Source organism: Salvelinus alpinus, chromosome 12 (genome assembly GCF_045679555.1).
Source record: "Salvelinus alpinus chromosome 12, SLU_Salpinus.1, whole genome shotgun sequence".
NCBI lineage: Eukaryota > Metazoa > Chordata > Actinopteri > Salmoniformes > Salmonidae > Salvelinus > Salvelinus alpinus.
The window spans coordinates 48,272,712-48,416,890 of NC_092097.1; the positions used below are offsets into that span (position 1 = coordinate 48,272,712).

The 144,179-nt window shown below is 43.7% G+C and overlaps 4 protein-coding genes across 8 annotated transcripts in view; 3 read left to right on the forward strand and 1 right to left on the reverse strand.

The window, feature by feature from the left end:
- Positions 1-14,381: 14,381 nt before the first annotated feature.
- Positions 14,382-69,382, reverse strand: LOC139536284 (N-terminal EF-hand calcium-binding protein 1-like). Of its 3 annotated transcripts, none has more exons than XM_071336688.1 (14): positions 69,097-69,381; positions 57,797-57,821; positions 46,937-47,072; positions 40,794-40,819; positions 36,573-36,670; positions 30,661-30,797; positions 23,552-23,673; positions 23,084-23,163; positions 21,836-21,889; positions 18,976-19,088; positions 18,197-18,274; positions 16,798-16,889; positions 15,701-15,776; positions 14,382-15,396 (listed from the first exon to the last, which is right to left on the reverse strand). In XM_071336688.1, the coding sequence occupies exons 1-13, from the start codon at positions 69,211-69,213 to the stop codon at positions 15,748-15,750; spliced, it is 1,107 nt and encodes a 368-aa protein (XP_071192789.1). In that variant the 5' UTR covers positions 69,214-69,381; the 3' UTR covers positions 14,382-15,396; positions 15,701-15,747. The 3 variants fall into 3 exon arrangements, with proteins under 3 accessions (XP_071192789.1, XP_071192790.1, XP_071192791.1); XM_071336689.1 differs by having other exon boundaries at positions 46,964-47,072; positions 69,097-69,379; XM_071336690.1 differs by lacking the exon at positions 21,836-21,889 and having other exon boundaries at positions 69,097-69,382.
- A 3,312-nt stretch (positions 69,383-72,694) lies between these two features.
- Positions 72,695-104,866, forward strand: LOC139536285 (E3 ubiquitin-protein ligase Itchy-like). 3 transcript variants are annotated; one of them, XM_071336693.1, is made up of 25 exons: positions 72,769-72,838; positions 74,377-74,423; positions 75,422-75,490; positions 76,147-76,288; positions 77,281-77,405; positions 81,680-81,811; positions 82,165-82,216; positions 83,240-83,421; positions 83,916-84,117; positions 86,989-87,084; positions 87,723-87,897; positions 88,637-88,706; positions 90,765-90,849; positions 90,952-91,080; positions 91,396-91,468; positions 97,730-97,801; positions 98,079-98,167; positions 98,276-98,435; positions 99,797-99,930; positions 100,200-100,340; positions 100,443-100,563; positions 100,909-101,013; positions 101,126-101,222; positions 101,480-101,552; positions 101,961-104,866. In XM_071336693.1, exons 3-25 carry the CDS (start codon positions 75,466-75,468, stop codon positions 102,058-102,060), a joined length of 2,580 nt encoding a protein of 859 aa, XP_071192794.1. In that variant the 5' UTR covers positions 72,769-72,838; positions 74,377-74,423; positions 75,422-75,465; the 3' UTR covers positions 102,061-104,866. The 3 variants fall into 3 exon arrangements, with proteins under 3 accessions (XP_071192793.1, XP_071192795.1, XP_071192794.1); XM_071336692.1 differs by lacking the exon at positions 74,377-74,423 and having other exon boundaries at positions 72,695-72,838; XM_071336694.1 differs by lacking the exon at positions 74,377-74,423 and having other exon boundaries at positions 72,699-72,838; positions 82,168-82,216.
- Positions 104,867-111,755: 6,889 nt separating this feature from the next.
- Positions 111,756-113,754, forward strand: pxmp4 (peroxisomal membrane protein 4). Its single transcript, XM_071336695.1, has 4 exons — positions 111,756-111,916; positions 112,365-112,427; positions 112,584-112,782; positions 113,351-113,754. Exons 1-4 carry the CDS (start codon positions 111,804-111,806, stop codon positions 113,618-113,620), a joined length of 645 nt encoding a protein of 214 aa, XP_071192796.1. The 5' UTR covers positions 111,756-111,803; the 3' UTR covers positions 113,621-113,754.
- Positions 113,755-132,980: 19,226 nt separating this feature from the next.
- The window catches only part of LOC139536287 (E3 ubiquitin-protein ligase rnf213-alpha-like), a 66,556-nt gene continuing 55,357 nt past the window's right edge, over positions 132,981-144,179 (forward strand). Inside the window, exons 1-5 of the mRNA XM_071336696.1 lie at positions 132,981-133,071; positions 135,177-135,291; positions 136,023-136,168; positions 139,498-139,934; positions 140,433-140,642. Coding sequence (XP_071192797.1) covers positions 135,189-135,291; positions 136,023-136,168; positions 139,498-139,934; positions 140,433-140,642 — 896 coding nt within the window. The 5' untranslated portion in view covers positions 132,981-133,071; positions 135,177-135,188. The remainder of the gene's footprint in view (positions 133,072-135,176; positions 135,292-136,022; positions 136,169-139,497; positions 139,935-140,432; positions 140,643-144,179) is intronic.

Consider the following 144,179-nt stretch of genomic DNA (forward strand, 5'->3'; position numbering starts at 1 on the left):
GCACAGCACCTTGAACTGCCAATGGCCCCTATCCGTGGAGAAGGCCGTTTTTTCACGTGCCCCTGGCGAGAGGGGCACCTGCCAGTAGCCACTGCGCAGATCAAGGGAGGAGAACCACGAGGACCCTCTCACGTGGTCTAGCGACTCATCAATCCTCGGTAGGGGATAAGAGTCTTTGGTGGTGACAGAATTTAGGCCCCTGTAGTCAACACAAAACCTAAGTTTACCCCCTTTCTTAGGCACCATGACGACCGGCGCGGACCATGGGCTATCTGATGGCTCAATGAAATCAGCCCGCAACATGTCTACAATAGCTGTGTCTGCTGCTTCCCTCCTGGCAAGGGGAATACGACGGGGCCGAATTTTAATGGGTCGGGCGTCCCCAGTGTCTATTTCGTGCTGGACTAGGTGCGTTTGTCCTACCTCATCTTCCCCCCAAGCGAAGCTATCTTTAAAGTCCAACAGCAGCTGCTTTAACTGTCTCTGTTGTCCCTCATCCAGACCCTGACAGTTCTTCAGCCACACAGCCTCGACGGCGTCGATAGCTTCCTCCTTCCCCCCGTCGGGCTGATGGGGTGAAGGAGCCAGTGTATTTTGGGCTACTGGGCTGCCTGTGCTTGCACCATGATGGGGAGTGAAGGCCGTCACCGCCGGAGACAACTGCTGGGATGGCACAACGACCAAGGGAGCAGCCGGGATGACCGGTGGAGTCTCTGCAAGCTTGGAGGAAGACGGAGGGACAGCCCTGCCCCCTGCTGGCCCTCCCGAAGGCGACATTCCCACTGTGGGCCCCCCCGACAGCCTCAAAGTGCCCGACGCTAAGTCCAACTGAGCCCCACAGTTTTTCAAAAAGTCCATTCCCAGTATACAGGGGTCCTGCACCGCTGCTACCCACACCGGACACCCCACAGTTCTCCCCCCCACGGTCACAGATAGCTGACACTTCCCTAACATGGGGGCTAGCTCCCCCGTGACAGTCCGTAGCTGGACAAGGGTCGGCTCCACCCGCACCCCAACAGGTAGTATGTCTGGTCTCACCAGGGTTACTGTAGAGCCCGTGTCGACCAGGGCCAAACATTCCACCCCCTCTACCTTGACGATGACATTGCAGAAGTCCCCAACGGTGGTACGTCCCACCACAACTACAGGACTAGGAAACCCGGCGGCAGCTACACCCTGGGGGAGCAGGTCCCCACCCTCTTGTCTGCGCTGCTGGGTACCTTCTTTGCTTACAGTGGGTTCGGGGGCGGGGGGGTGGGCCCACGCAGCCCCCTGCGCGCGAACCCGCTGTCGTTTCCCTGGTGACGGGGGAATCTGTCACACTCTCGCTGAATGTGGCCAGGCTGGCCACAACCCCAGCAGACAATAGGAGCTGAGCTGACACTGCGACGTTGCCTGGAGCCCCTCTCCATGACAAGCGAAGCAGTCTTGACTAGCCCGCCCAACTCGTCAACCCACTCCGGTTTTGTGACCCCTGGCACCCCAGCCACCGCTGCTCTCACCTCTGGTTGACTGGCGACTTCCACTCTCACTCCCTCACCCCAGATCAGCTCCCTCTTCCTGGCTATCTCCACTGCAGCCCGCAGAGATGGTGGGTCCGCCATCTGAACATGCTTACCCAGTTCGGTGGAAGAGAGCGCTCTAATAAAACTGTCCCGTGCCAGCTCGTCTTGCACCCCAATCGGCATAGTTGCATAAGCCCGCCTGGTCAGGCTCAGAATACCACTTGCCAACGCCTTTAATGATTCCCCCTGAAGTCTCATTTTGTTACACAGTTCAATCCGCAGCATGTTGGGCTGCGCGTCGCTGCCGAAACGGCCCCCCAATGCCTCCACTAGCGCACCATAGTCGTCCCTTTCGTCCGGGGCTAGCGTTAGCAGGCATTCCGACGCCTCCTCTGCCAGGCTCAGGGCAAGCTGTAACGCTTTCGTCTCGTCAGACCACCTCCCGGCTCTAGCCAACAACTCGAATTGAGTGAAAAAAACTTCCCATTTACCTTGTCCATTGAACTTTGGTAGTTTAGCCGCTACCGTGGCTAATGGCAATAGGTCGCCGCCATCTCTGTTTACCTTAGCAGGCCCAGCCATTTCCGCACCCGGTGACGTCGATATCCCCGTCGCCGTGACAGCTCTCGAGCGGTGTGAAGGAAAACCCGCCAGTTCTGCCATCTTGCTGACTGACAATTTAACTCCCGCCATGTGGCTCTCCAGCTTCCCTACGGCAGTCGCCGCCTGACCCTCCCGACCGGGTACCCCCGAGCCCACAACGGACACTTTGTCCGACTCTTCCTTAATTTTCCGCCTCGCCCCAAGCGACATGACCGTAGATGCGAGTCACGCTAAAGCCAACCCGGCCTATACTGAACAGCTAACTCGCCTAGTCACGATCCCGTAGTTCGAAAGCACTTCTGACACCAATGTAATGACCCGGCTGGGTCATAAAGGGAAAAGAGACGGACTCTAGGTGTGCAGGTCAGAACACAGGTTTATTCATAAACTGGGCTATTGTTCCGGCCACAACCCACGCCGCTAAATGCCGAACGTACACAATGTTACCCTGTCGGGTCAAGAGTCACTCTCATAGGAACAGATCAAGGCACGAACAGAAGAGAGAGAACAATGAGACAGTAATCCCTATTTATGCATTTCCAAATCCCGCGGTATTACCCATCATACCCCCCCAACCTTTCCATCTGTCCTGACATATTTAACCCCTGCTAGTAGCCATGAGAACCATAACACACCCACAAACACAGAACACAATACCGGGTCGTTACAGTATTAATTGGAGCTCAGACTACCCATGTCTAGATATCATTTAGGCTCAACACAGTGTTTGTGGTGTTCCCTCACATACTGAAGAGCAGGACACCACTGAATATTTTATTTATTTAACTATGTTGTGATTATTACGATAATCAAGGAGCCTGTGGTAAGAGGGGAGGCGCATGTAGACCAAGTGTCCCTCTTCCAGCTCTAGAGTCACTCCATTGGATACATTCCCTCTGTGTCCGTGACTATTGTACCACATTATACCCAGGTCATTCTTGAACAAACGTAAGTCCTTGTACTGTGATGAACGGTTGTCCTTGGCACTGAATCTGAGGTAGTAGACTTCTCTCCCTGGTGCTGTGAAGACACCTGCATCAGAAGAAAGACCTTCTGTCTCTCACAGACACTGCAGCAGCCTGTTAGTGATGTTGGACACACTGATTATAGCTGGCCCCTGTGGACACCTGTATATTATATGTAGATTGGTGTGTGAGCAGTACGTGAAATTGGGTTGAAATTGGGGTAGACCACAGTGGTGTCAGTATTGTAGGGTCCCACGTCTTTACCCAAAGCAGCAGAGAATGCTACCTTTGGCCTGTCTGTGAGCAGTGTACTGTATACACCTGACCACTAGGGCTAAAACATTCCGAATCCTATTGAACTGTAACATAAATGCAACATCTGGCAGCACATATCATAGTCTGCTGCTGGAAAAACATATGTGTTATGGCTTTACACCCCCTGCTATAATGTGGATAAAGGGGCTGTGTCATCGTCGTCGGTGATCAGGCCTACCACCTACGTGTTGTTGGCAAACTTAATGATAGTGTTGGAGTCTAGCATTCTACCCTGAGGAGCCCCCGTGTTGAGGGTCAGCGTGGCGGATATGTTTTTGCCTACCCTCACCACCTGGAGGCGACCCGTCAGGAAGTCCAGGATCCAGTTGCAGAGAGAGGTGTTCAGTCCCAGGGTCCTTAAAGGGCACTATGGTGTTGAACGCAAAGCTGTAATAAATTAACAGCATTCTCACGTAGGTGTTCCTTTTGTCCATGTGGGAAAGGGCAGTGCAATAGCAATGGTGTCATCTGTGGATCTGTTGTGGTGGTATGCGAATTGGAGTGGGTCCAGGGTATCTGGGATGATGGTGTTGATGTGAGCCATGACCAGCCTTTCAAAACATTTCATGGCTATAGATGTGAGTGCCAATCCTGGTAATCCATCTGGCCCTGTGGCCTTGTGAATGTTCATTTGCTTAAAGTTCTTACTCAGATCGGCTACGGCGAGCGTAATCACAAAGTCGTCTGGAACAGCTGGTGCTCTCATGCATGGTTCAGTGTTGCTTGCCTCGAAGTGAGCATAAATGGAATTTAGCTTGTCAGGTGGCTTGTGTCACTGGTCAGCTCGCGTCTGGGTTTCCCTTTGGAATCCGTTTATAGTTTGCAAGGCCACATCTGAAAAGCGTCAGAGCCGGTGTAGTAGGATTTGATATTAGTCATGTATTGATGCTTTGCCTGTTTGATTGTTAGTCAGAGGGTGTAGCGGAATTTCTTATAAGCGTCCGAATAGTGTTCCGCTCCTTGAAAGCGGCAGCTCTAGCCTTTAGCTCAGTGAGGATGTGGCCTACAATCCATGGCTTCTGGTTGGGATATGAATGTATGGTCACTGTGGGGACGATGCCGTTGATAAACTTATATACAGTGGGGAGAACAAGTGTTTGATACACTGCCGATTCTGCAGGTTTTCCTACTTACAAAGCATGTAGAGGTCTGTAATTTTTATCATAGGTACACTTCAACTGTGAGAGACGGAAAAATCCAGAAAATCACATTGTATGATTGTTAAGTAATTAATCTGCATTGTATTGCATGACATAAGTATTTGATACATCAGAAAAGCAGAACTTAATATTTGGTACAGAAACCTTTGTTTGCAATTACAGAGATCATACGTTTCCTGTAGTTCTTGACCAGGTTTGCACACACTGCAGCAGGGATTTTGGCCCACGCCTCCATACAGACCTTCTCCAGATCCTTCAGGTTTCGGGGCTGTCGCTGGGCAATACGGACTTTCAGCTCCCTCCAAAGATTTTCTATTGGGTTCAGGTCTGGAGACTGGCTAGGCCACTCCAGGACCTTGAGATGCTTCTTACGGAGCCACTCCTTATGCTGGAAGACACGACCCATCTTCAATGCTCTTACTGAGGGAAGGAGGTTGTTGGCCAAGATCTCGCGATACATGGCCCCATCCATCCTCCCCTCAATACGGTGCAGTCGTCCTGTCCCCTTTGCAGAAAAGCATCCCCAAAGAATGATGTTTCCACCTCCATGCTTCACGGTTGGGATGGTGTTCTTGGGGTTGTACTCATCCTTCTTCTTCCTCCAAACACGGCGAGTGGAGTTTAGACCAAAAAGCTCTATTTTTGTCTCATCAGACCACATGACCTTCTCCCATTCCTCCTCTGGATCATCCAGATGGTCATTGGCAAACTTCAGACGGGCCTGGACATGCGCTGGCTTGAGCAGGGGGACCTTGCGTGCGCTGCAGGATTTTAATCCATGACGGCGTAGTGTGTTACTAATGGTTTTCTTTGAGACTGTGGTCCCAGCTCTCTTCAGGTCATTGACCAGGTCCTGCCGTGTAGTTCTGGGCTGATCCCTCACCTTCCTCATGATCATTGATGCCCCACGAGGTGAGATCTTGCATGGAGCCCCAGACCGAGGGTGATTGACCGTCATCTTGAACTTCTTCCATTTTCTAATAATCGCGCCAACAGTTGCTGCCTTTTCACCAAGCTGCTTGCCTATTGTCCTGTAGCCCATCCCAGCCTTGTGCAGGTCTACAATTTTATCCCTGATGTCTAACCCTGATGGTTAGAGTCCCGCTCCTTGAAAGCGGCAGCTCTAGCCTTTAGCTCAGTGTGGATGCTGCCTGTAATCCATGGCTTCTGGTTGGGGTATGTACGTACGGTCACTGTGTGGACGACGTCATCAATGCACTTATTGATGAAGCCAATGACAGATGTGGTGTACTCCTCAATGCCATTGGAGGAATCCAAGAACATATTCCAGTCTGTGCTAGCAAAACAGTCCTGTAGCTTAGCATCTGCTTCATCTGACCACTTTTTTATTGATCTAGTCCCGGGTGCTTCCTGCTTTAATTTTAGCTTGTAAGCAGGAATCAGGAGGATGGAATTATGGTCAGATTTGCCAAATGGAGGGCGAAGGAGAGCTTTGTATGCATCTCTGTGTATGGAGTATAGGTTATTTTCCCTCTGGTTGCACATTTAACATGCTGATAGAAATTTGGTAAAACTGATTTAAGTTTCCTGCATTAAAGTCCCCGGCCACTAGGAGCGCCGCCTCTGGGTGAGCGTTTTCTTATGACGGAAAACAGCTCATTCAATGCTATCTTAGTGCCAGCCTTTGACCGTGGTGGTATGTACACAGCTACAGAGAATATAGATGAAAACTCTCTCAGTAGGTAGTGTGGTTTGCAGCTTATCATGATAAACTCTAACTCAGGCAGGCAATAGCACAAGACTTCCTAAGATATCGTGCACCAACTGTTGTTTACAAAAATACAGAGACCACCGCCGTTTGTCTTACCAGACGCCGCTGTTCTCTCCTGCCGGTACATCGTATAACCAGCCAGCTGTATGTTGATATTGTTGTCGTTCAGCCACGACTCCGTGAAGCATAAAATGTTACAGTTTTTAATGCCCCGTTGATTGTTAAATCTTCTCAGTAACTCATCCATTTTATTGTCCAAAGATTGCATGTTTGCTAACAGAATTGAGGGAAGTGGGGGTTTATTCAATGCCTCCGACTTCTCAGAAGGCAGCCCGCTCTCCGGCCTCTCTTTCTCCGCCTCCTCTTCACGCAGATCACTTGGGTCGGGTCCTGTTCCCGAAGGAGCCGTATATCCTCCGCCTCTGGCTCGTCAGATTCGTGAAAGAAGAAAAAGGATTCTGCTAGTCCGTAGTGAGTAATCGCAGTCCTGATGTCTAGAAGTTATTTTCGGTCAAAATAGACGGTAGCGGAAACATTATGTACAAAAAGAGTAAAACAAAAATGTTACAAACAACGCAGATAAACAAACAAGAAAACATAATAGTTTGGGGGCACGTAAAACGTCTCCCTTCTGCTCCGGCGCCATCTAATCACCTCATAGCATGGTTATATCCTGATTATCCTGATTATAATGAACATCATCATCATCATCATCATGAGGATGGTCATGCAGTTGTATTGACACATCACTTGGTATGACCTCTTAAGACATCTGTACGTCAGGCTTATGTAAATGTAAAGTTTGCTTTAACAGAGGATTATGGTTAAAGAAACAACAAACTCTTATAATTTCTTAGCCAGCAGCTAAGAACACATTAAATCCCCCATCAGGCAGGTTGGCTCTTAATGGGATGACTCGTGTACTGGAGGCAGCTCTGCAGAGTGGTCACTAGCTGGCACAGCCACAAAGTCATAAAATCACATTTTAAACATAACCCTAACCTTAACCACTATGCTAAACCTAATGCCTAACCATAACCTTAAATTAAGACCAAAAATTTGATTCATACATTTTTACGATATAATCAAGTTTGACTTTGCAGCTGGCCAATCAAGCAGAAATCACTCAGTTCTGCTTCCAGGGCAAGATTAATGACAATAAAATTCAACCTGCTGCTATTGTAAGGCTTTGGTGCAACAATTAGAGGGACATATTTAAACAGTATGTGTTCTCTGCAGTAATAGGGTTTTAATCCCGTTGGGGGAATAGGAGCAAGGCATGATATGGATAAGCCATCGCATTGGGATTTACTTCTAGATGAGACAATTAAAGGGGTGTCAACCTTTTCGAGCAAGCTACTAGACACATTATCCAACTAGGTCCCAGATTAATCTGCCATTGTGGTTACGCCCCAAATGGCACCCTATTCCCTATGGGCCCTGGTCAAAAGTAGTACATTATATAGGGAATAGGATGCCATTTGGGATGTGGCCAGTGTGACTCAGTATTTTCAAGGACATTTTAGCTTCTAATCGACCCACCGAGCATTTTCAAAATGTTATATCCTACAAAGAGGTGGGCTTACAGCCGATTAGGTACTTGTGTAGCAATATTGGCACCTTTGTTATAGTAGCTACTTCTGATTGGGCTGATTTGTCAATTAAAAAGTGTCCCTGCACTGCATCACATGTTTAAAAAAGTGTGTAATTGTGTAATTTCCCTGGTGATGATGAGGACGCGTGGCATTTTCTAATTACATTTAATACAGGTAAAATGATTTTGACCCAGGCGAGTGTGGCATGCTGTGCTGTGACATGCGCAAAACCAGACTTGAAACTGTAGATGAATACAAACAAACTTGGCGCTTGGCTTTGTCTGCGAAAGACATTGTCACATTAATGATTTACCGTTGAGAAGTAACCTATTAACACACATCTGTAGATACATATACTGAACACAGATACACTATGGGTATCCCTTCATGTTCGTCATATAGAGAAAAAGAGAGTACATTAGTTTAGGAATCCTGTTGGACCAACACTTACATCCAACTCTCTCTCTCTCTCTCTCTCTCTCTCTCTCTCTCTCTCTCTCTCTCTCTCTCTCTCTCTCTCTCTCTCTCTCTCTCTCTCTCTCTCTCTCTCTCTCTCTCTCTCTCTCTCTCTCTCTCTCTCTCTCTCTCTCTCTCTCTCTCTCTCTCTCTCTCTCTCTCTCTCTCTCTCTCTCCTACTGTTGTGTGTGTAAATAGGTTTTCACAATGTGACACCTTGACAAGTTCATTTGCTTTAAGGTTACGACTGAAAGGAATTGAAAGAAAATGGAAAATAAAGCAAGTCAAGCATGGTGTGTCGGATGATACAATGCTCTGTATTTCTCTCTCCCCTCTACTGATGATAAATTATTTTGTCTCAAAGTGTTTGTTCTTTCCGTGTTGGGCGTCAGGGACGGCGGTACGTACAGAGATAGAGAAAGACGAAATGGGACATTTGCGCGAGCCCTCACCCTTGACCCCTCGGCATGGCATTCAGAAATGAAGGCTTGTCTTTTTCCCATCAGGAACAAGGTAGCAGCAAGGTCAGCTGTTTCAATGAAGAGAAGAACTCTATTAGTGCCCGTAGTGTTCTCGGAAAGCGAAGATAAAGGACAGTGTACGCTGCTCTTCCAAGAAACAACTCCCTCGATGGACCCATTGTACTGAATCATCTTTAGGTAACAGCTCTATTGGCAACACTCCTCCCTATAGACAACTAAATATTGTGTACATTGGACAGTACCAATCTGGATAACACTTAACTTGAAGCATTATAATGCATTATAAGCCTTGTTATAAGTATGTTGTCGTATTATCTCAATGATTCTGGTTTAATACAGCCATTGAACAGGCTCTTATAACTAGTAATAAATCATTATACCTATTGGTTGATACTGTAATCATACATGCCTATAACTAGTAATACATCATTATACCTGTCGGTTTTAAATAAAGTGTTACTCTAATCTGTAACAATGTCTTTTCCACAATGGCTAAGAGAAGGAACGCTGTATACCAAAGCAACACAATCCCAATGTATTGCTTATTAACCAAAGCAACACAAGTTCAATTTATTGCTTAGTAACCAAAGCAACACAATCCCATTGAATTGCTTATTAACCAAAGCAACACAAGTTCAATTTATTCCTTATTAACCAAAGAAACACAATCCCAATGTATTAAGCATTCAGTTTCAAATAATAATGAACCAAGCAATAAGTACACTACTGGAATATTAGAATGATTCACAACCTAATATACACAAATATTATCTTGAGTCCCAGAGTTCTCAAAGAATAATGAGTGGATTGGTATTTATGTTACTGAGTTATTTCTGTAGAGCAGAGGAACTCCCTCTAGTCCAGTGTATCCCAAACTCAGTCCTCAGGAATCCAAAGGGTGCACGTTTTGGTTTTTGCCCTAGCACTACACAGCTGATTCAAATAACCAATGAATCATCAAGCTTTGATTATTTGAATCAGCTGTGTAGTGTTAGGGCAAAAACCTAAATGTGTACCCAGGGGAAGCCCCAGGACCGAGTTTGGGAAACGCTGCTGTAGTCTCTCAAAGGCAAGAAGAGAGAACAAGAGAAATCCCTGCTGTATCTTTGAGGTCATTCAAAATGATTTACTAGGGAACGAACATAGGGAATCCTATACTGTTAGGAAAAAAAATGCTATCCATAGGAAAACCCTTTGAAGAACCCATTTTGGTTCCAGGTAGAACCCTTTTGGTTCCAGGTAGAATCCTATTGGGCTCCATGTAGAACCATTTCCCCAGAAGGTTCTACATAGACACCAAAATAGTTATACCTGGAACTATGGAATGGGAGACTAAGGGTTGAATCCTTACTGCCACTTAGGTCAAAATTTAAGTTAGCCATGCATTGTTCTCAATGGGAGATTAAAACCTTGTTTCAACTGTAGGGATTAATGCTCAAATCAGTTTTGTTTTTCAAATCCGTTTTGTAATACTGACGGTACAAACAGCAAGTTACAAGTGACCAAATCGTGTGTGTGTGTTTAGACAGCAGTCATTTGCTAACATGGCTATGCTAGTTGTCATAGTAACGACAGGTATGCGTGCACAGGGGTGTAGGCTGATTGGTGGTAGTGCTCTTGCTTCTTATCACTCAGAAGTTATGTAGCATGCTAAGGTGACAACAACGCCTGTCATGGATGTTTCCCAGTTGCTTTGAATATTCAAAATCATAGTGTAAGAACACTTTTAAAGCCTCAAAGGATAAGATGATCCAACTTTCAAAACAAGTCATTTTTGGCTAGCCAAGGCAGGCAACTAGCTAGCTAGGTAGCTGTTCAGCTATCTAGCACATTCACTCATTTGTTTGTTAACAATTAACAAGCTAATCATGTTCCTGTAAAACTGTCAGCAGAGTAGCTAGCAAGCAACAAGATACTGTATGTCAAATATCAGTCTAAAAACCACTTGAGGGCAAATAAATCAGATTTGACTGTTCAGACACAAGTCACACGCCCAGGAATCAGATTTGTATGACCTAAAACCAGCTATGAAGATGGTTTGAAATATGGCTTGAAATGTTCGATTTCATGTGCTTTTTGGCTGTTCAGACTACAGGAAAAAGAACAGATTCGAATCGGATATGCAAAATTTTGGGGATTTGCGTCACATCCAACTGACAATATGAACAAGGCAAATCCTTAAAATGGAATTAGGATTCTCCCCTACGTTTGCACCGGTCACTGTTTTCCCATACAGTAAATGTACATTCCTAATCTTCTGTAAGATGTTATCTTTCTTTGAATCTGTATTCCATCTGTTCTATATGTGTTTTATTCCCCATGGCCTTATTTAGTCCTTCCTTTCTAACCCTTCAATATGTATTGCTCTTCTTATCTGCTCAAGTTTACAACTGTTATTAAAAAGTGTGTCTTTATTCATACTGTTATGTTAGGTGTGTATTTTATTCATACTGTTATGTTAGGTGTGTATTTTATTCATACTGTTATGTTAGGTGTGTATTTTATTCATACTGTTATGTTAGGTGTGTATTTTATTCATACTGTTATGTTAGGTGTGTATTTTATTCATACTGTTATGTTAGGTGTGTATTTTATTCATACTGTTATGTTAGGTGTGTATTTTATTCATACTGTTATGTTAAGAAGTGTGTCTTTATTCATACTGTTATGTTAGGTGTGTATTTTATTCATACTGTTATGTTAAGAAGTGTGTATTTTATTCATACTGTTATGTTAGGTGTGTATTTTATTCATACTGTTATGTTAAGAAGTGTGTCTTTATTCATACTGTTATGTTAGGTGTGTATTTTATTCATACTGTTGTGTTAAGAAGTGTGTATTTTATTCATACTGTACTTTATTTTTTTACCGGTTGTTCTTCCCTTTATTCATGTTTTATTTCTGAAGATGTATTATAAACTGTGCAGCACTGCCCATTCTATGGAAAATGTTCAAATCTGGATTTAAATGTATAGACATCGATTTAAAGGGTGGCTGAACCGATTTAGCCTTGGTTTTAATCCTCCTCACGAGGAAATGTGACTGAGAACCAGATGAGGTGCAACCATATGCTTCACTTGAGTCTTGTCCTTGAGCAAGGCACTTAACCAGAACTGCTTCTGTAAGTCGCTCTGGATAAGAGCTTCTGCTAAATGACTCAAATGTAAACAAAAATGGAGTAGGTTCATTTCAAAACCCAATTTTAGTCACGAGACAACTGCTTTAATCACGACTCAACTCTATTAATCACCAGACAACCGTTTTCGGTACCTCTGTGGATGTGCCATTATGTTGCCAGGTATGAAACCGAATACATGTAGTCATAGAAACGAGAATAGTCAGAGAACAAAGACACATTTGATTTTATTCATCTTGTTGAGTTGTATGAATAAATGTATTGTTGTGAAAAATGCTGCTCTTAACAGGTGATCCCGACCGTTGGCTAGGACTCAAAATACACAACCCAAGCTGGCAGATCCAACTGATGTAGTACAAATGATTGACATTGTAAGTGTAGAATTTAAAGTACAGAAATGCTAGTTATGATTGTGGAGGATTAACCTGTTATGTAGAGGAAATGTAAGGGCCTTGATTAACTACACTCTACAGGTTATTGTGGAGTAATTGTGGAGCAACATCACGATATCTAAGGGCAACCTGCATTCTGAATGCCCAATACTGCCCTACAGAAGGCAAAATACACTAACAAAAAGACTTCAGTCTTTTTCTGTCTAGACAGATAGCAATTTCTGATACTCCATGATATGTGCTGATCAACTGGTTTGTTCTTGTGTCAGGAAACTTAATACCACATTAATCAGATAATATACCTGGTCATTACAACAGGTCAAAGATTTTTCACCAAATTCGTTGTTACTATGTTTTGCCTTTGTAGTGCAGCATAGGTTTCTAACATTATGATCTTACTTCACATGCATACAGTACACACACACACACACACACACACACACACACACACACACACACACGATCCAAGCAAAGGTATGCACACAATGAGCCTAATCCTAAAAAGATTCAAAACCATTTTCAAAAGAGTTTGCTTTTTAATCCAGGACTAGGCTTAATCTGTGTCCGGAAAACCCGTCCCTCGTAGTATCGTATCTCTACGGGACGGATGGAGTAAAAAGCACCTCGTAGTATCGTATCTCTACGGGACGGATGGAGTAAAAAGCACCTCGTAGCATCGTATCTCTACGGGACGGATGGAGTAAAAAGCACCTCGTAGTATCGTATCTCTACGGGACGGATGGAGTAAAAAGCACCTCGTAGCATCGTATCTCTACGGGACGGATGGAGTAAAAAGCACCTCGTAGTATCGTATCTCTACGCGACGGATGGAGTAAAAAGCACCTCGTAGCATCGTATCTCTACGGGACGGATGGAGTAAAAAGCACCTCGTAGTATCGTATCTCTACGGGACGGATGGAGTAAAAAGCACCTCGTAGCATCGTATCTCTACGGGACGGATGGAGTAAAAAGCACCTCGTAGTATCGTATCTCTACGGGACAGATGGAGTAAAAAGCACCTCGTAGCATCGTATCTCTACGGGACAGATGGAGTAAAAAGCACCTCGTAGCATCGTATCTCTACGGGACAGATGGAGTAAAAAGCACCTCGTAGTATCGTATCTCTACGGGACGGATGGAGTGAAAAGCACCTCGTAGTATCGTATCTCTACGGGACAGATGGAGTAAAAAGCACCTCGTAGTATCGTATCTCTACGGGACAGATGGAGTAAAAAGCACCTCGTAGTATCGTATCTCTACGGGACGGATGGAGTAAAAAGCACCTCGTAGTATCGTATCTCTACGGGACGGATGGAGTAAAAAGCACCTCGTAGTATCGTATCTCTACGGGACGGATGGAGTAAAAAGCACCTCGTAGTATCGTATCTCTACGGGACGGATGGAGTAAAAAGCACCTCGTAGTATCGTATCTCTACGGGACGGATGGAATAAAAAGCATGTATAATGGAGAATCTCTATTGAACATGCTTCATCTTCTTAATCTGTGTCCGGGAAACCGGTCCTACAGGTTTGCGCTAAATCGATCTCCTCAAGCCTCTCTCCATATACCATATATTGGACTCAATAACCACACCGCCTCTCAGCATCAAGCACTTGACGATGATTGCAACAGAGAGACACTTACACTAATTTCACTGTCAAGTAGAGACAGGGGGTTTTGTCGAGCTCTTTCCCAGCCATCTTCATTTCTATGCAAAGGGAGTTGCTTCTTTCTCTGTCTTGTCACCCGTGTCTGAGAAACCATTATTCATGAGGCTAAGATGAATCGTTTTTTTAGTCGAGAAGTCGACAAAATAGGAAGAAAGTGCTTTGCTCGACGCAAGCCAAAACCTCATGAAATTAAGTTGCTAAATGTGTTATCTTTTGCAGATATAGTGGACTTTAAAATACTTTATAGTGAATAGGTTTGAAGTAATACACTTAGAGAAAAAGCGTTTTATGCCCATGGGAGAACCCTTTGAAGAACCCTTTTGTGTTCTTACCTGTACACCTAGAAATTCAAAACAGAGTCGAGTAAACTGACTGGCCATTAACTTTTATTAAAGTGAATATGTTGAATTTCTACATGGAAAAGATACTTCATTAACAACAAAAGCACAATGACAACACAATGACAACACATCCATCTGCACATGACTGATTATCTTATTATTCTCTTAAATAAAGTAAACTATGGAAAAATAGGGGGAAAAGTACAGTCCTATGATAACTATGTCTTGAGAAGGTGACACACAAAGAAATCTCATTGCAAAGTATCCTCCTTTATAGGCTTAATAGATACATACTTTCTTTAAACAGGTTAATTATCTGGGACAAACTCCTTTAATTAAAGACAGGCAACGTAACTCAAACCACTAGTAAACCTAACAATAGAAAGATTCCATTGCAAGGGGTCCCTTATGTAACAATAAGACAGCAGCAGGGTGCAACTACCCCCACCCCCCCCCCCGACTAGAGTAGGAACCATTCAGCATTTGAAACACATCACATATTGGTTCCTATCTAAGGAAATAAATGATCTGTAGGTTACGCATTGAGAATGCAAAGCAACTCATTTCTGAGGCTCGGTCAAACGTTGGTCTGCATGCATTTTAAACGGCGAGCTCCAGTCGTTCTCTTCAAATTCTACTTAAGTGTAAGCAAGTTATAGCAAGTAGTCATTAAAAAGCATGTAGTGTATCACATTGCAGTAACTGTATGATGTCTCCATCGCTGTCAGGAATGAAAATGCACTGACTAAACCGGAACCGTTTGATTCAAGCCACGTGATCGATTCTAACATAGTATCGGAGTGAGAGCTTCAAAAGCGTCGCCATTGGCTTTACAATGCAAAGAATCGCTTTCATGTCAATACATTTGGCTGCTTTTCCTCACCCCCTTTCTTTTAGAGAAACAGCGCATTATGGCAATGACCAGTATTAGTTAACGGTACATAAGAAATATGTTGCAGAACGATGCTGTAGTAACGCAGTGTTCTGTGTCCGCATAGAAACACTTGGATGCCTTTTGAATCTCTTGTCTTGGGGTTGTGTTGTGTGTGTTTCCCGCTCAGCCCAGTCAAAACTGTTCGCTGCTCTGGCACCCCAATGGTGGAACAAACTCCCTCACGACGCCAGGTCAGCGGAGTCAATCACCACCTTCCGGAGACACCTGAAACCCCACCTCTTTAAGGAATACCTAGGATAGGATAAAGTAATCCTTCTAACCCCCCCCCCTTAAAAGAGTTAGATGCACTATTGTAAAGTGGTTGTTCCACTGGATATCATAAGGTGAATGCACCAATTTGTAAGTCGCTCTGGATAAGAGCGTCTGCTAAATGACTTAAATGTAAATGTAAATGTGTGTGGGGGGGCGAGCGGGGGATATGGTGTTCTGTGGTCTGTTGCTAGTTGTTAGTCATGATCCACCAGGATGCTAGGGGGAAAAGAGAGGAGTTCTATTTGAGTTGGGGATAAATGGGTAAATAACATGTCATTTCTAGCAAATCTGGGTTCAAATACTTTTGCTCGGCTTGATTGAGCTTGCGTGGCACAATGTAACCAATAGAATATTTGCAAATCCCTGTCTCTCCAGGCGGGCTAAAGCAAATTCTAAAAGTATTTGAAGGATTTTAAATAGTATTTGAACCCAGGTCTGCTTTCTGGTACGTATCCACAGAAGGTAAGTTGTGTTCCCTTTAAGATGGCTTAAACTGCTATCTCAAAATCATAATTTTGTATTTTCATAAGCCACTGTAAATCGCTCAAAGACCAGTGTGAAATTATGTACTTGCCTCAATGCAACATTTTACATTTTAAATGTGTATGTATTTTTTTGGGGGGGTGAGCAATAATGTGCAAAGCATACATTTTCAAGAAAACACAAGTGACACTGTACTAACATTGAGTGGCTGCTGCAAACATACTGACTCAACTCTAGCCACTTTAATAATGGAAAAATGTATGTAATAAATGTAAATGCCACTTTAAACAATGCCACTTTATATAATGCTTACATACCCTACATTACTCATCTCATATGTATATACTGTACGCTATACCATCTATTGCATCTTGCCATCTTGATGTAATTAAATGTATCACTAGCCACTAAACAATGCCACTTTATATAATGTTTTCATACCCTACATTACTTATCTCATATGTATACACTGTACTCTATACCATCTACTGCATCTTGCCTATGCTGTTCGGCCATCACGCATTCATATAATTTTATGTACATATTCGTATTCATTCCTTTACACTGGTGTGTATAAGGTAGTTGTTGCGAAATTGTTAGGTTAGATTACTTGTTAGATATTACTGCATGGTCGGAACTAGAAGCACAAGCATTACGCTACACTCGCATTAACATCTGCTAACCATGTGTATGTGACAAATAACATTTGATTTGATTTGATTATAGGTAGGTATAGATTGTAACACACACACACCTGGGAGCAGCATGGTAGACACAAGCTTGGGATCCTCCAGCATATCAATGACACAGCGCTGGAAATTCTTACTGGCATCGGACTGCAGGTAGCTAGGGAGGACAGGAACACAGCAACAATCAATAGACCTGTGACATGACAGTAAGACATAATCACCATTATTATCAATGTCCAATAGCAGAAAGGCTTCGTTAGTAAACCACATTACACAATACAACTAATATGTTTGGATTGATATTCCTAGTCTCTTTGCACTAAATATATGCACATGCATTTATGAGAATTAGAATGTAATAATACTGAATGTTAAGATATTGAACAAATATGACTGTGTCACAGTCTGATCTACCCTGTACATATTGGTGTGTTTAAATCAACCCTGAGAAACAGGTCGGTGTGTTTAAATCAACCCCGAGAAACAGGTCGGTGTGTTTAAATCAACCCCGAGAAACAGGTCGGTGTGTTTAAATCAACCCCGAGAAACAGGTCGGTGTATTTAAATCAACCCTGAGAAACAGGCTGGTTTGTTTAAATCAACCCTGAGAAACAGGCTGGTGTGTTTAAATCAACCCTGAGAAACAGGCTGGTGTGTTTAAATCAACCCTGAGAAACAGGTCGGTGTGTTTAAATCAACCCTGAGAAACAGGTCGGTGTGTTTAAATCAACCCCGAGAAACAGGTCGGTGTATTTAAATCAACCCCGAGAAACAGGTCGGTGTATTTAAATCAACCCTGAGAAACAGGCTGGTTTGTTTAAATCAACTCCGAGAAACAGGCTGGTGTGTTTAAATCAACTCCGAGAAACAGGTCGGTGTATTTAAATCAACCCTGAGAAACAGGTCGGTGTATTTAAATCAACCCTGAGAAACAGGCTGGTGTATTTAAATCAACACTGAGAAACAGGCTGGTGTATTTAAATCAACCCTGAGAAACAGGCTGGTGTGTTTAAATCAACCCTGAGAAACAGGCTGGTGTGTTTAAATCAACCCTGAGAAACAGGCTGGTGTGTTTAAATCAACCCTGAGAAACAGGCTGGTGTGTTTAAATCAACCCTGAGAAACAGGCTGGTGTGTTTAAATCAACCCTGAGAAACAGGCTGGTGTGTTTAAATCAACCCTGAGAAACAGGCTGGTGTATTTAAATCAACCCTGAGAAACAGGCTGGTGTGTTTAAATCAACCCTGAGAAACAGGCTGGTGTGTTTAAATCAACCCTGAGAAACAGGCTGGTGTGTTTAAATCAACCCTGAGAAACAGGCTGGTGTGTTTAAATCAACCCTGAGAAATAGGTTGCGTGTGTATCATGATATTAGAGATGGGCCATCTGCTCATCAGCGGAGGAAAGAAATGAGCCGCTTTCCAGCGTCTCACACACACACACACACACACACTACAGACCCACCTCATCCAGGAGATACGATCCTGCCAAAACTCATATATTATGAAGCACGACTTCCCTGGGAGCTTCTGGATAGACACACTGACAGAGAGAGAGCGCGAGAGAGATGAGAGAGAGACAGAAAGAGACCGAGAGAGTTGAAATTAGCATCTGGTAGAGTTAGTCAATCAGGCCAAAGCAATAAGATCTAATTTGCATTAAATGAGCACAAATCCATCATGATGCATAACTGTGTCTTTTTTTCTTTTTTTTTATGAACAGGAAAATCGATCAATTAATATTTCCTTTGAAAAAGTACATATAACTAATTCTTAGGAATCCCATAGTTGGGAAGTACATAGAACAATCTCATTGATGACATATTTTCTATCATCTAGGAATAGGCTTTTCCTGCCAATGTGATCGGACCAGGAAGAACTGGGCTCCCGAGTGGCACAGCAGTCTAAGGCACTGCATCTCAGTGCAAAAGGCGTCACTACAGTCCCTGGTTCGATTCCGGGCTGTATCACATCCGGCCGTGATTGGGAGTCCCATAAGGTGGCACACAATTGGCCCAGCATCGCCGGGGTAGGCCGTCATTGTATGTAAGAATTTGTTCTTAACTGACTTGCCTAGTTAAATAAAGGATACATTTAATAAACTCTGGTCCTTAGTTTCATTTTTACAGGCCAGGTCAGGTGAATCACTCGGCGGCGAGTCGTGTGCCCTGCACTGCCCTGTGCCAAGCCACTGTGCTTTGGGATCTAAGCCAGGTAACTCTCTAGGACTTTGATTTCACTTACTGCAAGTTGTCGCTGTGGTTGGATGTGGTGTCTGCGTAGCTCTTGAGTACCCTCTGGAACTCCTCAAGATCCTCCTCCGTTGCCAACATCTGCCTCTGCACCAGCAGGATGTTCTGTTGGCACGGACGCCACAAGGAAACACATCATTTACATACATTTGGTAGACACTCTTATTAAATCAAATTCAAATCAAATGTTATTTGTCACATGCGCCAAATACAAACAGGTTTAGACCTTACCGTGAAATGCTTACTTACAAGCCCTTAACCAACAAGACAGTTCAAGAAATAGAGTTATTGACAAAATAAACTAAAGTAATTTTTTAAATAAAAAGTAACACAATAAAATAACAATAATGAGGCTATATACAGGGGGGTACTGGTACCGAGTCAATGTGGGGGTACAGGTTAGTCGAGGTAATTTGTAGGGATAAAGTGACTATGTATAGATAATAAACAGCGAGTAGCAGCAGTGTAAAACCAAAGGGGCGGGGGGGGGTCAATGTAAATAGTCCGGGTGGCCATTTGATTAATTGTTCAGCAGTATTATGGCTTGGCGGTATAAACTGTTAAGGAGCCTTTTGGACCTAGACTTGGCGCTCCAGTGCCGCTTGCCATGCGGTTTTCAGAGAGAACAGTCTATGACTAGGGTTGCTGGAATCTTTGACAATTTTTTGGCCTTCCTCTGACACTGCCTAGTATATAGGACCTGGATGGCAGGAAGCTTGGCCCCAGTGATGTACTGGGCTGTACGCACTACCCTCTGTAGCACCTTACGGTCGGATGCCGAGCAGTTGCCATACCAGGCAGTGATGCAACTGGTCAGGATGCTTTCGATGGTGCAGCTGTAGAACTTTTTGAGGATCTGGGGACCCATGCCAAATCTTTTCAGTCTCCTGAGGGGGAAAAGGCATTGTCGTGCCCTCTTCATGACTGTCTTGGTGTGTTTGGACCATGTTAGTTTGTTGGTGATGTGGACACCAAGGAACTTGAAACTCTCGATCAACTCCACTACAGCCCCGTCGATGTTAATGGGGGCCTGTTCGGCCCTCCTTTTCCTGTAGTCCACGATCATCAGCTATTAGTTAGAAATGGCTCTAGAAACGACCTTACATTTCCTTCAAACTGCACGCAGAGACATAAAAATGGTATCCATGAGTTCATCTGACTCTGGGTAAGTAGTAAAAAGGGCTAGGTTAGTTGACTCTGGGTATGTAGTAAAAAGGGCTAGGTTAATTGACTCTGGGAAAGTAGTAAAAAGGACTAGGTTAGTTGACTCTGGGTATGTAGTAAAAAGGGCTAGGTTAATTGACTCTGGGTATGTAGTAAAAAGGGCTAGGTTAGTTGACTCTGGGTATGTAGTAAAAAGGGCTAGGTTAGTTGACTCTGGGTATGTAGTAAAAAGGGATAGGTTAGTTGACTCTGGGTATGTAGTAAAAAGGGCTAGGTTAGTTGACTCTGGGTATGTAGTAAAAAGGACTAGGTTAGTTGACTCTGGGTATGTAGTAAAAAGGACTAGGTTAGCTGACTCTGGGTAAGTAGTAAAAAGGACTAGGTTAGTTGACTCTGGGTATGTAGTAAAAAGGGCTAGGTTAGCTGACTCTGGGTAAGTAGTAAAAAGGACTAGGTTAGTTGACTCTGGGTATGTAGTAAAAAGGGCTAGGTTAGTTGACTCTGGGTATGTAGTAAAAAGGACTAGGTTAGCTGACTCTGGGTAAGTAGTAAAAAGGACTAGGTTAGTTGACTCTGGGTATGTAGTAAAAAGGACTAGGTTAGCTGACTCTGGGTAAGTAGTAAAAAGGACTAGGTTAGTTGACTCTGGGTATGTAGTAAAAAGGACTAGGTTAGTTGACTCTGGGTATGTAGTAAAAAGGGCTAGGTTAGTTGACTCTGGGTATGTAGTAAAAAGGGCTAGGTTAATTGACTCTGGGTATATAGTAAATAGGGCTAGGTTAATTGACTCTGGGTATATAGTAAATAGGGCTAGGATAATTGACTTTGTCAGTAGAACAAAGGGCTAAAACTGCCAAAATGTCGCACTATCCATGTAAGCCTTTTTTATACCCTACAGAGTACACAATGCAATAACTTCAATTAGCTATGTAAAATGGCAATGGTGCATATTTGCTTAGCAAACATAGGTGGATGTGAGCAGCCCTGCAATTTATACATCGAAGCAAGTATGCAAGATTGCCATTTTGAGTAGCTAATTGCCTTCTTGCGTTGCGTACATATATAAGGTATAAATTAGGCTTCAACATATAGTAGTAGGTAAGAAAAACATATCAGTCATATCTTTCAAAAAGCACCTATCAGCTGAATCAGTGCTAGTAAGAAAAGATGAGTGCAAGAAAGACAAGAACAGTAAGGTGTTTGAGGGACGACATCAAACACTCCTGAGCTCCTACAGCTGAGCTATAGGCAACAGCTGGGCTCCTACAAAGACAGACGCAGGTTTGAGGAGCAGATGGGGGAGTGTTTTTTTGTGCCTGTGAGGGGAAGCTCAATGTGTGAATGATGAAATTGAAAGTCTGGAGGTTTTCTGAGCACAGTCACCCAGGGGCGGATGCTATGTGAATTCATTTGGTTGCGCGATGTGCGTTCTGCTTTGAAAATCAAAAACAAGATGGATCATGGAAAATGGAACAGTGAAACTGTAGCACTCATTGTAAAAAACGTGTCAACGTAAAATCCTGAGTTACCCTGACTTAAAAAAAACGTTTAACTTTTAAAGTGTACTTTCATTGGATAACTGTGCTGTTAAACTCCAAAGACACCCTGTGGCCCAAGGTGCCCCTAAGGGTATTAATAAAGTTGTATTGAACTGAATCGAATTTAGAGTAACAACAATCATCACTCACAGATTTATATGTACTGGCCAGCATATCTTCTTTCAGGGGTTCCAATTTTGGACTCTGAAAAAAAACGTTAAAAACCTACTTAATAATGGGAAAAGCTCGAACTCATATTGACCGGGACTTGAATCAGACCTGAGTTCAAGAAGTGGGTGTTTTCTTTTCTTTTCCTTTTTTTGTTTGTTGTGTATTTTACTCCTTTTTTTCTCCCCAATTTTGATCTTGTCCCATTGCTGCCGCTCCCCAACAGGCTCGGGAAGCGAAGGTTGAGTCATGCGTCCTACAAAACATGACCCAAGCAAACTGCACTTCTTAACACCCGCCTGTTTAACCCAGAAGCCAGCCTGCAGGCACCCGGTTCACCACTAGGAGTCGTAGGGCACGATGAGACAAGTAAAGCCCCTCCGGCCAAACCCTTCCCTAACCTGGACAACGCTGGGCCAATTGTGCGCAGTTGCACGGCCGGTTGTGACACAGCCTGGAATCGAACCCAGGTCTGTAGTGACGCCTCAAGCACTGCGATGCAGTGCCTTAGACCGCTGCGCCACTTGGGACGCCCGTGTGTTTTATTTTAAATACTTTAGCTCTGCTTGACTGAGCTTTCCTGATCGAATGGAACCAATGGAAAAGTCCCAAAAGTGTAAACCACACCCATGTGGCTCAATCAAACGCTCAAACTATCTGAAAGAAAACAAATACTACTTGAACCTAGGTCTGACTAGAATATAATTAACTCATGCACGGTATATAATATAATTATCCAATACATTGTATCATTGACAAACATTCTGACTAGAGTTTATTTCAACCCCTGCCCGTACATTTAGAACCCTCTATTTCCATTCATGAGAAAGCTTATATTGCTCTATCATATTAAATTAGAGTATGAAGTTGAACCTAAAGGTGATATAGCTCACTGCAAAGGGAATGAGAGGCTGTGAGGTGACGATTGATATTGCACTACAGTTCGTGCTGCAGGTTATGAATTGCTCTGATATTGCAGTACAGGTTCCTCTTGATTGACAAACGAGACAGTCATACAGATAGGCAGGCAGGCGAAAGAAAGGGCTTAGGGAGTAAAAGAATGACAGACAGACATAGAACAGGAGACACAGAGAGCATAGGGATTTAAAGTTGTGAGTGAGAGAGAAAGAACATATGGCATGAACCGGTTATAGGAATGAGCAGCACAGAGCATTAGAGCAAGAGGTATTCAGGTTGTCAGGATGAGATATCCCCAGGACAGTCCAGTACCTGCCACTCCAGCTTGTCCAATAGCAACTGGAGCCTGTTGATCTGGGAGCACCAGTGGTCATCAGTCTCCATGGTCACTCCTACGAAACACACACACGTTTTCGTTACTTGTCAGGATTTTCTGGGGAGTAAAAATATGTTCCCATTCAAAATCCTATTTTCCCAAACCCCTAACCATAACTCCTAACCCCAAACCTAAAATAGCATTTTTACTTTTCAATAACCACAACAATGTAATTTAGCAGACATGTTTGTTTATATCAACTTACAATAGTAAGTGCAATTTTTTTTTGTATTGTTGACACTGGCGGGAATCAAACTCACAACCCTGCCGTTGCTACTTTTTCACTCCACGAGGAGTTGAGATGTAGCGGGGTGTTGCGTACCCTCCTCCAAGAGGCGTACGTAACAGCCACACTCTTACCAACTGAGCCACACAGGATTGTGTGGATTAAGCATTGGTATTACCTGTAGTGAGAATGCCTGAGTAGGGGTCGGTGGGGGAGAGGCACATGTTCTTCTGAACCTTGCGGCCACATCGCCTGCTGTTCCTCTGCGCCGAGGGATGCTCCACCACCTTCACCTCTCTCCTGAAGACAGACAGGACCAGAAAAGGAAGAGGAATAAAGATCAAAACGAATGGTGTAACTGTCAGAGAGGTGAGAAAGGGAGGGATGGCACTGGTCACAGGAGACGAAGAGAGGAGGAATAACATTCAGAGAAGAAGAGAATAGTGAAGAATGATGATGGTAGAAGGTAGGCAGTAGAAGGTAGGCGGTAGAAGGTAGGCAGTAGACGGTAGGCAGTAGTAGACGGTAGCAGTAGTAGGCGGTAGACTGTAGGCGTCAGGCAGTAGAGGTTCATCAGGTCAGTGGAGGAGAGGCAGCAGTAGATGGTAGCAGCAGCAGACGGTAGAAGGTAGCAGCAGTGGGCGGTAGCAGCAGCAGGCCGTAGCAGCAGCAGTAGGCGGTAGCAGCAGTAGACGGTAGATGGTAGCAGCAGTAGACGGTAGGCGGTAGCAGCAGTGGGCGGTAGCAGCAGTAGACGGTAGGCGGTAGCAGCAGTGGGCGGTAGCAGCAGTAGACGGTAGGCGGTAGCAGCAGTAGACAGTAGGCGGTATCAGCAGTAGACGGTAGGCGGTAGCAGCAGTAGACGGTAGGCGGTAGCAGCAGTAGACGGTAGGCGGTAGCAGCAGTGGGCGGTAGCAGCAGTAGACGGTAGGCGGTAGCAGCAGTAGACAGTAGGCGGTAGCAGCAGTGGGCGGTAGCAGCAGTAGACGGTAGGCGGTAGCAGCAGTAGACAGTAGGCGGTAGCAGCAGTAGACGGTAGGCGGTAGCAGCAGTAGACGGTAGGCGGTAGCAGCAGTAGGCGGTAGGCGGTAGCAGCAGTAGACGGTAGCAGCAGCAGGCCGTAGCAGCAGTAGACGGTAGATGGTAGCAGAAGTAGGCGGTAGGCGGTAGCAGCAGTGGGCGGTAGCAGCAGTAGACGGTAGGCGGTAGCAGCAGTAGACAGTAGGCGGTAGCAGCAGTAGACGGTAGGCGGTAGCAGCAGTAGACGGTAGCAGCAGCAGGCCGTAGCAGCAGTAGACGGTAGATGGTAGCAGCAGTAGGCGGTAGGCGGTAGCAGCAGTGGGCGGTAGCAGCAGTAGACGGTAGGCGGTAGCAGCAGTAGACAGTAGGCGGTAGCAGCAGTAGACGGTAGGCGGTAGCAGCAGTAGACGGTAGGCGGTAGCAGCAGTAGACGGTAGGCGGTAGCAGCAGTGGGCGGTAGCAGCAGTAGACGGTAGGCGGTAGCAGCAGTAGACAGTAGGCGGTAGCAGCAGTAGACGGTAGGCGGTAGCAGCAGTAGACGGTAGGCGGTAGCAGCAGTAGACGGTAGCAGCAGCAGGCCGTAGCAGCAGTAGACGGTAGATGGTAGCAGCAGTAGGCGGTAGGCGGTAGCAGCAGCAGGCCGTAGCAGCAGCAGTAGACGGTAGCAGCAGTAGACGGTAGGCGGTAGCAGCAGTGGGTGGTAGCAGCAGTAGACGGTAGGCGGTAGCAGCAGTAGACAGTAGGCGGTAGCAGCAGTAGACGGTAGGCGGTAGCAGCAGTAGACGGTAGGCGGTAGCAGCAGTGGGCGGTAGCAGCAGTAGACGGTAGGCGGTAGCAGCAGTAGACAGTAGGCGGTAGCAGCAGTGGGCGGTAGCAGCAGTAGACGGTAGGCGGTAGCAGCAGTAGACAGTAGGCGGTAGCAGCAGTAGACGGTAGGCGGTAGCAGCAGTAGACGGTAGGCGGTAGCAGCAGTAGACGGTAGGCGGTAGCAGCAGTGGGCGGTAGCAGCAGTAGACGGTAGGCGGTAGCAGCAGTAGACAGTAGGCGGTAGCAGCAGTGGGCGGTAGCAGCAGTAGACGGTAGCAGCAGTAGACAGTAGGCGGTAGCAGCAGTAGACGGTAGGCGGTAGCAGCAGTAGGCGGTAGGCGGTAGCAGCAGTAGACGGTAGCAGCAGCAGGCCGTAGCAGCAGTAGACGGTAGATGGTAGCAGAAGTAGGCGGTAGGCGGTAGCAGCAGTGGGCGGTAGCAGCAGTAGACGGTAGGCGGTAGCAGCAGTAGACAGTAGGCGGTAGCAGCAGTAGACGGTAGGCGGTAGCAGCAGTAGACGGTAGCAGCAGCAGGCCGTAGCAGCAGTAGACGGTAGATGGTAGCAGCAGTAGGCGGTAGGCGGTAGCAGCAGTGGGCGGTAGCAGCAGTAGACGGTAGGCGGTAGCAGCAGTAGACAGTAGGCGGTAGCAGCAGTAGACGGTAGGCGGTAGCAGCAGTAGACGGTAGGCGGTAGCAGCAGTAGACGGTAGGCGGTAGCAGCAGTGGGCGGTAGCAGCAGTAGACGGTAGGCGGTAGCAGCAGTAGACAGTAGGCGGTAGCAGCAGTAGACGGTAGGCGGTAGCAGCAGTAGACGGTAGGCGGTAGCAGCAGTAGACGGTAGCAGCAGCAGGCCGTAGCAGCAGTAGACGGTAGATGGTAGCAGCAGTAGGCGGTAGGCGGTAGCAGCAGCAGGCCGTAGCAGCAGCAGTAGACGGTAGCAGCAGTAGACGGTAGGCGGTAGCAGCAGTGGGTGGTAGCAGCAGTAGACGGTAGGCGGTAGCAGCAGTAGACAGTAGGCGGTAGCAGCAGTAGGCGGTAGGCGGTAGCAGCAGTGGGCGGTAGCAGCAGTAGACGGTAGGCGGTAGCAGCAGTAGACAGTAGGCGGTAGCAGCAGTAGACGGTAGGCGGTAGCAGCAGTAGACGGTAGGCGGTAGCAGCAGTGGGCGGTAGCAGCAGTAGACGGTAGGCGGTAGCAGCAGTAGACAGTAGGCGGTAGCAGCAGTAGACGGTAGGCGGTAGCAGCAGTAGACGGTAGGCGGTAGCAGCAGTAGACGGTAGCAGCAGCAGGCCGTAGCAGCAGTAGACGGTAGATGGTAGCAGCAGTAGGCGGTAGGCGGTAGCAGCAGCAGGCCGTAGCAGCAGCAGTAGACGGTAGCAGCAGTAGACGGTAGGCGGTAGCAGCAGTGGGTGGTAGCAGCAGTAGACGGTAGGCGGTACCAGCAGTAGACAGTAGGCGGTAGCAGCAGTAGACGGTAGGCGGTAGCAGCAGTAGACGGTAGGCGGTAGCAGAAGTAGACGGTAGGCGGTAGCAGCAGTGGGCGGTAGCAGCAGTAGACGGTAGGCGGTAGCAGCAGTAGACAGTAGGCGGTAGCAGCAGTAGACGGTAGGCGGTAGCAGCAGTAGACGGTAGGCGGTAGCAGCAGTAGACAGTAGGCGGTAGCAGCAGTAGACGGTAGGCGGTAGCAGCAGTAGACGGTAGGCGGTAGCAGCAGTAGACGGTAGGCGGTAGCAGCAGTGGGCGGTAGCAGCAGTAGACGGTAGCAGCAGTAGACGGTAGCAGCAGTAGACGGTAGCAGCAGCAGGCCGTAGCAGCAGTAGACGGTAGATGGTAGCAGCAGTAGGCGGTAGCAGCAGCAGGCCGTAGCAGCAGTAGACGGTAGATGGTAGCAGCAGTAGGCGGTAGCAGCAGTGGGCGGTAGCAGCAGTAGACGGTAGGCGGTAGCAGCAGTAGACAGTAGGCGGTAGCAGCAGTAGACGGTAGATGGTAGCAGCAGTAGACGGTAGGCGGTAGCAGCAGTAGACGGTAGGCGGTAGCAGCAGTAGACAGTAGGCGGTAGCAGCAGTAGACGGTAGGCGGTAGCAGCAGTAGACGGTAGGCGGTAGCAGCAGTAGACGGTAGCAGCAGCAGGCCATAGCAGCAGTAGACGGTAGATGGTAGCAGCAGTAGGCGGTAGCAGCAGTAGACGGTAGATGGTAGCAGCAGTAGACGGTAGATGGTAGCAGCAGTAGACGGTAGCAGCAGTAGACGGTAGCAGCAGTAGGCGGTAGCAGCAGTAGACGGTAGCAGCAGTAGACAGTAGATGGTAGCAGCAGTAGGCGGTATCAGCAGTAGACAGTAGCAGCAGTAGACGGTAGCAGCAGTAGGCGGTAGCAGCAGTAGGCGGTAGCAGCAGTAGCCGGTAGCAGCCAAAGACGGTAGCAGCAGTAGACAGTAGACGGTAGTAGCAGTAGACAGTAGACGGTAGCAGCAGTAGACGGTAGCAGCAAAAGATGGTAGCAGCAGTAGACGGTTGCAGCAGTAGACGGTAGCAGCAGTAGGCGGTAGTGGCAGTAGGCGGTAGATGGTAGCAGCAGTAGACGGTAGCAGCAGTAGACAGTAGATGGTAGCAGCAGTAGGCGGTAGCAGCAGTAGACGGTAGCAGCAGTAGACGGTGGCAGCAGTAGACGGAAGCAGCAGTAGACGGTGGCAGCAGTAGACGGAAGCAGCAGTAGACGGTAGATGGTAGCAGCAGCAGGCCGTAGCAGCAGTAGACGGTATTAGCAGTAGGCGGTAGCAGCAGTAGACGGTAGCAGCAGTAGACGGTAGCAGCAGTAGACAGTAGTAGCAGTAGACGGTAGCAGCAGTAGACGGTAGCAGCAGTAGGCGGTAGCAGCAGTAGGCGGTAGCAGCAGTAGACGGTAGCAGCAGTAGGCGGTAGCAGCAGTAGACGGTAGCAGCAGTAGACGGTAGCAGCAGTAGACGGTAGCAGCAGTAGACGGTAGTAGCAGTAGACGGCAGCAGCAGTAGACGGTAGCAGCAGTAGACGGTAGCAGCAGTAGACGGTAGCAGCAGTAGACGGTAGTAGCAGTAAACGGTAGTAGCAGTAGACGGTAGCAGCAGTAGACGGTAGCAGCAGTAGACGGTAGCAGCAGTAGGCGGTAGCAGCAGTAGACGGTAGCAGCAGTAGGCGGAAGCAGCAGTAGACTGTAGCAGCAGTAGGCGGAAGCAGCAGTATGCGATAGCAGCAGTAGACAGTAGACGGTAGTAGCAGTAGACGGTAGCAGCAGTAGGCGGTAGCAGCAGTAGACTGTAGCAGCAGTAGGCGGAAGCAGCAGTAGGCGGAAGCAGCAGTAGACGGTAGCAGCAAAAGATGGTAGCAGCAGTAGACGGTAGCAGCAGTAGGCGGTAGCAGCAGTAGGCGGTAGCAGTAGATGGTAGCAGCAGTAGGCGGTAGCAGCAGTAGACAGTAGCAGCAGTAGGCAGTAGATGGTAACAGCAGTAGACCGTAGCAGCAGTAGACCGTAGCAGCAGTAGACAGTAGATGGTAGCAGCAGTAGACAGTAGATGGTAGCAGCAGTAGACAGTAGACGGTAGCAGCAGACAGTAGAAGGTAGCATCAGTAGGCAGTTGTAGCAATAGACGTAGCAGCAGTAGACAGTAGCAGCAGTAGACGGTAGTAGCAGTAGACGATAGGTAGTAGATAGTAGGCAGCAGCAGAACATTGGTCCAACCAAAACACAACAAAGAAGGGTGAAAGCGATTTTGTGGATAGTTCCAATTCCAAATGACAAGCCCAACATTGTAATTATCCCCTTGGGAAGTGTAGGACATGGTGTTGACTGCTCAGGGCTGACCCTAACCATTCATAGATGAAGTGTGTGTGTTAATGTATGTGTGTAACAGAGTAACTTGTGTGTGCATGTGCATCTGAGTCTGTGGGTGTCTCTGTGTGTGTATTTGTGTGACAGAGTAGATGGATGGAGAAACATTGTTTTCTCCAGCAGGTTAAGACTCTGTGTGCCTGCCTGTCCTGCTGACAGAGCAGAGGGAGTGTATGACTGGGGCACTTCTACTGCTGGGCCAGTTAGCAGCCCCAAAGGGCACTGCAGCACATAGAGTACTACCACAGACGAACAGAAAGGAGGACAAAAAGGTGGTGCCATAGTATTTAGTAATGAGGTGGTGCCATAGTATTTAGTAATGAGGTGGTGCCATAGTATTTAGTAGTGAGGTGGTGCCATAGTATTTAGTAATGAGGTGGTGCCATAGTATTTAGTAATGAGGTGGTGCCATATTATTTAGTAATGAGGTGGTGCCATAGTATTTAGTAGTGAGGTGGTGCCATAGTATTTAGTAATGAGGTGGTGCCATAGTATTTAGTAATGAGGTGGTGCCATAGTATTTAGTAATGAGGTGGTGCCATAGTATTTAGTAGTGAGGTGGTGCCATAGTATTTAGTAATGAGGTGGTGCCATAGTGTTTAGTAATGAGGTGGTGCCATAGTGTTTAGTAATGAGGTGGTGCCATAGTATTTAGTAGTGAGGTGGTGCCATAGTATTTAGTAGTGAGGTGGTGCCATAGTATTTAATAATGAGGTAGTGCCATAGTATTTAGTAATGAGGTAGTGCCATAGTATTTAGTAATGAGGTGGTGCCATAGTATTTAATAATGAGGTGGTGCCATAGTATTTAGTAGTGAGGTGGTGCCATAGTATTTAGTAGTGAGGTGGTGCCATAGTATTTAGTAATGGGGTAGTGCCATAGTATTTAGTAATGAGGTAGTGTCATAGTATTTAGTAATGAGGTAGTGCCATAATATTTAGTAATGAGGTGGTGCCATAGTATTTAGTAATGAGGTGGTGCCATAGTGTTTAGTAATGAGGTGGTGCCATAGTGTTTAGTAATGAGGTGGTGCCATAGTATTTAGTAATGAGGTAGTGCCATAGTATTTAGTAATGAGGTGGTGCCATAGTATTTAGTAATGAGGTGGCGCCATAGTATTTAGTAATGAGGTGGCGCCATAGTATTTAGTAATGAGATGGCGCCATAGTATTTAGTAATGAGGTGGCGCCATAGTATTTAGTAATGAGGTGGTGCCATAGTATTTAGTAATGAGGTGGCGCCATAGTATTTAGTAATGAGGTGGCGCCATAGTATTTAGTAATGAGTAGGCGCCATAGTATTTAGTAATGAGGTGGCGCCATAGTATTTAGTAATGAGGTGGCGTCATAGTATTTAGTAATGAGGTGGTGAGCCTTCACCATGCGCTGCCCCTCGCTAACAATACCGCTACAGAATGATTTAGTAGTGAGTTTGTGGCTGGAATGGTGTTGAGAGGTGAGGTAATTCCATTGTTTTTTAAGTAGTGAGGTGCAGCTGGTGTGGTGTTGATTCCTGAGGTGCTGTTGTGTATTTGAGACTGGGTATTCAGTAGTATGGTGCTGCCATAGTCTTTAGGTGTGTTGAGCACTAGTGACTCACGGAGCAGGGCTGCTTTGCTCCTCCACAGCCTCCATGGCACACTGCAGGGACATTTGAAGAGAGAGCAGCTGGCTGGAGGTCTCCCTCAGCATGAAGCGGGTCACAAACTGTCCCAGCACAGAGGAGCCCTGGTACTCCTAACGAGGGAGAGATGGGGGAGAGGAGATGGGGATAGAGGAGAGTAGGTGGGGTGGGAGAGAGGGGGTAGAAGAGTGGGATGGGAGTGGGCAGAGAGGATAGGGAGGGAAAGGTGGGGGAGAGGGGAGCAGGGAAGGGGAGACACAGGAGGTGAGTAAGAGAGAAAGGGAGCGAGAGGGAACAGGTTGGCAACCATTTTCGGAAAACCCTAATTAATTCTAAGAGCTGTTATGCTCACGACAGCTACAGCATCAGGAGATAAGGGCGAAAGCTCATAACAGATGTTTTACTCCAATTCAATCGCTATGTTTCACAGCATGCATGATTCTTAGCCATTTCAAATATTGAACATGGAACGGTTTTCCTAAAAATAAAAAAAACATCTATTCCATCTTTAACTAGCGGGAGACTCGTCGTAACAAGACTGTAATTTAAGCCGACCTAGAGGAATGGTGCAGGATGGTTAATGGAGTAATTGTAGTGGAGCACCACACTAGAATGTACAATGACAACCTGGCAGCGTCCTAAAAGGCACGTTATTCCCTACATAGTGCACTATTTTTGACCAGAGCCCTATGAGCCTTGGTCAAAAGTAGTGCCCTATATGGTGAATAGGGTGCAATTTAGGAGGCTGCCCTTGCTACTGTAGATTAATACCATGGGGGAATTCTAGTCTAGGGCCTTGGTGATGACATATATGACAGACTACAGCTGCTAACAATCGCTAGCGAAAACCTCTATGGGTTTCCTTCTGACAGTGAATAAGAAAGTGCATGAATGAATGGGGCTTTAATTGTGACAGGGTGCATAATTATGCAGTAAAAACCCTCTTTTTCTAACAGGGATAGCTGGATTTTCTCCTTCCTTCACTGATGTGCTTCACTGATTCCTGGGCTGGCTAATATACGTTTCCGTCACAGATAAGAAAATAAATAAAAAAGGTATCTTCTTGAGGTAGATTCGATAACAGTTTCTTTTAATGTCTGATTATTAAAGTCTTATCTTTATTATTGTACAGTTGGTTAATCATTGAAATCTGATCTCACTCATAAAATTGTTTGTAGCCTAAATAAAACAGTTACTTACTAATGTAAAAAAAAATACATTGACAAATGACAATAATTTACAACAGCTTACAAATGGTGACCAAATTAATGAATTGTGGTTTGTAAGAAATGTATAGTCACACCTTGAAATAATCTGTTACAATAGATTCAACCAAATGACTATGATCTTTAGATCCCAGACTCCAAGGCTCAGCCAACATGTTGATTTTTGTCATAGTCTTCACATTTTTATTTTTGGATAATATCAACCATTAAGGATAATAAATAGGCAACTGAAAGAAAAGGCACCTTGTAGCGCATTGGAGTTTTTAATATGTCCTTTAAGAACCAAGGTAGGTCTACTTTGTTTCTCACCTATTCCGATCTGTATAAAACATGTATGCAATAATTAACAATATAAAGCCAAAAACATATAGCTGGCGTTCATATGAAGACATCACTGAAATGTAAGGCCAGTTACAGTGCCTTCAGAAAGTATTCACACCCCTTGATTTTTTCCACATTTTGTTGTGTTACAGCCTGAATTTAAAATGGATTACATTTAGATTTGTTTTGTAACTGGTCTACACACAAAACCCCATAATGTCAAAGTGGAATTATGGTTTTTGATATTTTTACATATTAGTTAAAAGTTAAAAACTGAAATGTCGAGTCAATAAGTATTCAACCCCTTTGTTATAGCAAGCCTAAACACGTTCAGGAGTAATGTGCTTAACAGGTCACATAATAAGTTGCATGGACTCATGATTTTTGAATGACTACCTCATCTCTGTACCCCACACATCCAATTATCTGTAAGGTCCCTCAGTCGAGCAGTGATCCCTATAGCCGGTCTCATCATCGTCGGTTATCAGGCCCACCACCGTCGTGCGTCTGCAAACTTAATGATGTTGTTGGAGTCGTGCGCGGCCACGTAGTCTTGGGTGAACAGGGAGTACAGGAAGGGACTAAGCACGCACCCCTGAGGGGCCCCCGTGTTGAGGGTCAGTGTGGCATATGTGTTGTTGCCTACCCTCAAGCATTGTGGTGGCTTCATCATGTTATGGGTATGCTTGTTATCATTAAGGATCGGGGTCGCGTCGATGAGACAGTTGTAAATCATGCAGCGCGTTAAGTCAAGATCGCAGATAGTAGAGAAACAAAAAATGTCGGTACATATACAGTGGGGCAAAAAAGTATTTAGTCAGCCACCAATTGTGCAAGTTCTCCCACTTAAAAAGATGAGAGAGGCCTGTAATTTTCATCATAGGTACACTTCAACTATGACAGACAAAATGAGAAAAAAAATCCAGAAAATCACATTGTAGGATTTTTAATGAATTTATTTGCAAATTATGGTGGAAAATAAGTATTTGGTCAATAACAAAAGTTTATCTCAATACTTTGTTATATACCCTTTGTTGGCAATGACAGAGGTCAAACGTTTTCTGTAAGTCTTCACAAGGTTTTCACACACTGTTGCTGGTATTTTGGCCCATTCCTCCATGCAGATCTCCTCTAGAGCAGTGATGTTTTGGGGCTGTTGCTGGGCAACACGGACTTTCAACTCCCTCCAAAGATTTTCTATGGGGTTGAGATCTGGAGACTGGCTAGGCCACTCCAGGACCTTGAAATGCTTCTTACGAAGCCACTCCTTCGTTGCCCGGGCGGTGTGTTTGGGATCATTGTCATACTGAAAGACCCAGCCACGTTTCATCTTCAATGCCCTTGCTGATGGAAGGAGGTTTTCACTCAAAATCTCACGATACATGGCCCCATTCATTCTTTCCTTTACACAGATCAGTCGTCCTGGTCCCTTTGCAGAAAAACAGCCCCAAAGCATGATGTTTCCACCCCCATGCTTCACAGTAGGTATGGTGTTCTTTGGATGCAACTCAGCATTCTTTGTCCTCCAAACACGACGAGTTGAGTTTTTACCAAAAAGTTATATTTTGGTTTCATCTGACCATATGACATTCTCCCAATCTTCTTCTGGATCATCCAAATGCTCTCTAGCAAACTTCAGACGGGCCTGGACATGTACTGGCTTATGCAGGGGGACACGTCTGGCACTGCAGGATTTGAGTCCCTGGCGGCGTAGTGTGTTACTGATGGTAGGCTTTGTTACTTTGGTCCCAGCTCTCTGCAGGTCATTCACTAGGTGTGGTTCTGGGATTTTTGCTCACCGTTCTTGTGATCATTTTGACCCCACGGGGTGAGATCTTGCGTGGAGCCCCAGATCGAGGGAGATTATCAGTATGTCTTCCATTTCCTAATAATTGCTCCCACAGTTGATTTCTTCAAACCAAGCTGCTTACCTATTGCAGATTCAGTCTTCCCAGCCTGGTGCAGGTCTACAATTTTGTTTCTGGTGTCCTTTGACAGCTCTTTGGTCTTGGCCATAGTGGAGTTTGGAGTGTGACTGTTTGAGGTTGTGGACAGGTGTCTTTTATACTGATAACAAGTTCAAACAGGTGCCATTAATACAGGTAACGAGTGGAGGACAGAGGAGCCTCTTAAAGAAGAAGTTACAGGTCTGTGAGAGCCAGAAATCTTGCTTGTTTGTAGGTGACCAAATACTTATTTTCCACCATAATTTGCAAATAAATTCATAAAAAATCCTACAATGTGATTTTCATTTTGTCTGTCATAGTTGAAGTGTACCTATGATGAAAATTACAGGCCTCTCTCATCTTTTTAAGTGGGGGAACTTGCACAATTGGTGGCTGACTAAATACTTTTTTGCCCCACTGTATATCTGTTTTCCCAGTCACGTGAAATCCATAGATTAGTGTCTAATGAATTTAGTTCAATTGACTGATTTCCTTATGAACTGTAACTCAGTAAAATCTTGGAAATTGTTGCATGTTGCGTTTATATTTTTATTCAGTGTATATACATTTGCTACAATGGGTGACTTAGGAATCCCATCAAGCACTACAAGCCATACAATTATTTTTACATCTTTCCTCTTTAGCCACAATGGGAAGGGCTGACTGTGCACTGCAAAACTCTACAGTTAGCTAGCCAGCTTCCCAATGTTCCTGTATGGGCTCCGGGAAGCTCAATAAAACATCTCAGCTATAAAAAAAAGCATAATATAGACCATAATATGATGCTAATGAATGCAGATATGCTTGGCTGGACTATTCCTACACCAATATTGTTGCTTGACTCATCGTTTTTATGAGGCACACTAGATTGCCTCCATCTGTGCAGAGGAGCCGTTTCTTCTCAAAGTCATGAATCAGCTGAATGGAGGGAAACTAGCCCCTAGTCCATGGACTGTGGAGTATTTACTGTTAATACAAAACATAGGTAGGGTATATTTTGTAGCCTAAATAGTAAGATACAGTATATAGACAGGTGTGTGCCTCTCCAAATCATGTCCAATCAATTGAATTTACCACAGGTGGACTCCAATCAAATTGTAGGAACATCTCAAGCATGATCAATGGAAATAGGATGCGCCTGAGCTCAATTTCGAGTCTCATAGCAAAGGGTCTGAATACTTATATAAATAAGGTATTTCAGTTTTTTAAAATAAATTTGCAAAGATGTATGAGGAAAATGTTTTATTTAATACATTCTAGAATAAGGCTGTAACGTAACAAAATGCGGAAGAAGGGAAGGGGTCTGAATAATTTCCGAAAGCACTGTACATTCTACATAAGGTATATTCTGTAGCCTATATCGTAAGGTATATTCTACATAAGGTATATTCAGCAGGCTTTATCTATACCCTATAGAATATATTCTATAGCTCCCATTCCATGGACTGTGTAACATTTACAGTTCATAATACAAAACATACAGTGCCTAGTGAAAGTCTACACACCCTTTGCACAGTTTTCATATTTTGCTGCCTTAAAATTAAATTTAAAAAATTGATTAAATAAATGTTTTTCCTTATTGATCTACACAAGCTACTCCACACTTCCAAACTAAAAGCCAAATTATAGAACATCTATGAAAAATAAAAAAACGAAGATATCTTAATTGCGTATGTCTTCACACCCAAGAGTTAATACTTGGTGGTGGTACCTTCGGAAGCCATTACAGCTGTCAATCATTTTGAATAAGATTCTACCAAATTTGCACAAATTTTAGGGCAACATATATCCATTGTTTTTGTCAAAATTGCTCAAGATCAGTACATTTGGTTGGGAATCATTGATGGACAGTTATATTCAAACCTTGTCACTGATTTTCACGCAGATTTAAGTCGGGTCTGAGACTATTCAGGAACACTCAACACCTCTTGGTAAGCCATTCTGGAGTGTCTTTGGCATTACAATGTGTGTATTGTCCCTCTGAAAAATAAAAAACTATCCCAGCGTCAGGTATTCAGAAGACTGAGGTAGGATTCTCTCTCACTTTTATCTGGGCTATGCTCCTTTCATATTTATTTTGAACCTGACAAAGTCCCCAGTCCCTGCCGGTGACAAGCATACCGATAACGTGATGCTGCCACCACAGTACTTGAAAAGATACGGTGTAGACTTTCACTAAGCACTGTAGGTATAGAGTATATTCTGTGGCCCACAGTCACCAAGCTGTGAACTCTTGCTTTCACCTATACAATCCTGTTACATCAGTGACAACTTCAAGGTGCAGAGGAAAGAAGGGTATATTTTCAAAGTATTATTGAATTCACTCATCTATTTGACAGTAACCCTTGAGCATGGATGGGTATGATGCCTCAAAATAGTTCACACAAAGGCTTACCTCTTTAGTTTTGTCCATAGCCTTCAAGATGGCGACGTTTAGGGTTTCCAGAGCAGAGAGGACATGCATATACTCCCCCAAGTGTTGAGCAAAGTAATCTGAAATAAGCAAACATTTGTTTATTTAACATAGACTCACCAGTTTCTTATACTGTACAGTAAGGTATAAACATAAAATTCAGTTGGATATCTAATATGCATGATATCGCAAGAGCTTTCCCTGATAATGACATCTTTGCTCTTTGATCTGTCTCTGAAAAATGTATTGACTGATCAAAGAACCAAATAGAATGGTACATTCTGAAACACAAGAGCAGACATTGATTGGATAAACTGTTATAACCTCTTATAAAGTCGAAAAGTAATTAAAGGTCGACTTTGGTCACGAAAAACTGTCCAAGCTCGCCCCTCATCTACATTTTCAAACAGAAATGTGGTGTGCCGTTGGTGGTTCGTCAATGTGTCAATCTGGTCATGGGCGCCACTGCCGACGTAGTTAGTTCATTAGCAAAGCTAGCCACTTTAGGTATCCAGTATCGACGACGTTGTCCCAGCCGTGAGGGTTCGCTGCTTCCCCAATCAAAAGCCCTGGGTTAACACTGAGGTTGGAGCTAAATTAAAGGACAGGGCTACCACATACAGAGCTTTCGTAGACAACCCTGAGGCTATGGCCAAGGACAGGAATAAGCACAAGAAGTCCCGCTACAACTCCGCAGAGTAATCAAACGAGGAAGAGGACAATACAGGAATAAAGTGGTGTCATATTACACAGTCTCCGACGCCTGCCTCAAGTGGCAGGGGCTACAGTCCATTACGGATTACAAAAGAATGACCTAACTTTGATCTGCCCAACGATGCCGCTCTACCACACAAACTCAATGCATTTTATGCATGCATTGACAACAACGGCATGCTGGGTGTGAGTGCCGTCACTGACCCAGATGATTTGGTGATCTCGCTCTTCGAGGCCGAGATGAAAAAGATCTTTAAATCAGGCAAGGCCGCAGGGCCGTTCTCAGAGGATATGCAGAACAGCTGGCAGGCGTATTCAGAGTCATTTTCAACCTCTCTTTGTCCCAGTCTGTAATCCCTACATGTTTTAAGATGACCACCATCATTCCTGTTCTCAAGAACTCTTAAGGCTTCATGCCACAATGACTATCGCCCTGTAGCACTCACATCTGTTATCACGAAGTGCTTTGAGAGGCTGGTTATGGCACACATTAATTCCATCATCCCAGACACCCTAGACCCACTTCAATTTGCATACCTCCCCAACAGATCCATAGATGACGCAATCTCAATTGCTCTCCACACTGCCCTCACCTACCTAGATAAGAGGAATACCTATGTGAGAATGCTGTTCATGGACTACAGCTCAGCGTTCAACACCATTGTCCCTTCCAAGCTCGTCACCAAGCATAGGACCCTGGGTCTGAACACCTCCCTCTACAACTGGATCCTGGACTTCCTGACGGGCCGACCCCAGGTGGCGAGGGTAGATAAAATCATCTCCGGCACGCTGACCCTTAACACAGGGGCTCCTCAGGGGTGTGTGCTTCAACCTCTCCCTCAACGTCAGCAAGACCAAAGAGCTGATTGTGTACTATAGGAAATGAAGGAGCAAGCACGCCCCAATCCACATCGACGGGGCTGCAGTGGAGCAGGTAGACAGCTTCAAGTTCCTCGGTGTCCAAATCACTAAAGACTTAAAATGGTCTAAATACGCACACACAGTCGTGAAGAAGACCTCTTCCCCCTCAGGAGGTTGATAAGGTTTGGCATGGGCCCTCAAATCTTTAAAAGGTTCTACAGCTGCACCATTGAGAGCATATTGACTGGCTGCATCACTGCCTGGTACGGCGATAGCACAGTCTTTGATCGCATGGCGCTAGAGAGTGTGGTGGGGACAGCCCAGTACATTACTGGGGCCGAGCTCCCTACCATCCAGGACATCTATATCAGGTGGTGTGGTAGGAAGGCCCGGAAAACTGTTAAAGACTCCAACCACCCAAGTCAGACTATTCCCTCTGCTTCCGCACGGCAAGCGGTACCGGTGCATCAAGTCTGGCACCAACAGGCTCTTGAACAGGTTCAATCCCCAAGCAATAACACTGATAAAGAGCTAACAAAATAGCTACATGGACTACCTGAATCAATCTTGTATCCTCATTGACCTTTTTATTTTTGTCTCTACGCACACTCACAGGTCCCTACACACTCACACTCCATCATTTACTACTCACACATAACATGCACATACATTTATACTGACTCTACAAACACCCACTCACATACAAGCTCAGTGTATGTGTTTATCTTATATCCTGATGCCTAGTCCCCTTATTCAATACATATCTACCTCCATCACTCCAGTATCCCTGCACATTGTAAATATAGTATTGGAACTGTCCCTGTATATAGTATGCTTACTTACTTATTGTGTTCTTCATACATCTTCCCATTTCTCATGTTTTTTTTCTAGTAATACATTGTTATTGATTATTGCATTGTTGGGATTTGAATTTGCAAGAAAGACATTTCACTGTACTTGTGTATGTGACATTAAAACATTGGGCTCCCAAGTGGTGCAAACACTGGATCTCAGTGCTACAGACCCTGGTTCGATTCCAGGCTGTATCACATCCGGCCGTTATTGGGAGTCCCATAGGGCGGTGCACAAATGGCCCAGTGTCGTCCGGGTTTGGCCGGAGGAGGCCATCATTGTAAATAAGAATTTGTTCTTAACTGACTTGCCTAGTTAAATAAAGATATGTGTTGACATCCTTTCACATGATTTGTTTTTGGACAGAAGGTGTAGAGATTGGTAAGAAATGGCACTTCTGTAGCCAAATATCTTATTCATACAATTCGTTTTTAAGCATTAAATGACCTGGTATTATGGTGCACTGATCAGTCATGCAGTTTATTTTTTGCATTTTTGCCCAAAGTCGACCTTTAAGCCAAAACGCTTAATGAAGTGTGTCAGTGTGCCAACTGTAGTCACACTTGACCATGGTAATGCCAACTGTAGTCACACTTGACCATGGTAATGTCAACTGTAGTCACACTTGACCATGGTAATGTCAACTGTAGTCACACTTGACCATGGTAATGTCAACTGTAGTCACACTTGACCATGGTAATGTCAACTGTAGTCACACTTGACCATGGTAATGTCAACTGTAGTCACACTTGACCATGGTAATGCCAACTGTAGTCACACTTGACCATGGTAATGTCAACTGTAGTCACACTTGACCATGGTAATGTCAACTGTAGTCACACTTGACCATGGTAATGTCAACTGTAGTCACACTTGACCATGGTAATGTCAACTGTAGTCACACTTGACCATGGTAATGTCAACTGTAGTCACACTTGACCATGGTAATGCCAACTGTAGTCACACTTGACCATGGTAATGTCAACTGTAGTCACACTTGACCATGGTAATGTCAACTGTAGTCACACTTGACCATGGTAATGCCAACTGTAGTCACACTTGACCATGGTAATGTCAACTGTAGTCACACTTGACCATGGTAATGTCAACTGTAGTCACACTTGACCATGGTAATGTCAACTGTAGTCACAGTTGACCATGGTAATGTCAACTGCACTCATACTTGACCATGGTAATGTCAAATGAATCAGGGCATTTTAACTTTCACCAATCAAAGAGTGCCCTGGATTTCCTTCACCTATGAAGCAGACATTGACCGATGTCCACTGGACTCACTCCAAGATGACGCAGCGAAGGCACTTACAGTGATGAGAGATAGTTAACTTCCCCCTGACGTCAAGCTGCTGCACTGACTGACGCTTTTGCCATTCAATAAATTATGCAGCAGATTTATTCTCGGAAGTGAGTGTTTACATGTCTTTGTACTATTCATTGGCTTTCCAGACAATCTGCCACTCACCTCCATAAGCTGGAGACCTAGATGTCTGTCATGTTACAGTTTATACCCAGACCGATAATAACAGATGATGATCGGCGATGATGAATATGGGAATGGTGATGTGATGACGATAACGAGGAAGATTATGCTAATGTTTTGACAGCCTATCACAACAATAAGATACTAACATAGCATGTTGAGCACAGAAGCTCCACAGGTGAGACCAATGCTTAACTGGAAGCACGTTGGGGAGATTGCAGGGTTAATGTGAAGAAAGGATAGGCCACATTAACACAGACAGTAGCCCCAACACTCACCTGAAAGCTTGTCGGTGTCTAGGTTGCTACAATGTAGCAGAAAAGAAAAAGAGGGGAAAGAAAGAGAGTTAATTGAATCATTTAAGTCATGGAAGCACGTCGGGTGCCATAAACCCTGTCACGTTTCTGACCTGTTTTCTGTTGTTTTTGTATGTGTTTAGTTGGTCAGGGCGTGAGTTGGGGTGGGCATTCTATGTTATGTGTTTCTATGTTGGTTAATGGGTTGCCTGATATGGTTCTCAATTAGAGGCAGGTGTTTTACGTTTCCTCTGATTGAGAACCATATTAAGGTAGGTGGTTCACATTGTTTGTTGTGGGTGGTTGTCTCCTGTGTCTGTGTTTGTAGCGCCACACGGGACTGTTTCGGTTTGTTTGTAGTCGGTACCTGTTCGTGCGTTCTTCGTGTATATGTAAGTTCTTATGTTCAGGTCGGTCTGCGTCGTTTGTTGTTTTGTAGTTTGTTAAAGTGTTTTCGTGTTCTTTCGTCTTTACTTTAATAAATTCGTTATGTCATATCACAACGCTGCGCTTTGGTCCAATCCCTACTCCTCCTCTTCAAGCGAAGAGAAGGAGAACACCCGTTACAGAACCACCCACCAAACCCGGACCAAGCAGCGTGAGTACGAGCAGTGGCCCACTACACAGGAATCCTGGACATGGGAGGAAATAATGGAGGAAAAAGGACACTGGGCTCACATTGGGGAATATCGCCGCGCTCGTGAGGAGATGGAGGCAGCGAGAGCCCAAGATCGGTGGTATGAGGAGGCAGCACGGAGACGTGGCTGGAAGTCCGTGAAGAAACCCCAAAAATTTATTGGGGGGGGGGGCTAAAGGGTAGTGTGGCGAGGGCAGGTAGGAGACCTGCGCCCACTTCCCATGCTTACCGTGGAGAGCGGGAGTACGGGCAGACACCGTGTTACGCAGTAGAGCGCACGGTGTCTCCTGTAGTGTTCATAGCCCGGTGCGGGTTATTCCACCTCCCAGCACTGGCAGGGCTAGATTGGGCATTGAGCCAGGTGCCATGAAGCCGGCTCAACGCGTCTGGTCTCCAGTGCGTCTCCTCAGGCCGGCATACATGGCACCAGCCTTACGCATGGTGTCCCCGGTTCGCCTACATAGCCCGGTGCGGGTTATTCCACCTCCCCGCACTGGTCGGGCGACGGGGAGCATACAACCAGGTAAGGTTGGGCAGGCTCAGTGCTCAAGGGAGCCAGTACGCCTGCACGGTCCGGTATATCCGGCGCCACCCTCCCGCCCCAGTCCAGTACCACCAGTGCCTACACCACGCACCAGGCTTCCAGTGCGTCTCCAGAGCCATGTTCCTCCTCCACGCACTAGGCCTATGGTGCGTGTCTCCAGCCCAGTACCACCAGTTCCGGCACCACGCACCAAGCCTCCTGTGCGTCTCCAGAGCCCTGTACGCACTGTTCCTTCTCCCCGCACTTGCCCTGAGGTGCGTGTCTCCAGTCCGGTACCACCAGTTCCGGCACCACGCACCAGGCCTATAGTGTGCTTCGAGAGTCCAGTGTGCCCTGTTCCTTCTCCCCGCACTTGCCCTGAGGTGCGTGTCTCCAGTCCGGTACCACCAGTTCCGGCACCACGCACCAGGCCTATAGTGCGCTTCGAGAGTTCAGTGTGCCTGTTCCTGCTCCCCGCACTAGCCTTGAGGTGCGTGTCTCCAGTCCGGTACCACCAGTTCCGGCACCACGCACCAGGCCTATAGTGTGCTTCGAGAGTCCAGTGTGCCCTGTTCCTTCTCCCCGCACTCGCCCTGAGGTGCGTGTCCTCAGCCCGGTACCTCCAGTTCCGGTACCACGCACCAGGCCTATAGTGCGCTTTGAGAAGTCAGTGTGCCCTGTTCCTGCTCCCCGCACTAGCCTTGAGGTGCGTGTCTCCAGTCCGGTACCACCAGTTCCGGCACCTCGCACCAGGCCTATAGTGCGCCTTGAGAGTCCAGTGTGCCCTGTTGCTGCTCCCCGCACTAGCCTGAAGGTGCGTGTCCTTAGCCCGGTACCTCCAGTTCCGGCACCACGCACCAGGCACAATGTGCGCCTCAGCCGGCCAGAGCTGTCTGTCTGCCAAGCGCCGTCAGAGCTGCCCGTCTGTCCCGAGCCGTCAGAGCTGCCCGTATGTCCCGAGCCGTCAGAGCTGCCCGTCTGTCCCGAGCCGTCAGAGCTGCCCGTCTGTCCCGAGCCTTCAAAGCCGCCCGTCTGTCCCGAGCCTTCAAAGCCGCCCGTCTGTACCGAGCCTTCAAAGCCGCCCGTCTGTACCGAGCCTGCAAAGCCGCCCGTCTGTACTGAGCCTTCAGAGCCGTCCGCCAGACAGGAGCCGCTAGAGCCGTCCGCCAGACAGGAGCCGCTAGAGCCGTCCGCCAGACAGGATCAGCCAGAGCCAGACAGGATCAGCCAGAGCCTTCCGCCAGACAGGATCAGCCAGAGCCTTCCGCCAGACAGGATCAGCCAGAGCCTTCCGCCAGACAGGATCAGCCAGAGCCTTCCGCCAGACAGGATCAGCCAGAGCCAGCCAGCCTGGATCCGCCAGAGCCGTCAGCCAGCCAGGATCCGCCAGAGTCAGCCAGCCATGACCAGCCAGAGCCGTCAGCCAGCCATGACCAGCCAGAGCCGTCAGCCAGCCAGGATCCGCCAGAGCCGTCAGCCAGCCAGGATCCGCCAGAGCCGTCAGCCAGCCATGACCAGCCAAAGCCGTCAGCCAGCCATGACCAGCCAGAGCCGTCAGCCAGCCATAGTAGGCTGTGTAGTAGTTTCATAGTACAACAACATTCGCAGAGTATGACCCTGCCTCACGCAGGAAGCGGCGCAGGTCCTAATCCAGGCACTTGTCATCTCCCGTCTGGATTACTGCAACTCGCTGTTGGCTGGGCTCCCTGCCTGTGCCATTAAACCCCTACAACTCATCCAGAACGCCGCAGCCCGTCTGGTGTTCAACTTTCCCAAGTTCTCTCACGTCACCCCGCTCCTCCGCTCTCTCCACTGGCTTCCAGTTGAAGCTCGCATCCGCTACAAGACCATGGTGCTTGCCTACGGAGCTGTGAGGGGAACGGCACCTCCGTACCTTCAGGCTCTGATCAGGCCCTACACCCAAACAAGGGCACTGCGTTCATCCACCTCTGGCCTGCTCGCCTCCCTACCTCTGAGGAAGTACAGTTCCCGCTCAGCCCAGTCAAAACTGTTCGCTGCTCTGGCACCCCAATGGTGGAACAAACTCCCTCACGACGCCAGGTCAGCGGAGTCAATCACCACCTTCCGGAGACACCTGAAACCCCACCTCTTTAAGGAATACCTAGGATAGGATAAAGTAATCCTTCTAACCCCCCCCCCCCCCTTAAAAGAGTTAGATGCACTATTGTAAAGTGGTTGTTCCACTGGATATCATAAGGTGAATGCACCAATTTGTAAGTCGCTCTGGATAAGAGCGTCTGCTAAATGACTTAAATGTAAATGTAAAAATGACCAGCCAGAGCCGTCAGCCAGCCATGACCAGCCAGAGCCGTCAGCCAGCCAGGATCCGCCAGAGCCGTCAGCCAGCCAGGATCCGCCAGAGCCGTCAGCCAGCCAGGATCCGCCAGAGCCAGCCAGCCAGGATCCGCCAGAGCCAGCCAGCCAAGATCCGCCAGAGCCAGCCAGCCAGGATCCGCTAGAGCCAGCCAGCCAGGATCTGCCAGAGCCAGCCAGCCAGGATCCGCCAGCCAGCCAGGATCCGTCCTTCAGTCCGGAGCTGCCGTCCCTTATCCCGGTGCTGCCCCTTATCCCGGTGTTGCCCCTTAAATTAGGTGGGTTTATTTGGAGGGTGGTCATTGGGAGGGGGATACGGAAGCGGGGATTGACTATGGTGGGGTGGGGACCACGCCCAGAGCCTGAGCCACCACCGTGGTCAGATGCCCACCCAGACCCTCCCCTAGACTTTTGGTGGTGTGTCCGGAGTGCGCACCTTGAGGGGGGGGTTATGTCACGTTCCTGACCTGTTTTCTGTTGTTTTTGTATGTGTTTAGTTGGTCAGGGCGTGAGTTGGGGTGGGCATTCTATGTTATGTGTTTCTATGTTGGTTAATGGGTTGCCTGATATGGTTCTCAATTAGAGGCAGGTGTTTTACGTTTCCTCTGATTGAGAACCATATTAAGGTAGGTTGTTTCACATTGTTTGTATTGGGTGGTTGTCTCCTGTGTCTGTGTTTGTAGCGCCACACGGGACTGTTTCGGTTTGTTTGTAGTCTGTACCTGTTCGTGCGTTCTTCGTGTATATGTAAGTTTTTATGTTCAGGTCGGTCTGCGTCGTTTGTTGTTTTGTAGTTTGTTAAAGTGTTTTCGTGTTCTTTCGTCTTTACTTTAATAAATTCGTTATGTCATATCACAACGCTGCGCTTTGGTCCAATCCCTACTCCTCCTCTTCAAGCGAAGAGAAGGAGAACACCCGTTACAAACCCCATGTACTGTAAAACTTTCAGGAATTAATAAGCTCAATAAAAGTTAGATCAAATGTGCCAATTACAATGCTTTCTTCCTAATCATCTTGGAAAAACAGAATCCTTGTTCATCATAGGAATACAATTAATTCACCTCACACTTTTTCACTCATAGTGTCTGATTGAAGCCTACAGGCTTTGATTAAAGAAATGTGAACCCCTCTCTGGAAATGCAATTTCCATGTTAATTGCAGCCAACATCGTTGAACAATATTTGAACTATTCAAGTCAGAATTCTCTAGGCTGAAATGGATGGCTGGGCAAAAACGACCGCCTAAAAGACAACCACTTAACATGCTGTCATTAAGTATTAGCTTAATATATGCACCTATAAAAGCATCTTCCCTGCTGGCATTTGCTAGCCTTTTATTGGCTCGGCTTGGACGGCCAAATTAAGAGCAAAAGTAAACCTGGTTAATGACTTGTGTAACTGGAATGTGCAACCTGCATTGCACCTATTTCCTTCCGCTGTAATTTATCATTGTTGATGCTAAAATCCGCCCTTTTGAAAGCTGCAATGCCCTTTGTCACTTCAAGGGGAATTAGCTTGTAGCTGCAATGTGTTTTCACTAGAAGAGTAACACTGATCTTCACTGTGGCGGGAAGATGTCCTTGGCATTCCAGCTGTGTGTTCATTAACATAAGCATTAACATAATCCCAAAATTGAACAGAATGTTCAGAAGTGTTCATTACTTTGAGAGAAGTCTGGGAGAATCCTGGCCTGCGGCGTTTGCGGTGAGTGCTCTGTGTGTGTTTCTCTATTTGTTCATCTAAGCTGCAGGGACTTTGACGGACAAGATAATCTCCATAAAAAGGGCTTGCTTGGATTTTAAATGTTATAATGTGAAATTGTTCACGTTGGGGGAGCAAGTTGTTAAGTGCTCAATGAATCTACATTTCCATTCTGCCAAAGCCAATCAAGTCAACAGGCTTAAACAATGGAACGTTAAACTTTTGCCACTTCAGGAGAGAAAGGCTTTTAAAGGGGAAGTTCAGGATTTATAACTTGATATTAGATGGTTCCTCACCCTAAAACTACTCTGTAGGCCAGGAGAAACTGTAATTGATGGTTCAGTTTTCTTTTAAAAACTTCCGCTAACTTTAGCCACCACAAGTTATCAATCAATGGAAGTGAATGGAATAGCGTTTCTACTGGCCCATAGACTTCTTTCAGGGTGAGGGGACATTTAACATCAAGTTGTAAAATCCTGTAATTCCCCTTAACTAGCTTTAGCTACTTATGTATCAATTATTGTAAGACATTTGAATTTGTATACTACAACATATAGCAACAACAACTGTCTCTGTTGTTGTAGCTGTATGACACTGATGCTCAACAGTCTTTAACATGTTGTCATTACCAAGTGAGGGATTTCTTTGATTGCAAAAAAAGGATTGTAAGTGCCGTGTGAAGTAGAACACAGCATAAAAAAATCTGATGTGGTCTATGCATGGTAAATGACACAATATCGTATTGATTCTGATTATCCACCATCTACTCTGTTGTTGCTTAGTTCTGCAAAACACTTGGTCGAGCATACAAGGAGTCTGCATGTTCAGGAATTGTAAATGTGCCTGTGCTATGTGTTCCTTTAATCTAATCAATGTTACAAACCATGTTACAAACCATGTTACAAACCATGTTACAAACCATGTTACAAACCATGCATGTTGCAGAGAGGGAACATACTTATTCTGCCTTCCATCTATGGAGTAGAAGAGCTCCTGCAGCTCCTCAGTGGTGAGAATCCCGTCGGCAAAATAAGCATTGAACTCATCAAACGACAGTTTTCCGTCATCTGAAAAGACAACACAAGACCACAGTTTACTGTGCATCCTTGACTGAGACACATGGCCAAAGGAAATCAAACCAGGGTTTAAATAGTATTTGCTGTCTTTCAAATACTTTGACTGTTTAATGGGCCTGCCTTGAGAGCCAGATGGTTTGTGTTCCCATTGGTTCCATACATGCAAGCTCAATCAAGGGCAGCTTAATAAAGTATTTGATATAAAACAAATACTATTTCAACCCAGGTCTGGAAGAAATAGAACTGGCCTACATCATAGCTTCAATTGCTTTGTCCCAAATGGCACCCAGTCATATGGGCACTGGTCAAAAGTAGTGCACTATAGAGAGAATAGGGTGCCATTTGGGACGCATCCAATGACTTTGCTGAATACAACCACAAGTGGCAGTTGTTGATGTTTGTTACATTTCGTACTAAGCACTAGCAGGAGGCACAGGAAGAGCTTAGTGCCCTTAGCTGCCTTAGTGCCCTTAGTTGTCTGATTTGTGACAAACATGTTCCTGGTGTCAATCTGTCGCTTGGCAGGAGAACTAGACAGACAAATGTTGGAGCCATCAGCCGGTTAGCCAGACCTGGCGTGCTGAAGTACAGAAGGAAGTCATCAGCAGATTTATAACACTTTGGTTATGTCCCAAATGGCACCCGGTTCCCTATATAGTGCACTACGTTTGACCAGGGCCTATAAAGCTCTGGTCAAAAGTAGTGCACTATATAGGGAATAGGGTGCCATTTGTGACTCAAAATGTGAAAGGGCAAACCATACCCAAACCATAGAAGTCAGAATCATTCTATGTCTATGATCCAAACAATCAAAAAGAACTCAGTCAGAGCTGCTTTCCAGCAAACTGCCCATATAATCAGGCCAATCTGGCCAAATTGCACACGACAAGGTAACAATGAATATAATTCAATATGCCAGAAGTTCCAGCCAGTTGATTCGCCTCATTTCAAGGGCAAATTTGAGGACCATCTGTTTGGCCGGGCTCCGTCTCAGACCTCATCATGGCTGTTCTGAATTTGTAATGCGGTGGCTGGGAGGACGATGCAATGCCTTTACTGCGACCTCCTTTCACCTGAAATAGCTAACTACGAACCAACCAAATGGCTAATACACTTATACAAGCTGCATCAAACAGATCCAAAGTCATCGCTTACAACTTCGTTGTGGTAATAGGAAGACGGACATTTTTACATAATGAAAAGGTTCTTTGTTCAACGCGGTCCTATCTGATGCAGTCAGTGGCTTTGTGCAGATCAGCAGTAAGAAGAACAGGCAAAGGGTTATAATACGAAGTAGATATGCAGGAAATATGGTACAACATTGTGATGCTTGATCTAGAAAACAATGGGAGGCTGTCTGGACTCTTTAATAGTTATTTTTCTTCTCAAAATGTCACAGGTGGCTAGGTTTCAAAAACAGGATCAAATAATAGGAAACACACTTAATCTAGTACATGTTGTTCCAGTAGATGTTGTTCCAGTAGATGTTGTTCCAGTAGATGTTGTTCTAGTACATGTTGTTCTAGTACATGTTGTTCTAGTACATGTTGTTCCAGTACATGTTGTTCCAGTAGATGTTGTTCCAGTAGATGTTGTTCCAGTAGATGTTGTTCCAGTAGATGTTGTTCCAGTAGCTGTTGTTCCAGTTCCAGTACATGTTGTTCCAGTAGATGTTGTTCCAGTAGCTGTTGTTCCAGTAGATGTTATTCTAGTACATGTTGTTCTAGTACATGTTGTTCTAGGATATGTTGTTCCAGTAGATGTTGTTCTAGTAGATGTTGTTCTAGTAGATGTTATTCTAGTACATGTTATTCTAGTACATGTTGTTCTAGGATATGTTGTTCCAGTAGATGTTGTTCTAGTACATGTTATTCTAGGATATGTTATTCTAGTACATGTTGTTCTAGGATATGTTGTTCCAGTAGATGTTGTTATAGTACATGTTATTCTAATACATGTTATTCTAGGAGATGTTGTTCTAGTACATGTTGTTCTAGGAGATGTTATTCTAGTACATGTTGTTCTAGTACATGTTGTTCTAGTACATGTTGTTCTAGGAGATGTTGTTCTAGTACATGTTGTTCTAGGAGATGTTGTTCTAGGAGATGTTGTTCTAGGAGATGTTGTTCCAGTTCCAGTACGTTGTTCCAGTACATGTTATTCTAATACATGTTATTCTAGGAGATGTTGTTCTAGTACATGTTGTTCTAGGAGATGTTGTTCTAGGAGATGTTGTTCTAGGAGATGTTGTTCCAGTTCCAGTACGTTGTTCCAGTACATGTTATTCTAGGACATGTTGTTCTAGGACATGTTGTTCTAGAAGATGTTGTTCCAGTACATGTTATTCTAGGAGATGTTATTCTAGGAGATGTTGTTCTAGTAGATGTTGTTCTAGTAGATGTTGTTCTAGTACATGTTGTTCTAGGAGATGTTGTTCCAGTAGATGTTGTTCTAGTACATGTTATTCTAGGAGATGTTGTTCTAGGAGATGTTGTTCTAGTACATCAAATCAAATTTTATTTGTCACATACACATGGTTAGCAGATGTTAATGCGAGTGTAGCGAAATGCTTGTGCTTCTAGTTCCGACAATGCAGTAATAACCAACAAGTAATCTAACCTAACAATTCCACAACTACTACCTTATACACACAAGTGTAAAGGGATAAAGAATATGTACATAAAGATATATGAATGAGTGATGGTACAGAACGGCATAGGCAAGATGCAGTAGATGGTATAGAGTACAGTATATACATATGAGATGAGTAATGTAGGGTATATAAACATAAAGTGGCATAGTTTAAAGTGGCTAGTGATACATGTATTACATAAAGATGGCAAGATGCAGTAGATGATATAGAGTACAGTATATACATATACATATGAGATGAGTAGTGTAGGGTATGTAAACATTATATTAAGTGGCATTGTTTAAAGTGGCTAGTGATACATTTTTACATAATTTCCATCAATTCCCATTATTAAAGTGGCTGGAGTTGAGTCAGTATGTTGGCAGCGGCCACTAAATGTTAGTGGTGGTTGTTTAACAGTCTGATGGCCTTGAGATAGAAGCTGTTGCGCTTTCTTCACAACGCTATCTGTGTGGGTGGACCAATTCAGATTGTCCGTGATGTGTACACCGAGGAACTTAAAACTTTCCACCTTCTCCACTACTGTCCCGTCGATGTGGATAGGGGGGTGCACCCTCTGCTGTTTCCTGAAGTCCACAATCATCTCCTTTGTTTTGTTGACGTTGAGTGTGAGGTTATTTTCCTGACACCACACTCCGAGGGCCCTCACCTCCTCCCTGTAGGCCGTCTCGTCGTTGTTGGTAATCAAGCCTACCACTGTAGTGTCGTCCGCAAACTTGATGATTGAGTTGGAGGCGTGCATGGCCACGCAGTCGTGGGTGAACAGGGAGTACAGGAGAGGGCTCAGAACGCACCCTTGTGGGGCCCCAGTGTTGAGGATCAGCGGGATGGAGATGTTGTTACCTACCCTCACCACCTGGGGGCGGCCCGTCAGGAAGTCCAGGACCCAGTTGCACAGGGCGGGGGTCGAGATCCAGCGTCTCGAGCTTGATGACGAGTTTGGAGGGTACTATGGTGTTAAATGCTGAGCTGTAGTCGATGAACAGCATTCTCACATAGGTATTCCTCTTGTCCAGATGGGTTAGGGCAGTGTGCAGTGTGGTTGCGATTGCGTCGTCTGTGGACCTATTGGGTCGGTAAGCAAATTGGAGTGGGTCTAGGGTGTCAGGTAGGGTGGAGGTGATATGGTCCTTGACTAGTCTTTCAAAGCACTTCATGATGACGGAAGTGAGTGCTACGGGGCGGTAGTCGTTTAGCTCAGTTACCTTAGCTTTCTTGGGAACAGGAACAATGGTGGCCCTCTTTGAATCATGTGGGAACAGCAGACTGGGATAAGGATTGATTGAATATGTCCTTAAACACACCAGCCAGCTGGTCTGCGCATGCTCTGAGGACGCGGCTGGGAATGGGTTAACACGTTTAAATGTTTTACTCACCTCGGCTGCAGTGAAGGAGAGCCCGCAGGTTTTGGTAGCAGGCCGTGTCAGTGGCACTGGATTGTCCTCAAAGCGAGCAAAAAAGTTATTTAGTCTGTCTGGGAGCAAGACATCCTGGTCCGCGACATGGCTGGTTTTCTTTTTGTAATCCGTGATTGACTGTAGACCCTGCCACATACCTCTTGTGTCTGAGCTGTTGAATTGCGACTCTACTTTGTCTCTATACTGGCACTTAGCTTGTTTGATTGCCTTGCGGAGGGAATAGCTACACTGTTTGTATTCGGTCATGTTTCCGGTCACCTTGCCCTGGTTAAAAGCAGTGGTTAACGCTTTCAGTTTCACGCGAATGCTGCCATCAATCCACGGTTTCTGGTTTGGGAATGTTTTAATCGTTGCTGTGGGTACGACATCGTCAATGCACTTTCTAATGAACTCGCTCACCGAATCAGCGTATTCGTCAATGTTGTTGTTGGACGCAATGCGGAACATATCCCAATCCACGTGATTGAAGCAGTCTTGAAGAGTGGAATCAGATTGGTCGGACCAGCGTTGAACAGTCCTGAGCGCGGGAGCTTGCTGTTTTAGTTTCTGTTTGTAGGCTGGAAGCAACAAAATGGAGTCGTGGTCAGCTTTTCCGAAAGGAGGGCGGGGGAGGGCTTATATGCGTCGCGGAAGTTAGTATAACAATGATCCAAGGTTTTACCAGCCCTGGTAGCACAATCGATATGCTGATAGAATTTAGGGAGTTTTGTTTTCAGATTAGCCTTGTTTAAATCCCCAGCTACGATGAATGCAGCCTCAGGGTGTGTGGTTTCCAGTTTACATAAAGTCAGATAAAGTTCGTTCAGGGCCATCGATGTGTCTGCTTGGGGGGGAATATATACGGCTGTGATTATAATCGAAGAGAATTCCCTTGGTAGATAATGCGGTCGACATTTGATTGTGAGTAATTCTAAATCAGGTCAACAGAATGACTTGAGTTCCTGTATGTTGTTATGATCACACCACGTCTCGTTAATCATAAGGCATACACCCCCGCCCCTCTTCTTACCAGAAAGATGTTTGTTTCTGTTTCTGATGCGTGAAGAAACCAGCTGGCTGCACCGACTCCGTTAGCGTCTCTCGAGTGAGCCATGTTTCCGTGAAGCAAAGAACGTTACAGTCTCTGATGTCTCTCTGGAATGTTACCCTTGCTCGGATTTCATCAACCTTGTTGTCAAGAGACTGCACATTGGCGAGTAGTATGCTAGGGAGTGGAGCGCGATGTGCCCGTCTCCGAAGCCTGACCAGAAGACCGCTTCGTTTGCCCCTTTTACGGCTTCGTTGTTTAGGGTCGCCAGCTGGGATCAGATCCATTGTACTGGGTGGAAGGCAAAATACAGGATACGCTTCGGGAGAGTCATATTCCTGGTTGTAATGATGGTGAGTTGACGTTGCTCTTGTAGCACATGTTGTTCTAGGAGATGTTGTTCTAGGAGATGTTGTTCCAGTACATGTTATTCTAGGAGATGTTATTCTAGGAGATGTTGTTCTCGTACATGTTGTTCTAGTACATGTTGTTCTAGGAGATGTTGTTCTAGTACATGTTATTGTAGGACATGTTGTTCTAGGACATGTTGTTCTAGAAGATGTTGTTCCAGTACATGTTATTCTAGGAGATGTTGTTCTAGTACATGTTGTTCCAGTTCCAGTACGTTGTTCCAGTACATGTTATTCTAGGAGATGTTATTCTAGGAGATGTTGTTCCAGTACATGTTGTTCCAGTTCCAGTACGTTGTTCCAGTAGATGTTGTTCCAGTACACTTTGTTCCAGTACATATTATTCGAGGACATGTTGTTCTAGGAGATGTTGTTCTAGAAGGTGTTGTTCTAGGAGATGTTGTTCCAGTACATGTTATTCTAGGACATGTTGTTCTAGGAGATGTTGTTCTAGAAGGTGTTGTTCTATGAGATGTTGTTCCAGTACATGTTATTCTAGGACATGTTGTTCTAGGAGATGTTGTTCCAGTACATGTTATTCTAGGACATGTTGTTCTAGGAGATGTTGTTCTAGAAGATGTTGTTCTAGGAGATGTTGTTCCAGTACATGTTATTCTAGTACATGTTATTCTAGTACATGTTGTTCTAGTACATGTTGTTCTAGGAGAGCTTGTTCTCGTACATGTTGTTGTAGATAACATAGATGTGCCTTCATCATCTGACTCTGACCTTCTTTCATTTCGATGAGGGGATTGGAGACCTCCCAGGTTTCGCTGTCAAGCCACCAGATTTGATGCCTTGCTTTTTGGCAGCCTAATGGTGACTACTGGGAGCTTGTTCACTTCTCTGACAGTTCTGAGTTAAAATGGCTTACTAAAATGTGTTGCTCTTCTAGGTCGTTCCAGGACGACCTAGAGGAGCATATTATTGCCATGACTACGGCTTATTTCATCCATTATTACTGATGTGTCCGAATGAAGGAAAAGCGATTGAGTCGCCTGTTGTGGGATGAAAGTCCTCAATAGGAATGTACCTTACTTGACAGAAGAAGACAGCAATCCCTTGTGACTGGATCTGTAGATCATTGCCTTAGCTTTCACTGTATTCTATGCAGTTCATACTCTCTTACTCTGACTTGGCACCATTTAAACTTTCATTATATTTAATTACATCAGTGATACAGGAACAAACACAAGGCCTTTGGAACATTGTGTAACACTCATTGTAAGATGATAATATTACACCTGTCATGGCTTGATTGTGCTTAAATTAACAGTGCCCTGCTTGTCAATTTATGAAACCTACAGTATACATGATGACCTGATCACGGTTAGGAAAACCTTCTGGCCCTAAATATGGTTAGGAAAAAATCCTGGTCCTACATGAGCTATGATTTAACTGTCCTGTCATTTTAGCCTCCAGCTAATCAGGGAGTGACTCAAGCTCCATCTTAGTCAGAACGATGCCTATCAAGCCTGGCCACTCTCCTCCTCTCGCTACTTTCCAACGGCCATACATTCACCCTCCCTCCAATCTGCCCTGTCAGATTACATCAACAGATGCCCACAAAGCGTGCCCAACAACAGTACCAGTAAGCCTCGCTGAAAGTCTGTCAACTGTGGAAAGAGAGAGGAAAGAGACGAAGAAAGAGGGGGATAAGAGAGAGAGCGAAAGGGAGAGAAAAGGTAGAATGGAGAGAGAGAGGGAGAAAGAATGAAGGGGAGAGAGCGAGAGAGAGAAGGGGAAAGAGACAGAGACAGAGATCGAGTTGAGGTTAGCATCAGGTGGACTGGTAAATCTGGCCAAAGTAATAAGATGTCATTTTGCAGAGCAGGAACATGTGGCATAGCAGAGAAGTAGCTTTCGAATAATATTGTCCTGACTCATTCCTCCCACCATTCAATTTACTCATGTCTCATTATATTACATTATTGCTATGTTTGGAGATGTGAGGGAAAGTCTTCATAAGGACTTCCAGATTGACATGTTGTTGTAATTTTATTGATGAAAAGATAACCAATTGAATAGGCGGATGACAGCTATTAGTTGACACAGCTGATTGTGTTATGTAATAAAACCTATGGGAGACATACAGTCAACGCTTCGGGTGTGAAGTTTCCCCTACGTACTGATCTAGGAGCAGCTTCCCCGCCCCAATCCTAAAATGTTAAAACTGACACATGATCAGCGTCTAGGTGTAACCTCAGCATACTCCTACAGACAACAGTCTTCAAGGCCAAGCAGGGAGCGCCACTGTTGCAGAGTCCATAAGACATTCATCCTCTGACAGTGAGAAATAATGATACATTTCGACGACACTCACTTGAACAGACAAATCTCCACCCTGCACAGCCAGAAGAGAACTTGACACTCCTCGAGCCTGGTTCCTTTCTAGGTTTCTTCCTAGGTTCCTGCCTTCTAGGGAGTTTTTCCTAGCCACTGTGCTTCTGCATCTGCATTGCTTTCTCTTTTGGGTTTTAGGCTGGGTTTCTGTATAGCACTTTGTGACAACTGCTGATGTAAAAAGGACGTTATAAAATAAACGTTATTAATTGATTGAATATTCGGCATTCTGAGTGAAATGTGTTACGTGCAAATGATTGAAGCAGTGGTCTAAATGTGCACTCAAACATACTAACAAATCAAAATATATTTTATATTTGAGATTCTTCAAAGTAGCCACCCTTTGCCTTGATGACAGCTTTGCACTCTTGGCATTCTCTCAACCAGCTTCATGAGGTAGTCACCTGGAATGCATGTACCTTGTTAAAAGTTAGAGGTGTTAGAACTTTTAACAGGTGTACCTTGTTAAAAGTTAAATAGTGGAATTTATTTCCTTCTTAATGCGTTTGAGCCAATCAGTTGTGTTGTGACAAAGTAGTGTCACGCCCTGACCATAGAGAGCCTTTTTATTCTCTATTTTGGTTAGGTCGGGGTGTGACTAGGGTGGGTAATCTAGGTTGTTTTATTTCTATGTTGGCCTGGTATGGTTCCCAATCAGAGGCAGCTGTTTAGCGTTGTCTCTGATTGGGGATCATATTTAGGCAGCCATTTCCCCACTGGTTTTTGTGGGATCTTGTTTATGTGTAGATGCCTGTGAGCACTCCATAGCTTCATGTATCGTTTGCTTTTTTTTATTGTTTTGTGCGGTTCACGAATAAAAAGATGTGGAACCCATGTCACGCTGCGCCTTGGTCCGAATGTTATTTCGACGATCGTGACAGGTAGGAGTGGTATACAGAAGATAGCCCTATTTGGTAAAAGACCAAGTCCATATTATGGCAAGAACAGCTCAAATAAGCAAAGAGAAGCGACAGTCCATTATTACTTTAAGACATGAAGGCCAGTCAATCTGGAAAATTTCAAGAACTTGTGCAGTTGCAAAAACTATCAAGCGCTATGATGAAACTGGCTCTCATGAGGACCGCCACAGGAAAGGAAGACCCAGTTACCTCTGCTGCAGAGGATAAGTTAAATAGAGTTACCAGCCTCAGAAATTGCAGCCCAAATAAATGCTTCACATAGTTCAAGTAACAGACACATCTCAACATCAACTGTTCAGAGAAGACTGCGTAAATCAGGCCTTCATGGTCAAATTGCTGCAAAGAAACCAGTACAAAAGGGCACCAATAAGAAGAAGAGATGTGCAAGGGCCAAGAAACACGAGCAATGGACATTAGACTGGTGGAAATCTGTCTTTTGGTCTGATGAGTCCAAATGTGAGATTTTTGGTTCCAACCGCAGTGTATTTGTGAGACACAGAGTAGGTGAGCTGATGATCTCCGCATGTGTGGTTTCCACCATGAAGCATGGAAGAGGAGGTGTGATGGTGTGGGAGTGCTTTGCTGGAGACACTGTCAGTGATTTATTTAGAATTCAAGGCACACTTAACCAGCATGGCTACCACAGCATTCTGCAGTGATACGCCATCCCATCTGGTTTGCACTTAGTCCCTCTATTATTTGTTTTTCAACCTCCAGGCTGTGTAAGGGCTATTTGACCAATAAGGAGAGTGATGGAGGGCTGCATCTCATGGCCTGGCCTCCACAATCACCCGAACTCAACCCAATTGAGATGGTTTGGGATGAGTTGGACCACAGAGTGAAGGAAATGTATCCAACAAGTGCTCAGCATATGTGGGAACTCCTTCAAGACAGTTGGAAAAGCTGGTTGAGAGAATGACAAAAGTGTGCAACGCTGTCATCAAGGCAAAGGGTGGCTACTTTGAAGAATCTCAAATATAAAATATATTTTGATTTGTTTAACACTTTTTTGGTTACTACATGATTCCATGTGTTATTTCATAGTTTTGATGTTTTCACTAGTATTCTATAATGCAGAAAATAGTCAAAATAAAGCAAAACCCTTGAATGAGTATGTGTGTCCAAACTTTTGACTGGTACTGTATGTACCAATCCCAGATTGCCCCTTTAACCAATATTCATTGCCCATTTACTACAGTTAATACTGCAGCATCAATATATTCAATAGCATCCCAGACCAAACTATCAAGTTTCAAAACATATTGAAGAAGAAGGTTCGATGGGAGGGACCTTGAACCTTCTTTTCCATATGGCTGAGAAGGAGGTTAGGAGATAGGATGGGAGGAATCGTGGATAGACAAATTGAGATAGAGCCCAGAAGTTTTTTCCCTGATCATGTGACCTGGCCAGGAAACACTCCTGTGTTATGAATGGATTATCTATGATTGGACTAGCTTTGATTGGATTACCAGTAATTGTTCACCAATCAGTATTTCATGGAGAGAAGTTGGCTCTACATATGAAATCAAAACCTTTATTCAAATGACATCATGAGAATAGACTTCCATTCCAATTGATTGGTTTCTGTACAGACTCAACTGAATGTCTGACAGTAAGCTACTGTAGCCTACATTGTTTCCAAGAAACATTTTCTGCAGTCAAAGCAATATTCCTCCTCCTTGCCAAGGTTTTAATGGGGCAAGGAAAGTGGGACGCACTGAAGTGTGAAGAGAGAAAAGCCTCACTTGAGGCTCACTTGTTTCCTTCATGCGAGTCATTTGGCTCTTTGATTGAACAAAACATAATAACAACTGCATATTCCCCCATAAATGGTATCCTGTGTGAGGACGATATTTTAGAAATGGAATAGGGTGAAAGAAAACGACACATTCACATGAGACAAAATGAATCATCGCTTGACAAGTAGAGTTGTTGTGTACTCACCATTCTTGTCAGCACGGCGGAAAATCTGAAATAAAAAGGGAAACATTTTAGGTAGAGCTTTTAACAAAGCGTCACAATAGGCTTTCTCTAAAAGCTATTTCAAATCAGGGTAATTCATCAAAAAGACAGTTCCCAGGAGCTGTGGTCATCTTTTATGCCCATAGAGCATTTCATAGGCAGACTATTCCAATCCTTTTTGAATGAGGTACTATAACAAGGAAACAAGCATACAGAGAAATGTGTACATCCACTTGTCTAGGCATTTAGTCATACTCATAGGATTACCCTGTGAACAAATCAAAACTAACTCAATCCATTACATTTGGCAAGCAATTGCTCATCCTTAAATTGCTCATCCTCAAAATCTGATTTCTCCATCACTTGGGATAAGTGAAGACTAATGGCCTTAGACATCAGGGGCTGTGTCCACAAAGCGCCTCAGAGTAGACAATTGATCATAAGTGCTGAGAGTAGAGACATTCTACTCCTATGGGTAGAAATAAAAGCTATGCATGACGCCATTTTAGGCATAATAGTCACACCTTGTCGACAGAGCTCTCGTGAGCTGTCTTAACAGCAAGTGACTTGATAATTTTTTAAAAGTCAGTGGTTCCTGTGCCACTGTTGCAGGAGAGGTTTCCTGAAATGCAGGACATTTAAAACGTGTAGTGTATTTGAGGTTTAAAAAGGCTTCTGAAGTTTGTAATTTCCACTCTGACATTTCCCGACTTGTGTCAAATGTGTCAACCCCTACAAAAATGTCCATGAACTATAATCCACATAATAATTCACATTTCCTGTTGCTTCAGGATTAAAATCCTGCTGTAGCAAACTGGATCAAATTAAGATCCGACATCTGTACATGCAACGGTTTCTCTTGCGCTTTTGACAATGATTTCACATGAGGCCTGATTTCACATGATATGCCCAAATAGCCATGCTTATAACCACTGGGCTACTAAATTATCACATTTTTTATCACATTTTTTCTTTCAATTACTTAATTAACCTAGATCATGCTACTTCAAGTTATTTCTTTGGAGCCAAATATGACTTTGTAGAAGAAAAGCCTAAATTGGGTATGCCTATAAAAATGTGTCAATTGAAGGCATTTACGTTCATGTTAACTTTAATTGTTTTCGATGAAAATGATAGACCTTTCAAACATTTAATGCTACATTATCGGCAAGTGACTTGATGCTTGCTGTGCCAAAGCGATTTAGAGTTCTTAAACGGGAGTGACAAGTGTGTTGATATAATGGTAATATTATCAAAAAATATCCACTTTTTACAACCATCAGAATTGGTTAAAAATATATATATATTCATGCCAACATATTAGGCACAATAATAAAAATTTGGCAAAGTGATCATGTCAGGTGAAAATTAGGCAATAATTAATAGTAGGCAAAGTGATCATATCAGGTGAAAATTTGATCAAACATTTTACCATTGTGTTACACTCGTTGCTGGAATGAGTGGAACAAGGTGCAGCGTGGTAGGCGTACATCTTACTTTATTAAATGAACACCGAAAAAACAACAAATACAAACGAGTATGATCCCCAATCAGAGACAACGATAGACAGCTGCCTCTGATTGGGAACCATACCCGGCCAACAAAGAAATAGAAAACATAGATTGCCCACCCTAGTCACACCCTGACCTAACCAAATATAGAATTAAAAGGATCTCTAAGGTCAGGACGTGACAGTACCCCCCCCAAAGGTGCGGACTCCGGCCGCAAACCTGAACCTATAGGGGAGGGTCCGGGTGGGCATCTACCCTCGGTGGCGGCTCCGGTGCGGGACGCAGACCCTGCTCCGCCAACTTTGGTGGCGCCTCTGGTGCGGGAATCTTCGCCGGAAGCTCCGGACCGTGAATCGTCGCCGGGGACTCCGGACCGTAGATCGACGCAGAAGGCTCCGGACTGGGAACCGTCGCTGGTTGCTCCGGACTGGGAACCGTCGCTAAATGCTCCGGACTGGGAACCGTCGCTGGATGCTCCGGACTGGGAACCGTCGCTGGATGCTCCGGACTGGGAACCGTCGCTGGATGCTCCGGACTGGGAACCGTCGCTGGATGCTCCGGACTGGGAACCGTCGCTGGATGCTCCGGACTGGGAACCGTCGCTGGATGCTCCGGACTGGGAACCGTCGCTGGAGGGTCCGGACTGGGAACCGTCGCTGGAGGCTCTGGACTGGGAACCGTCGCTGGAGGCTCTGGACTGCCGACCGTCACTGGAGGCTCTGGACTGCCGACCGTCGCTGGAGGCTCCGGGCCATGGATCGTCGCTGGAGGCTCCGGGCCATGGATCATAGCTGGAGGCTCCGGGCCATGGATCATCACTGGAGGCTTCGGGCCATGGATCATCACTGGAGGCTTCGTGCGTGGAGCAGGCACAGGACGTACCAGGCTGGAGATACGCACTGGAGGCCGGGTGCATGGAGCTGGCACAGGATATACTGGACCGTGGAGGCGCACTGGAGGTCTGGAGCGTAGAGCTGGCACAACGCGTCCTGGACAAAGGACCACCTTCGCATGGCAAGTGCGGGGAGCTGGCACAGGACTCACTGGGCTTTGAAGGCGCACTGGAGACACAGTACGTATGGCCGGCGCAGGATATACTGGGCCGTGGAGGCGCACTGGAGGTCTGGAGCGTAGAGCTGGCACAACGCGTCCTGGACAAAGGACCACCTTCGCACGGCAAGTGCGGGGAGCTGGCACAGGATGCACTGGGCTGGAAGGCACACCGGAGAAACAGCGCGTAAAGCCGGCGCAGGATATCCTGGACCGAGGAGGCGCACTGGAGACCAGGCGCACTGAGCCGGCACCACCCGTCCTGGACAGATGCCCACTTTCGCACGGCAAGTGCGGGGAGCTGGCACAGCACGCACCGGGCTGTGGATGCGCACTGGAGACACAGTGCGCATCCAGTACCTGTTCACAGAACAGTACCTGTTCAGGAAGGACTGTTTTGCTAGCGTAGACTGGAATATGTTCTTGGATTCATCCAATGGCATTGAGGAGTATACCACCTCAGTCAACGGCTTCATCAATAAGTACATCGACGATGTCGTCCCCTCAGTGACCATACGTACATATCCAATCCAGAAGCCATGGATTACAGGAAACATTCTAACCGAGCTAAAGGCTAGAGCTGCCGCCCCCCCCCCCCCCCCCCCCCCCCCCTTTGTTTTTACACTGTTACTACTTGCTGTTAATTATCTTATCACTTTACCCCTACCTACATGTACAAATTACCTCGACTAACCTGTACCCCCGCACATTGACTCGGTACCGGTACTCCCTGTATATTGCCTCGTTATTGTTATTGTGTTACTTTTTAATTACATTTTTTACTTTTAGTTTATTTAGTAAATATTTTCTTAACTCTATTTTCTTAAACCTGCATTGTTGGTTAAAACCTCTTAAGGAGCAGACGCCTTTTTTTTCAATTTTCACCTAAAATGCATATTCTTGATACCTTTTGAAAGGAAACACTTTGAAGTTTGTGGAAATGTGAAATTAAATGTAGGAAAACCTAACACATTAGATCTGGTAAAAGATAATACAAAGGAAAAAAACATGTTTTTTTGTATTTTTTTGTTTGACTTAGGACTCTAGGTGCAATTTATATTATGGCCACTAGATGGCAGCAGTGTATGTTAAAAATGTTAGACTGATCCAATGAACCATTGTATTTCTGTTCAAAATGTTGTATCAAGTCTGCCCAAATATGACTAATTGGTCTATATATACACATTTTCAAGTACATAACTGTGCACTCTCCTCAAACAATAGCATGGTATGTTTTCACTGTAATAGCTACTGTAAATTGGACAGTGCAGTTAGATTAACAAGAATTTAAGCTTTCTGCCCACAGACGATTTGTCTATGTCCTGGGAAATGTTCTTGTTACTTACAACTATAAACTATCAAAATAAAGAAAGTCGCACCCTCTATATATAAACTCCCAGCAATTTAATGGGTATTTACCAACGTTTCGGCATGACTGTTCCTTCCTTAGTTACAACGTCATGCTAATCACATTAGCGCACATTTGCTCAACCATCCCGAGGGTGGGACACCGATCTGTGGAGATCTTTATTATTAAGGGCTTGTAAGTAAGCATTTCCTGGTAAGGTCTACTACACCTGTTGTATTCGGCGCATCTGACAAATGAAATTTGGTTTGATCAGATTTGACTGGCCGATCAGTCGTGCTCTTGTGTTTACTATGATCGAAATACATTCCCATGATCCTTTTTGCTTGTCTGAATGAAAGATGACACAAGGAATTGGGATCTGAAGACATATTTTTTACACTTCAATGAAAACTTGATAGTGAAAGGAACACGTGTATATTGCCGTCAGCTGAAATGCGCTTTCCTGTCTACTACCTCAGGTTGGAAGAAAATGTATGAAAGAAGCCTATTAAATATAACTGTCCCCACACATTCTCCTATCTGTCTAAACATGATCTACTTGGCATTTGCTCCTAGACAGCTCTGAGATTGTCTAAGTTGCACGGCCCCGTATTTTACTCCAGTGTTCTGAGAGGATAATGCATCATTTACAATGTGCAGATAAAGGTCATCCTTGCTTCCCACAGCGTCTCTGTTTCAGATGGCACGTCAGCAGGTGTTAACCAGTAAGAACCATGTGTCCTTTTGACACGGTTTTCTATAAGGAGAAGGATTGGGAGAAGGAGACTGGCCTCAGGTTAGGAGAAGGAGACTGGCCTCAGGTTAGGAGGAGGAGACTGGCATCAGGTCAGACCTCAGGTCTATATAGTTGCCCAAGTGACTTGAGGATGATCTCCTTCACCGTAAGTGACTGAGGATAATCACCTTCACTGTCTCATATTGTTTTTCAGTGGAAGGAAACACACACCCACACCTCCCATATTCTATACACAGTCAATGAAGAAGACATCAACCTTCAGATGAGAAATCTTTTGAAGCGTCATCCTTCTCCATCTACTTCTGCTTAATTTAAGCAGTTGAGATCTGAGGGCGTATCCTACTGTGTTCAGATTGGAGGTTAGACCGTGATTATGGTCGGCCTGCAACCTTGTGTTCAGATTGGAGTTTAGACCGTGATTATGTCTGGCCTGCAGCGTTGTGTTCAGATAACAAACAAGAATTTCATTATGCACAGCTTCGCACTCCCATGAATTCAAATTGCTATCATAGACTGTGACTTTTGTATGTTGCCAAGGGAAAAATACAGTATATGCCAGCATATCTTGAAACTATTTAGCTTGTTACTGTAATACTTCATATTGTAGCTCGCTCACCCACTTAGAAACCTTGGCTTCGTTACAGGCTAACATTTTCTAATGCCATATAAGATGACACATTTCCAAGGGCAAAATATCTCAGAACGATTTAGACTTGTAATATATTCATATCAGCTCACCCACGTATCAACCTAATTAATTAGCCAAACATTCTCTCACCCTGTTTGGGTTGTTTATCTCTCGAGGGTGATAGAAAATCTATTTCCCATTCATTAAGTTCATCAGTATGTATTTTCAGGTAGGATTCAGGAGTGCATGCATCTCGATAAATCTATCTTCTGAGCTGCAATTTAAACAAGGAGATGATGGCAAAGGTAATAGATTTTTATCTATCTGCATGCATTATTCTCCCTGAGGTTAGTGCATTGCTGCTGTCACATAAATAAGATATGATCCACGATGAACCGATCCCAAGTCACTGTGATGAAACAAACAAAGAAACTAACAAGGAATCCAATAAAAACTAGACGTTAGAAACCTCAGAACGTCAGTGTGTTACAGTATATCAATGAGATATTCACAAATGAACAGATGCTGACTCACTGTAATGATCCTGAAACAAACAAACAAATAAAACCAACCAACCAACCAACAACAACAACAACCAACCAATGCAGTACAACCGACACAATAGAAACCACGAGCTTCAGTGTGTTAGTACTCAAGGTTACTCTACAAGCCGATGTAAACAGAAGTCTTTCAAGGGAGCTTTTGCATAATTGCTTCAAATCTCTGATTGTGTCAAGCTCTGCCTGAAACAGCTTTTCATAGATGCCTACAGTAGGTACAAAGGGATTGTCATAGGTGTTGACACTCAACGGAAGCAGTGATCCTTCAACAACAACATATATTCGGAAAGTATTCAGACCCCTTCCCTTTTTCCACATTTCGTTACGTTACAGCCTTATTCTAAAATTGATTAAATAAAAATGTCCGTCATCAATCTACACACAATACCCCATAATGGCAAAGCGAAAAACAGTTTTTTATACATTTCTACGAATTTTTTATAAAAAAAAAACTGAAATACAGTTGAAGTTGGAAGTTTACATACACTAAGGTTGGAGTCATTAAAACTCGTTTTTCAACCACCCCACAAATTTCTTGTTAACAAACTATAGTTTTGGCAAGTAATTTTTCCAACAATTGTTTACAGACAGATTATTTCACTTATAATTCACTGTATCACAATTCCAGTAGGTCAGAAGTTTACATACACTAAGTTGACTGTGTCTTTAAACAGCTTGGAAAATTCCAGAAAAGGATGTCATGGCTTTAGAAGCTTCTGACAGGCTAATTTACATAATTTGAGTTAATTGGAGGTGTACCTGTGGATGTAGTACAAGGCCTACCTTCAAACTCAGTGACTCTTGCTTGACATCATGGGAAAATCAAAGGAAATCAGCCAAGACCTCAGAATTTGTTTTAGACCTCCACAAGTCTGGTTCATCCTTGGGAGCAATTTCCAAACACCTGAAGGTACCACGTTCATCTGTACAAACAATAGTACGCAAGTATAAAAACCATGGGACCACGCAGCCTTCATACCACTCATGAAGGAGACGCGTTCTGTCTCCTAGAGATTCATGTAATTTGGTGCGAAAAGTGCAAATCAATCCCAGAACAACAGCAAAGGACCTTGTGAAGATTCTGGAGGAAACAGGTACAAAAGTATCTATATCCATAGTAAAACGAGTCCTATATCGACATAACCTGAAAGGCCGCTCAGCAAGGAAGAAGCCACTGCTCCAAAACCGCCATAAAAAAGCCAGACTACGGTTTGCAACTGCACATGGGGACAAAGATTTTACTTTTTGGACAAATGTCCTCTAGTCTGATGAAACAAAAAAAGAACTGTTTGGCCATATTGACCATTGTTATGTTTGGAGGAAAAAGGGGGAGGCTTGCAAGCCGAAGAACACCATCCCAACCGTGAAGCACGGGGGGTGGCAGCATCATGTTGTGGGGGTGCTTTGCTACAGGAGCTACAGCTATCATGAGGCAGAAAAATTATGTGGATATATTGAAGCAACAACTCAAGACATCAGTCAGGAAGTTAAAGCTTGGTCGCAAATGGGTCTTCCAAATGGACAATGACCCCAAGCATACTTCCAAAGTTGTGGCAAAATGGCTTAAGGACAACAAAGTCAAGGTATTGGAGTGGCCATCACAAAGCCCTGACCTTAATCCCATAGAACTGAAAAAGCGTGTGCGAGCAAGGAGGCCTACAAACCTGACTCAGTTACACCTGCTCTGTCAGGAGGAATGGGCCAAAATTCACCCAACTTATTGTGGGAAGCTTGTGGAAGGCTACCTGAAACGTTTGACCGAAGTTAAACAATTTAAAGGAATGCTACCAAATACTGATTGAGTGTATGTAAACTTCTGACCCACTGGGAATGTGATGAAAGAAATAAAAGCTGAAATAAATCATTCTCGCAACTATTATTCTGACATTTCACATTCTTAAAATAAAGTGGTGATCCTAACTGACCTAAAGCACGGAATTTTTACTGGGATTAAAGGTCAGGAATTGTGAAAAACTGAGTTTAAATGTATTTGGCTAAGGTGTATGTAAACTCCTGACTTTAACTGTCCTTTATTTACATAAGTATTCAGACCCTTTGCTATGAGACTCGAAATTGAGCTCAGATGCATTCTGTTTCCATTGATCATCCTTGAGATGTTTCTACAACTTGATCGGAGTCAACCTGTGGTAAATTCAATTGATTGGGCATGATTTGGAAAGAACACAGTGGCCTCCATCAGTCTTAAATGGAATAAGTTTGGAACCACCAAGACTCTTCCTAGAGCTGGCCGCCCAGCCAAACTGAGCAATCGGGGAATGGCCTTGGTCAGGGAGGTGACCAAGAACCTAATGGTCACTCTGACAGAGCTCCTGAGTTCCTCTGTGGAGATGTGAGAACCTTCCAGAAGGACAACCATCTCTGCAGCACTCCACCAATCAGGCCTTTATTGTAGAGTGGCTAGACGGAAGCAACTCCTCAGTAAAAGGCACATGACAGCCTGCTTGGAGTTTTACAAAAGGCACCTAAAGGACTCTCAGAGCATGAGAAACAATATTCTCTGGTCTGATGAAACCAAGATTGAACTCTTTGGCCAGAATGCCAAGCATCACATCTGGAGGAAACCTGGCACCATCCCTACGGTGAAGCATGGTGGTTGCAGCATCATGCTGTGGGGATGTTTTTCAGCAGCATGGGCTGGGAGACTAGTCAGGATCGAGGGAAAGATGAAAGGAGCAAAGTGCAGAGAGATCCTTGATGAAAACCTCCTCCAGAGTGCTCAGGACCTCAGGCTGGGGTGAAGGTTCACCTTCCAACAGGACAACGATCCTAAGCACACAACCAAGACAACGCAGGAGTGGCTTCGTGACAAGTCTCTGAATGTCCTTGAGTGGCCCAGCGAGAGCCTGGACTTGAACCCGAACATCTCTGGAGAGACCTGAACATTTCTGTGCAGCGACGCTCCCCATCCAACCTGACAGAGCTTGATAGGATCTGCAGAGAAGAATGGAAGAAACTCCCCAAATACAGGTGTACCAAGCTTGTAGCCTCATTCCCAAGAAGATTTGAGGCTGTAATCGCTGCCAAATGTGCTTCAACAAAGTACTGAGTAAAGGGTCTGAATACTTAAGTAAATGTGATATTTCAGTGTTTATTTTTAATACATTTGCAAAAATTTATAAAATCCTGTTTTTGCTTTGTCATTATGAGGTATTGTCTGTAGATAGGTGGGGGAAAAAACGATTTAATCAATTTTAGGATAAGGCTGTAACATTACAAAATGTGGAAAAAGTCAAGGGGTCTGAATACTTTCCGAATGTTGTGTGTAAAACCTAAAAGATACTACACACACTGAGAATTTATTGTGATTCAATGTTACAAACATATCGCTCACTATGTCTGCTGTAGAGTCAAGAGAGAGCCATGAGAAAACAAGTTTTAATCAGACATGGGAATAAGTGCTAAAAACATGTTGGCTCACCATTTAAAAAGCAGATGGAGAACACGCTATAGAAGGACAAATACTGGAGTTTTGGTGCAGGTACAGCCGACTAGTACAAAAATAATATTGCAATATTGTCAAAAATAATATCCTGATATGTACCTGTCGATTTTTTTCCCCCTCATCACTAATGACAACCAACCTGGGTGTGATGGGTAGGGACTAGAGAAATGGGTTAGCTTGCAGGTCTCTGTAGCAACGCATTGTACTGTACACACTGGTAGTGATGGGTGGGTTGACTCATAACCCTCAGTCCCCGCGGTTATATCCGCAGGGCGGGTGGGTTTAGGGTCATGAAATATTGTGTGGATGAAGGGTGGGTGGGTGGAGGGTGGGTTGATTGATTGATTGATCCATTGAGGCAAAAAGGACAATGTCAGAGATTAATTCAATAAGATAAAAGCTGCAAAATGGAAAGTGTAGGTAGGGACAGAAAAGTAGCCTAAGGTTTGGGAAGGTTTTGGTGAAGTGGTAAAAGAGGATGATAGCTTTGTTGTGTGACGATTGTGAGGTGATATACAAATTCGACAGTCACAAGAAGAGGAGTTCAAATAGGCCCATGGCACGTCAGGGAACTGTAGCCTACTGTTCAGATGGGTTAAATGGAAACTGAAATCTGTACACCGAATGTAGTCCTATAACCTCTCATATAGCCTTAATATGAACTCCTGCAGAATTAAGCAGTTATTGCAGTGATATGATACACCAAATGTAGGCAACATTTTGACACAGGAACATGAGTGGAGAAATATGATTTATTTCTTTCAGCATCTTGAGAGAATGTGAATGTGCAGTTAGATACCGTCTGTAGAGATGGTTTTATCAGCAACATAAAAGCTGATAGTATTTCAACCACAAAAAATTATGCACCCAAGCCAAACTGAAATCTTATCAGAAACATGTTGGGTCGTTTTCACAGCTTTCTATTTCCTTACAACCGGTCAAACTGATGTCATTTGGACATTTTCACAGTTTGTTGTTTTAATTAGTGCATTTTATCCCCGGTTCCTAAAGAAGCATCTTTGATTGAAGCATTCGTTCTATCAATTGATGCCATTATTCTGTTGAGCAAGGGTTTATTTAGTCTTCTAGGTCAGGACCGAGTTTGGGAAATGCTGTTCTAGGGCAACATATATTGACAGAAGAGAAGCTGCAAGTATATAATTATAGACAAGTTGACTAACAAATAGCTTACCAAAATGTTGGAAATTACAGTATAAGCAGAAACACATCTAAATCAGGCAACAACAAAAAATCCTGCACCCCCTGCCGAAAAATTGTCTGACTGTAGCCTTCAGCTTATTTTCTATACTAGCGGGTTAGGGTCGGGTGCGGGCCTCATATTTTCCCTTTATCACATATAGTCGGGGTTGCGGGTGGGTTATTAGCAAATGCAGGCGGATGCGGGTGAACAAACAGCTGACCCGCGCACCACTAGTATCTCTGCAGCAAAGTACTGTACTGTACACACTGGCCTCAAGTCTTTTCTGTCCTACCACAGTGTGTGTGTGTGTGTGTGTGTGTGTGTGTGTGTGTGTGTGTGTGTGTGTGTGTGTGTGTGTGTGTGTGTGTGTGTGTGTGTCGGGGGGGGGGGGGGGGGGGGGGGGGTCCCCACAGCAGTCTCAAAATCACTCCAGCTGAGAAGGCTTAATTTATCATGCAGAGGCAGCAGCTGTACCTCTCCCTATATCCCTCAAACACACACACACACACGCACGCACACATACACACAGTTAAATTATTCCCAATAGTTGTTATGCATGCTTACAATATTGCTCTGTATTGTGTATGTGAAATGGGCAACTATAAATATTTAGCTACCTTCTTTCTAAATATAGATGCTTGTAGCCTAAATGAATATACACCATTCATAGCTAAATAAATAATTTCAATGTCTTGATAGGTCCGCGCACTGCTATCAGAAACAATCAGCGCGAAGACGTGATTACTTAAGACCTGATTACTTACATCTTTGAAAATTGGAAGTCCATTAACGTGGCTACGCAGTGGCTGCTGCTGAGCGCGAAGATGCTTCTGTTTTGCCGACTGAAGGCACATGGTGATCATCTCCGTGCACGCCAACATCTCTGAATATTTTGGAAGATGTTGTACAGCCGACTTGTACACACCTGCTTCTTTTAATAGCTCTGAAAATTTCGTTTTTTTGAGGGGTGTTCAAAAGTGTCGCCCTGTGCTGTCAAACCGAAGCAACCGTGCTCCAACAGTGATGTCGCTCTGCAACTTTCTGCTGTAGGTAACCCACCTAATCGAGAGCTGATTGGTCAGTGTCTTCGTTGAGCATCCCTCCGAGGCAAGAGAAGGAATAAATACCAATTGGCGCATTAACATTATTTTACAAGATAAATCTTATAAAATAGTAGAATCAGGCGATATCAAACAAAAGTAGAGAATACAATTGATAAACCTACAATGCAGATGTTGGATGGGAATACAATTAGGACTACTTCTACATATAGGTTACATTTATTGATATATGAATTGCATATTTCACCTCAAAACACAGATTCTCTTGAAAATAAAGAAAATGCATGTACATTTATTTCACTTATTTCACTTACCCTTGTAAAGGTGTATCAGCAATGTACTGTGCCTGACATTGCCATCTGCTGGTGATGATAGACTATGCCCACAGAACAATGAGCCAGATATTTCACCGGACGTAAAAATGTAAGCATCCGGTTGACAGTTATACTCACTACCAAATTTGGTGATGAGAGGAAGCACGATGGCCGACAGTATGAGAAGATGGAGCGAGAAGGATTTTGGTCAACATTATGCACATTTTCTCATTGATTAATTATTTGTTTTACCTTTATTTAAATAGGCAAATCAGTTATGAAAAAATTATTATATACAATGACAGCCTACTGGGGAACAGTGGGTTAACTGCCTTGTTCAGGGGCAGAACGACAGATTCTTACCTCGTCAGCTCAAGGATTTGATCCAGCAACCTTTCGGTTCCTGGCCCAACACTCTAACCACTAGGCCCTGCCAATTAAACGTTTGATCTCAATACAGTTTTCTGTTACCCAAAACTAAAATCTGTTACAGAGTGGAGAAAGTTTTGTAGATGTTACACTTTGCCAAAGTAAAAAAAAAATTGCATTGTTTAGAAGGAGTGCAAGGGCGAACTTAGTTATTCCACACGCGCACTTCACAGAGTAGGCGTTCCCTAACGGAAATATGCAAATATATGCTAGAACGCGCCAATAGGATCTAATTTGTTCCCATTGGAAACGACAGGCTATCTTTGGTTAGTTATAAAAATCTTTGCTATACCCTTAAAAAAAGATTGCAGTTTTGAAACAGCAGTAAAGGTGCAGTAACTGGTCTTTTGGATGCAGTTATTGCAGTCATACTGCACTGTAACTGCAGTTATACTGCAAAATTACGGCAGTAAAAAAACATTATTTTGGACACAGTAATTGCAGGACCCTGACTGCAATCTTTTTTGTGAGGGTAGCTAATAATACTGCAGCAAATTCGGGGGTAGCCCCGGTATTATTCAAACCCAGGTCCGGCAACTCTCAAGCTAACACCTTAACCTTTTAAACCAAAAGGTCCTGACCTCATGATGAGGTCCTTATGTTTTGGGTTAAGGTTGCTACATTACTCGGGCTCCTGAGTGGAGCAGCGGTCTAAGGCACTGCATCTCAGTGTATCGCATCCGGCCGTGATTGGGAGTCCTATAGGGCGGCACACAATTGGCCCAGCGTCGCCTAGGTTTGGCCGGGGTAGGCCGTCATTGTAAATAAGAATTTGTTCTTAACTGACTTGCTTAGTTAAATAAAGGTTACATTAAAAACATTACCGCCTTCCTTTGGCAGAACATGTCCCCACTCTTCTCTATACCAAATCCTTTTCGTGAACAAGCCTCTCTAATGATGTCAGAGGCACCATCCTGCTTCTGACACTAATGTAGTGAATTCAGGGGGTAGCCCCAACCGGGACTCAAACCCAGGTCAAGTAACTGTCTAGCCAACACCTTAACTGCTACACCAAGAGGTCTGAACCTCTTGAGAAGGTCACTAGGTGTTAGGTTAAAGGTCGCTACAAAACAATGGGGAGATAAAAGAGAGAAAAAATGGTTTAATATAGATAGCAGTGAATACAGTCAAACTTTAATAAACTAACACTGATGATCAAGCTCAACATAGCCTACATTTTTAGTACAATTGATCACCAAACAATTATCTTCAAGACAGCCCTTAAAATGATTGCTCTCACACAAATACACTTGCACAGCAAACACCTCACAAACTCTGCACTGGACTTTTGGTGACAAAAGCTCTTTTATACACGTTCACCACCAGTCCCAGGGGAAACACTGACTGAAACTATGGTCTGTGCCCTGCCACACACTCACACACTTTTAAAAATCTCCCACATGTTGTTTCAATGTATCAAAATATTTTGGGGTATTTATATTTTGGGAGGGAATCTCAAATTTCTTGAAATGATTGGTGCTCGAGAGCATCAACCTTGATGTATCATGGGTAAATTGTGACTGACTGATCAACAAAAATATTGAATAGTTATTTAGGGTGTAGATCATTCAGTCCCAACTCTCCTTTAAAGTCGGCTGCAATGTCGAACGCGCCCCTTACATAAGATGCAATAGAGCAGGCCAGCTTGTACTCCTAAAACCCTGAAATAAATGACCATAGGGTTTTGGAATTAACGGCGAAAATAATGTCTGAGGTGAACACAGGCTTAGGAGATCTTAAACGTTTTGTTCTATGAGATAATAGCAGTCAGTTAACATTACCTTTATGAATTATGAAGGCTTTATCGTTTGTTTTTATTATTACAAAAACATCTTACAAATTCTGAAAGTGTAGTTAGCTGATGAAGATAATCTCATAGAACAAAACGTATAAGATCTCATAAGCCTGTGTTTACCACATACGTTATTTTCGGCGTTTATCTAAAAACTACAAAAACGCCATTCATTTTACTCATAGGCATTGTCCAAAGAACCATGGCGGAGTAAGTGCCTACAAAAAGACGCCATTACTATTTCTGTCTATGTACTTGGCCGATTACGTCAAAGATATTTATGACTAACCCAAGACAGTTAACCTGTGTCGTTTACAGTGGAAGCAAATGAAGCATAGTGGGGAAAACAGGCAAGAGCCAAGCACAAGCTAGCGAGATCCCATTGGCGCGTTGAATTAGGTATTTGCATATTTCAGAAGGGGAACGCCTTATCTGTGAAGTGCGCATGTGCAGAAACTCAATTCGACGTTGCACTTCTAACAACGCAATTGTTTCAAACTTTGGCAAAGTGTCATGTCTATAAAACGTATTGCACTGTGCATTGAGATCAGATGTTTCATAGATGAGAAAATTAGCAGAATATCGGCCCAGTTTCACCTAGTTCCATCTTCAGTTTACCAGTACTCGCGACTGGACTTCCTCTCAGTACCATATTTGGTGATGAGAAAATGTTCTAAACGTAACTTTCCGTTTTATAGCCACAGTGACGTCTATGGGTTACACGTTCTGTCTGTGGTATGTTTCTAGACGCCGCCTAACGTTAGTCACATGACACGGTCAGGAAGAAGTTCAGACCGAGTGGTACTTGTCATACAGCTTTTTAGTTTTTCTGAGACCTTGTTTACCATCCATATTCCTTGGTGGGCGTAAGAAGGACATATACAGAAACATTTGCTGCCCTCTGATATGGGTAGGATGTAATCCAATCGTTTTATATGGATGAATTGTCAATTTTCAAAGATATCCGTAGATGGTTAGATAGGGTAGCTAACGTTAGCTAGCTCACCTTCGTGAAATCCATATTCAAAGCGAGCAAACCTTCACGACACACCCTACTGACCAAGTAGTTAATTATTAAGATAGTTATGCACACCAAGAGTGTAGTTAACTACTGATTGTTTTATGTTGTGAAGCTAACAGCTAGATAGCTACCAGAGTTGTTATAGCTAGCTGCTATGTGGATTTACTAGCTTGTTTGGCCTGCTTTCAGCGTCATTTCCCATTTATGTCGCTCCCTTTCCATGTAGAAGTAATTTATAAATTGTGTTAGCTACCTTTATGATTTTTTAAAGTATTGGAAAATAGCTAGCTACGTACAGGGCAGCTAGGTAGCTAAAATAGCTATCTACGTTAAGTAGTAAAGTAACATTAGCTAGTTAGCAAACTACAACCATATTAGACCTTGCACAAAAACTTGGATTAGCTAGCAAGCTAAGTTAGCTACCTATTCCCTAAAACAAACAATACCTAGCAAATTTACTAGTCAGCATTTGAGTTTATAAGAGCAGTAGCTAACTAATTTATGTAATGTCAGATGTACTGTTTGCAGTTATGGAATTTGTGGTAGTTTCTGAGCTTGACTTAATTGACTGTGGTTGTGGGGAAGTTAAGAAACCAAGGGAAGAGTCATTGCCTCGAATCAAGCAATTAAGTAGGTTAATAGCTAGTAAATAAATGAGGTGAGGGGGACAGCCCTATTTTGAGACAATCTTGTTCTGGTCCCTGTGGGACCCATTGTCATTCCAAACATGTTATCAAACAGACATTAACATTTAGTCTAAAGCATTTGGGTTATATCAAATCAAATTTTATTTGTCACATACACATGGTTAGCAGATGTTAATGCGAGTGTAGCGAAATGCTTGTGCTTCTAGTTCCGACAATGCAGTAATAACCAACAAGTAATCTAACCTAACAATTCCGCTATTGCAATATCCTATATATTTGTCCTTGTTTTCCTACATTATTTTCAATTCGCGATCACTGCATTGATGATTAGCAGATATAGGTTTTTAGACTGCTCCAACCTGCTTTAGGGCAATTCCATTGTAACAGATGCAGACTCAGATTTTTTACTTTAAAATGTATGCCAAACAAAAACGAATGATTGCAAAGTTAAACAAACCATACAACTCTATGCACCAGTATAATTATGTTATACTGTAAATGGCACACTCAACTACCTCATCCCCATATTGTTACTTATCCTCTTGCTCTTTTGCACCCCAGTATCTCTACTTGCACATCATCTGCACGTCTATCACGCCAGTGTTAATGCTAAATTGTAATTATTTTGCCTCTATGGCCTATTTATTGCCTTTCCTCCCTACTCTTCTACATTTGCACACACTGTACATAGATTTTTCTATTGTGTTATTGACTGTACATTTGTTTGTTACTCTGTGTTGTTTTGTCGCACTGCTTTGCTTTATCTTGGCCAAGTCGCAGTTGTAAATGAGAACTTGTTCTCAACTGGCCTGCCTGGTTGAATAAAGGTAAAATAAAATAAAAACATGTTGTTTTTTTTACTTTGCAATGATTGTTTTTTGTTTCAGTGTTGTGGACAGTACCCATGCTATATTATTAGACATGAATTAACTTGTTGACACAGTTAGCAGATTGCAAGTTTACACTGGTTTTACATGGTTACGCCGTGCAGATGACCAAATTGGCCAACCCTCGATGACAAGGCTACTTTAGGCTAAATCTGACAATTGCCTTGGAAAGTCGCATGCATTTTCATTTCTTATTATGTAAAAGACAGGTTTCCTGAACCTAAATTAAATCTACTTGCTTGAATTAGCTTGGCTCTGCTTTGGACACAACTCTGCTTAGTGAGTAGACAGAGGAGATGTTAGTAATCTAGCTAAAATACTTGAATAGCTTTTAGACTGCTCAACAACATTAGGCTACCTACATATGCCCATGCTTACATAATCTAGGCTATAATGTCATCTATAATCCCAAATTAACTCAGTCACCTATGAGCCCCTAGACCTAACCGCTAACCATTGACACCAACCAGGGTCTAAAACTATCGCTGACTCATGATGTACCAGTTTACGTAATCTGGTAATCCAGGAGGGATTACATTTTTCCTGTCCTGATTTAGCTGTTACCTCCACATGGCTTCTCAACCAGTTTCCCAGCTCTATTGTAGAACAACAACAAGGCAGTTGAATAGCCATATTTGTATGCCAAGGCTACTCTCTGTACAGCAAAATGCTCAATGTTAGCATTTTACTGCCTTATTTTGCTTAAGTCTCCATGTGTTTGTTATAGTGTTGTAGGCATAAGTGCAGGAGTATATTTAAACATTCCATTGGGTACAGTAGGGTGTAAACCAGGAAACTTGTACTATAGATAAACCCTTATGTAAACCAGGACACCTGTGCTATAGATGATCCCTTATGTAAACCAGGACACCTGTACTATAGCCGTGTTTGTTGTCTCTTAATGTTTACATGTGATGTCACGTTTGCTTTCTTTGCAGTTCATGTCGTAGCCAAAGCATACTGCAGTGTTAATGGCTGAACTATGAAGGCACAACTTCAAGTCACCGGTGAGTTTTGACCTTTTGTTACAGCTAAACCCCAGTAGCTAGCATTTCAGAATTTTTTAGTAGTTGTACGTTGGCTAAAAGTAACATTTTATGTTTTTTCTTAATTATGTAAATATTGTTTGTAAATAGAATGGAAGTAATACAACTATTTTCCTCTGTAATGTATTTTTCATTATGTGGCGGACCTCAGGAAGAAGCTGTCATCATGGCTTCAGATAATCGGGATTCTACTAATAATCCTAAATTAAATAATAAGCCACTGACACGCGAAGCTGTAGAATGCGCTTTTTAATGGGATTGGCAGGTGCTTGTTCTCTATAGGCCTAGCTGATGGTACAGACTGTGAATTTATCAAGTATTTATAGAGTATGAAATGGAATAGAATAACTTTATTTTCCTATTTTTTCAGTGGTTGAAATATATATCAATAACAAACATAGTAGGATATACAGTAAACCAACTAGGCTAAAGAATCGTTCTAAACAGAGATAGTGCTTAGGCTACAGTGGTGGGTCAATTAGCCAATGTGAACATGGATCTCACTTTTCCGTTCTGTGGTTTATTTCTATGGCTAACTTCTGTGACTGATAACAGTGTTTACTAGAATCTCTTACCATGACATGATTTGTGTATTTTATGTCCTTTATGGCATGCAGTTCTGTCGGCCAAACTGAAGGAGAACAAAAAGAACTGGTTTGGCCCCAGTCCGTACGTGGAGGTGGCTGTGGACAACCAGTCGAAGAAGACGGAGAAGTGCAACAACACCCACACCCCCAAATGGAAGCAGTCACTCACAGTGTAAGTAGCTACGGTAATACCTATTTTCATTTCAAATCAAATGTTATTTGTCACTTGCGCCTAATACAACAGGTGTAGACTTGACCGTGAAATGCTTAATTATGAGCCCTTTCCCAACAATGTAGTAAAAAAAGATTAGCTAACACAATCGAAGTAGTAACATAATAAAATAACAATAATGAGGCTATATACAAGGAGTACCAGTACCGAGTCACTGTGCAGGGGTACGAGGTAGTTGAGGTGATTGAGGTAATATGTACATGTAGGTAGGGATAAAGTGACAAGGCAATGGGATAGATAATAAACAGTCGCAGCAGCGTATGTGAAGAGTGTGAAAAGTTTTGTGTGGCGTCAATATGCATGCATGTCTTTGTGTGTGTGTTGGAGTGTCAGTGTGTGGGTAGGGTCCAGTGAGTGGGTGTGTGTGTGTATAGAGCCAGTGCAAGAATGTCAATGCAAAATAATATATACATATAACACAATTCCGGAGGTCAATGCACATAGTCCGGGTAGCCATTTTGATGAACTGTTCAGCAGTCTTAAAGCTTGGGGGTAGAAGCTGTTCAGGAGCCTTTTGGTCCCAACTTGGCGCTCCGGAACTGCTTGCCGTGCGGTAGCAGAGAGAACATACTATGACTTGGCTGGCTGGAGTTTTTGACAATTTTTAAGGCCTTCCTCTGACACCGCCGTCCTCTGACAAATTTATATTTGCATGTATATTTATTTTGCAAATAGGCCTATAGTGCATTTCTCAACGCATGCTCAGAGATTCTCCATGGAAAGTGCTTCTTAGTCCGTAGGTGTAATCCGTATCTGGGAAACTGGCCCACGGTGATCTTGTTATTGTTTATGTGGTTAACTCATTCCTTTATAATAGTGTAATTGTTTAGGCCTGTCACAAAGAATTGCATGTCGTCTCCTTGTCTGTTGTTGTATAGCCTACTAAGTACAGTAGTGAAACCGTAAACTAATGTTTTCCACCCTCTACACAGAATTGTCACACCTTTCAGTAAGCTCATTTTCCGGGTATGGAGTCATCAGACGCTGAAGGCCGACTTCCTATTGGGCGTGGCCACATTGGACATCAGTGAAACCCTCAAGTCCAATGATATGAAACGTGAGTTCATTCTCTTCTCCTGATGAGGCACGGAGCAGGTAGTATTAAATGTGATTATATGAAATCTCTTTGACTTTTTGATACCGGAAAAGTGTATAACAAGATATACAAGAACTTTGCAGTAAGTGGTTGTCATATTTACAAATAGTCCTCTGAAATATAACTGATGCGTGCCACTGCACTGTAGGGAGATGAGGAGCAAGCGGTGGCTCTCATTCACGCCACTTCTTGTTATACACTACATGACCAAAAGTATGTGGACACTTGCTCGTCGAACATCTCATTACAAAATCACGGTCATTGATATGGAGTTGGTTTCCACAGCTCCAGAGTCCAATGGCGGCGCGCTTTACACCACGCCAGCTGACGCTTGGCATTGTGCATTGGTGATCTGATCTTAGGCTTGTGTGTGGCTGCTCAGCCATGGAAACCCATTTCATGAAGCTCCTGACAAACAGTTATTCTGCTGACGTTGTTTCCAGAGGAAGTTTGGAACTCTGTAGTAAGTTTTGCAACCGAGGACAGACTATTTTTACGCCCTTCAGCACTCGGTGGTCCCATTCTGTGAGCTTGTGTAGCCTACCACTTCGGGCTGTGCCGTTGTTGCTCCTAGACATTTCCAATTCACAATAACAGCACTTACAGTTGACCAGGGCAGCTCTAGCAGGGCAGAAATTTGAATAACTGTCTTGTTGGAAACGTGGCATCCTATGACGGTGCCACTTTTAAAGTCACTGAGGTCTTCAGTGAGGCCATTCTACTGCCTATGTTTGTCTATGCAGATTGCATGGCTGTGTGCTCGATTGTATACACCTGTCAGCAATGGGTGTGGCTGAAATAGCTGAATCCACTAATTTGATGGGATGTCCACATACTTTTGTGTATATATAGTGTATGTTGTACTGTAACTCTAATCTTAAAGGGATAGTGCAATTTTGTTATTTCAATTTGAAGGAAGTTGTAGAAAAATAGCAGCGGCGATTTAGCAGTGTCTGCTAAATGAAAGAAAAATTACGTATTTACCTGGTTTGTTTGATATTAATAGGAAGACATTTCTGTTGTGTTTAATCTGTGTTTCTGTAAAGAGATGCTTTCTACTCTATCTTCCTGCAGTTAGTCTGCTAGAGATGGTGATAAAAACCTAAACGCTGGCATTCCATAGACAAGATGTGGTGTGTGTGTGGGACCTGCGATAGAGAGTCTGGAAGAGTTTAGAACAATGCCTCATTGTCTCTTCTTCCTGGCATCTGGGAAAATAAGCCGGGTTGGGGGTGAAACACCATCCTGTGTAGATAACCGAGGTTGCTTATGGGAGATTGAACCAGTCTGACTAAGCATTTTTAGGTCCTATATAATATCCGTTTTTTTTTTCATTTTCAGTTAGGTTGCTTAGCTGTTGGGCTGACTGGTTTCATTATTGCAATAATTAATCGATATTGTTTAAAGATGATTGTTTGAAGAAATGACAGTCTCTCTCACTTGAATAGAATATTCCACCACAAGTGTCCCGCACACTGAATTTGCTCCCAATTATCACCTTTAAGATAAGATACAGGTAGATAAGATATACTTTATTAATCCATACTAGTTATACTTTATTAATCCATACTAGATAGAAATGTGTCTTCTGATTTTTTTGCCAATACCTCCGATATAAATATATATAAACTGGGTGGTTTGAACCATGATGCTGATTGACTGACAGCTATGGTATACCCAGGGTATGACAAAACCATTTTTGTTTTTCCTGCTCTAATTATGTTGGCAACCAGTTTATAATAGCAATAAGGCACCTCAGGGGTTTGTGGTATATGACCAATATACCACGGCTAAGGGCTGTGTATAGGCACTCTGCTTTGCATCGTGGTTAAGAACAGCCCTTAGCCGTGGTATGTTGGCCATATTCCACACCCCCTCGGGTCTTATTGCTTAATATATATATACAGTGGGGAGAACAAGTATTTGATACACTGCTGATTGATACACTGCTGATTGATACACTGCTCACTGCTGATACACTTCAACTGTGAGAGACGGAATCTAAAACAAAAATCCAGAAAATCACATTGTATGATTTTTAAGTAATTAATTTGCATTTTATTGCATGACATAAGTATTTGATACATCAGAAAAGCAGAACTTAATATTTGGTACAGAAACCTTTGTTTGCAATTACAGAGATCATACGTTTCCTGTAGTTCTTGACCAGGTTTGCACACACTGCAGCAGGGATTTTGGCCCACTCCTCCATACAGACCTTCTCCAGATCCTTCAGGTTTCGGGGCTGTCGCTGGGCAATACGGACTTTCAGCTCCCTCCAAAGATTTTCTATTGGGTTCTGGTCTGGAGACTGGCTAGGCCACTCCAGGACCTTGAGATGCTTCTTACGGAGCCACTCCTTAGTTGCCCTGGCTGTGTGTTTCGGATCGTTGTCATGCTGGAAGACCCAGCCACGACCCATCTTCAATGCTCTTACTGAGGGAAGGAGATTGTTGGCCAAGATCTCGCGATACATGGCCCCATCCATCCTCCCCTCAATACGGTGCAGTCGTCCTGTCCCCTTTGCAGAAAAGCATCCCCAAAGAATGATGTTTCCACCTCCATGCTTCACGGTTGTGATAGTGTTCTTGGGGTTGTACTCATCCTTCTTCTTCCTCCAAACACGGCGAGTGGAGTTTAGACCAAAAAGCTCTATATTTGTCTCATCAGACCACATGACCTTCTCCCATTCCTCCTCTGGATCATCCAGATGGTCATTGGCAAACTTCAGACGGGCCTGGACATGCGCTGGCTTGAGCAGGGGGACCTTGTGTGCACTGCAGGATTTTAATCCATGACGGCGTAGTGTGTTACTAATGGTTTTCTTTGAGACTGTGGTCCCAGCTCTCTTCAGGTCATTGACCAGGTCCTGCCGTGTAGTTCTGGGCTGATCCCTCACCTTCCTCATAATCATTGATGCCCCACGAGGTGAGATCTTGCATGGAGCCCCACACCGAGGGTGATTGACCGTCATCTTGAACTTCTTCCATTTTCTAATAATTGCACCAACAGTTGTTGCCTTCTCACCAAGCTGCTTGCCTATTGTCCTGTAGCCCATCCCAGCCTTGTGCAGGTCTACAATTTTATCCCTGATGTCCTTACACAGCTCTCTGGTCTTGGCCATTGTGGAGAGGTTGGAGTCTTTTTGATTGAGTGTGTGGACAGGTGTCTTTTATACAGGTAACGAGTTCAAACAGGTGCAGTTAATACAGGTAATGAGTGGAGAACAGGAGGGCTTCTTAAAGAAAAACTAACAGGTCTGTGAGAGCTGGAATTCTTACTGGTTGGTAGGTGATCAAATACTTATGTCATGCAATACAATGCAAATTAATTACTTAAAAATCATACAATGTGATTTTCTGGATTTTTTAGATTCCGTCTCTCACAGTTGAAGTGTACCTATGATAAAAAATGACAGGCCTCTACATGCTTTGTAAGTAGGAAAACCTGCAAAATCGGCAGTGTATCAAATACTTGTTCTCCCCACTGTATAACACACACTAGGTTGTAGAGGCTGGAGCAGAGGGTAGCCGCAGTACAGTGCCCAGTGAGCAGTTTATTGACAACGTCTCGATCTTCACCAGGTCCTCAACCTGTTTTTTTTGCAGTACTTCCTTAGCCCAGCACCTACGTTTCTTTAAGGATGTGCGTGTGATCAAACTTTTCTATAGTAAAGAACTCCTCTCACCTAGGTCTTAATTGGACACACATTGAAAATAACTAACAACAACCAGTACACTCTGCCCTCCATGGAAGAGTTTAACACTCCTGCTCTAATACACTACTTCATGTCTGGTATTCTTTGTGAGACAGCTCTTGCCTCAGCTGGTATTAGAGGCGGCTCTCGCCTCAGCTGGTATTAGAGGCGGCTCTCGCCTCAGATGGTATTAGAGGCGGCTCTCGCCACAGCTGGTATTAGAGGCGGCTCTCGCCTCAGCTGGTATTAGAGGCGGCTCTCACCACAGCTGGTATTAGAGGCGGCTTTCGTCTCAGCTGGTATTAGAGGCGGCTCTCGCCTCAGCTGGTATTAGAGGCGGCTCTCGCCACAGCTGGTATTAGAGGCGGCTCTTGATTTTTAACTCAAGCATGTGAATGGGCTTACTTTGCCAATAGAAGGAGTCCTTTCAGTCATGGTCGACGTGCTGCCCATGCTGCCTTTTGTTTATAAACTAGCATCTACGTGTGTGTCTGTCTTTCTGTGTGTCTGTGCGCCTGTCTGTTGACATGTCTGTCAGTCTCTGAGGTGGTGCAGATCCTACAGCTGTGTTCAGACCAGGACAACACAGACGTGGTGGGGGACCTGTCCATCTGTCTGGACGGCGTGCAGGTGGACCCAGAGACCTTTGCCTCTGCAGAGAGAGACCATGGTGAGGATTAGGGATGGGCAGTTGAAAGTGTCGGTGTTTGAGGCAAAAATGTTTGTTGTATACTATTGGTTGTTCCAATTACAGTTTTTTTCTGATGCAACTGAAAAGGACATTGTACATCATTTTAATACTGCACTTGACGTACTCCACAAGCAATAAGCACATTTTTTTGTTGTACATTTGCTTATAAATATAACCTGCTAAATAGTTGCATTTGTACATTTTGAGTACACACCTTTGAGTACTCAAGTAGTCGCGCCGATCCCAATTGAGGATGATGTGATTAATACGTTTCACTGGATGAATTGTATTCTGTTTGGGTTTGAATGCTTGATGTTGGTTTACTGTTTCAGCAGCTACTGCTCCCAACAGGGACGTGAGACAGAACGAAGATGGAGGCAACAGGTATCATGTTTTAATAATACTATATTGTATGTCTTCTGTAAGTTCTCTGAGTGAATACTTGTGACTTTTTGGCGGGGGGGGGGGAGAAAATGTACTGATTAGGGTGAGTCAGCAAAATACTTTTCTAATATTACTCAGTCACACTAGCATATCTTCTGTCCATTGTGAATACTAGAGATGGGCACCGATATGTCAAGTCTAAATCGATGTTAGTTGCATTTTTCCCGATATTGATATATCGTTTTACAAAAAACATTGCAACTGTCTCGGCACTGGGATGTCCAGAGAACTGCTTGCTGATTGCAAAGGGAGACGGGGGTGGACATTTTTTTATTTTTCATGATAACTCTTGACAGTATGTAAATACTTATATTGTGTTATTTATTTATATTTATTTTTTTCTCCCCTTTTTCTCCCCAATTTCGTGGTATCCAATTGTTAGTAGTTACTGTCTTGTCTCATCGCTACAACTCCCGTACGGGCTCGGGAAAGACGAAGGTCGAAAGCCATGCGTCCTCCGAAACACAACCCAACCAAGTCGCTCTGCTTCTTAACACAGCGCGCATCCAACCCGGAAGCCAGCCGCACCAATGTGTAGGAGGAAACACTGTACACCTAGCGACCTGGTCAGCGCGCACTGCGCCCGGCCCGCCACAGGAGTCACTAGTGCGCGATGAGACAAGGATATCCCTACCGGCCAAACCCTCCCTAACCCGGACGACGCTAGGCCAATTGTGCGTCGCCCCATGGACCTCCCGGTCGCGGCCGGCTGCGACAGAGCCTGGGCTCGAACCCAGAGTCTCTTAGACCACTGCGCCACCCGGGAGGCCTTGTTCATAAATGTTTTTTGATTAGATATAATAGTAATGATGATGGTAGCAGTAGTGGTAGCAGTAGTATATAAAACGTTTTGACCACCAAAAAGTAGGAGGCACTACCTACAGCCAAAACGGCAGAGAAAAAGTCATTGAATGTGTGCTGCATGCAATTTCTTTTGACTTTTGGTGATGTCATACCCGCCAGGTCCAGCAGAGACACGTCCCCTTCCAGTGACTCTACAGAGGACTGGGTGATCATCCCCAATGGCCACGCGATAGACTGCACGGGGTCTCCCGCCCCATCCCCAGGGGGCTCCAAGTCCACACGCCCCCCCAGACCTGCTCGTCCTCCTCCACCCACCCCTCGCAGACCAGCCGCCTCCCCAGGTGGGCACCACGCTAAGAAATGCCATAGAAAGGCCCTAGACATACCCTAGCAATTCCATAATAATACAATACAAAATACCACAACAATACCATAGAAATACCATAGAAATAGTAATACAATAGATAACCATAGAGGTCTCTGACAGAACTATTGAAAGAAATTCCTTTCATGAGTTGATGTGCTAATGCCACGTCCATCTATTGCCTTCTCATGTAATGAAACGTTCATGTTTTCATTCCACTCACTATTCAAGCCATTTTGTGGAATTGAATGAAGTGCAGTCCAGATATGCTATTTAACACATATTTGCAGTCTAAAGCATTAGCCTTATTTAGCAGCTTCTCATTAGCATCTCCTACTAGCGACCACAGCTAACCTCTCCTTCGTCTATACCGTCACCTACTAGCAACCGCAGCTAACTATTCTCCTCTGTCTCGTCGAACCTCCTCCAGCAGCTCCACCCCAAGACCATAGCTAACCTTTTCTCCTCCAGCGTCCTCTAGCAGCTCCACTCCCAGCGACGTGAGCGAGCCCCCGGCTTCAGACGGCTCCTCCTCAGACCCCCCTCAGGAGAACGGCGCAGAACCCCCACCCCCACAGGCAGCCAGCACCAGCGGACCGGAAGCCATTGGGGCACCCCCAGCCGGCGGGCACCCCCAACTCGGCCCTGTCAGCAACGGCCCACTATCACCGGGGTGAGGGGACTTGCGTAGGCTCCTAACCAGATGTGTATCATGAGCAAGTAAAAAAGAACGCTCCCAATCAATCCTACAGCCCTGACCAGCCTGTCCATCGAAAATGTGCGCATGTGTTCGTCTTCATATCCAATTGTATTTGTTACATGCGCCGAATACAACAAGTGTAGACTTTACTGTGAAATGCTTACTTACGAGCCCTTTCCCAACAATGCAGTTAAAAAGTTAAAAATTAGATCAAAATAAACTAGTAACGCAATAAAATAACAATACAAGGAGTACTGAGTCAGTGTACTGGGGTGTGAGGTAGTTGGGGTGATTGAAGGAGGGGGAGAAGGCAAACTCCACCGAACTAGTTTCAATGTATGGAATCACTTGTATTTTTATTTTATGTACAGGATGGTAAAACAGGATGTAAACAAACTTAAACAACTAAAACCTGATAGAAAATATACTGACGCATTATATTTTTAAATAAGATCTATGAGAATTAACAATCACCAAAATAAAAACTAGACAGTCAGGGATAATCTGAAATTCAAACAATGTAATTGGTATGTTATTTTAATGTTTTAATCACTCAGATAGCATTAGATATGGCAAAATGTGTAGAATTGCAGGAGATTAGCTTTGAAACTGCAATTTTTCTCTCAGCCCCATGACAAATGCTTAGAAATTGAGGGAATTAGCTTTAAAACTGTAACATTTTGTCTCTGTGGCCAAGAGGGCCTCTACAACCGCACCATTGGCCACGCCCACCACTATGCCCATTACCACGCTCCACCCCCGCTACCTTTTCCACCGCTGCTGAATAAAATCCTAGGGTAAACACTGAGGTTGACAGGAGTTCGATGCTACACCTCTTTGTAGAGTTAAGTTTAACTCTGTTGGTTATGAATAGCTGTTGATATTTCAAACCACCTCTTGACCGCTAATAGATGAGACTTGACAATTTATCACTCATTTTGCAGTCAGTAGAAAAATGTTCTTAGTCTTGGCAGTGTTAGTTTAGTCAGCGTTAGTCTTTTGTTAGTCTAGGCAGTGTTAGTCTAGTCGGCATTAGTCTGTTAGTCTAGTCGGCGTTAGTCTAGTTGGCATTAGTCTGTTAGTCTAGGCAGTGTTAGTTTAGTCAGCATTAGTCTAGTCGGCGTTAGTCTAGGCAGTGTTAGTCTAGTCAGCATTAGTCTGTTGTTAGTCTAGTCGGCATTAGTCTGTTGTTAGTCTAGGCAGTGTTAGTCTAGTCTCCATTAGTCTGTTAGTCTAGTCGGTGTTAATCTAGTCGGCAGTAGTCTAGTCGGCGTTAGTCTAGGCAGTGTTAGTCTAGTCGGCGTTAGTCTAGGCAGTGTTAGTCTAGTCGGCATTAGTCTAGTCGGCGTTAGTCTAGGCAGTGTTAGTCTAGTCGGCATTAATCTGTTGTTAGTCTAGGCAGTGTTAGTCTAGTCGGCATTAGTCTAGGCAGCATTAGTCTAGTCGGCATTAGTCTAGTCGGCGTTAATCTAGTCGGCGTTAGTCTAGTCGGCGTTAGTCTAGTCGGCGTTAGTCTAGTCAGCATTAGTCTGTTAGTCTAGTCGGCGTTAGTCTAGTCGGCATTAGTCTGTTAGTCTAGGCAGTGTTAGTCTAGTCGGCATTCGTCTGTTGTTAGTCTAGTCGGCATTCGTCTGTTGTTAGTCTAGTCGGCGTTAGTCTAGTCGGCATTAGTCTGTTGTTAGTCTAGTCGGCATTAGTCTAGTCAGCATTAGTCTAGTCGGCATTAGTCTGTTGTTAGTCTAGTCGGCATTAGTCTAGTCAGCATTAGTCTAGTCGGCATTAGTCTAGTCGGCATTAGTCTAGTCGGCATTAGTCTGTTGTTAGTCTAGGCAGTGTTAGTCTAGGCAGTGTTAGTCTAGGCAGTGTTAGTCTAGGCAGTGTTAGTCTAGTCGGCATTAGTCTAGTCGGCATTAGTCTAGTCGGCATTAGTCTAGTCGGCATTAGTCTAGTCGGCATTAGTCTGTTGTTAGTCTAGGCAGTGTTAGTCTAGTCGGCATTCGTCTGTTGTTAGTCTAGTCGGCATTAGTCTGTTGTTAGTCTAGTTGGCGTTATTCTAGTCGGCATTAGTCTGTTAGTCTAGTTGGCGTTAGTCTGTTGTTAGTCTAGTCGGCATTAGTCTAGTCAGCATTAGTCTAGTCGGCATTAGTCTGTTAGTCAAGGCAATGTTTTAAAACATTTTTTATTTAAGGGGTGGATCAGCTTAATATTGCGGAAAGAATGTTGCTTCCATCGATGTAATTGTCTGCATCATTTCCAATCCCCCATATATTTTTGGGGTAAATATATTAATATCCATATACATACACGCATGCATACATATACACATATACATACACATACCTATATAGACATACATACTTTTTAAAGAATATACCTTTATTATTCCCCGCAAACCCTACCAACCTTCCCCCAATTGGAGTAAACTAATAAACAATAACACTTAGGCTTCTACCTTCAGTTTATACATCTTATACACATTTTACAGACACAATCTATTTTACAATAGTTCTATTTTGTTTGTTTTTAGTCCTTCCTCTATTTCTGATGTCCATCCAGTTTGATTTCTATTTGTAACTGCTATTTCACAAAAGTTCTGAACCTATATACATTTTACAGACCCGGTATGTTTTACATTGGTTATCTTGTTATTAGTCCCACCCTTCAGCTCCATTCAAGCCCTCCCATCTATCTCTCAACATCATCCATTTTGGATTTCTATTTGCCATATATTTTTCAACTGTACAGTGATGCTTCATAAACATTAATTTAGCTGTTAAGACTACAGTTGTGCAAGCCTGGTACCCTTAAAATGTAGTTTCTGACTGTTCTGTGTTCTCTCTGAAGCTGGGAGCAGAGGGTGGACCAGAATGGCCGCATGTATTACGTGGATCACATTGAAAAGAGGACGTCATGGAACCGACCCGATTCTCTCCCCTCTGGGTAACAAAACATTTACAAACAAATCATTTATTAATCAAATCCGTAGTTCGTAATTCATATACTATATGTTTGGCTTTCATATGGCAGTAGTGTATCTCTAATTCTACTCTTTAAAAATGTACCAATGTATTTTGGAATATGTTAATTAATACGTATGTTACGCTGTATTATAGTTTCACATGGTACAATGTACAATTATTTGTGTTAAATTGGTTTCAATAAGAGCACCTGCACAAAGTTGATGTCACTATAGTTTGATATCACAACAAACCCTGCACGGTTCCTGTTCTCTCGGACTGAGTGATAAGTGACATCAAACTTTATCCGTGCCATTTTTGTGCACATCCTACTGAAGACCGAAGGCCCTGGATTTCTTTACACGCTGCCTCCGCTAGAGGAATATCGTCCCTGTTGAAATAGTGCAGAAATGCCTCCTGCTGTTTCCTCGTGAGAAGTGTAGATATATATGTGATTGGATAGGTGTAAGCAAAGTTACCACCCTATTACTTTCACCAATCTCACCAGTTCAGATCAGTTTTTTTTGTGTCGTGAGAAATGATTCCTTTTTAAAGTATTCACGCAGGGCCGTCATCAATCATCATGGGGAATTAGAACCTTCCCTCTTCTGTCCCATGTAGGTGGGAGCGGCGAGTGGACCCAATGGGCAGGGTGTACTTTGTGGACCACATCAGCCGGACCACCACGTGGCAGCGCCCTACGCAGGAGTCGGTGCGTAACTTTGAGGAGTGGCAGCACCAGCGCAGCCAGCTGCAGGGGGCCATGCAGCAGTTCAACCAGAGGTTCATATTTGGGGTAAGACATGGGCTACGTCTCAATTCTCTGCCCTTCCTCCCAAAGTGCACTAGTCTAATCCCTAATTGACCCCTAGACTCTATGCACTTGTGGAGATGTGAGATGATTTGACGGGTATAAGCAACATGGTGAAACTTGGCCTTAGAACCACCTGGCCTTAGAAACCCCTGGCCTTAGAAACCCCTGGCCTTAGAAACCCCTGGCCTTAGAACCACCTGGCCTTAGAACCACCTGGCCTTAGAACCACCAGGCCTAACAGAGTGGCAAATTGGAACTATTACCAAATTGCTTACACTTGTTACATCATCTCAGATCTCCACAAGTGCATAGGAGGAAGTATGGTCTAGGGGTGGAGGGCGTAGGGTCTAGGGGTGCAGGGCGTAGGATCTAGGGATGGAGTGCGTAGGGTCTAGATTTTTGGGATTGTGCCACTGATTTGAAAAGTAATGACTGGTATAAGAAATATTGTGGATACTCCCTCTAGCCCATGCCTCCTTGGGCTCTGTTGGAATACTTAAAATAAGTAGTCCAATGGAAATGAATCCTCCCTTGAAGGAATCACAGTTCTGAACTGGTTGGGTTGGTGGAAGTTCTAGCATGGTGACCTTGCTTTCAGCTATCTAATCACTTATTAATCTGTGATTAGCTACCTTATAAGACCACTGTATATCTTTGTAAAGAAGCATTATTCAACACACGTAAGCGCTGGTCATTTGACCTCCTTGTTTCTACATTGTAGCTCCAGGATCAGCAAATAGCCGCAGCAAACAAAGAGTTTGACCCGCTTGGGCCGCTGCCACACGGCTGGGGTAAGTAGCACGATCCACCACGAAGCGTTTTCCACTGTCAATACGCTCCGAAAGTGGAGACGTCACAATGTAAACATTTGTAGAAACGTCTTGCCAGTTTGAGACAGTGTCATGTTTGCTAACACAGGGCAGTGTGATTAGCTAACTAATGCCGTGTCTTTGGCATCATTAAAGTGAAGACTGTTATTTTATCAAATCAATTCTCTGTAATTATTATTACGTGATTAAACTAATCATGTAAATGTAATTAACTAGGAAGTCGGGGCACCAAGGAAACTCTTCAGATTACAAAGTTATAATTTTCCTAATAACTCTTCAGATATTTTAATATCTAATCAATTAGTCTTCTAATTAATGAATTATTCTTTACCTCACATTAGTCTCATTCCAAACGTCGTAAATGGTTGGTTATCTGCACGAACCCAGCCTTTGCTATGAATCATCCATACACCAATTGTCTTAATCATTTATTTACTAACTACATAATCACAGAAATGCATAAACACACAAACAGTAGATATGGTTATAAGGAAATGATAGGGGAGGTTCCCTAGTGGGCTAAGCCAATATGACAGCTTGGTGGACAAAGGGAAGTGGGTGTGGACTGAGAAGGGCGGGAAAGACAAAAAGGAGTCACTACACAGTTGATAATTATATTAATTGAAATGCTAATCCTTTGCACATGAACGCTCACTCATTCGGGAATAATTTAAATCAATATATATTTACGCTCAGTGTGTCGTCGTGATCTCTGTTCGAATGGTCCGTCTTTCTGTTGGAAAGTTCATCCGAGCGTCTCTGCTTCCCTGAAGTGTTTCGTGGTTAGAATGGATACTTCAGAGTACCATTCAGAAATGTTCTTATAGGATAGATGTTTCGGCGGATGTCGGTCTTCGCATCCCAGGTTGACATTTCTAGCTGAAGACTAGTAATTAGTATCTAAGATTTGCTCTTATTCTGTCGGGATCGATAGTCAGAGTTGAACCATTTCCCACCGTGTAGCCAATGCTCCACGTGGTATGGTTAGGAATTCAACAACCATTACAACCTTAGCTTATACTGAGATTTTTGTGGTCTGAACTCAACCTGTGCCCCCTCGGTGTCCATCGAGGTACACGTGGTCTGAAGAGGATTTTTTCAGGAGGGGGTTTTATTCGTAACAGTAGAAAAGGGCTGTCCCATGAGCCAGATCATGTCTGTGCTCATGGAGGCGGGCCAATGACTTAGTTCATTTTTAAGGGAATACAATTCTCTCACATTAACGGTTTAACATCACATTACACCATTTCACAAATAGTTTCATCTTTACTCATTCGTTTTATGCAATAATTAGACACAAACCTCATAACGGAGGCACCTGTATAAACAGAGTTATGGTAATGTGGCGGTATTGTCTTTCATGAGATCACAACACGAAACAAAACGGACCGGGTCGTAGCTGGCTTCTCCACCAACCGTTTACACATTCTCCAAAACAAGGATATTGTTCAGTTCTTAAGTTCTGTGAGGTAGAAGAAGTTCCTTTGTTCTACTGTGAAACTCCCTCTCTCTATACTGCAAGGCCAGGAGGAGAGAGTCTCCTCCAGGAATTTACAACCTGAGATAACAGAACCTGGGTGTAGGGGAGAGAGAGAGGGGGATTACACGATCTATACCCAGAAAGGGCCACGTCATGACACAGCTACTGTATCTGTCATTTATTTTCCCCCACAGTTAGCCAGGTTAGTTAGCTTCTAGCTACAATGACTTCCAGTTAGTTAGCAACTGCTCCTACACTCTTTGGCTTTACTGTAACACTGGTGTCACATGTACAAAAATGCTGAGGGGTCTCCAGAGGTGGATTCACTAGAAAACCAACCTAACGTAGCAGGCGTAAAATAAACTCCTGAAACTAGATCCCCTACATACTGGTCAAAGCCTCTCTGTGCCTTTGACCGCTGCGCCACTCAGGAGGCTCTTAATCCACTTTGTAAATGTATAACTGTAATGGAATCTTTGTGTGGTACGATGCAGGATTCTAAGTCTCGTTCTTGCTGTTTGTTTTGATGTCTACTACAGAGAAGCGAACAGACACCAACGGCAGGGTATATTTTGTTCACCACACATCGCGGATGACCCAGTGGGAGGACCCACGGACGCAAGGGTCAGTTTCACTTCCAAACAAACAACCCAAATACTGACTGTAAAGAACGTCTCTTGTATGACTGTCGGTGCCCTGTAAATAAGTGTGTGTGTGTTGGTGTAGGCTGCTTAATGACAAGCCTCTACCTGAAGGCTGGGAGATGAGGTTCACTGTGGACGGCATCCCCTACTTTGTAGACCACAACAGGAGAGCCACCACCTACATCGACCCTCGCACGGGCAAATCCTCCCTGTGAGTCATGTGCACTCACTCACTCACTGACTCCCAGTGACCCTTTGGTTGCTGGCCCTCCAGCCCACTACTCACTCACTATCTCACTTACGCGCTAACTCACTCTTGCACGTACGCTTACAGTCCAAATGATTCAATTTTGTTTTTTAAGATTTCAGGTGCACAGATACACACACAATTGTGCCATCCACTCACCCACCTAATTGTATCACTCAAAAGATGTTGAATGTTATTTACTCCAGTGAGACCCATCAGATAAGCACATAAACAAATGTCAGTGTCAACAAGCTCATTTATTTCATGTTTGCTTCACAGTGAGAACGGGCCTCAGATCACCTACGTCAGGGACTTCAAAGCCAAAGTGCAGTACTTCAGGTTCTGGTGTCAGGTACGTACCCTACACACCCTGTACCCTCGCTTTGTAGTGTACACTATGTCCTGAGAACCACCTCTGCCTTTTGAAAATGCAGTCTTATCTATCCTAATTCCCCTGAAGTATACACTTCCAAGTGCATTCTTTCCGCATTTAAAAGGAGGATTGAGGTATGCAGTGGCGATTTTAGCGTGTACATTTTGGTCGGGCAAACGCAAAAAAAACTATGTTTTGATGCATGCCAGCAAAGCCACTACACAACACTAAACAATACGTTAATTGCACTATAACAGTGACAAACGGTGCCCACAAACTGTTCGGGCCTACATAAAACTGTCCCAACAGCAGAGCTTTCTTTTCAGCACCATGTGTGAATCCTTACCACTGCTACACCTGGTTATCAGCGGAGCCTACTCTGGCAGCAAAACAGTTCATTCAGCCTCATTTACTGTCTTTTTAAAGAACAGCTAATATGGCTGACTTGCTTAAACAAATGTGGTTTCTACTGACAATTGAGATGTACAAACTATGGCATAAGGGAACGATGAGCGGATAAGAGGCATTCCGTAATTTCGATTAAGACATTAATGAGCGAGCTAAGACGGGCGTAGTCAATATAACTATGTGTTCAGCACTTTTTTTAAATGTACAGCGACAGAATGCAGGACATGGGTTGCTCTTACAGTATTCTGCGATGCATCGACATCACCAGACGCTGGGTATCTTCCCTGGTGATGCTCTGCCAGGCCTGTACTGCAGCCATCTTCAGTTCCTGCTTGTTTCGGGGCCTTATTGCCTTCAGTCTCCTCTTCAGCATGTAAAATGCATGTTCAATCGGATTCGGATCTGGTGATTGACTCGGCCAGTCAAGGATTTTCCACTTTTTGGCCATCAAAAACCCCTATGTTTAGGGTCATTGTCTTGTTGCATGATGAAGTGCCGTCCAATGAGTTTGGAGGCATTTGGTTTTATCTGAGCAGATAAAATATTTCTGTACACTTCAGAATTCATTGTTCTACTTCTATCTGCAGTCACATCATCGATGAAGACAAGTGAGCCTGTTCCACTGGCAGCCATACAGGCCCAAGTCATAACACCCCCTCCACCATGTTACACTGGCAGCCATACAGGCCCAAGCCATAACACCCCCTCCACCATGTTTCACGGATGAGGTGGTATGCCTTGGATTATGGGCATGTCTTTTTTTTCTACACACTTTCCTCTTTCCATCACTCTGGTACATGTTAATCTTTGTCTCATCTGTCCACAATACTTTTTTCCAGAACTCTTGGGGCTCTTTTAGGTGCTTTCTCAGTCTACCGGGTCTTTTGACATAATCGAGTTCACCGGTTGTTTTCTTCTTGTTAATGATGAACCAAACTGTTGACTTGGGCATGCCCAGGGTTTTTGTCTTGTTAATGATGAACCAAACTGTTGACTTGGGCATGCCCAGGGTTTTTGTCTTGTTAATGATGAACCAAACTGTTGACTTGGGCATGCCCAGGGTTTTTGTCTTGTTAATGATGAACCAAACTGTTGACTTGAGCATGCCCAGGGTTTTTGTCTTGTTAATGATGAACCAAACTGTTGACTTGGGCATGCCCAGGGTTTTTGTCTTGTTAATGATGAACCAAACTGTTGACTTGGGCATGCCCAGGGTTTTTGTCTTGTTAATGATGAACCAAACTGTTGACTTGGGCATGCCCAGGGTTTTTGTCTTGTTAATGATGAACCAAACTGTTGACTTGGGCGTGCCCAGGGTTTTTGTCTTGTTAATGATGAACCAAACTGTTGACTTGGGCGTGCCCAGGGTTTTTGTCTTGTTAATGATGAACCAAACTGTTGACTTGAGCATGCCCAGGGTTTTTGTCTTGTTAATGATGAACCAAACTGTTGACTTGGGCATGCCCAGGGTTTTTGTCTTGTTAATGATGAACCAAACTGTTGACTTGGGCATGCCCAGGGTTTTTGTCTTGTTAATGATGAACCAAACTGTTGACTTGAGCATGCCCAGGGTTTTTGTCTTGTTAATGATGAACCAAACTGTTGACTTGAGCATGCCCAGGGTTTTTGTCTTGTTAATGATGAACCAAACTGTTGACTTGAGCATGCCCAGGGTTTTTGTCTTGTTAATGATGAACCAAACTGTTGACTTGGGCATGCCCAGGGTTTTTGTCTTGTTAATGATGAACCAAACTGTTGACTTGAGCATGCCCAGGGTTTTTGTCTTGTTAATGATGAACCAAACTGTTGACTTGGGCATGCCCAGGGTTTTTGTCTTGTTAATGATGAACCAAACTGTTGACTTGGGCATGCCCAGGGTTTTTGTCTTGTTAATGATGAACCAAACTGTTGACTTGGGCATGCCCAGGGTTTTTGCAATGTTCCTGATTGATTGATTTTCATTTCTGAGCCTTATGACGGCCAGCTTCATTTGCATCGACACTGCCGTCTTCCTCATGTTGTCACACCCCAACAACAACCTCCAAAGGCAATAGCAAAGTCTAGAATCAATACTATTCATCAACAGCTCTCCTGCATTCACTAACGACACACATCTGTGAAGCCAATTCAACAAATACTTGTAGTACCTTAAAATGGGGGGACCATGTACAAAAGGTGCTGTCATTTCTAAACGGTTCATCCGATATGTATGAAAATACCCTCAAATTAAAGCTGACAGTCAGCACTTCACCCTCATTGTCATTGTATCCTTTCAAACTCAAAGTGCTAGAGTGCAGAACCAAAATAACAACAAATGGTCACTGTCCAATGAATTATGGTGCTCACTGTATGTCCCTTGCATAGTACTTCATTTATGCAGCAGCATTCAAGACATTTTTGGACTCACCTTTTGATGTGCTCACTTAAACAGAAAGGTGGCGCGGCGGTCCATTGTGGGCAAATTTTGTCATAAAAGTCTAGCATTCTCTGGATTTATGGTGGGAACGGGAGGGAAAAACCACACAGCCACTCCATTGAATAGCAGGCTAGTGGTTGCTTTGCAATGCTTGCAGTTAGCCACTGATTCCTTCCAAACCACTCATTGTTGAATTTGCAATTTCCAACTTGTTGTGTAATCTCTGTCCAATGGCCGATGAGCACCGATACGTTTTATCTATCAGTTATCTTAGTTATTTCTCTTGATATGACAAGGATTAAAAGGGATTTGCCAGTAGATTGTTGACTTGATTCATGATGATGACTGCTAGCTAAAATGTTGGCATGATCAGTCCAATCAAAGCTACTGTACATATAACATGATTTGACGTCATTTTATCTGTGGCCAATGACCTTGAGCCTTCTTGGAAGGGCACTTGTAATTTAACTCTATGGCAGGACCAAAGGGCTTACATTTTGGATGTCTACCCAAACTAAGGACTTAAACATGGCGATGACGTAGTGTCCCCATGAGTGACAGAACACTGAGCCAATCACGGCGCAATTCTCCTATTTTCTGCTGGCTCGCCCCACCACCACAGGAAGCACTGAGCGAGGCTGAAACGTCTGCATTTTGGAGCTACCTCACTCAAGAAAACAAGAGAGAGACCATGTGTGTATTTGGCTTTATTAACTCAATGATATATTATTTTTTTTACATTGTTTGCAAACTGATATGTGACATGTATTAATGCCAAAATAACATGCAAAACAGGCAAGCCCCCCCAAAAAATATCTTTATACACTACCGGTCCAAAGTTTTAGAACACCTACTCATTCAAGGGTTTTTCTTTATTTTTACTATTTTCTACATTGTAGAATAATAGTGAAGACATCAAAACTATGAAATAACACATATGGAATCATGTAGTAACCAAAAAAGTGTTAAACAAATCAAAATTGTCACGCCCTGGCCTTAGTTATCTTTGTTTTCTTTATTATTTTGGTTAGGTCAGGGTGTGACATGGGGGATTTATGTGTTTTGACTTGTCTAGGGGTTTTGTATGTTTATGGGGTGTTTTCTAGTCTAGGTGTTTGTATGTCTATGGTTGCCTAGATTGGTTCTCAATTAGAGGCAGATGTTTATCATTGTCTCTGATTGGGAACCATATTTAGGCAGCCATATTCTTTAGGGATTTCGTGGGTTATTGTCTATGTGTAAGTTGCCTGTGTCTGCACTTTTCGTATATACAGTGGGGAGAACAAGTATTTGATACACTGCCGATTTTGCAGGTTTTCCTACTTACAAAGCATGTAGAGGTCTGTCATTTTTATCATAGGTACACTTCAACTGTGAGAGACGGAATCTAAAACAAAAATCCAGAAAATCACATTGTATGATTTTTAAGTAATTAATTTGCATTTTATTGCATGACATAAGTATTTGATCACCTACCAACCAGTAAGAATTCCGGCTCTCACAGACCTGTTAGTTTTTCTTTAAGAAGCCCTCCTGTTCTCCACTCATTACCTGTATTAACTGCACCTGTTTGAACTCGTTACCTGTATAAAAGACACCTGTCCACACACAATCAAACAGACTCCAACCTCTCCACAATGGCCAAGACCAGAGAGCTCTGTAAGGACATCAGGGCTGAAATTGTAGACCTGCACAAGGCTGGGATGGGCTACAGGACAATAGGCAAGCAGCTTGGTGAGAAGGCAACAACTGTTGGTGCAATTATTAGAAAATGGAAGAAGTTCAAGATGACGGTCAATCACCCTCGGTGTGGGGCTCCATGCAAGATCTCACCTCGTGGGGCATCAATGATTATGAGGAAGGTGAGGGATCAGCCCAGAACTACACGGCAGGACCTGGTCAATGACCTGAAGAGAGCTGGGACCACAGTCTCAAAGAAAACCATTAGTTACACACTACGCCGTCATGGATTAAAATCCTGCAGCGCACGCAAGGTCCCCCTGCTCAAGCCAGCGCATGTCCAGGCCCGTCTGAAGTTTGCCAATGACCATCTGGATGATCCAGAGGAGGAATGGGAGAAGGTCATGTGGTCTGATGAGACAAAAATAGAGCTTTTTGCTCTAAACTCCACTCGCCGTGTTTGGAGGAATAGAAGGATGAGTACAACCCCAAGAACACCATCCCAACCGTGAAGCATGGAGGTGGAAACATCATTCTTTGGGGATGCTTTTCTGCAAAGGGGACAGGACGACTGCACCGTATTGAGGGGAGGATGGATGGGGCCATGTATCGCGAGATCTTGACCAACAACCTCCTTCCCTCAGTAAGAGCATTGAAGATGGGTCGTGGCTGGGTCTTCCAGCATGACAACGACCCGAAACACACAGCCAGGGCAACTAAGGAGTGGCTCCGTAAGAAGCATCTCAAGGTCCTGGAGTGGCCTAGCCAGTCTCCAGACCTGAACCCAATAGAAAATCTTTGGAGGGAGCCGAAAGTCCGTATTGCCCAGCGACAGCCCCGAAACCTGAAGGATCTGGAGAAGGTCTGTATGGAGGAGTGGGCCAAAATCCCTGCTGCAGTGTGTGCAAACCTGGTCAAGAACTACAGGAAACGTATGATCTCTGTAATTGCAAACTAAGGTTTCTGTACCAAATATTCAGTTCTGCTTTTCTGATGTATCAAATACTTATGTCATGCAATAAAATGCAAATTAATTACTTAAAAATCATTACAGACCTCTACATGCTTTGTAAGTAGGAAAACCTGCAAAATTGTCAGTGTATCAAATACTTGTTCTCCCCACTGTAGCTTCACGTTCGTTTTGTTGTTTTTTGTATAGTTTGTCAAGTGTTCTTCGTTTCGGTAAATAAATAGAAGAATGTATTACTATCACGCTGCGCCTTGGTCCTCCTCTCTTCCTCCATACGACGAACGTGACAAAAATATATTTTACATTTGAGATTCTTCAAATAGCCACCCTTTACCTTGATGACAGCTTTTCACACTCTTGGCATATGTGATTATCCCACCTAGCTATCTTAAGATGAATGCACTAACTGTAAGTGTCTCTGGGTAAGAGCGTCTGCTAAATGACTAACATGTCAATGTAAACAGACGAGCTCAATCAAGCACAGCTAACGTGTTTGACTTTTCAAATAGTAGTTGAACCCAGGTATGGCTTCTTTCAGTCGTCATTTCCTTTTAAGGACGAAGACAAGTGAACATGTTCACACTTAAGGACACTTCGTGATTCTCACTTAGGTCCAATTTTCACTTAGTCATTCATTGATGTCAATGGGAAACTAAGTGAAAATTTGACTTAATTGGAATTTAGGATTCCCCATTTTGGGCAAAAGGGAAGACCCCCAGTTAATCCTGTTGTTCCTGGGGCCATAACGTGAGTCTTTGTCTTCCAGCAACTGTCAATGCCACAGCACATCAAGATCACCGTCACCCGCAAAACCCTCTTTGAGGATTCCTTCCAGCAAGTGAGTGTATAAAAAAAAATATATATAAAAATATATATATAAATTGGCACACCACTAAATTTGCGCTCTTTGTAGTCCTGTGAATAAATACAAAAATAACACTAATTGAAAAGTTGTCAGTGTTCCAGGAATAGTTTGTCATTTCTTTTGAGCAACCTTGAGTACTCTATTTTTGCACCAGTGATACAGAAAGGTGGATGAATACAGGGGCTGTGTTCAAAAATAGTCAAACGTTGTAACGTTTCTGTTTCCAATTCTCTCTCTTTGTCCAACAAAGATAATGAGCTTTCATCCACAAGATCTCAGACGGAGGCTGTGGATCATCTTCCCCGGAGAGGAAGGCTTGGACTACGGAGGAGTGGCAAGGTAAATTACCTATTTTGATAGGTTAAGTATCATATTAGGAATCATTGTAAGTGTGTGTGTCAGTCTTTTCAACTTATTTTTTTAAACATTGTGTGTGTGTGTTGTCAGGGAGTGGTTCTTCCTGCTGTCTCATGAGGTGCTGAACCCCATGTACTGCCTGTTTGAGTACGCTGGGAAGGATAACTACTGTCTCCAGATCAACCCTGCCTCTTACATCAACCCCGACCACCTCAAGTACTTCAAGTTCATCGGACGCTTCATCGCCATGGTACCTACCTCAATGCTATCTATGGGGTGAATCCTAACCTCCACCTTTAGTCTAATTTTCACTAAGTCATGCACTGATGTCAATGGGAGACTAAGTGAAATTGACTTCAGTTGGAATTCGGATGCGGCTCTTCACTAGCCTGGGCCTTGTTCATAAGGGCTAGCAACATAACATGTTGCAAAATGAAAATGAGCCTCCCTGTTTCAGTTTGTTCAGCGCCGACTGAACACGACCCTGAAAAAAAGCCACTCTAGTTCCTGATCACAGCCCTGGTTCGTAATGCCACTCTGTAGTTCCTGATCACAGCCCTGGTTCATGATGCCACTCTGTAGTTCCTGATCACAGCCCTGGTTCATGATGCCACTCTGTAGTTCCTGATCACAGCCCTGGTTCATGATGCCACTCTGTAGTTCCTGATCACAGCCCTGGTTCGTAATGCCACTCTAGTTCCTGATCACAGCCCTGGTTTGTAATGCCACTCTGTAGTTCCTGATCACAGCCCTGGTTCGTAATGCCTCTTTATAGTTCCTGATCACAGCCCTGGTTTGTAATGCCACTCTGTAGTTCCTGATCACAGCCCTGGTTCGTAATGCCACTCTGTAGTTCCTGATCACAGCCCTGGTTCGTAATGCCACTGTGTAGTTCCTGATCACAGCCCTGGTTCATGATGCCACTCTGTAGTTCCTGATCACAGCCCTGGTTCATGATGCCACTCTGTAGTTCCTGATCACAGCCCTGGTTCATGATGCCACTCTGTAGTTCCTGATCACAGCCCTGGTTCATGATGCCACTCTGTAGTTCCTGATCACAGCCCTGGTTCATGATGCCACTCTGTAGTTCCTGATCACAGCCCTGGTTCATGATGCCACTCTGTAGTTCCTGATCACAGCCCTGGTTCATGATGCCACTCTGTAGTTCCTGATCACAGCCCTGGTTCATGATGCCACTCTGTAGTTCCTGAGCACAGCCCTGGTTCATGATGCCACTCTGTAGTTCCTGATCACAGCCCTGGTTCATGATGCCACTCTGTAGTTCCTGATCACAGCCCTGGTTCATGATGCCACTCTGTAGTTCCTGATCACAGCCCTGGTTCGTAATGCCACTCTAGTTCCTGATCACAGCCCTGGTTCATGATGCCACTCTGTAGTTCCTGATCACAGCCCTGGTTCATGATGCCACTCTGTAGTTCCTGATCACAGCCCTGGTTCATGATGCCACTCTGTAGTTCCTGATCACAGCCCTGGTTCATGATGCCACTCTGTAGTTCCTGATCACAGCCCTGGTTCATGATGCCACTCTGTAGTTCCTGATCACAGCCCTGGTTCATGATCGCATCCCTGGTTCTTGATGTTTCTCTACAGTCCTTGTTCCACGGGAAGTTCATCGATACGGGATTCTCCCTGCCCTTCTACAAGCGCATCCTGAACAAGCCCCTGGCCCTAAAGGACCTAGAATCCATTGACACGGAATTCTACAACTCCCTCATCTGGATCAAGTGAGTCTGGGAACGGGAAGTAGGAACGGGAATGTGGAGAGCTTTCCCTTATAATGGTGGTTTAGTGGTGGTTAGGATTTGATGATGGTCAGGGTTATAATGATGTTGAATATGATGTTGAGGATCCTAGTGATGAGGGTGATGATTATAACTATGAGGAAATTATGATGATGATGAAGAGGAGAAGAAAATGATGATGATGATAGTAACTGATGAGCATGGTGAGGGGCTGGTGATGATGACATCTACCCTCTTGTGGTTGCTCCCAGGGATAACAACCTGGAGGAGTGTGGTCTGGAGATGTTCTTCTCTGTGGACAAGGAGATCCTGGGGGAGGTTACTACTCACGAGCTGAAGCCGGACGGAGGCAACGTACTGGTCACTGAGGAGAACAAAGAGGAATACATCAGGTAGGATTGAAAACCAACTAGAAATCAGTGGGTACATATTTCTTGCCCAACAGAAGAAAGCATATGATCTGACACATTCTGTGTTGTGTGTGCTTCCTCCAGGCTGGTGGCAGAGTGGAGGTTGTCCAGAGGTGTGGAGGAGCAGACCCAGGCCTTCTTCGAGGGCTTCAACGAGGTCCTCCCCCAGCAGTACCTGCAGTACTTTGACGCTAAGGAACTGGAGGTACACCATGGGTTTATTCATACACAGATCAAATGAGTTACTGTAATGAAGAAATGAGATGTGAAAACCACTCACACAACTTCATGCTTACTCAATCCGTTTTATCTCAACGAATGGTGGCTAAACAGAAAATGGCATGGACCAACCTTCAGTATTTTCCCGTCAAATGTCTTCACTGAAGTATTGCGTGCTAGATTGTTGATGCTTAGGGTTTATTTGGAAACCGGTATTGGTCAATCACCACAGTATACCGGGTTAAAAACCGGGTTAAAGATTCTCCCAGACTTCACTGGTCATTCTTCCCTATTGAGAGTGGTGTAACATAATATCTGGTCCCCCCACTAGGTGATGCTGTGTGGCATGCAGGAGATAGACCTGGTGGACTGGCAGAGGCACACCATCTACAGACACTATGCTCGCAGCAGCAAGCAGATCCTCTGGTTCTGGCAGGTCAGCAGGTCTCTACTGTTTCATTCATCAATTATGGTGTATCGTGAAGGGGTGTTTACTGTTTGGCGTATTTTAACTAGTAAATGTTCTGATGTGAAAATGTTTCTTACAGTTTGTGAAGGAGATGGACAACGAGAAACGCATGAGGCTGCTCCAGTTTGTCACTGGGACCTGTCGGCTCCCCATGGGTGGCTTCGCTGACCTCATGGGTACGTAAGAGAACCGTTTCTGCTATCCATATATACGATATATGTTTGTTTTTATATTAAACTAACAACTAACCTACACCTAAAGGGATTGTTTATGGATAACTAGCAAGTAATCCATGGAAGTCGAGGATGCAAATGATTTTGGGGACTTTTATTTTGAAAGATATAGACATTGAAAGAGATCGATGGACCAGCTCTAGTCACAGAAATGGAGGATTTTGGTATTTGTGAGGAGAGTTGTCATTTTGTGTTTTCAGGGAGTAATGGACCACAGAAGTTCTGCATCGAGAAGGTGGGCAAAGAAAACTGGCTTCCAAGAAGTCACACTTGGTAAGTTCATTAGTGGAGTTACTCTCCAGTCGTTTCTAAACGCTCACTGTCTGAACATCAACATACAATTCCTGTCATATCTGAGGGCTTAGGCCAGTTCACCTCTCAATGTCAACTCAGTCTGCATTAAACGTGACCCTGCCACACAATACTTTGTCATTTTCAATTAAGCCATTAATAACCTTTCCTCTTGGTCTTCGAACTATTGATTTTGTTATCAAATATAAATGTTATGCCACTTAAATTAAGACACCTTTATCCAAAGCAACTCTACAGTGAGAACATCATTTTTGGGGTGTTAATCGTGCCATGCTCTTACCAACTGAGCCAACCAGGACCTAATTCCATTTATGTGTCTATCTACAATGTGATGGTTTTATTTTGTATTCCTTGTGTTTGTAATCCCAGCTTTAATCGACTGGACCTGCCACCCTACAAGAGCTACGAGCAACTGAAGGAGAAGCTGATGTTTGCCATCGAGGAAACTGAGGGCTTCGGACAGGAGTAGTAACACACGGCAGCCAAAATGGCCACCATGAGGAGCCATTCTCCACGCACTTTGATCTGTCTAGTTTTCAGGCAGCTGCACTTTTTCCCCCAGGTCCTGGCTCTCTTGAGATGGGCAGACACTAACAGACGCATCCCTTTCTGCCATTCCGGAGCCACGTTACAGACCCCCAAAGCCATTACACCTGAGGTGGAATCACTGTCTCCATGGTGACGACCCTTCATACTGAATAATTCAACTTTCACCCCCTGACCTGTGTAACCCTGTTGACGCTTGCCTTATTCTGCCTAATCAGACCACGTGTCCGGGAAGAGAGAGAGGAAGGGGGAGGGGATGTTCCCTCTCCATGTCACGTCTGCCTGTCACCTCTTCACCACAGTAGTTAATAATCACTGCAATGTCAGCTGTTTCATTTCTTCCCCTTCGTCTCCCTGAGCACAGACTGTTGAATGAATGCTAGGATTGTGTGCTGCCGACTCTTCCAAAAAGTCCCCTTGTCGATTTGTGACATTTAGAGTGTTTTACTTGATTTAACATGTTGCTTTCCGGATGAAATATTGAACCTTAAGGCATTTACTTGGCTGGTACACCACGGCTGTGGTGGTAAGGTTTTTGTGAATGTTATGATGAAAAGCTTTATTTTTGGCGTGCAATAGTTTTACAGTCAGATGTTTATGCCCTTTATATAGATAGACCAGACATTCATTAATTACCTCAATCCAAAGTTTTTGTTTATAAAGTCAGTTGTAATCAAGTCTACGTATTGATTTCAACCCTCAATATTGAGAATGCTTTTTATTTAATTTTTTTATAGCCTGAAATTGTTGTAGCAAATCAGGGTCGTAATTCATTTGTCACCTAATGGAAGAACATTGATCTCTTTTTATTTTTTACTTTGAATGTTTTTGTGTCTTCTGACCATGACCCTGGTTTGTTGTGTGATCTGACCCCTTCGTTTTCTAACCAACCGGCATTAGGACCGTACTTGTCTACAATAATAGCATTGTTTTCATTTGTAAGGCAAACTGAATTAGTTACTAATGACGTGGGAGTGTCAGCAGTGTGTCAAAAGTTAAAGATAAGGAAAGAGTAAATTTAGGAATTAGGTACAGTAATTAAGAAATAAGACAACTGCTTGTGAAAATCACTCCCACTGAAAGGTTAACCTTTTTTGTCGTATAGAGGATTATCATCAACTCCAAGATCAAATGATTAAGGACCAGTTTAAATCATATCTGCGCTAGTTCACACCCGCATAGCTGTTGTTTTGGTGGTGTCTGAGGTGGAACTGTGTTGGAGCTGTCATCCACAAGCGGCTGAATGTGTTTTACCTGAAGCAGACATTGCCATTGGATGCACGGAGTGAGGGTGGTATGATCCTCGGTGCCAGTCGTGCCGGTTGGGCTTTTCATGCACGACAGTGTCTAGGGTTTACATAGAATGGTGCGATAAAGAACATTAAGTCAGCGGCAGTCCTGTGGGCGAAACGGCTCGTTAATAAGAGGCCGAAGGAGAATGGCAAGAATTGTGCAAGCTAACAGGCAAATAACGGCGCAGAACGGCATCTCGGAACGCGCAACTTGTCGGTCCTTGTCACAGATGGGCTATTGCAGCAGACAACTGCACCGGGTTCCACTCCTATCAGCTAAAAACAAGAAGACGCGATTACCAACACTGGACAATTGAGGAGTGGAAAAACAGTGGCTGGTCCGATGAATCCCGGTTCCTTTTCCGTCATACGGATGGCATTCAGGATTTGGAATAAGCAGCATGAGTCCATGGCCCCATCCTGCCTGGTGTCAACGGTACAGGCTGGTGGCGTAATGGTGTGGGGAATGTTTTTCAGGCACACGTTAGGTCCCTTGATACCAATTGAGCAACGTTTTAACATTTCCAACACCTTGTAGGATCAATTCCCCAGATAATTCAGGTTGTTCTGGAGGCAAAGAGGGGTCCAACCCTGTACTAGATGGGTGTACCTAATAAACTGTACACTGAGTGTTTATATGTATGTCCCAGGCCCATAGCCCTAATAAATATATATATATATAAATATAATGTGGATGAGAAGAATTTAAGTTATCATATAGTAGTTAACATGTAATTAACTTAACAGCAATGCGGCCCTAGTTTTATAGGGTTCAGTTTTGTCATTCTAGATTTTTTTTTTGTTAAAAGTTTGTGTTGCTAAATATTGCATCACCTGTCCCAAATGATTATTCTATCAACGGCTGCAGTGAGCGTAGCAAAACGACTGAATCAAGAGTCAAATCTGAACCATGTCTATGCAACAACAACAAAAAAGGTTGTGATCATTAGGCACCAAGTGGACTGAAACCGGGGGGGATTACCTGCAATTGTCCCATAAGAAACGCTCATTCTTATTACACATTGCAAAATGTTCCATAACGTTTTCCTTCGTGTGACCTGATGAACATCACCATGTTGATTGGCATTGAATGAGATCTACCACTTCTGACCTTTTGTGAACTCTGCTTCTCAGGCATTTCTTCAACATGCCTCTCGGTAGCATTTCTTCGCAAGAACAGTGGCAGTATAATCAAGTTTGATTAAATATATCTTTCTTTCAAGAAATGTTTAGCTCACAGATGTGTATTTTCAGTCAAATCAAGCATCCAAGTGACATACATAATATCCTTGTCGTGCTTCACTGGTATTTGAATTCAGTTGACACCAACTTACATGCATATGGAAAGTATTCAGACCCCTTCCCTTTTTCCACATTTTGTAACGTTACAGCCTTATTCTAAAATGTATTAAATAAAACATATTCCTCATCAATCTACACACAATACCACATAATGACAAAGCAAAAACTTTGTTTATTTTTTTTAGCAAATGTATACAAATAATTATAAACTGATACCTTATTTACATCAGTATTCAGACACTTTACTATGACTCGGAATTGAGCTTGGCTGTATCCTGTTTCCATTGATCATCTTTGAGATGTTTCTACAACTTGAGTCCACCTGTGGTATAATTCAATTGATTGGACATTCTTTGGAAAGAGACACATGTCTATATAACATCCCACAGTTGACAGTGGATGTCAGAGCAAAAACTAAGCCATGATGTCCAAGGAATTGTCTGTAGAGCGCCGAGACAGGATTGTGCCTTGACACATATTTGGGGAAGGGTACCAAAAAATTTCTGCAGCATTGAAGTTCCCCAAGAACAAAGTGGCCTCCATCATTCTTAAATGGCAGAAGTTTGGAACCACCAAGACTCTTCCTAGAGCTGGCCGCCCATCCAAACTGAGCAATCGTGGGAGAAGGGTGACCAAGAACCTGATGGTCACTGACAGAGCTCCAGAGTTCTTCTGTGGAGATAGGAGAACCTTCCAGAAGGACAGCCATCTCTGCAGCACTCCACCAATCAGGCATTTATGGTAGAGTGGCCAGGTGGAAGCAACTCTTCAGTAAAAGGCACATGACAGCCCGCTTGTAGTTTGCCAAAAGGCACCTAAAGGACTCTGACCATGAGAAACAAGATTCTCTGGTCTGATGAAACCAAGATTAAACTCTTTGGCCTGAATGTGGAGGGAACCTGGCACCACCCCTATGGGGAAGCATGGTGGTGGCAGCATCATGCTGTGGGGATGTTTTTCAGCGGCAGGGACTGGGAGACTAGTCAGGATTGGGGGAAAGATGAACGCAGCAAAGTACAGAGAGATCCTTGATGGAAACCTACTCCAGAGTGCACAGGACCTCAGAATGGGGTCCAAGACAACGCAGGAGTGGCTTGGGCACAAGTCTCTGAATGGCCTAAACAGAGCCTGGGCTTGAACCCGATCGAACATCTCTGGAGAGACCTTAAAATAGTTGTGCAGCGACGCACCCCATCCAACCTGACAGAGATCTGCAGAGAAGAATGGGAGGAACTCCCCAAATACAGGTGTGCCAAGCGTGCAGCGTCATACCCAATAAGATTTGAGGCTGTAATCTCTGCCAAAGGCGCTTCAACAAAGTACTGAGTAAATACTTATGAATACTTATGTAAATTATATTTCAAGGGGGGGGGGGGGGTACATTTCTAAAATGTCTAAAACCAGTTTTTGCTTTGTCATTATGGGGTATTGTGTGTAGATTGATGAAGGGGGAGAAAACAATTTAATCAATTTTAGATGAAGGCTGTAACTTAACAAAATGTGGAAAAAGTCAAGGGGTCTGAATACTTTCCGAATGCACTGTCTATGACACAAATAGTGTTAACCCCAGCCTAGTGGCTGTCTTAGCTGTGAGTGTCTGAGTTGTTTAGTAGTTTGAAAATGTTTTGAATCGGGGAGAGACTCCTTGATCTTCCATTAAGAAACACATTTTTCGTTACAAAAAAAAACATTTTCAAAACGTTGTGTGCCGTGGCTGTCTCGCCTCTGATACCACTTTATAACTGGGTGTATAGTCAGGGTGATTCTACATCCCATTGCTTCACTGCATCCTCAAGACTTCTTCTTGACCACACACTCATTCTGGCTCACCACCTCATAGTGCACTGCCATGAAGAGATTGCTGTTATTAACAAATAACAAGTGATAGCGCCTTACTCGGCTTATTAACCACTTTAAATAATTGTTCTTTTTTTAAGTATTGCCATGTTCCCAGATCGTAAAGGAATAAAATGTACAGAAATGTGTTGGTGTTAACTAATCATGTTGATAGTATTTTTCATTGTAAAAGCTCTCTAACATTTTAATAAATGTGAGTTAATGGTTGGATACTAGTTATTTTTTCTTATGTGAAGATGAAGGATTTTTATAATGTAAAAAAAAAAAGTCTAAATAATACTGGAACTTCAGTCTTTTGTGTGATATATTTTTTTTACATTTAAGTCCCGCAAAACCTCAATTCAGACGCTATCAAATATCTGACTCTGAATTTAATTTAGTAACTGTCTGGTGAAAATCTCACTTAAAAGTTCATATTCTGTTAACTCATACCCAAATAATGTTGTTGACTTCCTATACTCGTATTTGTGGCCAAAACACAAATTAGAGAAATAACAATAAAAAACCTCAAACTTGTATCTCAAACAGTGCAAAACAACTATTTCCTCTTAGAGGATGATGTCATCCTGAGGAGGATAGGCTGGCCAATCAGCGGTCTACTCCCTTGAATGAGTTAGCTTGCTACCTCACCTGTCTTTTCACTACTCGGGTCTGGATTTTCTTATACATTTGTACATCTGCTGTGGTTAGTTTGAAAGTTGGAGACCTGAGGAACCAGCTGCAGGGGGAATGGCGCAGAAGAAGAAACTGAAGAGCGGGAACATGGAATATCTGTACTGAGTATAGAACTACAGTATGTCTCCCTATAGACCTGGGGCTCTCAGAGGTGATCATGGGAAATGGAGTATGAGGGAGTTGAGTATGATGAAGAAGCAGTGTCTGAAGCGTGGAAAGGAAACAGAATCAGGGAAATGAAAATCCACAAGGATTCTTTGGTGATTGGAGTGCGATTCAAGGGAAAAATCTGTTTGAGGTATCAGGGTGGGTGGAGAGTAAGCTAGGAAAAGTGCAGGCAAGGTAGTGAGAAGTGGATTCATAATCTAAACTTCAACAAAAAAGTAACGTACTCTCACTGTCAACTACGTTTATTTTCAGCAAACTTAACATGTGTAAATATTTGTATGAACATAAGATTCAACAACTGGGACAAACTGAACCAGTTCCACAGACGTGACTAACAGAAATGGAATAATGTGTCTCTGAACAAAGGGGGGGTCAAAATCAAAAGTAACAGTCAGTATCTGGTGTGGCCACCAGCTGAATTAAGTACTGCAGTGCATCTCCTCCTCATGGACTGCACCAGATTTGCCAGTTCTTGCTGTGAGATGTTACTCCACTCTTCCACCAAGGCACCTGCAAGTTCTCTGATATTTCTGGGGGGAATGGCCCTAGTCCTCACCCTCCGATCCAACAGGTCCCAGATGTGCTCAATGGGATTGAGATCCGTGCTCTTCGCTGGCCATGGCAGAACACTGACATTCCTGTCTTGCAGGAAATCATGCACAAAACGAGCAGTATGGCGTGTGGCATTGTCATGCTGGAGGGCCATGTCAGGATGAGCCTGCAGGAAGGGTACCACATGAGGGAGGAGGATGTTTCCCTGTCACGCACAGCGTTGAGATTGCCTGCAATGACAACAAGCTCAGTCCGATGATGCTGTGACACACCACCCCAGACCATGACGGACCCTCCACCTCCAAATCGATCCCGCTCCAGAGTACAGGCCTCGGTGTAACGCTCATTACTTCGACGATAAACGCGAATCTGACCATCACCCCTGGTGAGACAAAACCGCGACTCGTCAGTGAAGAGCACTTTTTGCCAGTCCTGTCTGGTCCAGCGATGATGGGTTTGTGCCCATGGGCGACGTTGTTGCCGGTGATGTCTGGTGAGGACCTGCCTTACAACTCTCTCAGCCTATTGCGGACAGTCTGAGCACTGATGGAGGGATTGTGCGTTCCTGGTTTAACTCGGGCAGTTGTTGTTGCCATCCTGTACCTGTCCCGCAGCTGTGATGTGTGGATGTACCGATCCTGTGCAGGTGTTGTTACACGTGGTCTGCCACTGCGAGGACGATCAGCTGTCCGTCCTGTCTCCTTGAAGCGCTGTCTTAGGTGTCTCACAGTACGGACATTGCAATTTATTTCCCTGGCCACATCTGCAGTCCTCATGCCTCCTTGTAGCTTGCCTAAGGCACGTTCACGCAGATGAGCAGGGACCCTGGGCATCTTTCTTTTGGTGTTTTTCAGAGTCAGTAGAAAGGCCTCTTTAGTTTCCTAAGTTTTCATAACTCTGACCTTAACCTCTCTAGGGTATGTGGGACGGTAGTTTCTCACCTCGTCAACAGCCAGTGAAACTACAGGGCGCCAAATTCAAAACAACAGAAATCCCATAAATAAAATGTCTCAAACATACATGTATTTTACACCATTTTAAAGATACACTTGTTGTAAATCCAGCCACGGTGTCCGATTTCAAATAGGCTTTACGACGAAAGCAAACCAAACGATTATGTTAGGTGAGTGCCTAATCACAGAAAAACACAGCCATTTTCCCACCCAAAGAGAGGAGTCACAAAAAGCAGAAATATAGATCAAATTAATCACTAACCTTTGATGATCTTCATCAGATGACACTCATAGGACTTCATGTTACACAATACATGTATGTTTTGTTCGGTAAAGTTCATATTTATATCCAAAAATCTGAGTTTACATTGGCGCGTTATGTTCAGTAGTTCCAAAACATCTGGTGATTTTGCAGAGAGCCACATCAATTTACAGAAATAGTCATCATAAATGTTGATGGAAATACAAGTGTTATACATGGAATTTTGGATCCACTTCTCCTTAATGCAACCGCTGTGTCAGATTTCAAAAAAACTTTACGGAAAAAGCAAACCATGCAATAATCTGAGTACGGCGCTCAGACGACAAATCAACCCAAGGAGATATCCGCCATGTTGGAGTCAACAGAAGTCAGAAATAGCATTATAAATATTCACTTACCTTTGATGATCTTCATCAGAATGCACTCCCAGGAATCCCAGTTCCACAATAAATGTTTGTTTTGTTCGATAATGTTAATCATTTATGTCCAAATTCCTCCTTGTTGTTCGCGCGTTCAGTACACAATCTAAACTCACGACGCGTGTGCAAGTCCAGCAGAAAGTACGGACGAAAAGTCCAAAAAGTTCCGTTACAGTCCGTAGAAACATGTCAAACGATGTATAGAATCAATCTTTAGGATGTTTTTAACATAAATCTTCAATAATGTTCCAACCGGAGAATTCCTTTGTCTTCAGAAATGCGATGGAACGCAGCTAACTCTCACATGAACGCGCATGGTCAGCTCGTGGCACTCTGGGAGAGACCTTACTTAATCTCCTCTCATTCACCCCCACTTCACAGTAGAAGCATCAAACAAGGTTCTAAAGACTGTTGACATCTAGTGGAAGCCTTAGGAAGTGCAACATGACCCCATTTCCACTGTATCTTGGATAAGCAAAGAGTTGAAAACCTACAAACCTCAGATTTCCCACTTCCTGGTTGGATTTTTTCTCAGGTTTTTGCCTGCCATATGAGTTCTGTTATACTAACAGACATCATTCAAACAGTTTTAGAAACTTCAGAGTTTTCTATCCAAATCTACTAATAATATGCATATCCTAGGATCTGGGCCTGAGTAGCAGGCAGTTTACTCTGGGCACGCTTTTCATCCGGACGTGAAAATACTGCCCCCTACCCCAAAGAAGTTAATTGCCTACCATCTGTAAACCGTTAGTGTCTTAACGACTGTTTAACAGGTGCATGTTCATTAATTGTTTATAGTTCATTGAGCAAGCATGGGAAACAGTGTTTAAACCCTTTACAATGAAGATCTGTTATTTGGATTTTTACGAGATCTTTGAAAGACAAGGTCCTGAAAAAGGGACGTTTCTTTTTTTGCTGAGTTTATATCCCAGAGGGATTGTGCTTGGTTCGACTGCGGGGAATGAGAGGTAATGTGTTTTAGTCTACGGAGCAGAGCTCCTCTCAAGGCGGTGATAACCATGCCTCTAAGTGTCGAGGATTAGCAACTAAAGAAGGTTCTTGGCGCGTGTAAAGCCCGACGATTAACCAGAAATCGAGGTGGCTGGAGGGAGGAAAGTCTGGCCGTGATGCTGTGCTTTGAGTTGGAAGTTCTCCCTGATAGGGTGATGTTAGGATATGAGTTATTCGGTTAGAGCATTTGTGCCTAATGTTTTTCAGGGTTTCCGCTGCCAGAAGTATGGGCATGGTCAGTGTGTAGGAAGGTTCAGCTGAGATGTGGTAGGGGTGGAGGTTTCCATTTAGTGGAGACATGTCTGAAGGAGGAGCTCTGACAGTGTCGTAACTGTGAAGATAGTCATTAAGCCAAGAATACAGAATGCCTGGTTAACGTGAAACAGATAGAAGTAGCTAAAGTCAGAGTAGGACAGGGTGTTACATATGCAGAGGCAGTGAGAAGGGTGGAGAGGGAGGGAATGCTTCCTCCGTTGCTGTGATAAAAGGGCCAATGAAAAAAGTGAATGTTGCTGTGCGTTGACAAATCCAGGTTTTTGTCCTTCATGGCATTGGTCGTGAATTGTGCTGCGCAAGTAGAAAGCAGGTCAGAGAGAATTGCCATTATTGTGAAAGCGGCAGGATGTTTTCTGGATGCTCAAGACATAACTGCAGAGGATCTACAGAAGATGTTGGGAGAAGGAGTGCCGCCCTCCCAGGCCTGTGGGCCAAGAAGGGATTAATTTACCTGAACTCTGTAGCATGGATAGTTGGCTAGGGGTGGGTAGTGTAGTATATGTAGTTTGGGATGTTTCTTTTTTATTTGTGCAATTATTATTATTTTTTTTGCATTTGAAGTCGAAAAACACAGTTGTATTGGATTCCAACTGCCATTAAACCCAAATGGAGAAGAAGTAATTATGTTATTGGAGTACGCTCACACCATTCCAACACAGAAAAGCTGATCTTAAAACATACTTAACTACCCTTTTTTGGAAGGAAAACTATTTTTCTCATATTGTAAATAGGTCATATTTCATTGAAATCTGGCAACACTGGACAGTTACTGTAACTTGGTGGCTGTCCTCAGGCTTAAATAGGAACCTTCATGCAGATTCCTTGTCCCGTGACGGAAAATATTTGCGCGGCACGAAACGCTTGGGTTTGTGTCACATTCAGTCAAGACACCCAAAATGGCAGGTCCAGATTTAGTCAAAACTGTGGTGTACATGATTAATAATTTATTACAGCAAGAAAAGTATAAAGCTGCACTTGCAGTTGTTAAAGGATTCCGAAATGGTGCTGTGTGAGTTGTTTACTGAGCTACTTACTTTCTAGCTAGCTAGCTAACTTACTTTGCTTATTTCTAGCTAGCTAGCTTGACCACTTAGCTAGAATCTGTTATCTACGTTAGCTATTATTTTACAGCTTGCTATCCAACGTACAGTAGCTAGCTGCCCTTTGAGCTAGTTAGCCAAGGTTGGCCAGCAAGCGTAATGAAATAACTAGCTATGTAGCTAATGATGATGGTCAAGCAAAGTCAGCTAGATGGACCTAGCGTTGTTGTTAGTTAACTAAAGTTAGTAACTATCTATCAAACCCTGAAACACTTGACATTAGTTAGCCTAACTGTAGCTTTTCAACTCAGTGGTTTGACCTTCCTCAAGATTCATACAGTTTGGCTGACCTGCCATATCACACACACGTGTAAATCAGTTGACACTGACATTGAACCTGATATTTCTAATTTACAGTTATGGGGCAAAAATCCGGGCACCCCATGCTCTTGTCATGACCTTTCTTTTCAGAAGTGGAAGGTAAGAAGACATTTAAGCACTCTCCCAAATCCCTTAGCTAGCGCTAAAATAAATCAAAACAGCATAAAAAATTGATAATGGTCTATTAACAATGGACAATGCGCCCCCCCCACCCTTTTATATGCTCCCCCCCACCACCCTTTTTCATATGCTCAGCCTGAAAGATAAGCTACGAGCCATTGTGAAGGCCACGTACCAACACTCGCGCAACCTCGCCTACTTTGTGTTCACGTACAAAGGACTGCAGGCCTTACAGGAGAGGATCCAGGGGAAGAGTCTACAGTCTCAGTCCTTCTTTGCCGCCTGCCTCGGTGGCTGGTTGGTGTTTGGGGAAAACAACAACATCAATAGCCAGGTAATCCAGAACTAAAACATGGCATAAACTGCTCTATGATGATCTAGGGGAAGAGTTATGAGAGATTAAACTAGCACAAGTGCCAGAACCTCATTGGTAGCCCTATCCCCCCCTCTCCCTGAAGTCTCAGGTAAGTCTATGGGCCAAATGTCCACTCCTGAAATTCAAAAATGTGCAGGTGAATTGTGAACTGTCCAAATAACCAGTGACACAAAACCAGCACACTGGAACAGTTGTTCCTCGGTAGTCGTCCCATCCCATTTATGTTATATTTGTCTTTCCACAAGAGATTAATAGCCAGATAAATTGACAATACTTATGTCATGAGGGCTGCGCTCAACCTGGGTTACTAGTGCCAATACATGACCAATAAAACATCTGGATCTGTCACCTTGTTGCACTATGTCAAGTCTTCAAAGTGGTTACGAGAGAAAAGAGTGGTCGAAAGGAAGCTGCCCAAGACTGTTCTTATGTAGGCTAGCCAATATTCTACCTTACTGTATTTCTAATGAAATGTACTTCCTTGTTGTCTTGTCTAATGAAAGGATCTTCCTTGTCACATCTCTAGATTAACATGTACCTGCTGTCTAGGATCCTGTTTGCCTTGTCTCGCCTGGCCGTGGAGAAAGGCATTGTACCACAGCCCAAGCGGGACCCCTTCCCCCTGTTTGCTACCCTGGTGTGGGGCATCGTGCTGTGGCTGTTTGAGTACCACCCCCACACCCTGCAGCCTTCACTGCAGTCCTCCATGAACTACCTCTACCACGACAGCAACGTGTGGCACGATATCTCAGACTTCCTTGTCTACAACAAGCCAAGGACTGTCGCTCCCAAGTGAGCTAAAGCTAAAATAAGCATCTCAATAGACTAAAGTGTCTTCCTCGTCTCCTTTCCTTCATCTGGTCTGAAAGAACTGGACAGGGTGGAAAGCAAATTCCCAGTATGACTTTAGACTGTTGGGATGCATGCCTGGGCCCGTATTTGAAGTGTCTCAGAGTAGGAGGGCTGATCTAGGATCAGTTTTGCCTTTTAGAAAATAATGAATAAGATGATACATACATACAATACCACTCAAAAGTTTAGACACACCTACTCATTCAAGGGTCTTTATTTTTTACTATTTTCTACATTGTAAAATAATAGTGAAGATATCAAAACGATTAAATAACATATGGAATCATGTAGTAACCAAAACACATATTTTAGATTTTTGCTTCTTCAAAGTAGCCACCGTTTGCCTTGATGACAGCTTTGCACACTCTTGGCATTCTCTCAACAGCTTCACCTGGAATGCTTTTCTAACAGTCTTGAAGGAGTTCCGACATATACTGAGCACTTGTTGGCTGCTTTTCCTTCACTCTGCGGTCCAACTCATCCCAAACTATCTCAATTGGGTTAAGGTCGGGTGATTGTGGAGGCCAGGTCATCTGATGCAGCGCTCATCACTCCTTCTTGGTCAAATATCCCTTATAGAGCCTGGAGGTGTGTTGGGTCATTGTGCTGTAAGCGAAAACCAGATGGGATGGCGTATCACTGCAGAATGCTGCAGTAGCCATGCTGGTTAAGTGTGCCTTAAATTCTAAATAAATCACAGACCGTGTCACCAGCAAAGCACCATCACATCTCCTCCTCCATGCTTCACGGTGGGAACCACACATGCGGAGATCATCCATTCACCTACTCTGCGTCTCACAAAGACACGGCGGTTGGAACCAAAAATCTCAAATTTGGACTCAGACCAAAGGACAGATTTCCACCAGTCTAATGTCCATTGCTCGTGTTTCTTGGCCCAAACACGTCTCTTCTTCTTATTGGTGTCCTTTAGTAGTGGATTATTTGCAGCAATTCAACCATGAAGGCCTGATTCACGCAGTCTCCTCTGAACAGTTGATGTTGATGTGTCTGTTACTTGAACTCTGAAGCATTTACCTTGGCTGCAATTTCTGAGGTGCAGTTAACTCTAATGAACTTATCCTCTGTAGCAGAGGTAACTCTGGGTCTTCCTTTCCTTTGGTGGTACTCATGAGAGCCAGTTTCATCATAGCGCTTGATGGTTTTTGCGTCTGCACTTAAAGAAACGTTTAATGTTCTTGACATTTTCCGGATTGGCGGACCTTCATGTCTTAAAGTAATAATGGACTGTTGTTTCTCTTTGCTTATTTGAGCTGTTCTTGCCATAATATGTACTTGTTCTTTTACCAAATAGGGCTATTTTCTGTATACCACCCCTACCTTGTCACAACACAACTGATTGGCTCAAACGCATTAAGAAGGAAAGAAATTCCACAAATTCACTTTTAACAAGGCACACCTGTTAATTGAAATTCATTCCAGGTGACTACTTCATGAAACTGATTGAGAGAATGCCAAGTGTGTGCCAAGCTGTCATCAAGGCAAAGGGTGGCTACTTTGAAGAATTTAAAATATAGAATATCTAGATTTTGGTTACTACATGATTCCATATGTGTTCTTTCATAGTTTTGATGTCTTCACTATTATTCTACAATGTAGAAAATAGTAAATATAAAGAAAAACCCTTGAATGAGTAGGTGTGTCCAAACTTTTGACTGGTACTGTATATCGCCAAGATCAGCACTATTTGTGAATACGGGTCCTGGTTCTCTGCCATGTTAAATCAAGAGCTAGTGATTATAAACCTTTAAAGAAATGAAATATTTTTTAATAAATGTTGGCTTTCAGTAAGAACTATGTGCTCCTAGATCTAGTGTAAGTGAAATAATAATAATAATATATATATATATATATATATATATATAATAATATCTGAAAAGGTGTGAAGCGCATTTGCTCTCCCTGTCAATCTAGAATTGTATCAGTTTTTATATGCTACTGTAGTTTAAAACAGGGTTTCCCAAGCTCGGTCCTGGGGGCATGTTTTGGTTTTTGCCCGGGCATTACACAGCTGATTCAAGTAATCAAAGCGTGACTATGAGTTGGTTATTTGAATCAGCTGTGTAAACCAAAATGTGGCCCCCAGGAACAGGTTTGGGAACCCCTGCTTAAGACTATGCACTACCTACAGTCTTTTTTCCCAATGCACTCACCGCACTTGATTCATAGAATAGCATATTTTCCAGTAATTACTAGATTCTTTGTAATGTTTCTTTTTTTTCTTTCATAAGATGATAGCGTGATACAAAATGTACTTAAAAGTGAATTGCCTTTCTTAGCCATACTGTCATTCAACAATGCTTTTTCATTTATTGAGGACACATTCACTGTGCTATTCATGGTAAAGTATGTGTCCTTTTCAGATCACACTTTACAATGTTTTTTTTTGTTTGTTGTAATTGGTGTAAAAACAATAATAGTCTGACCTATTCTTACTTTCTCAATCTTTTTTTATGTCTAGCATTGAGCCTTTGGGCTGTTTGTTGCTCAATTCATGTTCCACCCGTGGAGTGTGAGTGAACATGATACAAGCCCAATTCCGTTTCTCCCTCCCTCATGGAGTATGCATGCATTCAGTCCCCCTCAAGGATTTCAAACCAAACCATTGGATTGAGGGAGCCTCAATCATATTCCTTTCACCAACCCATTCCTCACTAAATTCTTCTGCTTAGAATTGGAATTGGGCTACAGATTACATTCAGTTATCTAATTATACAGGCACTTCAAATGCAACAGAATAAATGCTGCTTTTATGATTTATGTAGTATATTATTATTTTCTTCATACATTTGCGTGGAATGAAACGTGATTGTATTTGTCTAACAAAGAAGCCACATGGTGGTGCCAAGTAATTCACAATTTCATGTGAAACAGACAACCCATACACCTTGCACCCACACTCAAGATGTAGATCATTTTCAGAGGGAAATACTTAAAAAAAATAATAATAATAATAATCAAATTAACGTGGTGTTCACAACTAGTTAATCAGGTGTGTTAATGCTTGGCTGCACCCTATAAAAGCCTGCACACACTATGGCCTTTTAGGACGGGCTTCTGCACAGCTACCCCTGACCTTCAAACAGTAATAGATGTTGGGACCTGAATTTCAACCTGTCATAGAGCACTCTTGAGTTATCTTGAATCATAACTACTGTCAAGCCACGGAATAGTATGATAATCACCTATCGACATACAATTCCACTATACTGATTTAGAGTCCAGCATTTAGTGTGTTGTTCACTTTTTTATTTGATTTATTTCACCTATTTCACTATTTAATCATTTACAACTGCGACCTGGCCAAGATAAAGCAAAGCAGCGCGACACAAACACAGAGTTACACACGGGATAAACAAATATACAGTCAATAACACAATAGAAAAATCTATATACAGTGTGTGCAAATGTAGTAAGATTAGGGAGGTAAGGCAATAAATAGGCCATAGTGGCGAAATAATTATAATTTAGCATTAACACTGGAGTGATAGATTGCAAGTAGAGATACTGGGGTGCAAAAAATTAAAATATGGGGATGAGGTAGTTGGGTGGGCTATTTACAGATGGGCTGTGTACAGGTGCAATGATCGGTAAGCTGCTCTGACAGCTGATGCTTAAAGTTAGTGAGGGAGATATAAGTCTCCAGCTTAAGTGATTTTTGCAATTCGTTCCAGTCATTGGCAGCAGAGAACTGGAAGGAAAGGCGGCCAAAGGAGGAGTTGGCTTTGGGGATGACCAGTGAAATATACCTGCTGGAGCGTGTGCTACGGGTGGGTGTTGCTATGGTGACCAGTGAGCTGAGATAAAGGCAGGGCTTTACCTAGCAAAGACTTAGATGACCTGGAGCCAGTGGGTTTGGCAACGAATATGTAGTGAGGGCCAACCAACGAGAGCATACAGGTCGCAGTGGTGGGTCGTATAAGGGGCTTTGGTGACAAAACGGATGGCACTGTGATAGACTACATCCAATTTGCTAAGTAGAGTGTTGGAGGCTATTTTGTAAATGACATCATCGAAGTCAAGGATCGGTAGGATAGTCAGTTTTACGAGGGTATGTTTAGCAGCATAAGTGAAGGAGGCTTTGTTGCGAAATAGGAAGCCGATTCTAGATATCATTTGGGATTGGAGATGCTTAATGTGAGTCTGGAAGGAGAGTATACAGTCTAACCAGACACCTAGGTATTTGTAGTTGTCCACATATTCTAAGTCAGAACCGTCCAGAGTAGTGATGCTAGACGGGCGGGTAGCGATCGGTTGAAGAGCATGCCTTTAGTTTTACTTGCATTTAAGAGCAGTTGGAGGCCACGGAAGGAGTGTTGTATGCCATTGAAGCTCGTCTGGATGTTTGTTAACACGGTGTCCAAAGAAGGGCCAGAAGTATACAGAATGGAGTCGTCTGCATAGAGTTGGATCAGAGAATCACCAGCAGCAAGAGCGACATCATTGATATATACAGAGAAAAGAGTCGGCCTGAGAATTGAACCCTGTGGCACCCCCATAGAGACTGCCAGAGGTCTGGACAACAGGCCCTCGGATTTGACACACTGAACTCAGAAGTAGTTGGTGAACCAGGCAAGGCAGTCATTTGAGAAACCAAGGCTGTTGAGTCTGCCGATAAGAATGTGGTGATTGACAGCCTTGGCCAGGTCGATGAAGACGACTGCACAGTATTGTCTTTTATCGATGGCGGTTATGATATTGTTTAGGACCTTGAGTGTGGCTGAGGTGCACCCATGACCTGCTCGGAAACCAGATTGCATAGCGGAGAAGGTATGGTGGGATTCGAAATGATCGGTGATCTGTTTGTTAACTTGGCTTTCGAAGACTTTAGAAAGGCAGGGTAGGATAGATATAGTTCTGTAACAGTTTGGGTCTAGAGTGTCTCCCCCGTTGAAGAGGGGATGACCGTGGCAGCTTTCCAATCTTTAGGGATCTCGGACGATACGAAAGAGAGGTTGAACAGGCTAGTAATACGGTTGCAACAATTGCGGCGGATAATTTTAGAAAGAGAGGGTTCAGATTGTCTAGTCCAACTAGATGAAGGTAGTTTACAAATAGGCATAACCAACAAATGAGTCCTTTGACAAAATGACAAAAGTATTATTGGACAGGGATGTTGTTGTAGGACCTTTTAGTTTCACAACAATAGAATCTGCTAGAAAGTCAGAGAAAAAAGGAAAGGAACTGTCACAAAGTGTCAGTTAGTTCAGTTTATCTTTTTCTCCTATCTGTCATGTTTAATGAGAGTTTCAACTACTCCTAGTGCCACCTTAAGAGTGGTTAACAGAGCTATTCGAATGTAATAGAGGGTGGGTTTGTTTCACATTAACCTGTAACCCGTACTGCGCAAGCCGTTTGCATGCGGTGTGTGCCTTTGTATGCTTATAATAAAGTGAGTCATCCGCAATCATGTCAACCTAATTTTCCACCGCAAAAGCAAAGTTCTTCCTAATGTTGTTTAGTCTCAAGATTTTTCATTCAAATCACTTCCTGAATTGAATATCTTTAATTCGAATGGACTCCAACCCTGCTACACAATCATGTCTACTATACTCTCACTGCTGTTTTCCTTCCATTCTACTTCCCTGACAACTCATCCTGAATTTAATTCCTCTGCGCTTTTAATGGCTCCATAAGAAACGCTAGTGTGTATGGGTAGTCAGGCTACCATTCTACTGGACTTCTAGCCCCAAGGTCCACTAGAGTGCGTAGTTCTTCCCAACGTCATTTAATCTCTAGCGTCCCAAAGCACTCAGCCCAGTCGGCAGAACACTTGTGTCCCCCTGCGACCAAGAAGGACATGAAACATCCTCCCTTTAGGCTGCAAAGGCGTCGGTTTCCTCCTTACCACAACCTGTTTGAAAATTGCCACAACTTGCTGCAGGGGGAGTTTTAAATGGATTAAATTATGATTTTGTTGCGCTGGCCTACACATAATACCCCATAATGTCAAAGTGAAATTATGTTTTCGGGATTTTTTTACAAATTAATTAAAAATGAAAAGCTGAAATGTTTTGAGTCAATAAGTACTCAACCCCTCTATTATGGCAAGCCTATTTAATTTCAGGAGTAAAAATGTGCTTAACAAGTCACAATAAGTTGCATGGACTCACTGTGTGCAATAATAGTGTTTAACATGACATCTTTGTACCCCACACATACAATTATCTGTAAGTCGAGCAGTGAATTTCGAACACAGATTCAACCACAAAGACCAGGGAGGATTTCCAATGCCTCGCAAAGTGCTCCATGGGGTGAATCCCGTGGCAGAACTGGGAATGGTGTTCCGGGCATACTCCACCCAGACCAGTTGACGGCTGCAGGTAGTGGGGTTGGTTGAGACCAGGTACCTTAAGGTGGTCTCCAGGTCTTGGTTGGCTCGCTCCGACTGACCGTTAGTTTGGGGATGGAATCCGGATGACAGACTGGCCGACGACCCAATAAGGGTGCAGAACACCTTCCAGAACTGAGACAAGAACCCCGATCTAAGACCATGTCTACCGGGAGTCCATGGATCCGGAAGACATGCTTCACTATAAGCTGGGCCGTCTCCTTGGCAGAAGGTAGTTTGGGGAGAGGGATGAAATGGATGGCCTTGGAGAACCGATCGACTACCGTCAGAATGACAGTGTTGCCATCAGACGGAGGAAACCCAGTGACAAAGTCCAGAGATATATGAGACCAGGGACGATGAGGGACCGGTAGTGGCTGAAGGAGGCCAGAAGGAGCTTGCCGTGGAGTCTTGTTCTGAGCATACTATGCATGCGGCGACGAAGGCAGAGACGTCAGGGACCATTGTGGGCCACCAGAAACGTTGTCGGAGGAAGGCTAGTGTACGACCGGACCCTGGATGACAGGTTAGCCTGGAGGAATGAGCCCATTCCAGGACCCGGGACCGGACTAGATTAGGGACTAACAGCCGGTTAGCCGGGTCCCCTTCAGGTCCATGTTGGGAGCGTTGTGTCTCGCGGGCCAGGTTCTCAATACCCCAATCCACAGTGACAGCAAGGCATGAGGTAGGGAGAATCGATTCAGAGGTCGAAGGTGTGGCAGAGGAACTGTATAGGCGGGAGAGGGCGTCAGGCTTCACATTCTTTGACCCTGGGTGGTAGGAGATGGTGAAGTTAAATATGGTAAACAGGAGGGCCTACCGGGCCTGCCCGGAGTTGAGGCACTTGGCTGTACGGAGATATTCAGTCCAGACCAGGAATAGCTGTTCTGCTCCCTCCAGCCAGTGCCTCCACTCCTCCAACGCCATCTTCACCGCCAGGAGTTCTCAGTTGCCAACATCGTAGTTCCTTTCAGTAGGATTGAGACGATGCGACAGGAAGGCACAGGGATGAAGCTTCTGGTCCTGGGCAGATCACTGGGGCAGGATGGCTCTACTCCAACATCCGAAGCATCCACTTCCACCACAAATTGATGCGAGGGGTCCGGATGGATGAGTGCTGTTGTGAACCGATGCTTCAGGTCCACAAAGGCTTTGTCGACAGCTGGAGACCATTTGAACGGTACCTTGGGAGAGGTGAGTGCCGAGAGGGGGGCCGTCAGGGTGCTGTAGTCCCGAATGAAACGGCGGTAGAAGTTTGCAAACCCAAAAAAACGTTGCAACTGCACCCTGGACGTTGGTTGAGGCCAATCCACCACTGCTTTCACCTTTCCAGGATCCATCTGAACATTGCCCTCAGCAATGACATATCCCAGAAAGGTGATTGTAGAGCGGTGGAACTTACACTTTTTGGCTTTCACAAAGAGTTGGTTCTCCAGGAGGCGCTGAAGGACCTGTCTGACATGGAGTACATGTTCTTGGGCAGATCGGGGGAAAAAACAGGATGTCGTCAAGGTACACGAACACAAACCGGTTTAGCCTGTCCCGAAGCACATCATTGACCAAAGCCTGGAAGACAGTTGGTGAGTCCAAATGGCATGACCTGGTACTCATAATGTCCACTGGCTGTGTTGAAGGCTGTCTTCCACTCATCCCCCTCTCGTATCCGAACCAGGTGGTAGGCATTTCAAAGGTCCAACTTGGAAAATATGGTGGCCCCCTGGAAAGGTTCAAACGCCGAGGAGCGGTAGGGGGTAACGATTTTTGACAGTAATGTCATTAAGTCCCCAATAGTCAATGCACGGACGCAGGGTCTTGTCCTTCTCCACAAAGAAAAACCCTACGCAGGCAGGAGATGCAGATGGACGGACGGCCCCAGTGGCCAGAGACTCCTTTATGTACTCCTCCATAGCTTTTGTCTCCGGTCCAGACAGAGAATACAATCAACCCCAAGGTAGTGTAGTGCCTGTGAGAAGATCAATGGCACAATCATAAGGACAGTGCGTGGGAAGGGAAGTAGCACGTGCCTTACTGAACACTTCCAGGAAGTCATGGTATTCTGTGGGGATAGCAGAGACTTCCACAGTCTTGCTAACATCCAGAGGAAGACGACTTGAGGAAGGCTGTGCTGCTTGAAGGCAGTGGGAATGGCAAAATGGGCTCCAACCCAGGATGGAGCTCGTGGTCCAGTCAATCATCGGATTGTGTTTTTGAAGCCAAGAAAATCCCAAAACAACCAGAACATGGGTAGATGCAATGAGGAGGAAGTGTATTGTCTCACTGTGGTTACCAGAAACCTGTAATTGAACGGGCACAGTACTATGGGTGACTTCCCCTATAGAGCAGCCGTCCAGTGCCCTAGCATCCATGGGAACAGAGAGAGGCTGAGTGGGAATACCAAGCTCCGAAGCTATCGTGGCATCAATAAGACATTCATCAGCCCCAGAGTCAATGAGCACTCGGAGAGACTTAGATTGGTCTCCCCACAGCTCAAGAGCAAAAAGGGGTGTGCGGGTGATGGGAATTAGGAACCTCCCAGTCTGACTCACCATAGCACTGGTACCCACTAGAGACAAGGGTTTCCTAATAGGGCAGGTAGCTATAAAATGTCCTGCCCCTCCACAGTACAGACAACAGTTATTATTCATCCTCCGTGAGCATTCCCCAACTGATAACCTAGTTCTTCCCAACTGCATAGGCTTAGGATTATCCAACTCACCCGTCGTAGATTCCCGAGAGTGCTCGGGTGGCTTCGAATCCGCTCGGAAGAGCTGCCTTTGGAAACTTTCGGATTCCCTTGGAGGTGAACGCGCCATAGCGGGTGCACGAATGTGCCCAAGACCTGACCTCCTCTCACTCTTGCGTTCCCTTAGGCGTCAATACATTTTAATGTTAAGGGCGATAATGGAGTAGAGATCCATTGGCAATTCCCGAGCAGCTAGCTCATCCTTTACCTCAGATAATCCGTGCAAAAAAGTATCAAAAAGAGACTCTGGATTCCAGGCACATGTCATGGAAAATTGCAAGATTATGTTATAGTGCTTGTAAAATTATATTATAATCTTTGTATTGCATTAGAATGGTGTGTTTGTGTTCCACTGAGGATGGGCCTCTATGAGATAGCACTGACAGATGAGATTTACGATGTCTTTGGGTAATAAAGCCTAAAGAGCATTTCAGATAGTAAAGGTAATGTTTTTGTGCTATACCGTACCAGGGTGAGACGGGTTCCAGTTTGGAGTAGGAGTGGGCCAGACACTGGTCTTTACAATGAGAACTGTTGACACAGCAGTAACTGTCTGCTATGTTTAATAGATATCTTTCATGTAAATCTTAACCTTTGTGAACTGTTCCCAAGATCTGTGGTTCGTCATGTAAGTTGAGAGGGGTGTATCTTGGCTATAAAAGATCTTTGTATTCTTCTGTAGTGACTGTCATGTTTTGTCATTGATTATCATGTCTTGTCCCTGTGCTTCCCTTCTATTCGTTTCCCTCTGCTGGTCTTATTAGGTTCTTTCCCTCTTTCTATCCCTCTCTCTCCCCCTCCCTCTCTCCCTCTCTCGCTCTCTCTCTCTATCGTTCCGTTCCTGCTCCCAGCTGTTCCTCATTCTCCTAACTACCTCATTTACTCTTTCACACCTGTCCCCTATTTTGCCCTCTGATTAGAGTCCCTATTTCTCCCTCTGTTTTCCGCTTCTGTCCTTGTCGGATCCTTGTTTGATGTTTGCTGTTCTGTGTCCTTGTTCCGCCCTGTCGTGTTTTTGCCTTCTTCAGATGCTGCGTGTGAGCAGGTGTCTATGTCAGCTACGGCCTGTGCCTTCCCGAAGCGACCTGCAGTCTGTGGTCGCGTCTCCAGTCGTTCCTCTCTACTGACGAGAGGATTTCAGTTTTCCTGTTTTGGATTTACCTAAGATAATATCCAGGAGTATCGTTTTTTGTTTAAGACTGGAATAAAGACTCTGTTTCTATTAAGTCGCTTTTGGGTCCTCATTCACCAGCATAACAGAAGGATCCGACCCAGGAGTGCCGGTTGTTTTGGGTCATCCCTGGCTAGTATGTCATAATCCTTCTATTAATTGGTCTAGTAATTCTATCCTATCCTGGAACGTTTCTTGTCATGTGAAGTGTTTAATGTCTGCTATCCCTCCTGTTTCTTCTGTCCCCTCTTCTCAGGAGGAACCTGGTGATTTGACAGGAGTGCCGGAGGAATATCATGATCTGCGCACGGTCTTCAGTCGGTCCAGAGCCAACTCTCTTCCTCCTCACCGGTCGTATGATTGTTGTATTGATCTCCTTCCGGGGACCACTCCCCCTCGGGGTAGACTATACTCTCTGTCGGCTCCCGAACGTAAGGCTCTCGAGGATTATCTGTCTGTTTCTCTCGACGCCGGTACCGTGGTGCCTTCTTCCTCTCCCGCCGGAGCGGGGTTTTTTTTTGTTAAGAAGAAGGACGGTACTCTGCGCCCCTGCGTGGATTATCGAGGGCTGAATGACATAACGGTTAAGAATCGTTATCCGCTTCCCCTTATGTCGTCAGCCTTCGAGATTCTGCAGGGAGCCAGGTTCTTTACTAAGTTGGACCTTCGTAACGCTTACCATCTCGTGCGCATCAGAGAGGGGGACGAGTGGAAAACGGCGTTTAACACTCCGTTAGGGCATTTTGAATACCGGGTTCTGCCGTTCGGTCTCGCTAATGCTCCAGCTGTCTTTCAGGCATTAGTTAATGATGTACTGAGAGACATGCTGAACATCTTTGTTTTCGTTTACCTTGACGATATCCTGATTTTTTCACCGTCACTCGAGATTCATGTTCAGCACGTTCGACGTGTACTCCAGCGCCTTTTAGAGAATTGTCTCTACGTGAAGGCTGAGAAGTGCGCCTTTCATGTCTCCTCTGTCACATTTCTCGGTTCTGTTATTTCCGCTGAAGGCATTCAGATGGATCCCGCTAAGGTCCAGGCTGTCAGCGATTGGCCCGTTCCTAAGTCACGTGTCGAGTTGCAGCGCTTCCATTCTGACGATAAGGTCCATCCTTGCGCTTATTTTTCTCATCGCCTGTCGCCATCGGAACGCAACTATGATGTGGGTAACCGCGAACTGCTCGCCATCCGCTTAGCCATAGGCGAATGGCGACAGTGGTTGGAGGGGGCGACCGTCCCTTTTGTCGTTTGGACTGACCATAAGAACCTTGAGTACATCCGTTCTGCCAAACGACTTAATGCACGTCAAGCTCGTTGGGCGTTGTTTTTCGCTCGTTTCGAGTTCGTGATTTCTTATCGCCCGGGAAATAAGAACACCAAGCCTGATGCCTTATCCCGTCTCTTTAGTTCTTCTGTGGCTTCTACCGACCCCGAGGGGATTCTCCCTGAAGGGCGTGTTGTCGGGTTGACTGTCTGGGGAATTGAGAGACAGGTAAAGCAAGCACTCACTCACACTGCGTCGCCGCGCGCTTGTCCTAGTAACCTTCTGTTCGTCCCTGTTTCTACTCGTCTGGCTGTTCTTCAGTGGGCTCACTCTGCCAAGTTAGCTGGCCACCCCGGCGTTCGGGGTACGCTTGCTTCTATTCGCCAGCGGTTTTGGTGGCCTACTCAGGAGCGTGACACGCGCCGTTTCGTGGCTGCTTGTTCGGACTGCGCGCAGACTAAGTCAGGTAACTCTCCTCCTGCCGGTCGTCTCAGACCGCTTCCCATTCCTTCTCGACCATGGTCTCACATCGCCTTAGACTTTATTACCGGTCTGCCTTCGTCTGCGGGGAAGACTGTGATTCTTACGGTTGTCGATAGGTTCTCTAAGGCGGCACATTTCATTCCCCTCGCTAAGCTTCCTTCCGCTAAGGAGACGGCACAAATCATCATTGAGAATGTGTTCAGAATTCATGGCCTCCCGTTAGACGCCGTTTCAGACAGAGGCCCGCAATTCACGTCACAGTTTTGGAGGGAGTTCTGTCGTTTGATTGGTGCTTCCGTCAGTCTCTCTTCCGGGTTTCATCCCCAGTCTAACGGTCAAGCAGAAAGGGCCAATCAGTCGATTGGTCGCATATTACGCAGCCTTTCTTTTCGAAACCCTGCGTCTTGGGCAGAACAGCTCCCCTGGGCAGAATACGCTCACAACTCGCTTCCTTCGTCTGCTACCGGGCTGTCTCCGTTTCAGAGTAGTCTTGGGTACCAGCCTCCTCTGTTCTCGTCCCAGCTCGCCGAGTCCAGCGTTCCCTCCGCTCAGGCTTTTGTCCAACGTTGTGAGCGCACCTGGAGGAGGGTCAGGTCTGCACTTTGCCGTTACAGGGCGCAGACTGTGAGAGCCGCCAATAAACGTAGGATTAAGAGTCCTAGGTATTGTCGCGGTCAGAGAGTGTGGCTTTCCACTCGTAACCTTCCCCTTACGACAGCTTCTCGCAAGTTGACTCCGCGGTTCATTGGTCCGTTCCGTGTCTCTCAGGTCGTCAATCCTGTCGCTGTGCGACTGCTTCTTCCGCGACATCTTCGTCGCGTCCACCCTGTCTTCCATGTCTCCTGTGTCAAGCCTTTTCTTCGCGCCCCCGTTCGTCTTCCCTCCCCCCCCCCGTCCTTGTCGAGGGCGCACCTATTTACAAGGTACGGAAGATCATGGACATGCGTTCTCGGGGACGTGGTCACCAGTACTTAGTGGATTGGGAGGGTTACGGTCCTGAGGAGAGGAGTTGGGTTCCATCTCGGGACGTGCTGGACCGTTCGTTGATTGATGATTTCCTCCGTTGCCGCCAGGGTTCCTCCTCGAGTGCGCCAGGAGGCGCTCGGTGAGTGGGGGGGTACTGTCATGTTTTGTCATTGATTATCATGTCTTGTCCCTGTGCTTCCCTTCTATTCGTTTCCCTCTGCTGGTCTTATTAGGTTCTTTCCCTCTTTCTATCCCTCTCTCTCCCCCTCCCTCTCTCCCTCTCTCGCTCTCTCTCTCTATCGTTCCGTTCCTGCTCCCAGCTGTTCCTCATTCTCCTAACTACCTAATTTACTCTTTCACACCTGTCCCCTATTTTGCCCTCTGATTAGAGTCCCTATTTCTCCCTCTGTTTTCCGCTTCTGTCCTTGTCGGATCCTTGTTTGATGTTTGCTGTTCTGTGTCCTTGTTCCGCCCTGTCGTGTTTTTGCCTTCTTCAGATGCTGCGTGTGAGCAGGTGTCTATGTCAGCTACGGCCTGTGCCTTCCCGAAGCGACCTGCAGTCTGTGGTCGCGTCTCCAGTCGTTCCTCTCTACTGACGAGAGGATTTCAGTTTTCCTGTTTTGGATTTACCTAAGATAATATCCAGGAGTATCGTTTTTTGTTTAAGACTGGAATAAAGACTCTGTTTCTATTAAGTCGCTTTTGGGTCCTCATTCACCAGCATAACAGTGACTCTCAAAATTCATTATAGATAGTGAATTGTTGAAAGTCCAAGGCTAAAGCTTGAAGCTCATTAAAACCTCTAACAAGTCACAAGCCCGGATCCGGGATCCCCCCCATCAAAAACCTGACTAGCATAGCCTAAAGCCACAGGGATATCATATAATAAAATGTTCATGAAATCACAAGTCCAAGACACCAAATTAAAGATACACATCTTGTGAATCCAGCCATCATTTCTGATTTTTAAAATGTTTTACAGGGAAGACACAATATGTATTTCTATTAGCTAACCACCATAGCAAAAGACACAACTTTTTTTCCCCACCATTTTTTTCCTGCATAGGTAGCTATCACAAATTCGACCAAATAAAGATATAAATAGTCACTAACCAAGAAACAACTTCATCAGATGACAGTCTGATAACATATTTATTGTATAGCATATGTTTTGTTCGAAAAATGTGCATATTTCAGGTATAAATCATAGTTTTACATTGCAGCCACCATCACAACTCTCACCAAAGCAACTAGAATAACTACAGAGAGCAACGTGAATTACCTAAATACTCATCATAAAACATTTATGAAAAATACACAGCGTACAGCAAATGAAAGACAAAGATCTTCTGAATCCAGCCAATATTTCAGATTCTTTAAGTGTTTTACAGCGAAAACACAATTTAGCATTATATTAGCTTACTACAATAGCCAACCACACAGCAGCATTGATTCATGCACGTTAGCGATAGCGAATAAACCAGCAAAAGATATAAACATTTTCACTAACCTTCTCAAAACTTCATCAGATGACAGTCCTATTGTCACGTTCCTGACCTGTTTTCCTTTTTCTTGTATTTATTTAGTTGGTCAGGGCGTGAGTTGGGTGGGTTTGTCTATGTGTGATTTTCTATGTTGGGATGTTTGTGTTCGGGTATGATTCTCAATCAGAGGCAGCTGTCAATCGTTGTCCCTGATTGAGAATCATACTTAGGCAGCCTGGGTTTCACGTGTGTTTTGTGGGTGTTTGTTCCTGTGTCAGGTTTTGTGCCACACAGGACTGTTTCGGTTTTGTCACATTTGTTGGTTGTTTTGTATTTTGAAGTGTTTTGTTGACTTTCAGTAAATAATGAACACTAACCACTCTGCGTTTTGGTCTGACCCTTACTCCTTCTCCTCATCTGAGGAGGAGGAATTAGACAGCCGTTACACCTATAACATCATATTACACAATACATATATTGTTTGTTCGAAAATTTGCATATTTAGCGGCACAAATCGTGGTTATACAATGAGAATAGTAGCCAAGCTGCCAACAAAATGTCGGGAGAAATCTTGGGAGAGGCACCTAATCTAATCAATAACTAATCATAAACTTGACTAAAAAATACAGGTTGGACAGCAAATGAAAGATACATTAGTTCTTAATGCAACCGCTGTGTTAGATTTTTTAAATTAACGTTACTACGACATACAGCGTGCGTTAAAGCGAGACAGCACCGAAATTAATGGCGGAATAGTAGTGTAACATTTTTCAACAGAACAACGAATTAACATCATAAATAGTTCTTATTTTTTGATGAGCTTCCATCAGAATCTTGTGCAAGTTGTCCTTTGTCCAGAATCATCGTTGCTCGGTTGTAGATTGTCGTCTTCAACTTAGGAATTAGCAGCAAACATTAGCTATGTGGCCCAGACGTGTCCAACTCTTCATAACGCAGCACAAAGAAAATTCCCGAAAATCGCAATATACTGATATAAACTGATATAACTCGGTTTAAAATAACTACATTATGATGTTTTTAACACCTATATCGAATAAAATCAGAGCCGGATATATCTAAGGCCTATAACGAGAGCTTTTCAGAATGCCATCCTGAGGTCTGTCTTGCGCCATGATGAACGTTGAAAAGAGTGCACCCCACGTTCCAAGAGCCTTTATATGGCCTCAGATCTACCTAGCAACCCCATTCCAATTCTCACTGCTTACTGACATCTAGGGGAAATCGTATGCAGTGCATGTCGATTCATAGATTACATGCAAATTAATAAACTGACCCTGGAACAGAGTGCCCGATTTCAGATTTCTCACTTCCTGACAGGAAGTTAGCTGCAACTTGAGTTCTGTTTTACTCACAGATATAATTCAAACGGTTTTAGAAACTAGAGAGTGTTTTCTATCCAATAGTAATAATAATATGCATATTGTACGAGCATGAATTGAGTACGAGGCAGTTTAATTTGGGAACGAATTTTTACAAAGTGAAAACAGCGCCCCCATATTGACAAGAAGTTAAAGATGTAGTTTAAGTATAACTCTGACTTGTGTGTGGTTTGTAACTCTCCTCATTTGGTAATACAGAAACATGCCATCACACACACTCGGCGGCCAACGTTGCAAAATGAACCGCGTAGTCTGCCACACTACGGGAGTGTCAAGCAGTTTACTGGCCGCCTTTCTCCCGGAAACCGGAGACTCAAATACCTTTCTCACTTCTGCCATGAATTCCTCCATATGACCACAAATGGCAGATTGTTTCTCCCAAACTGCCATATCCCAGGAGAGCGCCCTTCCCGACATTAGCATAATAATATCTGCTATCTTCGATCTGTCTCAAGGAAACGAAGATGGCTGTAGCTCAAAAATAAGCGAGCACTGAGAAAAAAAACTCTGGCAGGTACCAGGATTCCCCGAATATTGCTCCGGATGTGGTAAGTGGGGTTCTCTGGGAGCCGGGATAGGCTGTACAAACTCACCACAGATAGGGGAAAACTTATTGGGTGATTGGGGTTTTTCAGAGGTGGAAGGTAGCCTCTGAGCTAACTCCCTGATTTGCTCCATAATAGCCTTTAACCCATGATCGTGGTGTTCCGTCAAGGACCTGAGCCCTTCCAAAAGGCCCTGTAGCAACTCCTGATGTCTCCCAATGGTGGCTCCCTGTAGGGAGACAGCGTGGCGGAGCTAGTCCAAGTCTGCTGGGTCTGTCATGGCCAGTTTGTACTATCAGGGCACAAGGCGAGACCCAGATGCAGACACAGGAGGCAGATGGTTGGAGTCTTACAATGTTTAATAATCCAGAGTGGCAGAGTGGCAGACAGGCTCGTGGTCAAGGCAGGCAGAAAGGTCAGGCAGGCAGGTACAGAGTCCAGAAACAGGCAAGGGTCAAAACTGGGAGGACTAGAAAAAGGAGAATAGCAAAAGGAGTACGGGGAAAACACGCTGGTTGACTTGACTAAACATACAAGACGAATTGGCACAGAGAGACAGGAAACACAGAGATAAACACTAGGATAAACACTGGGGAAAATAAGTGACAACTGGAGGGGGTGAGGACAATCACAGGAACAGGTGAAACAGATCAGGGATTGACACCTTCAATGAGATAGTCATATGCCAATGCTCTCGTGTACTTGGTACACGACTACATCTAGACTCGCAGTGCCATGCGAAGACATTTGATGATAAATACGCCTATGCCCCAGCAGCTAGTAACACCTGGGTTGATGATGACTTTTGTGAAAGGTCATGGCACCCCTACAGTCTTCTAAATGCTTCCAATTACTCTAAGCCACGCCCCATCCCTCCACACTTGTTCCCACTCCCTAATCACCTCTCCTCTACCCTTTTTACTGCTCTGTTTCCCAGTGGTGGAAAAAGTACCCAATTGTTATACTTGAGTAAAAGCAAAAATACCTTAGTAGAAATTGACTCAAGTAAAAGTGAAAGTTACCCAGGAAAATACTACTTGAGTAAACATTGTAAAGTATTTGGTTTAAATGTAATTGCTAAAATATACTTAAGTATCAAAAGTAAAAGCAAAAATATTAATAATTTCAAATTCCTTATGTTAAGCAAACCAGACGGCATAATTTTCTTGTTTAATTAAAATTTACAGAAAGCCAGTGGAATGCTCCAACACTCAGACATCATTTACAAACGAAGCGTGTGTTTTGTTTTTTGTTTGAGTCCGCCAGATCAGAGTCAGTAGGGATGACCAGGGATGTTCTCTTGATAAGTCTGTGACCATTTTCTTGTCCTGCGAAGCATTAAAAATGTAATCAATACTTTTGGGTGTCAGGGAAAATGTATTGAGTGAAAAGTACATAATTTTATTTAGCAATGTAGTGAAGTAAAAGTAAAAGTTTTCAAAATTTGAAATAGTAAAGTAAAGATAACTAAAAAACTACTTAGGTAGTACTTCCAAGTATTCTACACCACTGCTGTTTCCCCATATAAGCAGCATGCTCATTCCTACACACCAGTAATGGTTCATGCTTAGTGATGCCCTTTTTCCTTCATGGTATGCGAAAGTAAAGTATTTTATTATGTTGGAGAGATAAGTAAATACTGTATGTATATTATACTGCCTTTAAATTGCCCTTTGTTATCTCTTTCTATATCCATGTCCTCAGTTTGATAATGCCCCTTAGTTATGTTTTTCCTGGCAGTTTCCTTAGTTTATAGATACAGTACCAGTCTAACATTTGGACACACCTACTCATTCCAGAGTTTTTCTTTATTTTTACTAGTTTCTACATTGTAGAATAATAGTGAAGTCATCAAAACTGTGAAATAACACATATGGAATCATGTAGTAACCTTTCGGTTGCTAGTCCAACGCTCTAACCACTAGGCTAAGCTACCGCCCTGAAATGTGCTGATATTTATTGTATGTATAGTTGTATATTTTCCTAAGCTTGGGTCCCAGGAAAAACACAGAATTTCTCATGTGGGTCCCAGGCTGAAAAAGTTTAAGCACCCCTGACATAAATAAATGTGGGACACAAAAAAAAGGAAGTGTAGAACAACATCCTGCACTGCTATAATAACTTTCAAATTATGGTTCCGAAGTTTGCCCCCCAAAAAAGTATTTTCCTATGAATGAAGTCGCACAATTTTCTTGGTCATTTTCTACGAATTAAATCGCACAAAAATATGTGTCTTTTCACACGAATTAAGCCACATAAAATGCACAAAAAGGCACGAACTTTGCTGAAATACTTTCTGTACATATTTTCACGAATTGAGTGTGAGCTTGTGTTGCAACATAACATCGCATTTCACCAACTCTCCATTTCGCGGTGCGCATGTTGATTTTGTCTATGCCCACCAAGTTCTATTTTAGCGCCAATTGTAGTTATATGTTACACTACGGCGCTATGCAGACGAGTGTTGATGTGCGTGAGTAGTTTGGATGAAATGATTGAGAACACATATGTGTACATTTATTTTGCAATGATCGTGCACGCAACCCGGGCGGTCAGGTTAGCATATTAGGCTTACACACTAATGCCATATTATGGCGGATATTGCCTAAAAATAATGTAAGAAACACCTAGTTGTAGCCTATACATATACATTGCACATGAATGATACATGTATGTTTTTTTTAATGTACTGTTTTATCTTTATTCAACGCGTTCTCAACCCACCCGCACAATATTTCATGACCCTACATCCAGTCAACCTGGAATATCTACAATAGTAGCAGAGCGTAGTTCGTTTAAGCCTATTTCTCAAGAAGAATGCACGGAATAAAGCAGTTACAGGGAAAGGAAAGTAGGCGTGTAGTCCTCGTCACCTTCTCTCCGGAAAACGAAACTTATTCAAGTATATTTGTATATCATCAGCACAGATTGTTCAGTACGCGGACTACGCAGACACTGATATGCCAGCTTAATGACTCGGTAAACCGGTAAGATCATGCTTGTTGGAGTGACTATCTGATAACTTCCCATGTAAAAAGTGAATGTACATATTTGTATGTTATTTTTTTGTCAATAACATTGGGACGTGAGTGGGCAACAATGTATGTAAAAAATGCTGTTATAACGGGTGTGGCCGGGAGCAGCAGTGTTATTAACATCGTTAACCAGATCTTGGGATAAATCTTAACATTCGTAAAGCTCCAACCTTTCACAAAACATATTGTTTTATTGCACTAGTAGTTTGGTCACACACTTGTTGTTGACAGTATGGAAGGAGACAATAGTTCATTTTTAATAGTAGCCATAGCCCCTAGGCTAGCCTAGTTGACAGTTGTGCGTCGTGCGCGCCATCGCGCTCTTGATGAAGGCATTTTCATTAAATAGTAACCTCAAAACACCAGTCTTAACATCAACAGTGAAGAGGCGACTCCGGGATGCTGGCCTTCTAGGCAGAGTATCTCTGTCCAGTGTCTGTTCTTTTGCCCATCCTAATATTTTATTTTTATTGGCCAGTCTGAGATATGGCTTTTTCTTTGCAACTCTGCCTGGAAGGCCAGCATCCCGGAGTCACCTCTTCACTGTTGACTTTGAGACTGGTGTTTTGCGGGTACTATTTAATGAAGGTGCCAGTTGAGGACTTGTGAGGCGTCTGTTTCTCAAACTAGACACTCTAATGTACTTGTCCTCTTGCTCAGTTGTGCACCGGGGCCTCCCACTCCTCTTTCTATTCTGGTTAGAGCCAGTTTGCGCTGTTCTGTGAAGGGAGTAGTACACAGCATTGTACGAGATCTTCAGTTTCTTGGCAGTTTCTCACATGGAATAGCCTTAATTTCTCAGAACAAGAATAGACTGACAAGTTTCAGAAAAAAGTTATTTGTTTCTAGCCATTTTGAGCCTGTAATCAAACCCACAAATGCTGATGCTCCAGATACTCAGCTAGTCTAAAGAAGGCCAGTTTTCTTGTTCTTTAATCAGTACAACAGTTTTCAGCTGTGCTAACATAATTGTAAAAGTGTTTTCTAATGATCAATTAGCTTTTTAAAATTATAAACTTGGATTAGCTAACACAACGTGCCATTGGAACACAGGAGTGATGGTTGATGATAATGGGCCTCTGTATGCCTATGTAGATATTCCATTACAAATCTGCCGTTTCCAGCTACAATATTCAGTTACAACATTAACAATGACTACACTGTATGTCTGATCGATTTCATGTTATTTTAATGGAAAATAAAGTGTTTTTCTTTCAAAAACAAGTACATTTCTAAGTGACCCCAAACTTTTGAATGCTAGTGTATGTTCACATTACCAGTAAAACATAATCAAAAATTATTTCTTTCACTTACTTGCTGTGCTGTTTCGTTGTTCATTTGTTCAGTCTCAACCAGGATTTCATCATACATGTCAAGCAGTGAAGTTTCAGCTTTGTCTGTCCGTGGCCTCTATTCCTAGGGGAACAGTGTCACAGTGTCCGTTTCCATCTTGTCCAGCTGTGTCTGTAACATTTCACATAAACCCTGTTTCTTCTCGAAATCCTCGTCAACCCACTGTGCTGTCAGACTCATTCATAATGCTCATGGGGCTGACATTGCTGGTCCAAATGTCAGTCGTGAAGCTAATACCAGTGACGCCCATAGCAAGTAGCTCAACAATACTGTGTAACTCCGGTAGGGCAACATCTGAAAAATAGCGGCCCCCCCAATTTTTTTTAGCCTAAGCATAACTTTCTGAATGAGGAGTAATTGAAAGTGAAAGAATGTTTGTCTGACTGCTGGGGGAAAAGGGATACCTAGTCATTTGCACAACTGAATGGATTCGACTGAAATGTTTCTTCCGCATTTAACCCAACCCCTTTGAGTCAGAGAGGTGTGCGGGGCTGCCTTAATCGATGTCTACATCATCAGCGTTGTTGTTGGGGGTTAACTGCCTTGTTCAAGGGCAGAACGGCAGATTTTTCTATCTTGCTGGCTGATGAATTCGAACCAGGGACCTTTTGGTTATTGGCCAAAAACTCTTAACCTATAGGCTACCTGCTGCCCCTTATATGATAATGGTTTGTCTTAGTGATCATGTTTATTATTTCAAACAGATAGGGTTCATCATGAAGCAGTGCCCTGCTTGTGGTCACATGCTGGCAGGATCTTTTAAATTCTGCTGTGAGTGTGGAATTAAGTTACCTGTCCAATCCCAAGTTTGCACCTCAGGTAATATATGATTTATTCATGATTTATTTTGAAATATTAATAATCATGAATCAATATCTATTCTTTGTCATTTGTTTGACCATCTATACATTATTTATGTATTCATAATCATAATATTTTGATGTTATTCAGTATACTTAACCATTCAAGATGAGCAACTTCACCCCACTTTTTCAAGTAGGCTAATTACAGCACAAATGTTTTATTACATAGGAAATACAAAGTTCACTTAATCTTTATAAACTGCAATTGTATCCTAGTAAAAGCCAACTGCATATCCTGCAGGTCTACAGCACACATGTATATAGGGCCAGTGATATGCATGCTTAGGACCATGGCCATATTACTCAGCGGGCACATGCCCAGGGACCCTACATCCAGGGGCCCCCACTGATTTTGTTATAATGTTTGAGTCACTCAGATAACATAAGAACACGGCATAAGCCATGGAAACATGTGTAGAATTACAGGAAATAAACTACAAAAGTTTCTCTCTACCGCCAAGAGGGGACCCTCTAAAGTGATCTTTCCTAGGGCCCCAGATTTGATTAGTCCGGCCCTGCCTTGGACCAGGAGTTTTAACTGATTATGTGACCTGATCAAGAAAAACCCTGGCACTATGCATAATATATGGAATTGTCCAATAGGAAATAAATCCAAACTATTAAATGCAAGATAGCTTGAATGTTCGTATCATGTAGTTCACCCAAGTAACATGTCTTCAATGTCAGATAAGACCACTGCAGAGCATCAAACCTCTGCGGTCAGTGAAGCAGAGCCCCAGCATGAGAATGAGCCACAGACATTGTCCGCGAACAAAACTGACACACCTCTAAAACACTCCAGTGAAGAACCAGGGGGCAAAGTCAAGAAAAAGGTGCCTCTATCACAATTGTATATGTTGAAAATGTAATACATGTTTCATTACAAAAAATAAAAATGTGCCAAATATCCAGTAGAGTATAGAATGTATCTGCAGTAGAATATAGAGTGCATATGCAGTAGAGTATAGAGTGTATATCCAGTAGAGTGTAAATGCAGTAGAGTATAGAATGTATATGCAGTAGAATATAGAGTGTATATCCAGTAGAGTGTATATGCAGTGGAGTATAGATTGTATATCCAGTAGAGTGTATATGCAGTGGAGTATAGATTGTATATGCAGTGGAGTATAGATTGTATATGCAGTAGAGTATAGAGTGTATATGCAGTAGAGTATAGAGTGTATATGCAGTAGAGTATAGAGTGTATATGCAGTAGAGTATAGAGTGTATATGCAGTAGAGTATAGAGTGTATATGCAGTAGAGTATAGAGTGTATATGCAGTAGAGTATAGAGTGTATATGCAGTAGAGTGTAGAGTGTTTGTGCAGTAGAATATAGAGTGTATATGCAGTAGAGTATAGAGTGTGTATGCAGTAGAATATAGAGTGTATATGCAGTAGAGTGTAGAGTGTATATGCAGTAGAGTATAGGGTCTATATGCAGTAGAGTACAGAGTGTATATCCAGTAGAGTATTGAGTATAGAGTGTTTGCAGTATAGAGTATAGTATAGACTGTATAGTATAGACTGTATATTCAGTGGAGTTTGGGGTGTATATCCAGTAGAGTATAGAGTGTATATGCAGTAGAGTGTATATGCAGTAGAGTATAGATAGTAGAGTGTATTTTCAGTAGAGTATTGAGTATAGAGTGTGTATGCAGTAGAGTATAGAGTGTATATGCAGTAGATTATAGAGTGTATATCCAGTAGAGTATAGAGTGTATATTCAGTAGAGTATACAGTATAGTGTGTATGTGCGGTCGAGTAGAGTGTATCTGCAGTAGAGTATAGAGTGTATATGCAGTCGAGTATAGAGTGTATATGCAGTCGAGTATAGAGTGTATGTGCAGTAGAGTATAGGGTGCATATGCAGTAGAATATAGAGTGTATATTCAGTAGGGTATATAGTGTATATTCAGTAGCGTATAGAGTGTATATCCAGTAGAGTATAGAGTGTATATGCAGTAGAGTAGAGGGTATATGCAGTAGAGTATAGATTGTAGAGTGTATGTCCAGTAGAGTATAGAGTATAGAATGTATATGCAGTAGAGTAGAGTGTATATGCAGTAGAGTAGTGTGTATATGCAGTAGAGTTTAGATTGTAGAGTGTATATTCAGTAGACTATTGAGTATATAGTGTATCTGCAGTGGAGTATAGAGTGTGTATGCAGTAGAGTATAGAGTGTATATTCAGTAGAGTATAGAGTGTATATTCAGTAGAGTATAGAGTGTATATTCAGTAGAGTATAGAGTGTATATTCAGTAGGGTATAAAGTGTATATTCAGAAGAGTATAGAGTGTATATTCAGTAGGGTATATAGTGTATATGCAGTAGAGTATAGAGTGTGTATGCAGTAGAGTTTAGAGTATACATTCAGTAGATTATAGAGTGTATCTGCAGTAGAGTATAGAGTGTATGTGCAGTATAGTATAGGGTGTATATGCAGTAGCGTATAGAGGGTATATTCAGTAGAGTATAGAGTGTATATCCAGTAGAGTATAGGGTGTGTATGCAGTAGAGTATAGAGTGTATATCCAGTAGAGTATAGGGTGTGTATTCAGTAGAGTATTGAGTATAGAGTTTATATGCAGTGGAGTATAGAGTGTATTTCCAGTAGTGTATAGATCGTCGAGTGTATATCCAGTAGAGTATAGAGTGTATGTTCAGTAGATTAGAGTGTATATTCAGTTGAGTATTGAGTATAGAGTGTATATGCAGTAGAGTATAGATCGTCGAGTGTATATCCAGTAGAGTATAGAGTGTATGTTCAGTAGAGTATACATTATAGAGTGTATACGCAGTCAGGTATAGAGTGTATATGCAGTAGATTAGAGTGTATATTCAGTTGAGTATTGAGTATAGAGTGTATATGCAGTAGAGTATAGCTTGTAGAGTGTATATATAGTAGAGTATAGCATGTGTATGCAGTAGAGTAGAGTGTTAATGAAGTAGAGTATAGATTGTCGAGTGTATATCCAGTAGAGTATAGGGTGTATATTCAGTAGAGTATACAGTATAGAGTGTGTATGCAGTGGATTATATAGAGTGTATAGGCAGTTGTGTGTAGAGTATAGAGTGTATATCCAGTAGAGTATAGAGTGTATATGCAGTAGATTATAAAGTGTATATGCAGTAGAGTAGAGTGTATATGCAGTAGATTGTAGAGTATATATCCAGTAGAGTATAGAGTATACAATGTATATGCAGTAGAGTATAGAGTGTATATGCAGTAGAGTATAGAGTGTATATCCAGTAGAGTATAGAGTATATATCCAGTAGAGTATAGAGTATACAATGTATATGCAGTAGATTATAGAGTGTATATCCAGTAGAGTATAGAGTGTATATTCAGTAGAGTATACAGTATAGAGTGTATATGCAGTAGAGTAGAGTGTATATGCAGTAGAGTATAAAGTGTATATGCAGTCGAGTATAGAGTGTATATGCAGTAGAGTTGAGTATATATGCAGTAGAGTAGAGTGTATATGCAGTAGAGTACAGATTGTAGACTGTGTATCCGGTAGAGTATATGGTGTATGTTCAGTAGAATATTGAGTATAGCGTGTATATGCAGTGGAGTATACCGTATAGAGTGTACTGTATATGCATTCGAGTATAGAGTTTATATGCAGTAGAGTATATAGTGTATATGCAGTCGAGTATAGAGTGTATATGCAGTAGATTAGAGTGTATATGCAGTCGAGTAGAGTGTATATGCAGTAGAGTATAGATTGTAGAGTGTATATCCAGTATAGTATATGGTGTATATTCAGTAGAATATTGAGTATAGTGTGTATATGCAGTGGAGTATAGAGTATAGAGTGTATTTTCAGTAGATTATAGAGTGTATATGCAGTAGGGTATAGATTGTAGAGTGTATATCCAGTAGAGTATAGACTGTATATTCAGTAGAGTATTCAGTATATACTGTATATGCAGTCGAGTATAGAGTATACATGCAGTAGAGTATAGATTGTAGAGTGTATATCCAGTACAGTATAGAGTATAGAATGTATATGCAGTAGTGTGGAGTGTATATCCAATAGAGTATGGAGTGTATATGCACAGATTTTTCTTTGTTTTGTTTGCCTTAGTTACATTTAAGTACTGATCTGTGTTATATTTGAAAATACAATTATATAACACTTTTGTTTGTACATAGAGTGAAGACTCTGAGCTGACCACAGACACACATCAGAAAGAGGAGTCGTCTGGGAGTGAGAGCTATGCAGCGGTGGATGTTCCCCCTACAGGAACTCCATCTAAGACTACTGCTACTCCTGCTGCCACTCCAACCGTACCCTCCAAACTTCCACCCTCTCCTGTCCCATCCCCGTGCCAGACAACCACAGAAGACCAACCCGAAGGTCCATCAAAGGTAAATGAAAGTGAACCGCTGAACGAGTCAAACACAAGCCAAACCCAACCTAGTTCAGTAAAACAAGACTTGCCTGAGAAGACTGCCTCATCCACACATGAGGCAACAGATCAGAACACAGGACCTGCCGCAGTCCCAACTCAACCAGGAAGACAGCTGTCATATAAAGAAGCTCTGATGGGAGAAACCACAGATACAAGAACAGTAAAGAGGAAGCAGAGGTAATCAATATCTCTCTATTCTATTATGATTTATCATATACAGTGGGGCAAAAAAGTATTTAGTCAGCCACCAATTGTGCAAGTTCTCCCACTTAAAAAGATGAGAGAGGCCTGTAATTTTCATCATAGGTACACTTCAACTATGACAGACAAAATGAGGGGGGAAAATCCAGAAAATCACATTATAGGATTTTTTATGAATTTATTTGCAAATTATAAGGACAAGCAAAAAAAGCCAACCCAAATGTAAGTTTATATATTAAATTGGTCCTTTCAATTAAACCATGTTACATGTCAAATCAAAATAAACTATTCAATGCACATTTTACATAGACGTCACAACAGACTTCATGGGAAATGTAAGGAACAAGTAATGCCTAAACTATTACAGTTGTTGGGGGAATTAATATTATAACACAATGTAATTATGAAAGTAGGTTGTTTTAGATGTTTTGAAGTTCAGAGTATTTTGACATTTGGGAACCTCCTGCTTTCCAGGAGCCCTGAAGGGAGCAAGGAAGCAGGAGTCATGAATGAACAACAGACATCCAGTAACCAGAGTGACAAGTGTACCAAGGATGAAGCAAACTCACAGCTGTGTGTTGACCAATCCCAAGTATCAACTGATGACCCAACAGATAAGTCAAACACAAGCCAGGAAGAAACAAAGAAGGAAAACACGGGAAAGCAGTCACAGCCTCCCCAATTGTAAGTGTCTGTTATAGATTGAATGTGTCTAATACAGGGCTACTGACTGTGACCATACAGACGTATTTGGCCACCCTTTGACTTGACTGATTTGGTCAAACGGTAAGGTGATTTATCCTCATGACTCCTGTAATGAAAGTGTCTGTCCTGTGCCTGTTTTACACTGTTTAATGATCGAGATAAATCTTATGGCTTTGAGATAAATACAGAGCTAGTATCAGAGACGAAGAGGCTGGTAGTCGGAAATCAATTACATGTATTGAATTAGAAAATTTATGAATTTGCCCAAGTTGATATAATAAGACATGAACCGAATGCATCAGTAATGATTATTTCCTGTAACTTTCTAACGAGGCAACAACACGGGACTGCCCCTGTCTCATGTGTGTGTGCTGCAGCCGTTAGGGATGCTAATGATATTTGTCTCCTGGTAGATTGAGAAAGGCTGTCCCAACAACTAGTAGCTAAACGCCTACCTGGCAGAATTATATCATGATTATTTAAAAAAATCCAGTGGGTATTTGTTTTGCAAACTCTACCATCACATGTGCACTACAAAAACACAGCTAAACAACAGCCTCTTGCTAGGTGTGCACTGGAATTAAAGGGTAACTACTGTACACTCAGGGGTGAAGTAAGGCGGTACAGTCTAGTACAAAATAAATAGTGGGGGTATGCAGCACCGGTAGAACATGAGGCTATCACAATAAATTATAGTAAAATGTTAAGATAACTGTAGACTTTACACCATTATTTATCATTGCCGCATGATTGAGGCATGAAAAATGTGTGAATGGTCTTGAAAACGGTTGGTATAGCCTAGGCTCCAAAATGCGATGTCATTTGATGAGAACGTTGACACTTTGCTAAGGCAGAGATGATTGGCTGACACTGAGACGTTTGCGGACAGCAGTGGACACATCCATTCTGGTCTAATGACAATTGGCAAATGTCTTTACACTTTTTGGTGTTTTGTATAAAAGATGTCTCTTTTCATTCACCACTATTTGGAGGCTGAAAAATGTTGTGAGTGGATGAACGTGCGTGGGCAGCCTAGTAAGCCTTTGAAATTATTTTTTGACAATCAGATGAAAACATATTAGCTGGTTGTGTTTATGCCACAATAAAAGGTAATACATTTTAAAAGGATAAATGAAAAATATTTTTCGACTAGGCCCACACGCAAGCGCGTGCACACATACTTTAGGAGGTCCCGTATTGGGAAGAAATTAAATCTACTTTCACCCCTGACTACACTCCAAAATCGAAATATCTTACATTTTTCCAATTGTCTCCTGATGTGGTGTAAGCATGGTTGTTTTTCTAACAAAAAAGTGTGATTTCTAGAGTGAAAACCTGAAATAACTGAAAAATCAAAACCTGGTACAACAAAACCCCCCCAAAATTTTGGGGGTGAAAAACTAAATGGAATTTGGCAACAAAAAAAAAAAACTAGATTTGATAGAGTTCCCACTTTGGCAGGTGGTGAATTAGCAGCAATCGAATTAGGCCAATATGTCATATTAGTGTCCATGAAGATGAAGGCAAATCTCTATTGAACCCCCCCAAAATAATTATTTAGTCCTATTTTATAACAATAATAGCTAATTGTCAACCCAAAATTCATGACAATCACTGGATTAGGTTGCATATCAAAATATCTTAATCATGCATTCTTGCTTGGACGTGTTAGATGTAACAACGTATTTATTGAATACCATCTCAGTAGTTTATTACACTTCTTATTAATCATTGTGAATTACTTTATAAGATGACACATTTTTCTATTGTGTGACGCCACAATAAAAGTTTTCGTGTGCCACCAAATCATGGTCTATTGCTACCAACTGAAAAAGCAGTGCCACTAGGGGAAAACATTAGTCTGGAGCCCAGCTAATGTTTTAAACTGTCACAGGTACATCTTCACCAAACATTAGTCTGGAGCCCAGCTAATGTTTTAAACTGTCACAGGTACATCTTCACCAAACATTAGTCTGGAGCCCAGCTAATGTTTTAAACTGTCACAGGTATATCTTCACCAAACATTAGTCTGGAGCCCAGCTAATGTTTTAAACTGTCACAGGTACATCTTCACCAAACATTAGTCTGGAGCCCAGCTAATGTTTTAAACTGTCACACTTACATCTTCACCAAACATTAGTCTGGAGCCCAGCTAATGTTTTAAACTGTCACAGGTACATCTTCACCAAACATTAGTCTGGAGCCCAGCTAATGTTTTAAACTGTCACACTTACATCTTCACCAAACATTAGTCTGGAGCCCAGCTAATGTTTTAAACTGTCACACTTACATCTTCACCAAACATTAGTCTGGAGCCCAGCTAATGTTTTAAACTGTCACAGGTACATCTTCACCAAACATTAGTCTGGAGCCCAGCTAATGTTTTAAACTGTCACAGGTACATCTTCACCAAACATTAGTCTGGAGCCCAGCTAATGTTTTAAACTGTCACACTTACATCTTCACCAAACATTAGTCTGGAGCCCAGCTAATAATTTAAACTGTCACAGGTACATCTTCACCAAACATTAGTCTGGAGCCCAGCTAATATTTTAAACTGTCGCAGGTACATCTTCACCAAACATTAGTCTGGAGCCTAGCTAATATTTTAAACTGTCACAGGTACATCTTCACCAAACATTAGTCTGGAGCCCAGCTAATATTTTAAACTGTCACAGGTACATCTTCACCAAACATTAGTCTGGAGCCCAGCTAATGTTTTAAACTGTCACACTTACATCTTCACCAAACATTAGTCTGGAGCCCAGCTAATGTTTTAAACTGTCACACTTACATCTTCACCAAACATTAGTCTGGAGCCCAGCTAATATTTTAAACTGTCACAGGTACATCTTCACCAAATATTAGTCTGGAGCCCAGCTAATATTTTAAACTGTCACAGGTACATCTTCACCAAACATTAGTCTGGAGCCCAGCTAATGTTTTAAACTGTCACACTTACATTTTCACCAAACATTAGTCTGGAGCCCAGCTAATATTTTAAACTGTCACAGGTACATCTTCACCAAACATTAGTCTGGAGCCCAGCTAATATTTTAAACTGTCACAGGTACATCTTCACCAAACATTAGTCTGGAGCCCAGCTAATATTTTAAACTGTCACAGGTACATCTTCACCAAACATTAGTCTGGAGCCCAGCTAATATTTTAAAATGTCACAGGTACATCTTCACCAAACATTAGTCTGGAGCCCAGCTAATATTTTAAACTGTCACAGGTACATCTTCACCAAAAAATTAGTCTGGAGCCCAGCTAATATTTTAAAATGTCACAGGTACATCTTCACCAAACATTAGTCTGGAGACCAGCTAATATTTTAAACTGTCACAGGTACATCTTCACCAAAAAATTAGTCTGGAGCCCAGCTAATATTTTAAACTGTCACAGGTACATCTTCACCAAACATTAGTCTGGAGCCCAGCTAATATTTTAAACTGTCACAGGTACATCTTCACCAAACATTAGTCTGGAGCACAGCTAATATTTTAAACTGTC

What these genes read in the sequence shown, in the direction of transcription:
- pxmp4 (XM_071336695.1), top strand. Translation starts at nt 111,804, where the DNA reads ATGGCAGGTCCAGATTTAGTCAAAACTGTGGTGTACATGATTAATAAT. An exon ending in GGATTCCGAAATGGTGCTGT is followed by an intron (nt 111,917 to 112,364) that starts GTGAGTTGTTTA and finishes TCTAATTTACAG; the next exon opens with TTATGGGGCAAAAATCCGGG. An exon ending in TTTCTTTTCAGAAGTGGAAG is followed by an intron (nt 112,428 to 112,583) that starts GTAAGAAGACAT and finishes TCATATGCTCAG; the next exon opens with CCTGAAAGATAAGCTACGAG.
- LOC139536284 (XM_071336688.1), bottom strand. Translation starts at nt 69,213, where the DNA reads ATGTTGGCGTGCACGGAGATGATCACCATGTGCCTTCAGTCGGCAAAA. An exon ending in AGACACCGACAAGCTTTCAG is followed by an intron (nt 36,671 to 40,793) that starts GTGAGTGTTGGG and finishes TGCTTATTTCAG; the next exon opens with ATTACTTTGCTCAACACTTG. An exon ending in CTCAGGCATTCTCACTACAG is followed by an intron (nt 23,164 to 23,551) that starts GTAATACCAATG and finishes TGTGTTTCGTAG; the next exon opens with GAGTGACCATGGAGACTGAT.
- LOC139536285 (XM_071336692.1), top strand. Translation starts at nt 75,466, where the DNA reads ATGAAGGCACAACTTCAAGTCACCG. An exon ending in GCCGCTGCCACACGGCTGGG is followed by an intron (nt 88,707 to 90,764) that starts GTAAGTAGCACG and finishes TGTCTACTACAG; the next exon opens with AGAAGCGAACAGACACCAAC. An exon ending in ACTTCAGGTTCTGGTGTCAG is followed by an intron (nt 91,469 to 97,729) that starts GTACGTACCCTA and finishes TTTGTCTTCCAG; the next exon opens with CAACTGTCAATGCCACAGCA.